General features: G+C 40.9%; 6 protein-coding genes across 24 annotated transcripts; 3 read left to right on the top strand and 3 right to left on the bottom strand.

The window, feature by feature from the left end:
• The first annotated feature begins 10282 nt into the window (after positions 1–10282).
• Positions 10283–11498, top strand: npy2r (neuropeptide Y receptor Y2). Its single transcript, XM_026169336.2, has one exon. It carries the CDS (start codon positions 10301–10303, stop codon positions 11408–11410), a length of 1110 nt encoding a protein of 369 aa, XP_026025121.1. The 5' UTR covers positions 10283–10300; the 3' UTR covers positions 11411–11498.
• A 9167-nt stretch (positions 11499–20665) lies between these two features.
• On the bottom strand, positions 20666–32358 carry LOC113024406 (PDZ and LIM domain protein 3). Its single transcript, XM_026171494.2, has 7 exons — positions 32152–32358; positions 25998–26149; positions 25489–25573; positions 25205–25392; positions 23398–23525; positions 22595–22706; positions 20666–21102 (listed from the first exon to the last, which is right to left on the bottom strand). Exons 1-7 carry the CDS (start codon positions 32242–32244, stop codon positions 20913–20915), a joined length of 948 nt encoding a protein of 315 aa, XP_026027279.1. The 5' UTR covers positions 32245–32358; the 3' UTR covers positions 20666–20912.
• A 4346-nt stretch (positions 32359–36704) lies between these two features.
• sorbs2a (sorbin and SH3 domain containing 2a) lies at positions 36705–87620 on the bottom strand. Of its 17 annotated transcripts, none has more exons than XM_080303048.1 (27): positions 87129–87620; positions 81320–81471; positions 71475–71530; positions 70689–70778; positions 69454–69480; positions 69201–69325; positions 68261–68884; positions 67162–67578; positions 64013–64139; positions 63474–63649; positions 61225–61291; positions 60424–60474; positions 60078–60294; positions 59823–59937; positions 58134–58205; positions 53402–53458; positions 52533–52582; positions 50476–50651; positions 48204–50036; positions 46677–46753; positions 46346–46443; positions 45842–45956; positions 45603–45731; positions 44823–45017; positions 40988–41025; positions 39682–39788; positions 36705–38303 (listed from the first exon to the last, which is right to left on the bottom strand). In XM_080303048.1, the coding sequence occupies exons 3-27, from the start codon at positions 71482–71484 to the stop codon at positions 38242–38244; spliced, it is 5055 nt and encodes a 1684-aa protein (XP_080159174.1). In that variant the 5' UTR covers positions 71485–71530; positions 81320–81471; positions 87129–87620; the 3' UTR covers positions 36705–38241. The 17 variants fall into 17 exon arrangements, with proteins under 17 accessions (XP_080159174.1, XP_080159176.1, XP_080159184.1 ...); XM_080303050.1 differs by having other exon boundaries at positions 46346–46392; XM_080303058.1 differs by lacking the exon at positions 48204–50036.
• Positions 41706–44327, bottom strand: LOC145419382 (uncharacterized). Its single transcript, XM_080303065.1, has 2 exons — positions 43135–44327; positions 41706–42354 (listed from the first exon to the last, which is right to left on the bottom strand). Exons 1-2 carry the CDS (start codon positions 44179–44181, stop codon positions 41851–41853), a joined length of 1551 nt encoding a protein of 516 aa, XP_080159191.1. The 5' UTR covers positions 44182–44327; the 3' UTR covers positions 41706–41850.
• Positions 87621–102665: 15045 nt separating the features above from the next.
• On the top strand, positions 102666–109175 carry tlr3 (toll-like receptor 3). Of its 3 annotated transcripts, none has more exons than XM_026171492.2 (5): positions 102666–103011; positions 103901–104368; positions 105742–105936; positions 106096–107948; positions 108321–109175. In XM_026171492.2, exons 1-5 carry the CDS (start codon positions 102838–102840, stop codon positions 108550–108552), a joined length of 2922 nt encoding a protein of 973 aa, XP_026027277.2. In that variant the 5' UTR covers positions 102666–102837; the 3' UTR covers positions 108553–109175. The 3 variants fall into 3 exon arrangements, with proteins under 3 accessions (XP_026027277.2, XP_026027278.2, XP_080159190.1); XM_026171493.2 differs by having other exon boundaries at positions 102667–102988; XM_080303064.1 differs by lacking the exon at positions 102666–103011 and adding an exon at positions 103096–103222.
• A 3888-nt stretch (positions 109176–113063) lies between these two features.
• cyp4v2a (cytochrome P450, family 4, subfamily V, member 2a) lies at positions 113064–119051 on the top strand. The gene is made up of 11 exons (XM_026171473.2): positions 113064–113328; positions 113431–113543; positions 114130–114215; positions 114398–114588; positions 115129–115198; positions 115281–115407; positions 115510–115683; positions 115886–115988; positions 117325–117459; positions 117646–117825; positions 117928–119051. The coding sequence occupies exons 1-11, from the start codon at positions 113136–113138 to the stop codon at positions 118104–118106; spliced, it is 1551 nt and encodes a 516-aa protein (XP_026027258.1). The 5' UTR covers positions 113064–113135; the 3' UTR covers positions 118107–119051.
• Positions 119052–121896: the final 2845 nt, after the last annotated feature.

Below are 121896 nucleotides of genomic sequence, written 5' to 3'. Positions count from 1 at the left end.
ATAAAAATGTATGTGGGGCATGAAAAAACTGCACAACCACATATAACGTCTTCTGCATAAGTCAAACTAAGTCCAAGATCCAACTCTTGATGTTTCCATCTGGACATCTACAATGTGAACATTTAACGAGTCATTAAATGAGTTTATAGGAGTCATTCTATAGGTGCAAGTGTATGTCTGTCTTTCGTCTGAGTATCAAAGGCAGACCAAGACCAGAGTTAAAGAAGGATAATTGCCTTACCATTACACTTAAGCACTAATCCCGCAGAGAAGCACTACATATTGATTTAAGATAGGTTGATGTAATGGGCTGAACCCCACAGGTTCTAATAAAAGGAGTGCAGGTGCACAGACCCTGCTGAGATGGAAGTGTAACTGGGTTTTGTCGCCTCTAAAATTGACGATTTCCAGGGCTAAGTTGGATTCACTAAGAGAAATCTAATTTTCATTTCTATAATCTCACACGGTGTCAGATGTCTCCCTTATTCAGCTTCTATTAAATACCTCGAGACATATTTCACATGGCAGCTTTAAGAAAAAAAAGGTCTGTGTCTATGAGAAGAAAGTGGGCTAAATCTATTTTAAGAGCCCAAAAGCTAAAGCAGGAGTACACTGTGCGTAAACACTCTTATATTTCATTATAATCATTTTTTAATATTTATAATACACACAAACTGATAATATTTGAATGACTTTTTTACAGTTGAGACATTGAGCTGTAGGTGCCTTGAGCTTTATTATTGCTGTCACCAGTTTTCCCTACCCTAACTGTCAAACGTGGTCCAAACATTAACATTAGTGGCTATAGTTACTCAACTAAATGTCTGGAATTGTCCTTTTAAAATATTTCCAGGGCACTCAAACATTTCCTAGTTCTGTCACAAAATATATTTTGTATTTTTATGTATGCTCTGGACAACTTTTTTCCCATAAAAATCAGAGTCTGCTTCCACTGGAGGTCTCTTCCTGTTAAAGGGGAGTTCATTGCTGCCACTGTGGCTAAATGTTGCTGATTGGGGATTGTTCACATCCGTTATAATACAAAGTGCCACGAGGCAACAGTTGTTGTGAACTGGTGCTATATAAATAAAAATAAAAATAGTGGTAGCTGCCAGTGCCACGCCTCAGCGTCTTAGTGCATGCACACGTGGTATAAATTTTTATCATAGGTGACTTCCATGTTCAGTTATTGCATTCACAAGATATTCAGAAAATGTGACCTTTGACTTCGACCTCGGGATCAAGGTTCACTGATATTTGAATTTGTCCAAGGTTTTCAGTAGATGCACATATGGCATCAATTTCAAAACCCCGCATCACCTCCTTCTCCAGTTATTCATTCACAATCTTGGGTGTCCATGCTGTCCACCTGCCTGCCTGGTGGGGTGATGACAATAACCCATCAGCCTTTTGCAACTGAGGGGTAAAAAGTGAATTTCGCTTTCTTCTTAAGAACATTTTAAATTATGTAAATCAGAAATCTAAAGATATTAAATGCATGGTGGTGCTGTGGTCAGTGCTGTTCCCTCACAGCAAGAAGGTCCTGAGTTTGACTCCAACTTTGTTTCTGTGTGGAGTTTGCATGGGTTCTCTCCAGGTACTCCAGCTTCCTCCAACAGTCCACAGACATGCAGTTAATGATGTGTTAATTGGTGAGTCTAAACTGAGTTGTGAGTGTTGCTGGTTGTCTGTCTCTCTGTGTTAGTCCTGCATCAGACTGGTGACCTGTCCAGGGTGTACCCTGCCTCTCACCTATGATAACTCCAGCAAACCTGATAAGGATAAGCGGAAGAGAAAGGATGAATGGGTGCAATTTTACAAACAGTGTTTATAAATGTATTTAAACTCTATCACAGCGGTCCCCAAACCCCCGGGCCACGGACTGGTCCGTGAGTCATTTGGTACCGGGCCGCGAGAGTGAGACTCGGGTGTGAAATGTATGGTTTTCAGGGTTTTTATCGGTTTTTATCGTTATTTTGTTATCGTTTTTTTCGTTAACTCGGTTTTCCTGGGTCTTTTCACGTGTGTTATGAATAAATCTTATTTTTTTTTCGGTACCGGTACTAGTTTTATTTTGTTGTATTTATCCGCGACACCTTAAAGGCCGGTCCGTGAAAATATTGTCGGGCACAAACCGGTCCGTGGCGCAAAAAAGGTTGGGGACCTCTGCTCTATCAAAATCCTTTTGTAACACCACCAAAGTTTAACGTGGTTCTCTTCAGGACACTGACTGTACCACCAGAACATGATTTGGAAAATAACTAATCTATGAACATAATTTCTGTGACAGAGATTTGTAATTGTGGTATAGGAAGTTACTACTACTTATCAGAGGGTTTATGGTTTGATCCGCAGTTCTTTCAAGCCTCGTGTGTATTATTGTGGTGTGGAATTAGCTTTTGGACGGATAAAAAATGTGTAGGATAAAAGCGCTATACAAATGTGCGTGAAATGGTAAAAGTGGTTTGCGGTGCAAAAGTGCTTCAGGTGTTTGATAAGACTGGAAAAAGGCTTCAAAGGCTTCAAAATACAGTAGCCAATAAAGTGATAAGTGGGGTGAAGATGGCAAGAAATATGCTCTTCTGGAGAGTGGATGTGCACTGAAGGACGGAATTGAACAGCAGTGCATCCTGATGCGCTGATGTGCTTGAAATTACAGTGACGCACATCGTGACTCCACCAGTGTGAGGCTATAAAATATTTGCTGCACAAACTGCTTGAGTGAGTTTACCTAAACTCTCTTTCTTACAGATTTAAACAGACCAAACGCAGCTACTGTAAATGAGCCAAAACTGAAATTTCTGTCTTTGTTTATATAAAAATCTCATCTTTCAAGTGTTTTTCAAAGTTCATTTATACAATATAATAAGCATATTATCAAGGTAAGTTTGCTGTTAGCCAAATTTATATTTTTGGTAATGGTAACTGAATGGTCAGACATGTCATTGGTCAGCTGCAATGCTGATCCTGGATCAACTTTATTATGATGATATAGGAACAACAACATGAGCATGGGGATATCAGTGCGTACTCACATATGCAAATGACGCCCACGTTTACATGCAAATAAAGTCCAAGAACTACTCCGATGTCAAATCTGGAAGCTTTTGTAAGTAAACCAAACTACCCAAACGACTGTATCAGCCTGCAATGATGTGAAAATATATAGTGTCACTGTATACAACACTGTTATTTGCTCTGAACAGCATGTTCCTCAGATCCATTTCATCGCTTTTACTGAGCTTTTTAGCTCATTTTTCTGCATGTTAAACAAGTGTTTTGAACACACTGTCCATAAATGCTATCTTTTGATTGAGTTCTATGAATTTATTATTGTTGGCCACAATATCTTCCTGTTCCTGTTCTCCCTTATTTATTTATTTGTTTATTTTTGTTGCTTGCATATTACAGCTTTATTAGTTACTAGGAGTAAATATGACACAGCAGCAACTGCAGTAATTATGATAAATACTGAGGCAGAAAATTAGTCAACCAGAAGGCAGCGCGGCTATTAGCCCTGGCTGTGTGAGAGCAGTGTGGCAATGCTAATTTTAATTGACTACACTGGAAGCCCTGCATGTGTCTTGCTGTGCACAATGAAAATGTGCAGCAGCCATGAGTGAAGAGACTCATGATCACCTTTTGAGATACAGTGACGTAAACACACCAAGCAAGCTGGCTTTAAGTAAGAACTCAGTTTCATAACAAAAACACTTGCAAACGTTAGTGTAGCATTTTTCATGCCATTCTTCCTGTTTTTGTGTCATCTCTCTTCAAAATAAAGTAAAAATAATATTTAAAGTACAAATAATAATCATGTCAGAGGTTTACATTTCATTTGGACATCCACAAAGAATTGACCATGTGAGACAAAACTGATGTGGATTTGTCTACATGTTTCAGTTTTAACTCCATTAGTACTGACTGAAGGTAACACGTTTAACAGCATACAGCAAAATGTCCCCTGCATAATCACTTTAACTACAAACTGACATCTGGTCTTTGGATCTTAATATGATATCAGGTTCTGCAGCACTGACCAAGCAACGTTTGGTTTATCACTGTCTTTAATCGGTTAACGTCAGCTTCCACTGAAAAAGAGACGTTGCTCTAGCTGTCAGCTTTTACAGTCAGAATTGTGATCTGAATGCACTGTGGTGCTAAACTCAGTTTGCTTTTACAAGAACAGCTACATAGAGTCTCTACAGGCTCCTCTTGTTCATGTGAATCTTTTATCTGTTGATTTATTTATTTCTATTTCTGAGTATTTCAGTTATTACATTATATGTGGTACAGTATGAGCGCCTAGCACTCATAGGAAGCGGGGGCTGGGGAAATATTGGGCAAATATAATAAAAGAATAGAGTACGAATGGAAATGCAGAATGTATCGCCAACTGCTGCTCCTTTAAGAAAAACACAAACATGCAGCACACACAAAAATGAAAAATACACAGATACATAAATCAACAATTTTCTTGTAGCGTTAATGAGTGTGTCAGAGAGAGAGTGTGTTACAATGCCTGTGTCTTTGTCACAAATGTAATTGCTAATTAGGGTGGGAAGCCACAATAATGCCTCCCATGAGCCAGAAGCAGACAGAGATGGAACCAGAGATGGACAACTGCGCTATCTGCAGCCCCCAAGAGTACCTTAGACCTGTGGCCACACATCTCGGTGACAACCGCACACCCATCCCAGCAGGAGAAGGATTGAGGCCTCAGATGGGATGCCCACGACCAAAGGGTGAGAGTCTCAGAGTCAACCCTGCCAGAGGCTGGCCACCCTGGTGCAAGCTGAGAAGAGAAGAGTTGAGGGTCCCAGGCAGCCTAGAACTATCCCGCACCTGCCAGAGCCTGCTGACAAAGAGGAGGTCTAAGCCACGCCCAGCCTCCAAGGGAGCGGGCCAAAGTCCACACCAGAACATCCAGCCATGTACCCCAGAACCAACAAGCAACCTCATCCCAAGGAGGGGCAGAAGGGTCCAGCAGGGCGCAGGACCATGTTCCACAGGGGAAAAGGCATACAGTCCCCTGCATAATCACTTTAAGTACAAACTGACATCTGGTCTTTGGATCTTAATATGGCATCAGGTTCTGCAGCACTGACCACTGTCTTTATTTGGTTAACATTTGGTTTCTTTGCAACAGAGACGTTTCTCTGTGTATTTTATCATATCAAACACTTTGTTGTTCAGAATGATATATGTCGTGTCATCCTCTACAGACACACAGCAAGCAAAATTCTGCAGGTATTTAGGTTTGCTTCAGTTGTTTTTGATGTCTCCAGTGCACAATTCAATGATGTCTATGTAAATGCTGTCATGTTCAATTACCTGCTCGCTGCCAGTTGAGTGCATCAAATAAGTCTAATTTCTAAGATGTGAGCTGAGACAATGAATAACAAAATTGTACTGTAAAAAAAAGAAAAAGGTTATCCATGCACCCATGCATCCATTCTATTAATCGCTTCTCCAAGTCAGGGTCACAGGAGGCTGCAGCCTGTGAGGGTAAGAGGCTAAATAGGATGAATAAAACATGAAATAAGAGGCAAATAAATTCTGATTCATTTACATATTTATCCCTGCACTAGCTATTTAGTGAAACAGATACAATTTAAGAATTGTATAATAGAAAAAAACATTTTATTCTGACATAGAGTACACACACACACACACACACACACACACACACACACACACACACACACACACACACACACACACACATAATCTATGTGGACCTCTTACTAATACAGAAATGTTCTTTTTTTCCTTGACCAGGAGCTGAAGCCTTAAATCACAGTGTGAGGCATCTGCAATGACAAATGAAGAATCATTTCTTGCTACCATATTAAAGAAGATCATTTACACTCTGCTCAGCCTGCTGCAATCTTCCTGAAAGCCTTGCCCAGGTTTCCTGTTTTTCTTTCCTCATTATTTCACCATCTGTGTTGTAGCTCTATGGGCAAGTTTGGTAGGCGTTTGCCAAGGAGACAGTTCTACAGTAACTCAGTTCCTAATGGCCACATGGTGACTTGGTTTATAACAGCGGTAATCAAATGATTGCAATTATAAGCCGCAGGCTTAACAATTTGAAATGGACCTGCTTCACTGAACTAGACCTTAAGCTGGAACCTGCGCTGTTATTCACCAGAATATAAAAAGTGAGGTCTCTAATAATGAGTTTGTGGGGAAAAAAGACGTTTCAGAGGATGCTGATTGATGGCATCAGTGAAAAAAAGCGGCAGAGACTCACGGACGCTCATATAACTGAAACTGATATTGTTTCATGTAACAACGTAATTTAACAATGCAAACATACTAATAAACAATCAAAAAGAAAACAACATCAATTACATACAACTTTAATTACATACACTATACAGTGGCGTGTCTAGAAAATTTTTGTTGGGGGGGCCAGGTAGGGGCACAGATTTGGAGAAGGGTGGCAGATGTAATTGGCAGATAATGTTAAAAACAATTCTACCAACCGTTAACCATAATTCAATAACCCTGTAAACCTAATAACCGAATGCGCTTTTAACTCTTATTAGAATGAGATTTTAACCACTACGGTGCAAAGTTTTTAGATACTGCGTTGATAAAGTACAAGAGATACAATCAGTCAGTGTTTACTCAGCATTCAAGGACAGCAATATTTGCATAGTATTTTTACTGACATGTAGTGCACATATGTTTTGGGCAAAAACATTTTTGAATATTAAAATACGAACATTTTTAACATACAATTGGCACATTAGCCAATGCCAATGCAAAACCAATGCCTGTTAAAAAAAAGAAGATAATCTTCTCACAAACTGGTGTTTGATTTTGAAACAGGAAAAAAGTGGGGAAACAAATGAAAAGACTAACATTTGAATAAAACCTGAAAGCAAGTAAATACTTTCTATGCTGCCTTATGGTAAACTTTGGTAATATTGATGTATAAATAACAGCATTGGCTGATGATGAAATACAGTCAGCTGGCATGGTGACACTGCCAGTATTAACCTGCAGGGCTGGACTGGGACAAAAAATCGGGGATTTTGACTACAGACCGGCCCACCAGGTATTAAAGCCATAAAGACTTTGAATGAAAACAAATGCTGTTGTGACAGTGATGTACACAGTCTTTTTGGTATATGTATGATTTCTATCCATTTTACGTCAGATAAAAACTTTGTTCAGAGATTCAGATAATTATTTAATAAAAGCTAGATATTTGAATTGACAATAAAAAAAGAAAAGTATTTCTTTGTGCCCCCCTCTCCCTGTTAATGCCCTACCCAGCCCCCTGGCAACACTTTCCTAGACCTGCCCCTGCACAGTTACCAGCTGTCAGCTACGTAAAAAAGGATCCTGGTGTTATTTGTCTCTCAGAAACAGTTCATAACTTCCCTTCAACTCATTCCTGTCACCTAAAAGGTAAACCTGTTTCTCCATCACCTGTTCAGCTCTGATGATCCAGTAAGGACGTCTCCTGGTTTCATCTTCATGTTTCCCTCTCACCACATATCCAAACCGACATCATGACCAGCAGCTTTACAGCTGTGGCTCCAGCAAACATCAGCTGATACTAGAAATTAATGTTAAATAAATTCTAACAACAGCTGATCAAGCTTAAACGTGCTGCTGTTGTTTAGCGCGACATCTGCTGGTTTCCTCTTTCTGGCACAAAGTGGGCGATAAACAAACAAGAGAGCCGATCAGCTGATCATTGATCAGTTTCACGATTGAAGTAGCAATAGAAGAGGCAGCTGTAAAGACAGAATAACTCCAGCTGTGTGTCTTTTTTTCATTATAGCTAAAGTTCGGGACAAACTGCGTCTCTTCTCAGCTCAATACGAAACGTGTAATATTTTCTCTGAATGAAGGACCATTCCATTTTTTAAGGAGCTGTTGGCAACTCTACTAACTAACCTTATGAATAAAATAAAGTTCACTATCAGTAACATCATAGCAACCGAACAGCTGTATAGAAACTCGTCATTCTAGCTCAGGCAGTACGAGGTATTGTAACTGACTGTAAAAAGTCAGCTTAACAAAAATAAACTCCACCTAAACTTGGTTTATATCTGACCCAGATAGACTGCAGGTCATAACTTCTTACCTGAAGTTCAGTTCACCTGACACTCGGACCGGCGGCCACCTCGGGTCTCTCCTCCTGCCTCACCTTCCCTCATCCACCTGTTGCCTCTGTGGAAGCTCCGCCATAGCCACCACCAAACAACTGAGTTATTTTTAAACATTGGCCAGCATCTGGCCAATCCACCACCTCTCATTGTTCATGCCGTTACAAAAAAAATAAAAAAATAAGTCATCAGCCCACCATGCAAACGTCCGATGGCTAGTCCAGCTATGTTAACTTGTTAATCTTTCGCAGAAAAAATGTTTTCTGCGGTGCCGTCTTTTGTGCTTGGCTCTCCTACCTTTGCTAACATGATGCTCATAGTGCAGAAGCCGGTGCTCCATTCACTTACCCTCGGATATCTGAGCTTCACTGTGAAACCATAATCGTACATTTGATATTTCATTAAATTTTATTGTTTTAGCTTCGGAGTGGCACCTGGGGTGGCCAGTCTGGTTGGGGGGGGTGGCCTGTGCCCCAGGCCCCCGCTGGACACGCCACTGTTCAGCTCCTAAGTGTCCAGAGATAATTAACGCGTGGGTGGTAAATTTATGTCACATTTGACTCACTGCTTACAAAGTTGAGAAGATGCTAAATATGCTCTAGCTTGTGACTTGATTTTAAGTCACGGTAAATTTTGTTGTTGCAAGTAGCATTTCGAGGACATGTTGGAGTCACGTCCTAGCTGCACCTTGACGCATTTGGAGGAATCTGTTTAGAGTTTTTAATACCATACAATAGTGTTTATGTTCTAGGCGCAGTTATTAAACTGCAAATACTAATTATGAAAAACCCCAAAAGATAAAAGAAAAAGCTGCTACCGGTGCTGCGTAACAGTCTGCGGAGGCACACCCAGACTTCATCAGCGGAGTCCCTGTAATACGCAGATGCTGCAAGCACGTTGTCGCCAAGCTTATTTTTTTTTATTTTCTACATAAAACATTTTTATAATTGACTTTATAGTCTCATCTTCTCACAGTCTTTACACTTTGCTATTGCTCAAATGCTCCATATAAAGCACGCTACGCATCTGCACTTTTAGGTTTTCCTATTGTTGGCGCACATTTATTACATTTTGTACTCTCACAGGATGAAGATCCCCAAAAGACCGCGTTCTCGTTTCTTCTCTGTTACTTAACCCGCCTCGTTTTTCTGTATCGCTCAGTCTCACAGAGCAGTTAATGAACCCTCGACGCCAAACGGACCGCAGTGCGCACTGGCAAACTGTTGCGCGCTTTGCTGCTGCTGCTGTTTCTCAGAATAAGGACACTTTTTCTTCCCCCCCGCTGGTGTTTAAATGGGTTTGCTCATATGGACATGACAGGAACGAGAAGAAAAGCACCAAAACTTTACTAGCGGCACAAACGATGAGCGGAATCTAACAATCTCACTCTGCAGATTGAGGTGAGTGGATCTTGATCAGAGTAGCTGTCTCATTTATACTCAAACTGTCACGTGTTTTTTCTTGATAAATAGCCATCACAAATTGCCACATGACTTAATAACTGTTGCATTTGCAATTTTTTACAAGCCCCCCACAAAAGCGCGGTGCATCCTATAGGGCATGTAAATGTTAATTTAAGATTTTCACAATCCAGCAGCTGAGAAGGGGGTTAGTATTCTCAGCTAGTGACAGATTTGTGTTTGCCGCACTGAAAGATAATTGCGGCACTGCTCGTTACAGTATGTGGCTCTGGTTCCTGCGTTCATTGTATTCCAAGACCTCTTAAAAGGAAATCCACCCCATCAGAAGCGCATTGTGCTCTTGGATAGAAGCCAAGCCTTCGGAGTCAATATCTGCAATCACCCAAAGCAAACCTATGTGCCACCAACAAGTGTTCTGTCAAAACTCCGGTGTAACTGTGAGGTTTTTGGTAACTGGCTGATATTTAACATAAATGGTGGACTTTTCAAAGTTAAACCACATAAAAAAAAAAACTTTCAATGTATGAATTAATTAAAATGAGGGCTGTCCCTCAGTGACTTCTCACGTGTAGATTTGCATTTTACAGAGCTTACTTGTGATTTTGACTAATGCAGACTTAATACTAATACTACTAATAGAGCACGCAATATAAACTACTGGCTAATGGTTAATAGACTATTACATGAGCCACAACTAATGTCCATATCGACTTTTTGTTCCACAGATTTACTCTGGTTCTTTTAGTCATGAACACAGCAGAACAATTAAACATGACTCAAGTAGAAGATTATCAGCTTCAACCTTCTAACTGCTGCTCAACCGCGTACACAGTGTATGGTGAGAACTTTCTCATGGAGGATGACAGCACAAGGCTGGTTGCAGTTCAAGTTATCCTCATCCTTGCTTACAGCACAATCATCCTGTTTGGAGTCACTGGGAACTCCTTAGTGATATATGTCGTCTACAAGTTCAAAAATCTGCGGACCGTGACCAATTTCTTTATCGTAAACTTGGCTGTTGCTGACTTGCTCGTAAACACGCTGTGCTTACCTTCCACCCTTGTCAACACCCTCTATGGCAAATGGATGTTTGGTCAGGTGTTGTGCTTCATGCTACCCTGTGCTCAAGGCATGGCTGTGCACGTGTCCACCATCACTCTGAATATCATTGCTCTAGACCGCCACAGGAACATTGTCTACCACATGGAGACTAAGATGTCCAAAGACATGTGTGCTGTTGTTATCGTCATCACGTGGGCCGTCAGTGCCCTGTTGGCTAGTCCCCTTGCCATTTTCAGGGAGTACGAGATGCTTGATCTGTCGCCGGCCGAGACTCTTCACGTGTGTGCGGAGAAGTGGCCGGGAAGCAGCATGAATGGAGCCATCTACAGTACATCGATGCTTCTGATTCAGTACTGTTTGCCTTTAATAATCAACTCTGTCGCTTACATTCGCATCTGGAATAAACTGAAGAATCACATGGCTCATCGAAACGATCGAAATGACCGTAATCAGCGAAGGAAGAAGACAACCAAGATGCTCCTGACCATGGTGGTGGTCTTTGCCGTCAGCTGGTTGCCTTTCCACGCCTTCCAGTTGGCCGTTGACATCGACAGCAGCGTGCCGTACATGAAGGACTTCAAGCTGCTTTTCACTGTGTTCCATATCATAGCAATGTGCTCAACATTCGTCAACCCCATCCTGTACGGCTGGATGAACAACAACTACAGGATGGCTTTTATGTCTGTGTTTAAGTGTTTCCCGCTTTCCAGCGTGACCGCAAGATGCTCCAAAGCCAGAGAGACACAGAAAGACGAAGATGGAGTTTGTACTGATTGTAAATCAACAAATGTCTAAAGTTGCACAATTTAAGGGAATGGACTGATAATTAGTTGTTCAAATGTGAAGTGTGTATTTTATGTTTATTTTGGGCATTTTGACCACACATAATAATGGATGATTAAAATGACTTTTTAAATGTTTTAAAGGGCTTAAACTTTAAAATAGCTAACTTCTAACATCAAATAGAGCAACAAAGGGGGGCATCATTAACACACCTGTGAAACTGTACTCACGGCTTCGTAACATACATGTATACGTCTTTAATCTTAATCATTTAAAATACGGCGGATCCAATCTGCCATCCGCAATATACTGGTGTTATCTACATTTTTGCAGTCAGAAAAATAACTGACAAATACCCGCTGCAATAATGAACTTCTCAATTTTGATTTCTGTTCAGCAACGCCACCAGTACAGCTCTCTTACAATATCTGCATAACATGAATTGATTTTAAGCTTTTCTGATTTTTTCCTTCAAATTCTTGGTTCGGCTCCCACCCTTAAGTTGCCACAAAATCTTCTCAAACATCAGAATAAGCTTCATCGACACTAGAATGAAACAACAATATATTATTGTGACAAAAAAGCTGAAAAGCAAAAACCTCTCATAATCTCACGTTTTTCTGATTGTTCACCCTAATCATTTATTTTCCTGCTCACGCTGATGCCAGGCTGCACAGACTTTAATGGCGTATTTATCGACACATTTTACTGAAATGTAGCAAAGTCTTGACATGTTTAATTAATTAATTAATTAGCTAATTAGATTATTTTCTCACAATATGAATAAATAATTAAAACAGTAAGCATTTTTATCATAAGCAATTAAAAAAAATTGATGTTTGTAATCATTAATTTATTTTTATTTTACTTTTTTTTTTTTTTGGTCCCTGCCACACTTTTTTAAGGAATTTGTCTTGTTGTGTTAGAAATGCACACACTGATAAGACACAAGACTTGAAGACAAACACCAAACTTCTATGTCAAAATGAAACTTTGCAGTCTAACCTAGCAATTGCTTTTCAAACAATTAAACCTTTAGAGGGGCAATAACTGTATCTGCTGCTCACATTTGTGAACACAGAAACAGAAAAGTTTAACAGCTGTATTGGTTGTTCTTATAGGGTTATATAGAAACTCACTGAAACAAAATAAATATGGAATAATGAAAAAATGTAAGGTAAACAAAAAAAGTACTGTTTGATCCTGTCATTTGTTATGCTCCACACGTCACATCGTCCACATCACGAGCTGTGCCATCCGTGGCTTGGCAACGGGGAAGATATCACCCTGCTCTTCTGTCGAGTGGACTGAAATCACATTGATGTACTTGCATGCCTTTCATTGCTTGAAAAAGAGGACCGGACCAAGGTATGTTCTTGGTTCTGATCTTCTCCCTCCTATTCCCCTTATCTTCCTCTTCCTCCCACCCTCTTTATCTCAAAGTTTGCAGAGTTTTTACAAGGGAGTTGAGCTACTAAGGTTCAGACTGCCTGTTGTATAACTGATTTCAAGCATGTGTGGGTGTTTCCAGGTATGTTTGGCAAAGACTGGAGAGAAGTGTTATCTCAATGATTGCAAGAGATTTCATTCTTCACCAACGTGTTGGAAGAAACACGTGTGGTGTTTAACAAGCAGTGTTCTGCACAACTGCATCAGATTACAAAGTATTAAAGAATATCTGCTCTTGCAGATATTCTTTAATACTCATTTTGTTCCATGAATCTTTGTTCGACAGCAGTCTTTTACACAGGAGCATGTAGAATAAATAAAATAAGAAGAATAAATAGAACCTAGGCTGTACTAAATTGGCTGTTGCTAAGTGTTTGACTTGGATTGGGCAATTAAGAATAAATACTTAATAATAAATAACAGACAAATTATGATATAATTGAAAGAATTGAATATCCAGTGAATTTAATGTTTAAGTTGCCAGTTCAGCTCAGGCTTCCAGGGTTGTAAAGATATAGTTGGAAAAGTTAACGTATCCATGCTTCTGTTTAAGCATTCACTTTCAACATGCAAGAAAGCAGCAAAGCTGTAATGGTTTACAAGGTTAACAAACTGTGGCAAAATGAAAATGTGCTATTATGAGCTCAGTGTTTGCAGTGATGGTTCAAATATACTATCATTATGTTGATCATGTGCTTTCTTGTGCTTCTCATAGCATCAACACGTTTAGAGACGATTCAGCAGAAGAGCCCAGCTGAGACAAGCAAGTGAAACCAAGAACAGGCTTTTTACCCGAATTATCGTATTCCCGTTAAATCCTTGCATCTATTTAATTTTTCCTTAAACTTTTACGTGTGGTTAATGCTAAACTCCTAAACTTTATTTCTGACATAGAGTGGCTCTTTTCTAACTAATCTGCATCGTAAACAACACTTAATCTGACTGGGTTTTAAAGATTTCTTTGATGCTCTTGTTAATGGTCATGATTTGAATGCATGGTTTGAAGTACAGGAGTCGTGAATACGTTGAAATTTTGACTGTGATCATCTGTGGTCACAGTTATAAAACTGTGTACAATGATGACGTTATTGCCTTCCTGTGTGAATTAACCTTCATACACACTTATTTTATTGATAGATAATGAATATGAAATACATTTTAATCTGTGACATGTAAATGTAACAAATTTAAGAAATGGCATGTGAAGTAAATTCCACTAATTATTCTGTTCTTGCTTTAAATTTGAGAATCATTTGATATTCAGTGGTGTCTTAGCTGTAGTTGCAGATGTTTGCATGTTTTTGTTTTTTAATTTAATTCTGAGTTCAACAGGAAAGTAAAATAGTTCCCACCCCTCCCCGAATTGTCTTTGTTTGCAGTGAGCATTGTAATCACCACTATTCACTCTTACACTGATTATCTCGGCACTCAGGTTTTAAAGTGTTCTTCCTGTTGACCGCGTCCTTAGTGATTTACTTTACGTGTACGTGAGGACCCAAGGGACTGGGATATTGGCTGTGGGTCTCCATTTTTAGTAAGCTATTCATGGTGTATTCAGCATTAAATCAATAATTGTTTCTTTGGCTGTTTGGCAGAGCAGGTGCTGCTGTCACAAAGCATCTGTCCAGGATGAGGGTACATACTAATCAAATAAATTGAACAATAGCTTGAAAACAAATTCGATTTTATTATTTTTTGCTGATCGCCATGTCCTTTGGCTTTCATACAAGAAAGCACTTAAGTCATCTGCCATGTCAATCTCACGACTTTCTGTCAACATGTATTAATATTTAATTAATGACATTTTGTTAGATATCGTGAGCATTGATTTTGCCAATTAATTGTATTCCCATTGTGAAATAATTAGATGGTGTGGCAGGATACTAATCAGTTGATTCACATGTAGAGAAGAAAATTTTATTGGTTATTGGTGATTCCCTGGGTTTCTTCAGCCACTTGAGTGGCTTTCTGTTATTATATATACAACACAGTGTAAAAGTCTTGAGTCCTCCCTGATTTCTTCACGTTTTCCCAGGAAAATTTGAAATAAGTGCAGTGATTTACTGAAATGTGCACACATGGAAATACAGCATATAAGGCCAAAACAAGGTTTATAATTTTAATGAGCTTGAAAGTAAATGTTCGGTATGACCACCTTTATTCTTCAAGACAGCCTGGAAGCTTTCTTGTCTTGTTTCTTTAAGTGGTCTTCAGGAATAGTTCTCCAGGCTTCTTAAAGGACATTCAAAGCTCTTCTTTGGATGTTTCTGCCTTTTGTTCTGCTCTCTGTCAAAATGATCCCCCCACACTGCTTGCTGAGTCCGGGCTCTGGTGAAGCCAATCCATGACTCCCCGTGTCCCACAGTGTGTTTCGCTTTTGTTGCATTAGCAGTGTGTTTGGGATAATTGTCATGCGAAAAAATGAAGTCATGCTTTCCAGGTCATACTGCATGGTGAATCAAAATCTGATTTTTTTTTACAAGATGTCCAACACTACTGGCTGAAACACAGCCCCAAACCATGACAGAGCCTCCACCATGTTTTACAAATGGCTGTAGATACTCACTGTTGTACCTTTCTGCTGACCTCCTCCATACATACTGACGACAGATGGAGCTAAAATGTTCAATTTAGATGAATTACTACAAGGCCACTGATTTTCAGTCCAGTTCCTGTGTAATTTGGCACACCTCAGCCGTTTCCCTTCACTTCCTTTCCTGAAGAATTGCTTCTTGATATGAACCCTTCCACTGAAAGCGTTTCTGATGAAGCTTCAGTGAGGAGTAGATGGATCAAAGTTTCAGATGTATCTTTTAGGTCCAGTGTCTGGTCTTTGCTGGATGGTTCCCCCCATTTCTCAAGGACATGACTTTCAGACACTGGTTATCTGCCAAAGATCAGTTTTAAGCTTTCCACTTACTCTTTTGTCTTACACTTGTCCAGTTTCCTCAAAGGACACACTGCACATCATGTTGGGATATGCCAAGGTTTTGGCTAATAGTTCTTTGGGAATCAGTGTGTTGGTACAACATGGTTATTTCATGTCTGTCAAACTGTATTATCTTTGACATTTCTGACGTATTCAACAAAGGAAATGGAAACAAATGTTGTGTTTCTGCAACAGCGTCATAGTAAAACTTAAATCTTGGTTCTCTCTTAAGCTGTCAGTTACTTGTAGAAACAACAATTTTTCATCCTTTGGTCGTTTTTTTATGCTTGAATCATTCGTAGGTCAATGTTAAGTGTTGTAACAAACAACAACATTTATCTGAAAACGATCAGGTACAAGTACTAGACTGAAAATGAGTGGAAAAGCAGTATTTTCTTTCTACTATACGTTAATTGCACAACTGAAATCAATTATATCTGGTTGACTGAAATTTGCATCAGATGGTAAAGTGGTGCAGGTGAAGTCTAAAATGTATGTTAATGTGTTGATCTAAAGTGAAAGTTTGTGTGCAAACCTTTTCCAATAAACTTTTAAGTAATGTGACCAACATCAGATTTATTTTGTATAAGCAAACAACATGTTAGCAGCAGCTACAGAAACAGAAAATGTCCATTCATATATCATATAAAAAGTAGCTCATACCTACCGTGACATCTCCAACTGGTGTGTGAGATACCAAGTCTGGCATTTTGGTCCCTTATTTATTTTATTTTTTAAAAACTTGGTCCTCGGAGTGGATAAAGCTAGGTTTGTTAGCTAGGCGCGTCACTGATTATGTTGTAATAGTAAATGTTATAAAACCTCCCGAGCATTTCCTCGTTGGAATCGCTCAGCTCTAGGTGTCACAGTTTGTTTGTATCCTTAGAAGTTTTTCTTTCCTCAGAGAAAGAGTATAAACCTAAACAGTAAATGGCTTTTGACTGTGATTTTGTCCAGCTTCTGCAAGAGTTTTCTGAATATTCAACGTGCTAGATTTGTAGATTAGTAACGTGTTGTTGATAGCAATTATGTTTTAATTGACTTAACCTCCTGCTCGGGTTAATGTGTGAAACTTCTGGCTAATTTCCAGCACCTGATTAAGATGTAGGTCAAATATACTGACAGGTTAAAAAGCTTAGAAAGTGCTGGAGGGTTTGACTAGCAGCCGTTAATCAAGATGTTTTATGAGTGCAGATTAAAGAAATTAATTTAGGTACAATCTCTTGATTAATAATTCACAATTATCTTAAATGTTAAATTCGGACCTAGAGAAAATTCACCACAATTGCTACTTAGGTAATTAATTTAACCTCAAAACACTTCAAAAACATCATGTAGAATGGTCATAACAGAACAAACAATAATGCTATGGCTCCCCCTGCTGTCTCAACAGGTTCATGTCATATAAACTAAAGTTACTCTCCAATATTTTAAGACAGTTAATCATAGTATTGGTAATATTGAGTATTATTGTTTATTTAACACTGGACTAGATCCAGCACTGCAATAGTTGAGATCATGGAGAATTTCAAGGATTTTATAACACTTAACCACATGCTGTATTTTTATTTTATGACTCCAATTGTGTGCTACCACAGTTTCAATCTGACATCCTGGAAATTAGAATCGGATGTTGACTGAGGATAAAAATAAAGTTATGCGGTTTTGTGCGTCTGCAGTGACAGATTCATCTGCCTGTTTTGCTCTTTTGCAGACTCAGTTGTGTAACTCTCCATTGTTCTTTGAAATGGTGCATAACAAGGTTAGCTACTCATTCACTCAAGAGGAATTGTGCGATATGGTGCACAACAAACAATACAAAGAGGCCAACGAACTAAGGAGTGGCTGTCGTATTGCATATAGGTGATCTCACAGGGTGGTTGCTGCCAGTGTTGATGAGGTTTTCCTCAAAAATTGTAGATTAGAGAGATGAGGCTGCTGTTTTTAATCAAGGCCACACACATTCCCAAAAGAACCACAGTAAGTGAAATCACTTTGATGACTTTACAATCTTCGTGGCTATATACATGGTACATACTACATAGTATTTGGTGATCCACTTGATTTGGTCATCTTGCCTAATTTTAGCTTTGCTTTTACTTCAAAATACATCCTTGACAAACATAAAAATTTGTTAGCTAGTCTAAAAGGGATCTTGAAATTTCTCACATATAGACTGAGCCACTGAATTCCCCTTTTGTGGTAGCATCCGTGCCAATCCACTGCTTTACAAAACACTCCAGACTTAGCATGTGAACTGCTAACAGCTAATGTTGTCAGAATCAGAATCAGAATCAGAATGGGGTTTATTGCCAAATGTTGAGCAGGTTTACAACATTAGGAAATTGCTGCGGTGCTTCAGTGCAAACATGCTGTCATAAATAGCACTTAAATAGACATGGAAAAAAATAAAAGTAGGGATAAGAATTAAAAGTGCTACGTGGAAAGATATGTGCATGAGATATACATGAGATATATACATGAGAATAAGAATTAAGAGTGCTACATTGAAAGATATATACATGAGTGCAGGTGGTGATCAGTGCCAAACATAGAATGATGCAGTGACACAGCGTAGGGTCATGTGTTAGTAGTGGGAACAGTCGTACGTTTATTGTTCATGTGTCCAACAGCAGAGGGGAAGAAACTGTTCTTATGGCGAGAGGTTCTGGTGCGAATGGACCGGAGCCTCCTGCCTGAGGGGAGCAGGTCAAACAGACTGTGACCAGGGTGAGAAGGGTCAGCTGAGATCCGAGCTGCACGCCGCAATGTCCTGGAGGTGTACAGGTCCTGCAAAGATGGGAGTCTGCAGCCAATCACCTTCTCAGCAGAGCGCACAACACGCTGCAGTCTCTGTTTGTCCCTGATAGTGGCTCCAGCGTACCACACGGTGATGGAGGAGGTGAGGATGGACTCGATGATTGCGGTGTAGAACTGCATCATCGTCCGTGTTGGCAGGTTGAATTTCTTCAGCTGCCTCAGGAAGTACATCCTCTGCTGGGCTTTCTTGATGACGGAGGTGATGGTGGGCTCCCACTTCAGGTCCTGGGTGATGGTGGTACCCAGGAAGCGGAATGAGTCCACAGAGGTGATGGGGGTGTCAGTCAGGATGATGGGGGGGAGTGGGGCTGTGTGCTTCCTGAAGTCCACAATAATCTCCACTGTCTTCTGGGCATTCAGCACCAGGTTGTTGTGGCTGCACCAGGACACCAGACGTTCAACCTCCCTCCTGTAGGCAGACTCATCCCCGTCCGAGATGAGTCCAATAACGGTGGTGTCATCTGCAAACTTGATTAGCTTGACAGACTGGTGGGTGGAGGTGCAGCAGTTGGTGTACAGGGAGAAGAGCAGAGGAGAAAGAACACAGCCCTGAGGGGAGCCGGTGCTGATGGTCCGGGAGTCCGAGACATTCTTTCCCAGCCTCACATGCTGCTTCCTGTCCGTCAGGAAGTCAGTGATCCACCGGCAGATGGGATCAGGCACATTCATCTGGGAAAGCTTGTCTCGGAGATGGTCTGGAAGGATGGTGTTGAAGGCAGAGCTGAAGTCCACAAACAGGATCCTGGCGTAGGTTCCTGGGGAGTCCAGATGCTGCAGGATGAAGTGTAGGGCCATGTTGATGGCGTCGTCTACAGACCTGTTGGCTCTGTATGCAAACTGCAGGGGGTCCAGGAGGGGGGCCGTGAGGGTCCTGAGATGGGAGAGAACTAGGCGCTCAAAAGACTTCATGACCACAGATGTCAGAGCCACAGGTCTGTAGTCATTTAGTCCAGTGATCCTAGGTTTCCTGGGGACAGGGATTATGGTGGAGGACTTGAAGCAGGCAGGCACATGACATGCCTGCAGTGAGGAGTTGAAAATGCCAGAAAACACTGGGGCCAGCTCGTTTGCACAGTGTCTGAGGGTGGCAGGAGACACACCGTCTGGACCGGGAGCTTTCCGAGCATTCAGGTTCTTAAACTGCTTCCTCACATCTGCTTCATGAATATGAAGAGTTGTGGTGGGAGGAGGTGGTGTGAAATCCTCTTTTGTGTGGGGTGAGGAGGGGGGTGTTGTAGGTGAACGGTTTGAAGGTGGTGATGGCTCTATGTAGGGGGGAGAGGTGGGGGAATTAGTGTCCAAAGTGTCTCTATTGTTGGGGCCGTTGGAGGTGTGAAGGCTGCCTGATGGCTCGTCAAAACGGCAGTAGAAGTCGTTAAGGGTGTTGGCTAAGAGCAAGTCATCAGTGGAGTGGGGTTTTTTTTTGTCGTGGCTAACAAATGCTTATAGCCATAAAGCTTATAAACGGCCAACATTTAATATCCACCTTTCAAATATGAAGCAGGTGGATATTTCACACCAATGATGGGCATACAACCATGCCAGAGATTTAATGAGTTTGTACATGTTGAATTTTAACAAATACATTCATCGTTTTAATTTGCTAACATCTGTTAGCTTAAACCACAGGTGTCGAACTCCAGGCCTCGAGGGCTGATGTCCTGCAGGTTTTAGATATGTCCTCGATCCAACACAGCTGATTCAAATGGCTAAATTACCTCCTCAACATGTCTTGAAGTTCTCCAGAGGCCTGGTAATGAACTAATCATTTGATTCAGGTGTGCTCACCCAGTGTGACATCTAAAACCTGCAGGACACCGGCCCTCGAGGCCTGGAGTCCGACACCTCTTGCTTAAACTATGCATAAACAGAGCTGGATCTGTTAGAGCAGGGGTGGGGAACTCTAGGCCTCGAGGGCCGGTGTCCTGCAGGTTTTAGATGTCACACTGGGCCAACACACCTGAATCAAATGTTTATTTCATTACCAGGCCTCTGGAGAACTTCAAGACATGTTGAGGACGTAATTTAGCCATGTTGTTGTTGTTATTAAGGCTACACATACAGAGACCTTTAACATTATGAGCAGAGGCCTTTATTGGAAAGACAGATTGTGGTTTCGCTGGACTCTCTAAGCAACCAGGTGTTTACATTATTGCCTAGAAAATACATCATATCAGTAAGAGTGAAGAGTGTATTCTTACTGAAATATTATTACACACAGCACCAAAGTGCAGACGAACACATGAACACATATGTAAGGAATAGAAGGGCTTCCTAGATTTTATGTGTCTGTGCTCATATAAGGGAGGCAGGGTTCTATACAGAGGGAAATGTTGTGACGAGGTCGTGTCCCTCCGCTGGTCTCATTCTGGCACGAGCGTGGATCTCACAGTACAGCTGTCCCTCCACAAAGAAATAGCCCTTCTGTTTCAGGTTGACATCACAGTCAGAGCACACAAAGCAACCAGGGTGACGATATTTGTCCCGAGCTTTCACCACTGTCCCACTGAAGCATCAAAAACAAACTGATGTCAGGAGCACAGAATATACGGCACTTAAAAAGTGGTACAGCTTCACGATAAAGCATAGAACCCAGTTACTGCTGTGCTAACTGTTTATAGGTTAGAAACACTGGTAGATGTACTCTAAACAGGCTCCAAGTGTAAAGACAATAGATGGACACAAACCCAAATAACTGGAACACTTGTTTTCCTGCAGTGCAACCTCAATGCGACTTGTGTTTTTGCAACCAGAAAAGTCGCCCTCTGCTGCCCATCTAAAAACACACAGGTTTAACAGACTTCTCTTTCCCCCAGTCCCAGAAGCTTTTGATAATGTATTGAGTTTCAAAATGTAAGACATTTGTGTTTCTAGCTGACATTCAGTGGCCACTTTATTAGGTACACCTTGCTCGTACAGAATTGGATCCCTTTTTTCCTTCAGAACTGTCTGAATTCTCTTTGGTACAGATTCAACAAGGTTTTGGAAGCATTTCTCAGAGGTTTCGGTCCATCAGACAGGTGCTGCACATCTATATTAGCAATCTCTGATGATGGTGGAGGCCATATGAGTGCAGTGAACTTACTGACACATTCAAGAATTCAGTTTTTGATGGTTTGGCTGTGCGATTTAAATGACACTGAGCCAGTACTGGTGGGCTGAAAGTGTGCCAAGAACACATCCCCCATACCAGGAGCCTGAACTGTTTGTACAAGGAAGGATGGATCCATTAATTGCATGTTTATAACAAATTCTGATCCTGCCATCCAAATGTTGAAGCAGAAATTGAGACTCGGGCCAGGCATCATTTCTCCAATCTCCTGTGGTCCAGTTTTGCTGAGCCCATGTAAACTGCAGCTTTAGTTTCCTGTTCTTAGCTAATAGAAGTGGTACCCGGTGTGGTCCTCTGCTGCTCCAATCCATCTGCTTCAAGGTTCGACGTGTTGCACGGTCACGTATGCTATTCTGCATAACTTGGTTGCACTGAGTTACTGTTGCCTTCGTATTAGCTTAATGCAGTCTGGCCGTTCTTCTCTGACCTTTGACGTCAATGAGGAATTTTCACAGAGAGAACTGCCGCTCGCTCGATATTTTCTCTTTTTTAGACCATTCTCCGTAATCCCTAGAGGTGGTTGTGAGGGGAAAAATCCCAGTATGTCAGCAGTTTCTGAACTACTGAGACCAGCCTGTTTGGCACCAACAACCATGCCTCATTCAGAGTCACTTAACTTTCCTTTCGTCCCCATTCTGATGCTCAGTTTTCACTTCAGCACTGTGTTACTGCCACTCAGTGCATTATTAGGCTGATTCGATTTTTGCATCAACAATGAGGTGAACAGGTGTACCTAATGAGGTAGCAGGTGAGCGCATATAATTTATGCAGTTTCTGCGATCTTCAAACGATGCTAGAGCCTCTGGGTGTACTGCGCTGAACTGTGCTGTTTCTGCATAGATGGTCTTAATGTAAATCGCAGATGAGTCGTTCTATTTTTACTCACACAATCCCATTCCCACACTTGTCACAGACAGGCAGTTTCTGCAGGTTTCCTGTGGGCGTAGTTGGTTTGGTTGTGGGCGCTTTTACTGTCCTGGTCACAATGGGGCGAGTGCCTGATCACATTAGAAAGAAACCACTCAACACAAAAACCCTGCGTGATCATAACACACACATGAAAAGAAAAACCACGAGACGGGGACAAAGCGGCATGAATGATCATTCATTTTGGGTTTCTGTTTTTTGTTTTTCAGCATATTATACGTATTCTGCTAACAAAGGAAACACGTGGAAAAGTGCTTTTGTATTAATAATACTCCAAAAATAAGGAGAATGACACACACTGTGGAGCTTTAATAGGGTGTGATATGAGACATTGTCACAGTATTGCATAAATGATCTACTTACTTTCAGTCCTTTTTGTCCAAGTAAATCACAGTGTAATTTATTGAAAATGTATTAATGCCACAGGTAAGTCATCAACATGTAATTTCAGCTATGACTTTAAGCCAAAGGGTTTTTAGATCAATCCCTGAGCCCTTCTTCCAACCAGGGTTGAAAAAGATATGAAACCTTCAAATTTGTTCTTTATTTTTCTTACAGGGGGAAAGCTGAAAAAAAAAAGGTTTAAAACGGCAACTCTATGTGAAAAAACAGCATCTCGTGAACTGAAAAGTGTTTGATGACAAAACTACTGCCTGTCAGTGTCACTACAACCAGGTGAAGACTGAAAAAGTGGGAAGAATTATGAATGATTTATGAATTGATTTTTTGAGGAAGAGATGCATAATTTAGGAGAGAGCTCACCATCACTGTCAATAAATTCCTGGAGGGCTTTGAAGGAGCCAGACTGCCGAGGCTCCTGGGGATCCTCCTGGTCTTTCTGTAACATCCGGTAAACGTCAGAATCCTCAATGCTGGTTAGAGCTCTGGGACTGAGCAGTGCATCGAGACACACACAGAAAAACCCCATCAAATTCTACTAACTGCAATACAGGAGTTTTCTTATAATTCTGACAAAAAAAAAACAATGAAAGTTTCACCCATCACGCTTTAAAGTTGGTGTCTAGTGTGTGCAACAAATGTGCGTAACCAGGTGACGATCACGCAGCATGATGGGTCAGCCTTACAAGGAGAAAATGGATGCGAGACAAAAATAATCACACGGATTTGATTAACGTACAATTTGAGCTGTAATTTAACCATAATTATGGTTTAATAAACAATGATCCCTTCCAGTGTACTGATAATGTGCTGCAGTGCTCGTCTAAATCAGTGCAGAAGTAATGCATGAGTGAGTGGCTTTGGTCGGATGTGACCTATTCAGAAGTTGTGGTTGAGCCACAAAGAGATTCTTTCCTATATTCCCTAAGACACCGTACATCAAACAAGCTAATGGAATCCATATGACTGCATGGGAAGGCTGAAGGCTAACATGCTGTAGCACATCTGTGTGACTCACTGGACGGGTGATTCTGGAGGTGAGTTATGTAAAACGGGCAAAAACAATTGGTGCAATAGTAGCTCTGTAGGATCTACAGTGGTTATTATTCATTCCTGTTGTTGTATTGCTGGATCCTTATCACTCAAATAAAGAGAGTTGCCATAAGAGAGGCTCCAGAGGAAAGTAATTAGTTAATCAGTTATTTGGTTAAATATTCTTAGGTCAGCTCAGTTATTTTCAACCATAAACACACACACGCACAATCTTAAAAGCTTCCCACATACTTAATAGAAGAGTAAACAGCTATTTGCTGTGTATAATTACAACGATGCAATGATGTCCTTCGCAGAGGAAGAAGGCCTTTGTAAAGTGAGACTAAAAGCCACAAGGCAAAAACTACTCCAGAGAATCAGTATGTGTACTCATTTCATTTAAGCTCATGTAAGAATTTCCACTTATGTTTGCTGTGGCAAAGTAGACACACAGGGCAAGTGACGCAGAACAGCTTTACATTAGTTGGTTAAGTGGAGTATATAATGTGTACAAAAGTATTGTGAAAGTATTGTGCACCTGTTAGGCTTTGGATTCAGGTGCTTTCAACCACAGGTGTATAAAATAAAGCACCAATAAAGAATCAGTTGTACTAAAGAGCTCGCTGAATTCAAGCATAGTAGTGTAATAAGATGCCAGCTATGCACTTGCAACAATTTAGTACATGGAATTTCTTCCAAAATTAAGTGTAAGTGATATCATTGCAAAGTGGGAGCATTTAGTAACCCTAACTGCAAAGTGGCAGACCCCAAAGTTACAGAGCAGGGTTGCCAAGTGCTGAGGTAGTGCATAAAAGTCACCAATGCTCTGCTCACTCAATAGCTGCAGACCTCCAAATCTCCTTGTACATTAACATCAAGCACTGAAACTGTGCGCTGGGAGCTTCATTGCATACGTTTCCTGTTGATGTAATGTGTTGGTGGCACAGTGTGGCATGCTGTCGTGCTAACATTTTTCTGTGTGTGTGAACCATTAGGCTTTACACTTACGCACCTTTATATTTCTAAACATACCAACACAATGACTGATGGAAAAGTATTTCTAAGCAACAGGTTTTTAGCACTTAGTTTGTGTAATGTGGTGCTTTTAGACAAACTAATGATTATTTGCACTGATCACCTCTCAGGCTTGTGCTGGACCAAGCCTCGGATCTGGCCCTCCATAGCATCCTGGATGTTGCCACTGGAGTAGAGGCCTATAGGCGTGTTGTAGGATGTGCTGACTACCTGGCGCTTGTCATCAATGTTCGCTGCTGCCACAAATGGCTGAGCTCTTCTATTGTGAGCTGTGCCAATTGGTTTATATTCCTGGTAGGAGAAGAAGGAAGCAAGGACACTACTGAAGCAGTAACAAGATACAAAGATTTAAGGCATCATAGCTACTAAACATACAGTCTCACAGACCTGCTGCTCTGCTTCCAGGTTTATTTTAAATGGGTGAGCTCTCCCGTCCTCCATGGCACGTGGAGTCCACAGTCTTGATTCGTTTCTGGAATTTAAAGGCAGATCCTGGTCAGAAGTTCACCACGATGAACTGACTGTTAAATGCCTGTTTTTGAAGCTTGTGCGCACATGTGAGCCTAATCCTGGCACATAAAACATCTAAACTGACCTTAGATTTATGTCTTTCCTTAAGTACCACAGGCTACATATTTCTTCCACATTTTTTCCCACAGCTTTTTTTGTAGTAGCAGTGGATATTATTATTAAAATTAAGGGGTCAACACACAAAATAATTGCAGTAACAATCTGTATTACAGAATGTGGATACATTAGTCATGGATTTATACCTTTATAGTAAAGCGAACACCTGTGAAATAGCTAACACCAAAAAATCCAACTTCAAATTTAACTTGAATCAAAAGCTGAATGATCCAAAAAAAGGCTTGTGAGCATGTGTATACTCCCGCAACCTTTCAATGGTGAGACAGAGCTGATGAGTGGATTCCTTTATCTTGTTCTGAGCTTCACAATGCAGCATGTTTGTTGCTGGGACTCCCTCAATAGCCAGGATGACATCACCAGGGCACAGGTTGGCAGCAGATGCCTTACTGCCAGGAGTGATCTGGATGGGAGTCAACAAACAAGGCGAGCATCATAGACAAGTGGATAACAAAAAAAAAGGAAAAACAAATATCCATCCATTCTCTTCAGCTTGTCCTTATCAGGGTCGTGGGGTTGCTGTAGCCTATTCCAGCTGGCATAGGGTGAGAGGCAGGGTACTCCATGGACAGGTCGGCAATTTGCCACAGGGTTCACACAGTGACAGATCACCAATTAACCTAACCCCACTGACTGCATGTCTCTGGACTGTGGCGAGAAGTCAGAGTACACGGAGAGAACCCATTCAGTTCACTGAAGGTTAGCCCAAATCCTCACCCTTCCACCACCGTGCTTGACTGTTGGTACAAAGTGTTTGTGCTGCTATGCTGTGTTTGGTTTTTACTGAAAGTAGCACTTAGCCTTTGTAGAGATAAGAGGCTTTCTCCTAGTAACTCTTCCAAATAAGCCATACAGGACTTTTCTATACGTACTGCCATGAACTTCAATATTTGCTGTCCCAACTAAGGCCTGTAGAGTCTAGGATGTAGTTGTTGGTAATTTTAGTGTTTCTCTGAAGATGCATGGCCCAACCTTGGGGCAAGATTACTCCTGTGAGGATTAGCAGCTGCCTTAAATGTTTTTGACTTGTAAATAACGTTTCCCTGTAGAATGATGGACTTTAGAAATTGCCTTATAACCCTCTCCGGATTGATTGGCACCTGAATGCTCCAGGCAAGCAAACTCCCAAAATTTGCTGATGATCAGTTAATCTGGTGAATTTGATCAGTAGCTCATGGCTGCTACTTATCCTCTTAAGCAATACAGGTGTACTTCACAGACACAGTTCATCTGAGGGTGTATTTATCCAATTGTAAGTCCAGATAAATTTTAAACTGGGTGTGCTTTCATTTTACTGTGGCGGTCAGTAATAATGCAAACAGCTCCATGTAGGACAAAGGATACTTTAACAAGCATATTCTATGGCCTGTTTCAGTTCCTAGACAGTGTTCCCTGGGAACACTGAATGGGGGATCTTTAAGAAACACAACAAGTTTTTCACCAAGCAACTATTTCTGAAAATTATGGGAGTTACACACTTTACTAAGACACACCATTCATTAGCTAATTCCTAATTAGTCTGTCCAACGTCCAACTTTTAATTTCAGCAGCAGCTGTCTTCATTTGCTTTTCGTCCTACGATTTAACTAAATTTTCATATCAGTTTATTCCTCTCAGTTTCAGTGACAAACAAAAACATGCCCTCGACGAATTCAGGGATGTACGGCTGTAGCTGGTGGGGTCATGGGAAAAGTTTGGGACCAGAAGACCAAGTTATGCAGCGGAAAAGGTTGAAGCAGCCTGAATTAGTATCATTATCAATAGAGGGAGTGGAAAATGAGCACGATATTTACGTCTGTATTAAAACTATTTCCTGTTTGTTGTATCATAGTTTGCTAACAATCATAACAAAGTGTTCTTTTCTCAAAAACAGAAAACTTGGCATGTTTGAGCATTTAAATCCAGCTTCAATAGAGTCCAAATGCAGTTCTTTTCAACAACACCTTACACGAACGAGCAAATACATAATATGCTTAAACTTATACATGCTTACACACAAAGACTTGAGTAAAAAAATAAAACAAAACCCCAACATATTCCGGTGATCTCATTTCTACGTTATGGTCAAGATTCTTACATGGATTGAAGCTTTAGCTTTATTAAACAGAAACTCTGCCCTTGACTTGGATTCCCTCTGTACATTGCCTTTATACAGTCCAGTACGTCCAGATGTTGCAGTGCTGTGAAAAGTCTGTTCTCCATCACTGGCACGTCATCTTTTAATACAGTACTCAGGGGCTGGGCCCCTTGTTTCTGTTCCCCTGCTTGGATCAAAGCTTTATAACCTCCCCCCCCCACACACACACACAAATTCAAAACACAATTCAGACCATTGATGAGCTAAATCTATAAATTCAGCAGCTCGTGCACTCTCCACAGTAGCTGCTAACAGAGAGACGTTGCTCTGGTTGGTATGCATGTGTGTAAACTCTCCTGTCATGGAGCCAAAGTAAACACCGAGTGACAGCGTCCAGATGGTAATATGTATTCTGATGGTCAGGAAGTGACTGGAAAAAAGAGCAAGAACTGCCAGAAAGCCACCAGGGTCACAGCTCACCTCTCCCGAGGCAACATCAAACAGTACCCAAAATGTCCACTTGCGCCACACAGGGCCCGACCTGTGCTCAGTCATATTGCATTACTGGACATTGCAGACTGAGCTACACTGAGATGTTACGGTGAAACTTAAATTAGGTCATCTGCCTATAAATAACAGCGGATAAAAGTGGTGAGGGGATGTCTCATGCTTCCAAAAGAGGGAGCGGTAATTTACAGTGGAGCATTTGTTTGAGAGCGCTGTCAGACTTTGTCTCGCTGCTCTCATGTCTGGATTGAGTAGGTACACAGCCATGCTTTTATTTTTTTCTTTAATTACATTCTTTTGCTTCCTCGGAGTTCAGCTGTCATGTCAAACGTTTGTCTTTGTTTAAATTACAACCACCTGCCTGCCTTTTCTTTCTGCTTTTCTCCCGTCCTGCCTCTCTCTTCTCTTTTTACCTCCCTTGCTTGCTCTAAAACTATTTTCTTAAGAGTCCGGGATAAAATAGGGGATGCAAGTAGCAAGACTGGGAATGTGACAGGTTGAAGCTCGTTGTGAAGGAGTACCTCAGCCTTCTTGTCAGCTGCAATCTTCTTTTTTTTTTTTCTGCCTGTTTGGACTGCTGGACTCTGATAAGCATATACAGTTGTAGTCTTAAAAATTAAGCCAAAGTAATGACATCATGGGAGTAGTTCTCTCACAGAGATCCTGCAGAGACACGTAATGCATGTTAGGCAATTGAATCCATGTGCTTTACACCCCTCATGGAGACATCACACAGAGATGCAGATCTTCATGGGTAAATCTAGAGCGGCGCCCACTTTACAGCCCCTGTGTGCTGAAGAAAAAGATGATTATCACTTGTGTTTACTTTCACCAGCTGGGAACACCAACGGCTCATGAAGGGGAGGATGTTCCTAACCAAAAATGGCATTGAACGGAGCGAGTCGAATCACTTGTGCTCTCAAATAAATCTTGTGGGTTCACTGAAGTAGCAGCTTTTTAATCTGCCCTGTAGCCATTTTTTTTAATCATAGTTTGTTTTGGGGTTTGGTTTTTTTAACAGTTGTCTCTGTTACAAATGCATTTGAGGATACAGCTTCTCATATTACTGATCTCATATCGTTTCCGCTTCCCCTCTCTCTTCAATCTCAGCCTTCTTTCATCACTGTGCTCATACAGGCCTCTGAGTGTCCACTAACACAACAGGTGTGAGTTTACTGGAAAGAGCTGGTGGTTTGTGAGCTAAAATTGCTTTTGGTCAGTATTTCCTGAGGTCCCTCTCTAAATATAGATTCACATAACCCCATCATACATAACAGGATTACTGATCTCCATCTCTGGCTGACTCTGGGGATTCAGCCCACAGGCAAGTTGTAACACAGATGGAGAAAGCAGTGCTCATCGTCAAAATCCTAACTTTTGTATTTTGCAGTGATCAAAACAGTTATTTGGAGCAGTAGCCAATATAAATGTCTGTTAACTGTGTGCATCCTTTGAAATTCTTATGTGTTTATTAGGTTTGTGGAGTCTGAATTATTAAAAAGCTAAAAAAAAAAAGTTTTGATTTTGACCAATATGGAACAAAAACGCTAAAACTTCCAACTACAAGGGACGATGTAATCTCATTTAGAAATAATCCTCATCAAAGTAACAGAGACTGGTTTTCTTACTCACAGGCTATGCTCAAAAAATATTGGATCACCTACACGTTACACCCCATGAACGTCTGCAGTTGTGCAGTTCGCAGAGCATCTCCTAAGCACCACGTTCATCCCCGCTCAGCAACTTACGTGGCTGGCATTGCTGTGTTTCCTAAATGCTTCCACTTTGGAATAATGCTTAAAGTTGAAGACTTTAAAGTAGTCACCGTATTATGATCAAATTCATTGAGCTGAGCATGGCTGGACACTTTATTTTATATGCCTGTGAGAATGGAACTGAAAACATCTGAAGTTACACTAAAAGCTGACAGGAAGTCACCATTTTACAGAGACTACAACAAAAATGACAGATTTTTCACCCATAAGGAATAAGTTCACATCCCGTTTAGGACATCTGTTGAGACTTTGCTTTTGACGGTATGATTAGGTTAGATTTTGGCAGCAAAAGTTAGCTAGCTCTAAAAAAACAAAATAGTTAATATAATCCTTTTTAAAATATAAATTACATACTGGAAAGCAATTTCTACAATCTACATCTAATGGCTTCTGTTTTAGATGTTGGAGGGTTTTATTGAAGTTTATTGAACTACTTGGTACTGTTAAAAATTTTGCTAGTGTGTGAAAGAGTGGCAGCGAGGTTTCCTGCCCAAGCATTAGTAAGCTAGGTGCTACACCACTTTTCTGAAGTTGTAGATATGATTCCATAAATGAATGAAAAAACATTTTATGATAGCTTTGACTGGCGCTTCAGAATAACAGTCTAAGTTTGCTGGTGGCAAAAACAAGCTTTTACATTCACACAGATCTTTGCTAAGTGGGATTAGCGTGCTTGACGGTCGTTGGTTTCTTGCTCTATTTTAGAAAGTACAAACATTTTGGTCAAAAATTATTTAGGTCAAAAAACATTTAGGTCCCCCAAATTAGAAGATATAAATAGGTTTGAAAATTACCTGAATTTTCCTTTAAAAATGAGACAATAGGAGCCACTGGTTAGCATAGCCTAGCTTAGCGTTCTGAAGCGAAACAGATAGTTGGACTCTCTAAGTTTACCTGCACTCCCAAAACTTACTTATTAGAATGCTATTTGCACTCTCACACACGCAAACCACAAAAACAATAATATAAAATTTATACAATTAGACTAGAGCCTGGTGACTTAAGGACAGCAACATAAAGAGTCAGTGAGGTTTGAGATATGAAAGACTATCTGTTATCATATTTGTACTAAACTAACAACAACACCCAGTCACTTATCTACAGTATTTATCTTCTTATCCAGCTTTGGCCTACAAAATACATGAACATATTTAACATATTTTCAGAAACAGAGAATGTGAACTGTCCCATTTAATTTGTGCTAAATTTACAACATCATTATTGGTATCTGTGAGGATTCCCTTGTTAGTACTTCGTGTCAACAGGAAATACCTAATTTCTTCCAGGAAATTATCGTTTTCATCACCGATGACCCCATACAGATAAGAGTTTCTCCATTTTCTTATCTTCCAAGTCCACCTACAGTCAGTCATTCACATGTCCAAATGACTTAATCTAGTTGGAATTTTTTTTTTGTATTTGCGAGTTATTTTTGTTTCTTCTCTCATCTTTTATCTCTCTCTGTGCTGTTGAGGATGACGAGCTGCCTGATGCTGTAAGCTGATCCAAAGTTGGTGTACTTTCTTCTCAACAGCTGCACTGTTCTAACAGACATTTCATAATGCTGCGCTCATCACTCCAGCGTCGGCACTGTCTGTTCGTCCTGTAACGTGAGGAGGTTCACACAGGTTTGTCCAAACATTTGTTTAGATCATCGGCTTTAAGTTGGTGATTATTCACACAGGCAGCGGGATTAGAGTATGATTTTGGAAATATTTTCCATGCTTCAAAATTTACTCAATGAGACATCCGTGTTTGTGTGTGTATTCGTGTGCGTGTGTGCACATATGTTGGATAACAATGCAAGCTGCTATTTGTATCTAAGCCTCTTGCATTTACTGCGGCACAGGTGCAAGCTTCATACCACACCAGAATGTTTCTAGAATGAATCGTCTGGAAGCACAATGTTTACCCTCAAGCTATTTGAAAAATGCACTGGGAAAAGAAAAAAATTATTTAAAGAACTACTTAAAAAACTGGCAAACTGATATCACTTTGCTTCTGTTCTTATAATGCAGACATTATGCCACTCACTCACTCACTCACCCTGGAGATGGTCAGGGGCTGGTTGAAGTCCTTTCCTCCTGTCAGACGAAAGCCCCAGGGGGCCGGCCCATCCAGCACCACGTTAAGTGGCATGACCCTTTAAAGTCTCCCTGCTGTTTTGACAGCAGCACAGACAGTAAACTGCACACTGTGGGGATCACAGTTAAAGAGCAGTGGAATATCAAAGTGATGGAGATTTTGAACCAAGTGAGGGGGTCAGGGGGAGGAGGATGGACAGCTCCCGCCCCGTGAGTGAGGTAATTGGTCAGATTTTGGGAACTGACTCTCAAGTCTGTACTAATTCTGTTTGAGCGTGTCTCGTTGCTTCTTTTACAGTACTATTCCTCCTCTCCGAATAGAAGCCAGTGTTTGTCATGATGATGAGGTAAAACCAAAGCATTGCTTGTTTTACTCATAACCACTTCTGGCTCAGTCACTGCTTACCTAAATGAACTCGTGTCCACACACAGACTGAAGATGTAAACCAGCTTCTGTCAGAAGCCAGCCCCCACTAATGCTTCTCATCCCTGGGCAGCTCGAGGTCTGGCTGGCCTCCTCTTGCTCTGGTTGATGGGTCTTGCTGCTCCTGCCCTTATTTGGTCTGAAGGCAAAGCTTCTCTCTGAGGCCTTGGAGGTCTCACAGGCACATTCCAGTCACTATTGATTTGGAAGGGACCCAGGACTCTCACTCCTAGCCGAGCTTGATAACAATCCAGCTCTGACTTGAAGTTTTTTTTATTTTTTATTGTGTTTACAGCAGAAACCGGGCTTTGTCTACTCTATTAAACTGAGACATTTTTCATGTCTTTAAAGACTTCTTCTAGGCCAAAATCTGAATTCGCTCTTTGTGATCTCAGGAATTTATTTTTCAGCCAATACAGAATTTTCTTTGCTCCCCTTTCATATCTGTGTAGTACTATTAATAAGTTAAAATAAAAAATAAATAAAAACATCAAATGGTCCATGCCTGTGAGTAAGGCATACTAATCTGTGTCAACAGTGATAGCCATTTAGCCTGAGCAGGGAGCGGCTTCATCATGTAAATGTGCCATTATGAATCCACACCACAAACTCCGCCTTCGGCCTTGAAAACCCTTTCCCACTTGCAGTATTTCAGCGTGGATCAGATTCATGGTTTGTTTCTGTGGTTGCCATGACATGGAATCACTTGTGTTTCCACATTTCTTTCTCTCTGGACAGAATTAACAGGCCGTAACAGTAAGAGTACAGATCTAGGCATCCATTCTCTGTAACACCAAAACCATATTTAGCACACGTGTAGCGTTCAAGTACATAAGCATATAGGCATTATATGAACTTTATGTTTACCTTGCTTTACCTGAGGAATGGAACAGTTATATATGTCATGCAAGTTTAATGCAACATAGATCAGGACTGCTCTACTGGTTCAATGTGTGATGAAGCTTCAAAATCCACCAATAGCAACACAGTAACTCTGTAACTTCTGTCGGTGCTGTGCTTTTTTGGAAATCGAATTTCCCAGAGGAACCCACCTGAGGGATTAATAAAGTTCTATCTAATCTAATCTAATCTAGCGCTGTTGAACGTGACTGAAACCAGGACTCTGCTTGTTTGCAGACCCACTGAAAGAGCTCTCCTTATTTATCCTTTATTTATTCTTGTTTTCAAGTCTGCCTAGAGGAGCCGTGCATATGGTGGATTGTAGCCAGAGTGTCGTGACAAACTGCAGGGCACACGTTCCCCTCCTGATGGTGAAATTTACATCGCTTGGACTGAAGCGGACCTTCCACTCACAGACACCAACTGCTGTTTCTTTGCTTCTTCGCAAAGAATTTGTGACCTTTTGGAAAAGTTTTGTTTGTAAGAAGAAAGAAATGTCCTTGTAGCTGAGAGCCAAAATACTGAGATGGTTTACTTGAACATGCAGCTGCCTTCTTATTGGCACACGACCGCCTTTTACTGCAGATTGGTTTCCTCTACTGGCTCCAAAAGAGAGTCAATCTCTGTCAACTCCTGTATTAAAAGATTGCCTCTGGGGTTGGGGATTCAGTTCAGTGATTTTACGTCACCTGAAGCAGAGATGGGCAGTAACGCGTTACTGTAATCCGATTACTTTTTTCAAGAAACGAGTAAAGTAAGGGATTACTATTGCAAAAACGGTAATTAGATTACCGTTACTTTCCCGTAGGAACGCTGCGTTACTGCGTTACTAAAACAGTGATTTTTTGCGAGAATGTCTCATGACAGTGACATAAGCGAGTGCGCCTTTAGTGACAACAGCTGTGTGCAGATCAACAATGGATCACATATCGATTGTGGGAGAGAGTATGAGCGTGTAGCGTTTAAAGCGTGGAAGTACTGACCTTACTTTGAGTTTGATTCCATAAAAAGTGACAAAAACATTAGCGTCCATCGTGCGTGGGAAGAAAACTTATTTTTACAGCGAAAAAAACCCCCAAAACTTCCAAGCAAGCACCGAGTAGCTACGACATAATGGGAAACTCACAGAGAAACTCGCGGATTCTTCCACTGACCGCGGCACACCTGCACCAGGGTAAACCTCCGCCTACCGCAGTCCTGCTTTACAGGTGAAAATAGAGCAACAGGACCGCGAGTCTTTGACTTTATTTATTTTCTGCTGTGTTTTACTTGCATCTATTTGAAAGACTGAGTGTAAACACAAAATTTTTTTTATTTTATGTGCTGGAATGTGCAGAAAATAGGTTTAAATATTAAACTAATTTATTCAAGTCAGAGAATGTTGCATATAATTAAATTTTTGCTTGATGCATAAAGTTAAAAGATTAAAACTAATAAAACAAATTTTAAAAAGAGACTTTTCCATTTGATTACATTTTGTATGATGGATTATGTAGAAAAAGTAGAATTGGGCTGAAAGATCTATCGCTTTATCACCTATTCAGGTTGTAAATCGTGTTTTTAAAAAGTAACTAAGTAATTAATTACTTTTGAAAATAAGTAATCAGTAAAGTAACGGGATTACTTTTTTGAGGAAGTAATAAGTAATTAGTTACTGATTACTTTTTTCAAGTAACTTGACCAACACTGACCTGAAGTCAACTGGACTGAAATGGATGTTTGAATTCTTTTTGTGGCACTGACACCACAAACACTTGCCTGGTTGCAGGGAATGGAATTACGTGCCCTGCTTTGAGTTCCAGTCTACAAAATTTGTGTTTTTAGTCAGCTAGCACTAATTAGTAGGTACTCGTGTCCATCTAAATTATATGTCCTACCTTAGCTAGGGCAGGCAACAATAAAATAATTCAAGTCTGAGAGGGAGCGACCCGCCTCCAGCTACTCTAGGCTCTGTTTTCTGGTTTAAAAAACAAAAGAAAAAGCATCCGACACAAGATTTCTCCAACCACAGGGCTTTTCACCGGTTATACATTGGTAGTTTCCAGTAGTCGTGTATACGTTGTAGCAGTTTACTGTCACCAGGGGGCGGTGTCCATGACAATCGGTCTGTTGGTCCTTTAGCTTAGCGTCTACTGAGAATAGGGCTGAAGTAATAATAGACAAAGACCTTCTTAGTAGTGAAGTGAAACCAAGTGTTAAAAACGGTTTAAACGGTTGTTCTCTGCAGGTGCTTCCTTTGCTTTTCGTGCTGCTCTTTTGATGTTTTACGTTTTAATGAAGGGGGAAAAACCCTTCATGCTGAATTCTGACGTTACTCGCTTTCGTATTCCAGCCCACATTTCTATCAATCAGCTTTCAACCTATGCTTAATGTGAGCACCTAAGAACATCTGTGTAGGTTGTATACCCAGAACTTTTCACTCTGTTCAGTCCAATACCGATGCAAACCGCTTTGCAGTTTTTAAATTCTGCTTGACGTCAAAAGTGAACATTAATTCACGCGTGTGTCCTGTGACCTTCTGGTAGGAGAGGATTTATGCCAGGGATTTCTAGATTTCTGCCTATGGCACCTGAGATTTTCATTTCAGGTGGATGACATAATCTTTTTCTGTTGAGCTGAAAGAAAAAAAATTGTTGGAATATTTGATCTACCAGCTGGATTTTATTAGCAATACAGCCCCTTAAAATCATCCAACAAGTCCTACAAGAAATACTCAGGTCCAAGAGTGTGCATTGAGTTCAATAATAACATGAATAACATAAGATTTACACCTTCATACACGTATAAACATATCAGCAATCAAATTCATCTCCTTGCTTCGAATTTGTTCTTACGCTCGTATCAAAGGCAGGCAGAGGGCCTAACGTTTAAACACTGAACACTTTGTATGTTCTCTGCACACTTTCATACACTTTCTAAACTACATATGCATAAATTATTCTTTTTGTTTTTGCATCACAGGTTTACATATACATGGCTATTAAATTAGTGAGCTGGATTTAAGGCAGCGATCACCAACTCTACTCGGTCTACCTACAGTAAATTCACTTTAAATACCCCACCAACGTAAAAACGACGAACTGGAGCAAAGAAAATCCTACGAGCCCGGCTACACGAGACGTTCTCAGAAGAATGCGGGTTAGCACCACTGATGATGCGAAATGGAAAGAAAGAGGAAACCAAACGTGATGGTGGATGAGAAAAAGCCGACTTTATAAAGCAAGTGGATGTTGGCCATTTTACAGCTCACATACAAAAACAAAAAAAGGCTTACAAAAACACGACACGCTCACACTCGCACACAGTGAACTCACGCCGGCTGAAATGGTGAATGACAGAGAGTGACGTGAAGGACAGTGAATGATAAAATATTTTAAGGTGCTTTTACATCGTTTTGTTGTCAGTGTCCATTCTTTGTGAAGAAAACAAAACAGAGATCAGTTACTGAGAACGACACGCTAAGATGGAAATTGCCAATCATTTCACAACAGTACAAACATGAGTAATGACACACTACCCACTCACTCTGACAACAGCTATAAAAGATCCAACAGCAGTTCTGTGATTTCCAAAGGTTTTCAAAATTCCCGTCCTGTATCTGACTTAAATAAATTCATCATAAAACAACAGTAAGTTCTTTTTAGCCCATTAACCATTGTGTTTTTGTTTTTCTGTAATCACTCAGAACCTGGACTTTGAATAATGATGACCATAAAATAACAATCATTCAAATGTAAGTTAGGTACTGTTAAAATATGCTTAAAAAAAATCCCAAAAAAAACAATGTGGTGCTCCGTTCTTTCTAAAAATCATCGTATAACACAGTGAGACCAGCCTTCGTCTTCTAATAAATATAATACCTAAAAAAGGTCAGTAACCTTTCTGCATACACTTTCAACACACTCCTCTCCCCCGAAGCCAGGCGCAGTCAAAATGACCTCTGCTGTGTAAAATCTGAAGTGAGGTTAAAAAAAGAAACCAAAGAGATTGTTTGTGATCAAGTTCAGTAAAAGTGCTTCAATTCTAACGTGAAAATAACTGAACAGCAACAACGTGTTTATAATCTGGAGCTAAGTCTGTGATAGTGTTTTTCTTCACGTCTGCAGTATTTAAACTTATTGTTCATTTTATTAAATAATATCCCCCAAAGTAAAACAAAAAAACATTTGCTGAACCATCCTTTTACCTGGCATGATGATGCAACACGTTGGCTCCTAATTTGCCAAAACACATCTGGCCTCTGACACAATACTGCTTTCCTTTAACACTCTCTGCACTAAATCTTTGTGGAGACATCTGTAAATAAACACTGAAGTTAACTATAAGTGATTTAAATTTTGAGTTACTGGAGAAAAAAAAAGGTATTCTTGGTGATCTTAATGTCCTTAAACAACTGAAAAAGAAAGGAAAGCATCACTGCAGATATACTTCCGTTATTGTCAAAAGTCAAAGGTCACTGGGTGCAGCACAAATCTTCGGTTCTCCATAATAGAAAAATAAGGGTAAAAAGATAAGTTTAAAAAATGCGTTATTACTTTATAGAAGTCTTCCATTAAAGATGGCTAGTTAGAGCTAAGTATTTTGTCTGTGTGAAGCTGACAAGCCACACACATACACGCAAACACAAACGTGTGCTGCAGGTCTTTGTTGATGTCCTGCGGGTGCTGTGCTGAGGAGGGCGATGAACGGGTCATAGAAAGGGGCGGGGTCAGCGGGAGTTTGGAATCATTATAGCTGCTTCACGTAGTTTCCTGGGAAGGTTCCAAACAACTTGCTCCTTCGAGAGGTCCCTTCACAAACACAGAACAATGAAAGGAAACTGTCAGGGCTGAAACACGACTATGGCACAAATGTCAGCTGTAGTCTAGAAATCTGCCAACTGTGGAGATTCAGAACTACACCAACATTTAAGCAAGTTTCATTTTTGAAAAACAAAGAAATGACACTTAATCTGTGCTCAGCTGTGAGGGATATGGTTGTTTTGTCTTCTCCCACAGTCAGTGCTGAAGCCACACTGACATCTAGTGGTGTGTCTAGTTTTTCTACATTTTTATGCTTTAGTTTTCCTCTATTTTTTAGAAGGTTTTAGGTCGTGTTTGTCTTTACACCCTGACTTTAGACATTAAATTAAGGAGGGGGTCCAAAGTTGGTGTTCTCAAATCACATTAATTTCATGGTCCATTCGGTCCATTGTAACTGACTAAACCTTTAACTCATACATTAGTAATGGTTAAAAAGCTAGAAACCAGCACAAACACAACAGGAAAAAATAACAAACAAAAGCACAAAATTCACTGTATAAAGTGTAAAAGTTCCTTGAGGTAAATTCTGTGATTTTTGTGAGTATCTATAAAATTATATCGATTTTTTTGATATATACAGTGGTGGACAGAGTTATCAAATTCCTAATTTAACTGAAAGTAGTTCAGCACTTTATTGGAGTCATTATCAAGTTAAACACTGACTGTATTTATTTTCTGCATTCTTCCTGCTTATTCAGTCAGTGCACTCATTTCTGCTTCATTTATTATGACAATTATCGACGTCTTGCTGGTACTTCCTTAATTCTTTGTGCCACAGATTGAACAAAGTGCTGTGGAAACATTCCTCAGAGATTCCAATCCACATTGGCACAATGACATCAACAACCTGCATGCTGCAGCAGAAATCATTTTTTCAATCTTCTGATGTCCAATTTTTCTGAGCCCATGTAAATGGTAGCATCGGTTTCCTGTTTTTAGTTCACAGGAGTGGGTCCCTGTATGGTCTTCTGCTGCTCTTTGTATTCAGAGATGCTCTTCTGCATAACTTGATTATAATGAGTGGTTATTTTAGTTACTGCTGACCTCCTATTAGTTGGAAACAGTCTGGCCATTTTCTATTTTTCAGGCTGTTCTGCAGAGATGGTTATTTGGGAAAATCCTGTACATTTTCATCAGGTCCTCCTGATCATTACTACATGCCTAAATTCATTGAGATGCTGCCATGTGACTGGATGATTGGATTTTATACATTTATAGAAGAGGCAGGCAAGTGTAACAATATAATTCTACTACTTTATACACTTATATAGTGATAAACTCACTTTTAGTTCATCATGTGTTTGGCTCAATGCATTTTGTATTTCTATCTCTATTACTTTTGTTGGCTGATGCCTGTTCATCTTACCAACAAACCAGCCATCATCGCACTTCTCCATCACATCAACGACGTCTCCCTCCCGCAGCTCCAGCTCATCCTCATTGCGAGGCATGTAGTTGTACAGCGCCTGGTACCTGGGTTGGAAAAGATTTGATTTTTATTCTTTGGCAAGTATTTCTTCACTATTAAGCAGAGATGGGCAGTAACGCGTAATCTGATTACTTTTTCAAGTAACGAGTAAAGTAAGGGATTACTATTGCAAAAACGGTAATTAGATTACAGTTACTTTCCCGTAGGAACGCTGCGTTACTAAAACCGTGATTTTTTGCGAGAATGTCTTACGACAGTGACGTAAGCGAGTGCGCCTTTAGTGACAACAGCTGTGTGCAGATCAACAATGGATCACATATCGATTGTGGGAGAGAGTATGAGCGTGCAGCGTTTAAAGCGTGGAAGTACTGACCTTACTTTGAGTTTGATTCCATAAAAAGTGACAAAAACATTAGCGTCCATCGTGCGTGGGAAGAAAACTTCTTTTTACAGCGAAAAAACCCCCAAAACTTCCAAGCAAGCACCGAGTAGCTACGACGTAATGGAAAATTCACAGAGAAACTCGCGGATTCTTCTACTGACCGCGGCACACCTGCACCAGGGTAAACCTCCGCCTAACCCACTCCTGCTTTACAGGTGAAAATAGAGCAACAGGACCGCTGAGTCTTTGACTTTATTTATTTCCTGCTGTGTTTTACTTGCATCTATTTGAAAGAGTGAGTGAAAACACAAAAAATATTTTATTTTATGTGCTGGAATGTGCAGAAAATAGGTTTAAATGTTAAACTAATTTATTCAAGTCAGAGAATGTTGCATATAATTAAATTTTTGCTTGATGCATAAAGTTAAAAGATTAAAATTAATAAAACAAGTTAAAAAAAAGAGACTTTTCCATTTGATTACATTTTGTATGATGGATTATGCAGAAAAAGTAGAATTGGGCTGAAAGATCTATCGCTTTATCACCTATTCAGGTTGTAAATCGGGTTTTTAAAAAGTAACTAAGTAACTAAGTAATTAATTACTTTTGAAAATAAGTAATCAGTAAAGTAACGGGATTACTTTTTTGTTGAAGTAATCAGTAATTAGTTACTGATTACTTTTTTCAAGTAACTTGACCAACACTGCAGTTAAGTACAGCTAATTTAAACTGGATGGGTGCAGTTGTTTTGATTACAGTTAATGCCACACACACACACACACACACACACACACACATTTTAAAGCACAGAGAAAGATGTTAATAGCAATTCAAAAAAAAAATTAAAATCATACTACTTACGGGTCTCCTCCACCGTGGAGTGCATCTTGTACTGACCGCTGAGTTTTAGAGACAAAGAGAGAAACACAAATGATTAACACAAATTTGTGTTTTGCCATTTGTGGAGCTTTTGTTTAGTGTTTGAGGAGAAAAGATTTTAGCAAGTTTTTTTGCTCTAAGATACTTTTGATTTTTATCTTCTCACAAAGTGAAATTATAAATCATCATATGACAAAAGAACAAAAAGAAATGAACCAAAAAAAGCATACTGTAGCACGTTATCAGTCATGAATGATATGGTTATTCCCAACATCTCCCTCCTGCACAGAGACAGGAGTGCACTATGAGCATGGTTGAATGAAGACATGCCCCCCTACCCTTCGACCTCTAACGGGTGACAGATAGGACCTCCGGGACAAGATGGGGCTACGAGGGGGTTTACCACCAACAATTGGATCCTGCTTAACAGGCAGAAAGACCAGAAGCAACACACCTATAATCTTTAACAGTAACCAACAGCAACCTCGACTCTGAGCTCTGCACACAGACAGAGAGTCTAAAGACATGCTGTAAAACATCATCAACATGCTGATGCCAATAAAAAGCCTCCTAATCACAACACAGTACAGTTACAGCTCACAACTCTATTAACAGTTATTCAAGCATGTATTCTGCTGCCTCTAAAATCATCAGCTGGGTACTTACATGTTAATATAATGAGAATTAGTGCCTGAAACTAACAGTACTGCTTGCATTGCATCTATAAATCTGATTATAAATTGTAATTAATCTTTGATATATATAACCAATCAGTTACTTCTCAATTCAGTTCACGTCTTAGTAGTTAGAGAAATACACTATTATGAGAGTTCTTATCATCCTCATCACCACAAATCAACGGCATACTCGTTACATGCCAGCTTTACCTTCACCTTAGGCGACCTACGTCCTTGATGTGGTACAGTTGGGGCAGTGGGGGGACAGCGCTGAGTGGAGGGTGGAGGGGCAATGTTAGCGGGAGGAAGGGGAAAATTTGGCTCTGAGATGGGACATGTCGTGACCGGACTAGAAAGAAAAGGAGAGCTTGAGGGGTGAGAGACAGACCGCTGAGAGGGATCGTCTGGAGGGAAGTGGAGGGGAGGTGGTGAGACAGATGGAGAAATTGGAGGCAGCAGTGACGTTGTGAGCTGAGGAAGGGACGGAGGACGAGGGGAGGCATGGTCACAGGAAGGGACGATACTACGATTGTGCTGCTGTTGTGTGTGGGAGAAAGAGGATGAAGGGCAAGCAGAGGAAAAAGAAGTGGAAAGCAGGGAGGTCACAGGGGGTGGTGTGGAGGGGGAGGAGGGACCATTGTGGGGAAACTGAGTAGATGGAGACACTTCAGCCTACGGGGTAAAGACACACATGTGAATACTCAAGTGTAATCACGGGATGAGCTGTTCTGTTTGTGATTTACTAAACCCCAGACGGGACATGGAGGAAAGTACAATATTAATATATATATATATTAAAAAAAACAATCTTGTGATAAGTATCCTAATTAACAAAAATATATCCACTAGTTTCCACTGAGTATGAGATGTTTCCAAAAAATCTTGTGATCAGTGTTGAATGGAAATAAGAACACAAGTCTATAATGCGCCCTAGACTAGACTAGATAACAATAATAAAAATAATGTATTATTTTTTAAATCAGATGCCAAAAATAACACAATTTTTAAAAAAACTGGAAAGAGAACTCAAGTGCCTCTTGAACACTAAATACACCCCCCCACCCCAAACAAACAAACAAACAAACAAAAAAAAAAACAACCCTGGGTGTACTGCACCTACAGGAGCTGCTCGGCCATGGAAACCAATGCCAAGAAGCTCCTGGTGAACAGTTTCTATGCTGATGTTAATGCCAGAAGAGGTTTGGAGCTCTGCAGTTAATGAGTCAGCATAGTGCTAGCGACTTATACGCACTATGCGCCTCAGCATTTTGCAGTCGCGCAGCAGGAGATGGGAGAAAACAAAACAAAACATAAAAAAAGGACGATGGGACACACTTGCTAATTTTGGCGGGGAATGACATCATACAGTATATTAACTTAATTCCTCAATGTCCCTTCTAAGGCCCTATAGCATTTCCAAACTCAACAGATGTAGTGCACACCATGCTGTACCTGTGGGCTGTGCATCTGATTTAAAACTCTAACATCCTGCTCTTTCTCACTTCTAGCTTCATCGTCTTCTTCAATGAACAACTCAGTGTATTCCTTTGCTTGTACTGACGGTGGTCTATGTGAGTCAAAACGTTGCCCATTCACATTTTTTGACTGCTCTCCCCACGAAACACATAGGGGCTCCATTGTTACAGGCTTGTGAAGCTGCACTGCTAACTGAAAGCTGCCTGTTGAGTTGCTTGCAGGAGTGACCGCTGGGGGCTTTACGTCCGACTGATGGGATTCTTCCGCTTTTAATGGGAAGAGCCTGCTTTGGGACGTTTTGGTCAGCTTAGCTGCTGAAGAATCTACTGGAGATGATCTCAAAACATCACCATCATCTGTGCTGCTGGAACCATCCAAAAACATGCACAACAGCTCATCATAAGGGTCTTTGACTTGCAGTTTAGTGTCTGGGGTTTCCCTGCTTTTGTTTACTCGTACTGTGGATTTGTGCTCTTGTGCAGGAGGTGTGGCTGATTTTATCGGCTCTGATAAAACCTCAGGCGTAGTAATTCCTAAGTTTGAGTCTTCCTCAGTGATATGCAGTCCTCTGCCACAGTTATATTGAAATGAAGAGTCAGGCAGTGGAGAGGTTAATGAGAAATGGGGGTCTGGAGGAGGAGGAGTAGGGGGGGAGATGGGTGAGACAGCTGTGGTGTGACCTAAACTGAGGTTTGCGTCTTTAAAAGTGGGCGTTCTGGAAAATTCTTTGCAGGCTGTGGTTGCTAGGGATGACAAGGTGAAACTTTTTTGTGGCTGTGCAGATGAGAGTGCTTTGGGCTCTTGAGCCTTTAGGAGAGATGCAAGGTCAGAGGGGAGAGGAGGCGGTGTGGGCGGCAGAGGGGTGTTCGTGAGGGAGCGAGCTTGAGTGGATGCTGACGGCTCCACTGTGAGGGACAGCCACTCGGTGGTGATGGCTTGCAGGTCAAGGCTTCTCAAAGAGGGGTGAGGGGAGGGGGGTTTGTGGGTGGTGGGTGGTGGAGGTGGATGATAGAAAGGCTCCATGAAAATAAAGCAAAAAAAGAAGGAACAGTGGGTGATTTATGAAACTAGAACAGAGACGTGCTGTGTGTTTTTATGTACGTTTTGACTCTTCAAGGTAGAACAGAAGACTTACTATAGTTAAAGTATTCACTAATTACTAGACTACCGTTACACCAGAGGGAAGTTTTGGATCTTTATTTTCTTTTTATTTGGGGTGCAAGTTGATAACCAACAGCTTTTTTTAAGATGAAGAAATACCCCCCAAAATCACATCTTAATGAATTTATGAAGCCCCTGAAAGAGATGCATTATTTACATTATTGCACTGTCGTACAGTCAAGTAAAGTTTATTTATAGAGCGCATTTGAAAATAAACAGTGTCCTCTGTAATAAACTTTGACTATACATACATCCCATACAACTGTGAGGAAAACTGCATAAAACAGGAAATAAAGAGACCATCACACAAACACGTGATTTTAAACAGTAACAATGTAATTTAACAATAATTAGGCTCTGATTACTTATAACTTTGATAAAATAAATAATAAAAGCCAAGTTCAAGTATAACTTAATCAATATCTTCAAGGCACAAATCTGATCTGAAGTTGCTCTATTGTTTTTTGTGGCTTGACGAGTAAGCAGGCTCTAGACTCTCTTACCTTGACGGGTGTGGAGCTTGGTGTCCTGTTGCTGGGGTAACCATGTGGATCTATGTGATGGGCGGAGCTTTTGGATGGAGATCGCTTGACAAGGTCAACGTAGGACACAGGAAAGATCCCCTGTTTGGTTGTGTCTGGGATTTTCCCCTCATACCAATTCTGATCCACCTGCCTTATCACAATCACTCTCTCACCCTGCACACATCAGACACACCAACAACACACAAACAAGGCACTTAGCTGCAAATCAGGAACAGTGGAATGAACAGGACCCCACAGCAGGTCCTCTCACACTTACTTAAACCACAATGTGGCTTTTTTCCCCATGTCATTTTACATCATTTTGTCCCACTCTTCTTAACGGCGTTGCTTCAGTTCTTTGTCATCAATTTATGCGCATATCATTATGCACTTTCTTGCTTTTGACTCAATCATTGTAACACATCGATTCTTTTCTTTTTCAGCCTTTATGTTATAAATTTGCTGCTGTGCTTGAGATCATTGTCCTGTTGCATGGCTCAGTTTTGGCCTAGCTTTAGGCCTCAAATCTGATATGAATAGAGGAATTTATACAATATGTCTGCTTTATCAAACTGCATTTGATTAGAAGTTCCTTCCTATGGAACAGAGAATACCGGGAATTTAGTTCTTCAGAGGACTGCATTTTTTTTTACTACAATTTAGTAACATCTTTACCTTTAGATATAACTGCAAAAGCCAGCACTTCAAATATTTAAATCAATGACAAAAACATTATAAACATGCTTTAAGTTGAAATACCTTTCTCAGTGACAACTCCACGTTAGTATCAGCGTTAAAGTTGTAGCGGGCCACTGCCTCTCCAATCTCTCTGACATGTGCTGGAGGAGGAGGACGGATTGGCTGCTGCTTCTCTGAAGACGGCATCTTCTGTAAATGTGTGAAAAATGGTGTAAACCTGTATGCGTGTCATGTTGGAGGAGATGCATATTCAAATACAACCAAGCCATATTCAGACCAGAAATCAGCAGCCGACTTACCTCTACATATGCTATAGGGAATATTCCCACTCGCCCACGGTGTTCTCCTTCATACCAGTTGTTATCTATCTGCCTGATGATGTTCACTGCATCACCCTTTTTAAATGTCAGCTCCCTGTAACACAGTTTTATGAGTGAAGGGCCTCTGCATGCATCTTTCATCCACTGCATGGACATAACATAGCAGCTGAACAAGACACGGTGACTTCTGCAGCACGAGCATCGGTGACAAAATGTCAGCCAGGAAAGCAAAATAATATAAGTAATAAGAGCAAAATAATAAGAGACAGCAATGCAGAAAGCAGCTTTATTCATGCATACATCTAAAAGAAAAAAAAAACCCCATCAGATTATGGTGGTAAGGTGTTATACTGGTATACATGAAAGCAATATTACAACTACAAAATGTAAATAAAGGACATTGAGTTTGCTGACGTGCAGTTAGATGTCTGCGTTCTTAGACTCGGCTCTCTCACGCGTGCACTCTAAGCTTGTTGTACTCACTTGCTCGTTTGTGCCTTAAAATCATAAATGGCTCTTGCAGGTTGTTTCTGATGGAGGAGAGAGAACAGAATAAGTTGTGTCATCTGTTTATGGGAGACCTAAAAGAGTGGAGTGAGAGAAAGAAAGCCCACAAGCATTACCAGGTATATGAAACACGTATGTAACATAATTATTTTGAATTTTTAAGAATAAATATAAATATCAATGTGCTACAGAACTGGGAAATTAAAGACAAAGACGTTACCCTTTTGAGCACATTGATTACATGTTATTTGAGAGAAATGCACCGTGTATAAATGTGTTAAGTGCACCACCAGTTCCAATGTTGTACCTCTCTGTCAGGAGTGGGTCTTCTGTTCTGGGGTGTGTGGCGTCCATCCAGTGTGGAACTCCTGGAGATGTCCTGGTCTGTGATTAGCAGAGACACATGAAAAGGTTCACAGGAGTTACTAAGCGAACATGCCACATCACCTACAATACAAAGTGTGATCTGGGAAACAGTGATGATGCCACTCAAACAGGTAAATGAGGGAATGGAAGCTTGGGTCATAAACAGGTGTGTTTTATTTGTTTTTCATTGGAGAAAACAAGGTGATTGGACAACAGCACAAATAGACACATGCGATGCTACAAAATACCCGGAAAACAAAATGAAACACGGGGAATACAGAGCAAAAAAATATGGCAAACAACAAAAACGTAGGATCAAAAGGATTACGGGAAAGAAAATGACCTGGTAATAATGCGATAACTATAAATAAATGTTTGAAACAGACAAATGATACAAGAAAAACAAAATGCATTAAAAAAAAAAAAGGAACATTCACAACAATTTACCCCAAACATCAACCTTGTCTCTTAGAAGTTATATTTCTTTACAAATAAACTGAAATAACAAATACGGTTTGAAGGAAACTGTAACCAGATTATTATTTCTTACTCTGAACATGAAAGTAGATTTTTTGAACACATTCACTGACAACACATTTAAAACAAAAGTGTTTGATCAATATCCACCTGAAGTAACTACACATCCTGTTCTGTTTTGTGATTTGAGGTTTAGACACTGCCTAAACCCAACTATAAATTCAAGTCTACACGTAAACTTCGGCTTCTGGTGAGAGAATTCAATTCTTTGTATAGCCAAACTCCAAAATCCAGTTAATGACTCGTTCATTAGGAGCCTAAAAGTAAGGTGTAAAGAAATATTACATCTTTGAGACAGGATTACAGAGCAATATACTGTAAATTCTCAAATATCTGTCTTCCAAAATTGCATAAAACAAAGCCAGCATTTGAAACAATCCCTCTCCTGTTTCAAACCCTTTTCATCAGTGCTAAAACAGACTTATTATACTTGGACCATGTTATTTGTACCCCTCACTGTACTTTTGTACTATTTCACTGTAATAGTTCAGCTTCTCCACTGTTTTCTTCATCTGTTCATTGAGGATCTGCCAATAAAACTCCACATTCTGTGCAGTGTTTCAAATTAAAGCAGAAGCACTGTCCTCTTATTTTACTAAAAAAATAGCAGGAAGCTTCACTCACATTAACTTAACAAAATAAACAAATAGCCAGATTTGTCTCGAGAATTTACAGTAAATGGGTCTTAATCAATGCCATACAATTAAACAGAAAAGCATGGTAATGGAAGTGTCGGCAGATCAATGAGGAGAACTGGGCAACGAGTGCAGACAAAACTGAAAGAGACACTGAGATAAATGTAAGTGGATGTATATGTGCCTTCGTGTATTTATGCTTGTATGCATGCATGTATTTGTTGTGAAACACACTCATGTTAAGTGACTGCTAAGTGTAGTGTGTATCTGAGGTGTTACATGTGTGTTATTTCCACCTGAGTAACAGAGACCATTTCCATTGCCCTGCTCCTCTCCATAATCATTGTTGTTTGAGGTCTCCAACTGTCGTCCATAACAGGCACTGATTGGTGACTGTATCCGTGGTGACTGTAACCGTGGTGTTGAGGGCTCTCCTCTATATGAGGCATACCCAGTGGGGCTACTGTCTGGGTACAACGATGCAGAGGAGTGACCGCCGTGCCAACACCCCCTCCTTCCCCGCAACGAGGAGCTGCGTTCTGGCACATTTGGCAGCAGTTCTGCCAAGATTCTTCTCAGGATGCTATCATCAGGTGCCCGAGGGTTTCTGTGGCCTCTCTCTGCTTGAATGTGCTCATATATGTCTCTCAAAGCTGCATCTAGCGCTTCGTAAATTGCCTGTTTAGACTTGGGTCTGCTACCTCGACCTCCGCCCCCACTGCATCTTCTAGAGGTAGGTGGTGAGCCCTTTTTCCTGCGGAAAGGCACTGGACTGACCAGGAAGGCCAGCTTGGACATCGATTGCTGGGATTGTGAGCTCTGGTTTTGGGAATGGCTGCTGCGGGTCTGCTGTGAAGGTCTCTGGTGCTCCTGTCGCGCGCGTTCCCGCTCATGACGTATCATGGTTGTGAAACGGGTATATGAAGCCGGGCAGCGGCCTTTGCAGGTGCTGATGAGATGGCGGTGTTGGTAGCCTTGGCTCTGACCAAGACTCTGGTGACCAGGATGATGGTGGTGATGGTGGTGGTGGTGACGGAGGTGGTGGTGATGGTGGTGGAGGGTGGAAGAGCCGTATAGGCTCTCAGAGGAGGTTAGTGAGCAATGGTCAAAGTCACTCTCACTGCAAAATGACGAGCCTTCAACCTGAATGAAGTCACTGAGGTCAGAGGCAACAGCGTCTTGTTCACTGTCAGAATAGTCTGGGTTGGCTTGGGGGCCTTGGAGAACAGGAGGAGCGGGGAAGGACCGTCCACGCCCGGGGTCTGGTCCAACACGAGGCTGTCCCTCAGGGGGGCTACGAGGTCGGTGTAAGTGATCCATGGTTTGAGGTACTGTTCCACTGTTTCCATTGTTGTCTTCTTCCAGTAAAGACTCTATTGAAAAACGGCGTTTTGGATAACTGGGTGTGACACCACCACCACTGCTAGCTCGAGATGATGAGCCACCTGGTGTGGTGGTGCCTGAAGGCACCTCGCCATCACCCAAGTTAGGCATGGATTTGGATTTCTGAATAAGACGCTCATATTCAGAAATGCGGTTTGGCACCATATCACGTGGCACTTCCACACCCCAGGAGGGTGTCCAAGGAGAGAGGCGATGCCGAAGCAGATGAGGCTGACGCTCTAGATCCAGGATGCGCGCACGGACCGACCGGATGACTTCAGATGGAATTAGCTGAGCTCTGTCGATCTGGTGCATCTTTCGATAGAGCTGGAGAAAGCCCGGCGAGTCGTGTGCTCGTCGTCGATGGAGACGGGGTAATGAACGAGTAGATGATGATACTGTGGAGAGATTTCCATCGCATACCAGTGACCCAGCACTCTCTGAGCGGGTAGCATTTCGTCCACCCGAGCTAGAACGCCCATCGTTGAGTAGGTCATCACAACTGCGTGACTTTAGCTTGGCAGGAGAAGCTGGCGCTTCCTCTGCACTGCTCCACGTCTCAGCATTCTGGCGTTTTGTCTGCCAGCTGTTCTTACAACAGACAGACTGTTTGGAGGAAGAGCTGCCATCTTGGCTGCCATCCTCATTTGAATTGAGAGGGTCAGATGGGACTGGGGGAACAAAGGGCTGCTGATAAGGACCTGGAGAGGTCAAACTGTTTGAATACATGCTGCATGCGTCCCCACCTTTTAGATGTCCAATAGAGAGCAGCGTGGTGAGAGAGAAGAAGGAGGAAAGCAAGTTAAGAAATAATACCCAGCAAAACAGTAGAAGAGCTGGGGAGAGGGAGAATAAACAGGAGAGAAGAATGGATGGAAAAAACAGATGACTTGATGTTCTTTTTTTTTTTTCCTTCAGACTTCCACCAATCAGTGAACTTTAAGGTTTATACCAGAAAGGCATCATATTGCAAAAAACCCAACAAAATCATATAAGCACAGTTCACATGCATGTGTTGGGAAAAGAAGGGAAAACAAACACAACCTGACCTAGGGTGAGCCTTTGGTGGCTAAACAGTAATGGTAACTTTCTTCTGGATTTGCCAAACAGCAAAATACAAAAAAATATCTCTTTTCATGAAATACCCAGAAGTGAAAGAAGCTGCATCTGTGAAAGCGTGGCTACCTTTGGCTCTGGAGGGTGAGGATGGTGAGGAACGAATGACGGGTTTCTTTAGGCTGCTGCTGGGTCTGTAGGCATCCACTGGTTTAGGGGAAGTTGCAGCTCGGCTCTGAGATGGAGCATTCACTTGGGAGCTTGACGGCTCAGACTTCCTTCTCTTCCTGTAGTCACTGGCAGCACTACAATAAAGAATGGGCCAAACAGTCAGTGAATCCAGTTTGCAGAAGGCGAATACAGACACTATAAATCTCCTGTGGGAGCACTGTTTATTTACCAAAGTCATGAGTAGTTGAATTGACAACAGGCAAAAAATAAATTAATTAAAAGTAACCCAGTAGTTTTAAGAAATAACCTCTTTTGTAAGAAATGATGCTACTGACAAAAGGAGATGTTAAATTTACATAGAATATGTCTGTGAAGGTTCTCAGTCATCCAGGTCATCGTAGTCAAAGGAGCTTGCAAAGAAAAGTGTCTGGACTTCTTTAAGTTGCTTGAAGACGTTTCACCTCTCATCCGAGAAGCTTCTTCAGTTCTAAGGTCAAATGGTGGAGAGTCCCAGATATAAAACTAGTGGGAGTAACCCCCCACAGAGGGACAAAAGGACCCCCTGATGATCCTCTAATCGCCTGAGCCAAGGTGTGAGACTGGGTGTGGGTCCCAATCAGCCAGAGTTTCGGGTGTGTTCATTGTGAAACCTGGCCCCACCTTATCATGCGAATTCCTGAGGTCAGATGGCCCAGGATGTGAGTGGGCGTTAAGGCGTCTGGGAAGGGATCTCAAAACTGGATTATAGATGGCAGACAGTTGGTGTCGTAAACCCCCGCCTCTGTTCAAAGATGGTCGCTCACAGTGGACATAGATGGCTTCTTTCACTCCTCTTTCAAACCATCTGTCCTCTCTGTCCAAAATGTGAACATTGGCATCCTCGAAAGAGTGTCCTTTATCCTTAAGATGCAGATGGACTGCTGAGTCTTGTCCTGTGGAGGTGGCTCTTCTGTGTTGTGCCATGCGCTTGTGAAGTGGCTGTTTGGTCTCTCCAATGTAGAGGTCTGAGCATTCCTCGCTGCACTGTACAGCATACACCACATTGTTAAGTCTGTGTTTTGGCGTTTTGTCTTTCGGGTGAACCAGTTTTTGTCTGAGCGTGTTACTGGGTCTGAAATGCACCGGGGTGTCATGCTTGGAGAAAACTCTCCTGAGTTTTTCTGATACACCGGCTACATAGGGGATGACAATGTTGTTGCGTCTGTCCTTCTTATCCTCCCTCGCTGGTGTCTGGTCTTCTTTTCTGTGCCTCTTTGCTGACTTTAAGAAGAAGAAGGCCCGAAGAAGGCCACTGAAGAAGCTTCTCGGATGAGTAGTGAAACATCTTCAAGCAACTTAAAGAAGTCCAGACGCTTTTCTTTGCAAGCTCCTTTGACTTTACATAGAATACTTTATAGGTTTTATATATTGAGAGAATGTTAAAATCACTATGATCAATATGAAAACCTTGAATACATTTCTAGTATATCTAAGATCATCATACAAAGTACCAGATTATACTTAAATCCAAAAACAAAACAAAGGGAATAAAGTAACTTGAGTTTTAAATGTTAAAAATCCAAGGGGGCTTTCTGTTCAGGACAGTTAAATAAATGACCCGGCCTATTCATCACATCCCCGCTCTGCCCTCTCTCTTCACAGAGTATAATGCATCTGAATAAGCAGGCCATTGATGAAAGGGAGTGGGATGAGGGGAGGAATGGGGGTTGAGGGAAGGACAGGAGGTGAAGAGCAGCATCAATAGGTTTGCTGGGTTCATTTATTCTGGCTCAGCTCATGAAAAAAAAAAAAACGAGGCAAAGCGCCCTACCATCAGTGACAAAAGCAAAATTAAGACTTCACAAGTCATCATTTACTGCACACGCACGAGATGTTTGTGCGAGCGACAATATGAGAAAGACCTTAGTTTTTCTACTGAGCTGAATCACAACACGGACAGCTGCTGGTGAAAGGATGGGGGAGGGGGAAGAGGGGATGAGGGTGATGCAGAGGAAAATAAAAGAAGCAGCAGTTACCTTGCAGGTCTCTCTGGAGCCTTGTCAGCAGGAGTGATGTGGAGGGATGTCTGGAATAGGGCAGACAACAAAAGAGAAAAGTGAGCCCCGCAGGAACAAAGACTTGAGGCAGAGCAGCTTACAATACACAGCCTGCATGCGGTTGTTGCTGTGCCACACTCAAAACACTCCCCCAGCGTAAGGCGCAATGGATGCTGGTTCCACATGGCACACCTGACCAAGAAGAGGCCCTGCTGGTGCACACATACCGAAGACAAATTTCTGGTCTCTGTCGTGCTGCTCTGAAGGATGATGGAAAAGGTGATGCACTGAAGGGTGTTATGGAGGTTCAGCTCAGGGGGGCAAATGTTACCCTGCAAAAACTGGCATGGATCAGCTGGAATGGGTCTTAGTGGTATAGAGTGTTCAACGCTGATGACAAAAGTAGGGAAATCAACAGCATCGATTGCAATCACATTTATACTGGGATAAATGTGTGATTACCCTATGATGACTTGGGTAGGTGCAAGTCCCCAACCCCCATGATCATGAACTAGACTGAATTGGATTGAGAAAAATGATGGGTGGACACTTATGTCTGAAGCATCTATTGGTTTTCTAAAGTTTTGAGCTCATACTGTAATGTTACCAAAGGCTGATAAAAAAGAATGACGTGAACCAGCACTTCAAAGCTTCAAATGTTCAACAGCCTTCACAAAACAACCCACTCAAATTTTAGTAAATGGCTAGCATTTTAATTTAAACTCACAGTACATTCATTTTTAGCAGTCGTATCTTAAATATGTCTTAGCAATCGAGATCCTGATTGCTGTAACGGGTTAGAAATGGTACAATTAACACTACTGGAACACTTGTGAATGTGAGATTACCTCAATGCGCTGGCGAGCGGAGATGTCTGGATTATAATCCAGCCGTTTTTTAGGAGGCTTGAGCCCCAAGCAGCAGCAGTGAGCAGGAAGGGGAGGAGAAGAGGAGGAGGAATAAGAAGGTGAAGATGGAGGAGGTGAAGGAGGAGAAGCGGTGGTGACATCATGGGGGGGAAACAAACAAAAAAAAAAAAACATGTGGAGAGAGCGACACCTGTTAGAGAATCTGAGTAACCACAGACAACCACAGCACATGTGATTTGCTTGTATCAGACACTTGTGCACTTACACCAACACATTGACACACACCTACATATATCTATTCATCACACACGTTCTTTGATATACACTTTCTAATGTATTCTATTTATTAGTTTTTTCCCTTAAACTGCAGATTGTCGAGGCTAAAACAACGCAGGCCTACTACACCAGTCTATAAACCACACCAACACACGCAACTGTGCCTATTTACCACACACACATGCAGAGTGTAAGAACAAGCTGTAAGCAAAAAGCAAAGTGAAGCACAAGCTACGACATTGTGTTTCTTTGAGAGTGCAAGGACTTGCACAATCAAATGCTGTGACTTATCGCCTCAATCGAAAACTGAACACAGTGTGTGGTTCTGACCGTGGCCGTATCAGTCAGATAAAATGTCTACACTCTAAGGGCTTATTGAATGATGTGAAACAGTGAAAACATTGCAGGTAGAAATCTCACAAAACAGCTAAACATGACTGTGAGAAGACAGAAAGTCATGCTAGATCTGAATGTGAAATTTTCACCTGAACATTTCGAATAAGCCCAGCAAGTCAACACCTGATGTCATGCGCTGGCATGGACAGAGGTATGTCCATGTGACACTTTGTAAATCAGACAGGTTGTGGGTAATTTGATCCCACATTTATGACTGGAGGCGATCTCTGTTTCAAGTCACTATGACATTATTACCACTTACATCCATCAGAGGGCACTAAAGCATTTAGCTTCAAAGTATGCAGAGAGTTCCCTCATAGTACTGCAAGGATCAAATGAATAAACAGGGTATGTAAAGGCAGATTGACAAATAAATACTGGCCTACAGTACTACGCAAAAGTCTTGAGCCATTCTTATTCTTTATGTTCTTCACCACAGTCTGAACTCTCTCAGGCAGCTTTCTTGTCATTTCTTTAAGTAGACTTCAGCAATAGTTCTCCAGGCTGCAGCTCTTTTTTCAGTGTTTCTGCCTTTTGTTTTGTTCTCTGTCAAGATGACACCACAAGGCTTCATTAATATTAATGTCCCGGCTCTGGGAAGGCCAATACATAACTGATAGTGTTTTACTTCCTAGGTATGCTTTACAGCATTGGCATTGCTTTTGAGGTCATTATCATGCTGAAAAATTAAGCCACCAGACGCTTTCTCCCAATACCACAGGCTGAAATGCCCCAAACCATGACAGTGCCTCCACTGTGTTTTATAGATGGCTGCAGACACTGTTGTACCTCTCTCTAGACCTCCTCTGTACATACTGATTACAATTTGTGAACAAAAAGTTTCAAATTCAGATACATGATTATAAAGCCTGCTGCCAATCAGCTGAAGGATTAGCTGCATCTCTTAGGTCTTGTCAGGTCTTTACTGATTTTTTCCTACTTCTCGAGGACATGACTTTTAGCTGTAACCATTTTTTTATGCCTTCTTAGGTCATTTCTTATTTTGTCCCCAACTTGTCCAGTTTCCTAGAAATTTTTAAAACTCACACTGCACACCAAGTTTTACAACAATAGTATGTTATGCCTGTCAACTATTTTCATGGATTTAGCTAAAGAAATGGGAACAAATTATGTGTTTTTTGTGACAGGCTGCTAGTAACAAAGTGCCTAAAGGTAATATTTAAAACTGCTTCTTTGCCAAGTTGTCATACAGTGGGGCAAAAAAGTATTTAGTCAGCCACCGATTGTGCAAGTTCCCCCACCTAAAATGATGACAGAGGTCAGTAATTTGCACCAGAGGTACACTTCAACTGTGAGAGACAGAATGTGAAAAAAAAATAATCCATGAATCCACATGGTAGGATTTGTAAAGAATTTATTCGTAAATCAGGGTGGAAAATAAGTATTTGGTCAATAACAAAAATACGACTCAATACTTTGTAACATAACCTTTGTTGGCAATAACAGAGGTCAAACGTTTACTATAGGTCTTTACCAGGTTTGCACACACAGTAGCTGGTATTTTGGCCCATTCCTCCATGCAGATCTTCTCGAGAGCAGTGATGTTTTGGGGCTGTCGCCGAGCAACACGGACTTTCAACTCCCGCCACAGATTTTCTATGGGGTTGAGGTCTGGAGACTGGCTAGGCCACTCCAGGACTTTCAAATGCTTCTTACGGAGCCACTCCTTTGTTGCCCGGGCGGTGTGTTTTGGATCATTGTCATGTTGGAAGACCCAGCCTCGTTTCATCTTCAAAGTTCTCACTGATGGAAGGAGGTTTTGGCTCAAAATCTCACGATACATGGCCCCATTCATTCTGTCCTTAACACGGATCAGTCATCCTGTCCCCTTGGCAGAAAAACAGCCCCGTAGCATGATGTTTCCACCCCCATGCTTCACAGTAGGTATGGTGTTCTTGGGATGCAACTCAGTATTCTTCTTCCTCCAAACACGACGAGTTGAGTTTATACCAAAAAGTTCTACTTTGGTTTCATCTGACCACATGACATTCTCCCAATCCTCTGCTGTATCATCCATGTGCTCTCTGGCAAACTTCAGACGGGCCTGGACATGCACTGGCTTCAGCAGCGGAACACGTCTGGCACTGCGGGATTTGATTCCCTGCCGTTGTAGTGTGTTACTGATGGTGACCTTTGTTACTTTGGTCCCAGCTCTCTGCAGGTCATTCACCAGGTCCCCCCGTGTGGTTCTGGGATCTTTGCTCACCGTTCTCATGATCATTTTGACCCCACGGGATGAGATCTTGCGTGGAGCCCCAGATCGAGGGAGATTATCAGTGGTCTTGTATGTCTTCCATTTTCTGATGATTGCTCCCACAGTTGATTTTTTCACACCAAGCTGCTTGCCTATTGTAGATTCACTCTTCCCAGTCTGGTGCAGGTCTACAATACTTTTCCTGGTGTCCTTCGAAAGCTCTGGCAGGGCGAAGGACACTGTCTCAGCTGAACTATGGACACGCACACACATACATATACTGATACTGATAAGCACTCACTGACGCAACACCCTCCCTACCCCGGCTCCAACGCCACCTCCAACGCTTACCTCCCCCATGATGTGGACATCGGGTCAGCTGGAGGCGCAGTCGAAAGATTGTAGCGGTCCCAGATCAGATGTACACACTGGAACTCTTTCCCATGTTGCTTGTCTGTGTTTATTGTGTTATTGTGAGTTGATACCTGTGCATTCCTGTATTATCCTTTTGTGTTGTACATTTCAATGTTTTTTTTCCTCGCTACCTGGCCTGACCTGTCTCCCCAATGTGATGTTTGTATTGTATGTATGGTCGGCAAGGTCTGTCATCTCGGTTGTGGGCAAAAGACCTGCAACTGACAAATAAAGGCTATCTCATCTCATCTCATCATCTCTTTGGTCTTGGCCATGGCGGAGTTTGGAGTCTGACTGTTTGAGGCTGTGGACAGGTGTCTTTTATACAGATGATGAGTTCAAACAGGTGCCATTCATACAGGTAACGAGTGGGGGACAGAAAAGCTTCTTACAGAAGACGTTACAGGTCTGTGAGAGCCAGAGATTTTCCTTGTTTGAGGTGACCAAATACTTATTTTCCACCCTAATTTACGAATAAATTCTTTACAAATCCTACCATGTGGATTCATGGATTTTTTTTTCACATTCTGTCTCTCACAGTTGAAGTGTACCTCTGGTGCAAATTACTGACCTCTGTCATCATTTTAAGTGGGGGAACTTGCACAATCGGTGGCTGACTAAATACTTTTTTGCCCCACTGTATGTGTAGAGACAACACTGATTCATTCCTTGACTTAGGAGCCTGTTTCATGCTTGAATGATTCATAGGTCAGCGTTGTGAGGCTTAGCTAACAAAAACACATTCTTCTGAAAATGGTGAGGCAGAATGACTGGAATGAAAAAGCAGATTGAAAAAGCAGCCAATGTCCAAAGAAAAACTTCAGAAAGCCCAGAGAACTAAAGAAATTACAAGAAAGTCTGGCTTCTTAGATGCTAAATATGAAGAATTTAGAAGTGGCTAAAGACTTTCGCAAAGAACTGTATGATAGATACTGAACAAAATTACACAAATTATTTAAGAAAGAGTTTAGAGCAAAAAGTAAATATCAGTCGAATCTCTGCTACTGCATCTTTTTTATTAATGTTTTGACTGTTCATGACCTCAAGTTATCTCAAACGTTTGGAGGCCACTGCCTTTAAACCATTTCCTGCTTATTTTTGAACAAGATGCAGAAATGAACCAACTGAAACAAAAGTGTCGAGGTTCACGTGTGAGCATTTTAGTGCCTGCTAGTCAAAGAACCAAAAACCCAGCAGCAGAGAGATAAACCGCAGTTTGTCACAAAGGTGTTTTGGGGGTAAGGAAGGGGGCACCAAACAAGCACCAAACAAGTATCACATGCCCAAACAACTAGCCCCACCCAGTCTAATAGCACAGACATAAAAAAAAAAGTCCCGGGTGGAGTGGAGATAGTGGGTGTATGCCTATGACAGAGTTGTGTTTAAAGGAGTAGCTAGGCCCTGACTTACCGGCCGCCCAAACTCCAGCTCGGAAAAGAACTTATACCAAGGCTCGTTCTCTAAATCTATGTCATCATAGGTCTGGGAAAGCATGACAGTGACAGAGAGAGGAAGTAGAAGAAAGACAGGAGAAAGGAAGTGTGGAAAGAAGTCACACACAAAGAGAGACATGGTCCTCGTGGTTAGGAATGGGCACAGGTGGCAAAGGGAGATGGGCACAGGATGAACCAGGATGAAGGCTTGCCCATGGAAACAAAAGTGTTGCAGCAGAGCCCATTTACAGCTCAAGTTTCACTCCTACAGTACAGTGGTCAGTCAGTCTAGAGCAACAAACTGCCACAATCCAAAAAGGGCTCAGGCTAAACATGTAAATAATAACTGTAACTGACTACGCTTTTGTGCTGCTGTATGCATTTATACAGTCTATAAACATCAAACACAAACAGCACCATGAACCACTCAGAAGTGAATGTTTGTGAATGAAAAAAGACAACATTTAGATGTTTTTCACGTTTTAAAATGATGTCCATATTAATGTTTTAGTTGCCTTAGTTTTCTTGTATGTCTTGATGCCTTTTAAGACACATTTTAATAAAAGGTCAGCTTGTTTGATTTGTTTCCATTTACTGTTACTTGAACTGTAGAGATGGCATTGTGTGTTTTACCACGCTGTCTGCTCTTTCTAACCCCAATCCCACATAAAATTGAGTTTTCATGCCAAATGAAAAACTGCCAGGAGATGTTTTGTAGGTGTTGTAGTGCTACATCTCTGGCTTAAAAGGAAATTCAGCTTTCAGATGGATGAGTCACCCTGGAAAAAAAAACAAAACAGAAGCCTGGAGCAGAGACTGCCAATCACACAAATGCATTAGGGACACTTGCACACACACATCTAAAGAACAAGAGTAACAGAAAAACATTTTTTGCCTCTTAAAGGCCATAATTACCCAAACGAGTGCGTCATCAACATACAGGTTGTTTTAGGGGTGACACTTTTTTACTTTGGTTAATGGAGAAAAAAAATTATACCGAGCAGCACATTAGACAGCGTGGGTCCTTCTACAGCTTTCTCCTTTATTACCTCTGTCTATCAGGAAGTGACTCATGCATTATTGCCCTGGAAGCACTCTCAGCAGTCATCACATAAAACATCTGCGAAACAGCCTTTTTTTTTTGCAAACACAACTCATTTATAACACATTATTCATTATTCCGTCCTAATCTCAAATACTATTTTTTTCAGTCCCGCCTGTCAACACAGTCAGTTTTTGCATTTTTTTCCCTGCTATCTGCTTTGTCCTTCACCCCACACAAACATTAACACTGAGTACTGTCGCTAGCGGATGTAAGCACTGGAAGCTTTTAACGCCCACATTGTCTCTGACAGAAGAAGAGCCATGTGAAAGCCAACAATATAATGACATACTAATGTCTGTCTACCAGACTAGCAAGTTTCAAAAAAAAAAAAAAAAAAAAAAGGCGCTCTTGCTTGTGACTATTTTTTCACTCTAAAAACAGCCTGAGCAGTGACTGAATTATTTAATCTTCTACCAAACGATACCAAGAAACACTGTGAGGAAATCACTTGATGTTCTCACACGATGCCAGGGTGAAGATAAACAGGGAGGCATTTCTCTGCATATTTTAAGAGGGGTGGGAATTTCAGTATTTAAAAAAAAAATAATAATAATTACTCACTGGTCTTTCATGCTCCAAGATAGAGGACTTCCCAGGCTCGTACTCAAAAATACTCTTGGGCTCTGCGCGGTACTTTCGCGTGTCCACTTTTCGGTCTGGAGGACCCCATTCATTGCTGGTGTGAGAGAAACAAACACATGCTTTTTCAGAAAAAAACGCTTGAGATAACTGACATTAAAATAAAGATTATTAAAAATATTACAGCATATCAATATATCATCAATATTAGTTAATATTGAGAAAGTTCGCACTTACGCGTCTGTCAAGTCCCTCTCGCGATCACTGTCTCTCGCCCTCAGTTGGAGAAGGGATGGCATGGGTGGAGGTGGTGGGGGTACAGGGGATGGTGAAAGCTCCCGAGGTCCAAGATGCCCTTCATTGTTATCCGAGGGGCTCTTGGACAGAGGCCTGTACGTATGTGTCCGAGGGGCAGGGTGGGCCATGGTGGTGCTGGATGACAGGCTGTAGTTATCTGGCAAGGACAGGATGGAGGAGAGAGTGGAGGCAGAAGCAATGAGGCCAGTAAGCCAGAAAGGAAGGTTGGGAAGAAGTTATTGATTTTTAGGAAATACAACTTGTGTTAAACAGGAGCAGGTCTCACCATTGTTTACGAGAGCATATGAAGCATTGTATGTGTCGGAATAGTCGTCATCTGTAGAGGAAATGTACAAAACAGTTTATTGGGAACACGTGTAAGCACACTTTGTTGTACACAGGGTACAAGTTTGTCCTCAAAGATAGCACTTTTAACCAGCCTGGAAATGAACAGTTACACAAGTGATTTTCTTTTCAGCTACAAGTATATTAAAAGCACCAAAGCAACATGATCCACTTTCCCAGAACTCTTTCTGAACTTTAAAGATGAAAGATGACTGAAATTCTGACTAAAACGAATCAAGGTTGCAGGATGGGGAAAGCATACTACTGCCTGTGCTTCCAGTAAAATCAAAAAAATAAAATGCATCAAGACCATAATGAGCCTTTGGATGAGTTCTCAGCGCACACACCCGTGAAATAGTCTGTGTATCTGAGAGTGCATGAGTTTTTTGTGTGTGCTCTTGTAGCAGAAGGCTGAGCAGTTTAGAACAAACAAGCCTTGTACTGATTCTGTGATTCTGTCAAGCCCACAAAATTAGAGCAGATTTCCCAGGACGGCTCTGTGTCTATTAGAGGTTTCTCTCCATTCCTCCTCCTCTCCAGGCTGTTGCTCGCAATCTAACGAGCTCTGGCTCTGGGATCATCTGGGTCTTTTGATTTAATGAGAACTGGCATGCAAACACACACACACACACAAAATATGCACACGCATACAAACAGCATGCATACATGACCAATTCTGCATGAAATGTCTAATAATCTAGTCGTTGCACATCATTTCAGCACGCTACAGCAGAGGCCTTACCTGCTTTGTGAACTTTGTGAATCTGTTTGAACATAGTTTTGTACCAGTCTTTGGGCCTATCCACCGTCTGCAGACAAAGAAATAACCAGAGTTATGTGCCGTTAAATGTAACACAAATGTGAAGGCTGAATTTAGAAACTATAAACGGACTCACAACATGTTATTGGACATTCTAGAGCTGAAAAAACACAGTAAGCCTGTTGAAGCATTTATACTTCACACAGGGATAATATAACTAATATAAATAATTTAACTAATATAAACAGACTAATACTAATATAACTATAACTAATATAAAGAATAAAACCAAGACTGCGTCTTATCCGAGAGAAATATTTGTATTTGCCAATAAGGTTATTCTGTCATGGCCACTTGTGTGTTGTCGTTTTCTGTTGATTAAACAAACAAACCCGTTAAATTAAGTAAGCACTAATTATGAAACCCGGGCCAACGTTTAGTTGGTGCATCCCTACATCAAATATCAGGCTAGTGTCTGACCACTGGCTAAAGTTGCTTTATTCACACAACTCCTGCTCTGTATGGCTGCTTTTCACATATAGTGTGTTTGTAACTTGTATAACTGTTTTTCACTTGACATTTGTTAAAAGGTTAAGATAGTCTTTTGTTTAGACAGCTTTTAGACAGAAATTTTGATAATATTCAGTAACCATACAAGTCTCACCAAGAACTTACACTGAATATTCATATGAAAAGAAACACAAGAGCTGTGAAAAAACAGATTTTTAGAATATTTGGCAGTGATAGTGTTTAAATATGTGGATAATATGTGGAACCTCTGTTTGTGTCTGCATATTCCTCAGAGACCTTTAGGACATTTTTTGGTTATATCAACTATTATATTGTCATTTTTGCAAGCAAACAAAATGGCTAAAATTACTAAATTTTAGCATTTTGTGCCTATAACACCTTATAAAATCATCTCATAGGTTTAATTTCATGAGAATAACCTTCAACAGATATACACAAAACTCAAATTATGCATGATACATTATTATTACATGACATCATTACTTAGCAATGGGCTAAAATGATCCGTTATTAGCATATGGCCTGTATTTACCACTCCTTTTTTATGCTTTTCTCAGTGTGATTAAGTGTGAACAGGACAAACGATACTGTAGCATGGGCAACTACTTTTGTAATATTCTAAAATCAGGCACTTGCTGCAGCCCTTAGTAGGGCTGTGGGGTCCTTCTTTCTAACTATGACTTTGAGATCTTAAAGTGAGCAATTAAAAAAACATGATGTTTATGTAAGGTCAGAATATTTAAATGCATAGTTTAAATAGCCACAAATGACACACTATCACTTACCTGAATGACTACTATGTCAGTTTGTTTTGGTATGACTATCAGTGCGTATGTTCGAGTCAAGCTGCCTCAGCAGGTTCAGTTTTGAACCACAAAGGTGTCGAATCCTTGTTGGTACAAAGTGGGGGCTCTGCTTGCTGTGGCTGGAGAATCAAGGAGAGACCCTGGTATGTGTGCCTTTGTGTAAACAGTATAGATCTAACAGACACTTAAAAAAAGACCCATCAAATGGCAGAGAGACTTAATCCTCTCTTTATTCAGTAGCACTAAACAATGTGCCTGGATTCCGGTCAGAGAGGAGGCAGTTTGGCTCCACAGAGAAAGAGCATGTGACTGTGCACGCAGCACTGGCACAGCCAAGAGACGCGCCAATTACCACTTCACTCTCCACGGTTACCAAACAGAGTGGCCACAAAAATGTTTGCCCGCTTAAAACAAGGAGCATCTGTTTTTCTTCTCTCCTGCTTTCGTCTCTTTTCAACTCTTTTCGTTTATTGCTCGTCTCTTATTCTCCCCATTTCTCTTTCTCTCATTTTGTAGCTCAGCGAGCATTCCTTTAAATGCTGCTCTTCAACCAACCAATAACTGAGTGAAGTGTTAATACACGGAAAGCCTTAACAGAGATAACACACAGGGACACGCTCCTTGACAAGTAATCAGCAAGGACCTTGTAGTACCAAAGCAAAGACCTTGTTTGAGCTCATCTTCATGACTAGCACACAGAAGGAAGCGAAACTGAGATAGTGAGAGCGGGAGAGAGTCTTTGAACATGGGGTCAAAAGCTGCTGACAGCTTCAAGTAATTCCTTGCTTAAAAAAACCTGTTCACACAAGGAGGCAGGAGAAAATGGCTTCAAAGAAACTCCTCTGCTTTACTACAGCATCTACGAGAGCAGGTCTACTGTACGAGTTCTCTCACCGTGCGGATGGCGATAGGAATGCCTGACTCATCAACTGGGCCGATGCCTTCGTAGTGGGGGGCTTTAACGACCGACACCTTCTTTTCTTCTTCTGAGAAACGGGCAATGGGCACAGTGCTGCTGATGCTGGTGTGCCCTGACATCACAGACTCTCTGGTGACTGTTTCACTGCCCTCTGGATCCAAGAAGGAAGCAGAGAAAGAGGAGACAGACGTGTTAGTAATACAGGTCCTCCACAAGCTCCAGTTAAATGTTTGTAATGGATAGACTGCTACAGATATAGATTATATATGAATCCTGAGACATAGATACATACACCTTACTTGGCATCTTAACGTTTACAGTTACACTGTAAAGATCCTTTTACATTTACAATGATGTAAGCAATGATGTAACGTTTGTTCCTCTGTGAGAGGTTTCAGTTCAATTATCTGACTGAACGTAGGTTCTATTTTCTGCATGTGCTTGTGTAGTCTTAAGTCTAATGTCTTTCAATCTTTTTAGGCATGTCATATATCACCACAGATCAGTGACTCACCTGAACTCCTGCTCTGTCTCTGAAGTCCCGTGTGGAGTGAGACAGGAGGTGGAGGATATGACGGGGGAGACAGCGGCCTATGTGGATGGCTAGTACTTCCATTCATTGCGTGAGAAAGAACCTGGCCCTAGGAGCGACCCAAAACCCAGAAACAGGGAGTGTAAGAAAATCACCAACAGCAGACAAAACCTACACTACTTACAGTTGTAAAGCTCTATAACATTGGCTTAACATAATATATATATTTTTAAAAAATTGTGGAAACAAAAGGATTAGCCGCCAGATAACACTTCATGATAACCATTGCTAAGGATGGATACTAGTGGACTAAAAATCATAAGAGTTGGGAACCTGGACAGTGACGTCTCTGTCGGTGTGTAGTTTTATTGTCACTTGCTGTTTACATTTGTTGTTTGGTTTGGTGCAGGCCCTCAAAATACTGCATATGTTTATGAAAAGATTGTGTTTTAGGTAAATATTCAAGGAACCAATATAAGACCAAGGCTAAAGGACACCTTGTGCATACATGTGAGACACCTGCACAGTTGAATAAACAGCAGCATTTAATCCCCCGGGAGTGAAAACAGGCAGGTTAATCATTACCGAAATGCTAATGCAGTTTTGCAATAAACACATAACAGAAGTTTATAAAATGTTGCTTGTGTTGGTGACATCATAATGTAACAGCTACTAAATCTAAGTTATAACTTCATTAACACTAAAACAAATCATTGTTTGTTTCTAGTAAATTAACCGCTTAGTAAAGATTAATTAACAATCAATTTGTGGTTTATTAGCAATGGCTATTACAAAGTCTTACCATCCAACATTAGTCATCACATTGTTCCAATCAGAGCGGGTAAAAGAACCAGTTCTGATTAAGAGACGGATGGACATGTGAAGATACAGTGAACGTGATTCACAGTAAGTTGTGAATCTGAAGTGACTAAAACATAAAGACAGTTAGTGGGGGGAAGGGTCACTCACTGAAACACGTCACAGTGTACATAAAATACATGAAAAAAGAAAAAAACAAAAGACTAAAACAGAGACAGTAAGCCCATTCACATTCACACACATCTCATTATTTAGTTAACAAACATCTGACATAAACAAGATAGTGGACATGATATATTTACAATGGGATGCTCTTCCCATTCAATATGTCACAGGAAGAAGTTACATTAACTGAAAAAGAATAAAAAGTCTGTACAGTGCTGTGAAAACCATTTACCCCCTTCCTGATTTCATAGTTTTGTTATTCCCCAAATTTCTCCCTCTTAAATGATTCAGATCATAAAACAAATTTTGACATTAGAAAAAGATAACCCATGTAAAAGCAATGCAGTTTTTAAATGATGATTTAATTTACTAAGAGAAAAAAAAATGGCATCCATGGGAGAGTTCCAACGAGCAAACCACTGCTGACCGAAAAGAACAGAGTGACTGTCTCACATTTACCAGAAAACATCTTGATGATCCCCAAGACTTGGATACAAAAGACAACCAACAAACCAAACCAAACCAAAAGGTAAAGTCTGGACTTTAATCTCATTGAGACTTTCTGGCATGACCTTATACGGGTTGTTCATGCTGGAAACCCCGCAAAGCTGCTAAACTGAAATAATTCTTCAAGATTCCTTCATAGCGATCTGACACAGATCATTGACAGTTATACTTGCTGCTGTGGGTGGCATAGTTATATTTTCTGAAACGTGTGAGAACTAAGCAAAGATCTATGAACTCATGAAGGGCGAATACTTTTTCACAGCACTGCATTTCAGTTTTAAAGTTTGCCTGTTCACACCAAAGATTCATGGTGAAGCAAGAGGGAGGTACTACAGAGCCAGAGCACCATCATCTTCGACTCAGATAACCCAAAGAAAGACTGACTAAAAAATGAATTGCTTTTTTAAGTGTGCTTGGCATATAATGCTATTATGTTGTCATATGAATAGTATAAAATTATGTAAAAAACAAAAACACACACACACACACACACACACACACACAATTATTTTTATACATAGGTTCAAGTGAGATTGCCTGCCTGTAGTACCCTAATCTACTTACACAGAGAATACTAATTAAAGCTACTTATTAGAATATGATTTTTTAATAAACTGAATAAAGAAAGGCCAATATGATATTTTAGTCATAGTGGTCATAAAGCAGAAAGATAAAGTATTATTTATAAAGCGCCAATGTGCCTCAATGTGTTTCATGCTGTAAGGTAGGGACCCTACAATAATAGAGAAAACCCCAATATCAGACAACCCCCCTATGACCAAAAACTTTGTACCGTAACAGTGGGAAGGAAAAACTCCCTTTTAACAGGAAGAAACAACAAAAATGACTAATTAACTTCTCATGGTAACATTGTATATCTCATTGAAAAAAAAGGTTTGAAGAATTCTGTATTTAGAGTACTTTTGCAAACACTTGTTATCCACATAGTGATTAGCAGTGTAGTTACATGCATTTACAAAGCACTGCATGCTCTCCCCAAAGGCAAAAATTAGATTAAAATACTAAGAAACAAGTTTACCAAAATGAAATCTACTGCTTTCAATATCATACTTGCATAACTGCAAACACAGCATACACATGTATGTTCTCCTAGCATAACATAGAGAAACAATAAAGTAGAATATGTCTATTTGCAGTGTAATATAATGAGCTGAATGGTCACATAATTACAGTCCAAACACATGCTGCAGTGCTAAAAAAAAAGAAAGAAGAAAAACAGCAGGAGTTCAGTCTTTTTAGATGCTAATAACCCATAGCTAATGGCTTCCAGCAGAGTACTGCACCTTCACCTTAGAAAAATCACTCCATTGCATCATGAATTTTTGATATGAACTGGCCTTAAGAAACACGATGGCAAAAACAACAAAAGGAGAAATATAGACACGCATAGACATGTTTGAATGAGTACAGACAGTAACATAATAAGGGAACGAAGAGGGCTGGATTTAATTTCAGTATCTGACAGGTAGGGTGTAGATAACAGTTAGTGAAAGTTAAAAATTGGTAGTGATCACACACTTTGTAGAGTTCTGATTCAGCCATCAAAATGAGTGGAGGGAGCGTGGGAACCAACTGTTCTTGGTAATGATGTATGTTATAGATGTGACTTGGATAATTACATTAGTGAAAGTGGCTGCTGCAGCAGTGGAGGCCACAGAGGTTGTTAGCACATCATCACGGCCAGCAGTGGGCGTGTAGGTAGAGACATGGCTCAGAGTGGGCGATGGCGTGGGTGAGGCGACAGGCGAGTCCAGGCTACAGATCTGCAGCTCGTCCAGCAGACCGACCGTGGATGTCGAGTAGTGGCTGAGAGCTGACACGGTAACGGGGGAAGCCGAGGGCGAGGCACAGCTCACACTGCTGACTGCGCCGTGGCTTGGCCCGCTGGCCGCACCAGCTGTGCCACCAGCTGCACTTGGGACATACGGAGTGGGTGATAGTGCCTTGGGCATTAGACCTGACAGGTAGTCAAGTGACTCTGAGCTGTGGTAGCGATAGGGGGAGTGCCGTGCTGTGGGGTCAGGCGAGGGAGGCCCCTGAGGTTGGAATAAAAGGTAATTCATTGGAAAAGGAGGAAAGGAGGAGAGTGCTTAGTGATATAATTTATTAGACATGGCGTCAAAAGGGATGTGTAAAAATAACATGTGACAACAGGTGAATTACTGTTGTGAAACCACACTGTGTCATAAAGCTGCAGCACCCTCTTCTGAACGCATTAATGCTGGAAACTGAAGATGTTTTGTTAATTCACACTTTACAGAAAAAGCACCAGATTACATGGTAATTAACTGTGGTGTACAACATATTATACACTTGGTTAAAATGCAGTACAAGTTCACACAAATGTAGAATCACTGTTTGGTTCAGTGGAAGGTATTATCAAGAACAAGAATGAACTAAAGGGCAACACACACAAGTAGGAGACATGCATTAAAACCCCTACGGTATATCTGCTTTAACAGAATGCCACAGTCAGACTCAACATATAAGAAAAGAAGCTAGTTTAGAATTTGGGCCATCACTGTAATAGTAGCTTGACTACTTCTGTTATTTCTGGGGACCTACTGCAACCAAGTGACATGATGCAGTTGGTGTGTTACCCTTTAATCAGTCTTGATGTCACCAAGACATAAACCCAGTGTCTGGATTAAAGTGACCTTTAAATGAACACAACTGTGTATTTTGCTCTGCTGTACCGGTCTGTAGTCAGTTATGTACCAACAGTTTTGCAGGAGAAGGCCTTGGTGGAATTGCAGGAGGAGGCTTCGTCATCTCCACCTGGGATGGAGCTGGAGCTGCCATTTGATCTGAGACCTCGAGTTCCACTTTGGAGTTTGTCTTAGATGAAGCAGGATTTTTTTTATTCTCTTTGTCCAAGCGGACAGAAATCGAAGCTGTCTGTGTCACGGGTTGAGATAGGATGGGACTTCTTTGTGGAGGTGAGGAAGTGGGTGGAGGGGACCCTGTGGTTTGGGTCTTATGTTGGGGATCAACACAAGAATTGAGGTGTGCAGGAGGGTCAGGGATGGTGACAGGAGTTAGTGTAAGGGAAGACACCTTACGTTCTTTTGTATTAGCATTGCTTGTGTCATTCGAGACAACGGACTCATTCAGCTGCTGGACTGTGTTTGCACTGGTTTCTGAGTATGAGTAGGATGATGTGCTTCTTACAGTGTAGGACTCTTTCAAGACTGCTTGCTCATTTTTAGTGATTGTTAGCATTCCAGGACTCAAATCATTAGCCAGGCCAATAAGGGAACTGTAATTTTGAGGATTAGTGCCTGCAGGCGAGAAGTGAAAACTCTCTTTTCTGGGGGGTGGCAATGGCAATGGACTGATATCCTTGTTAGCCAATTAGAAAGTGGCAACCAATGTAAGTTCAAACAGCAAAAAAGAAAAACAAAACAGAAAAAAAAAATCATCAGCACAAAGCATGAGATCAGAAAGTTTAAAAGACTTGTTTCAGAATACAGCAACAATATATGTATATTATCCAAATTCCTAATGACGTTAAAAATAACTTTTTTCCCCACTCAGACACTCAAAAGCCAACAGAAGCACATCACATCATGAAATTACACTTGTAATTAAATTTTAAATAGCAACAACAGAAATAAATGCGTGAGTGTCTGTCAGTGTACTGTGAATGATGTTTCACCTGTGAGGGGGACTTTTTGTCCTGCAGATTGGGTCTGACGCTGCGAAAGCCTTTGGCAGCAAGCGATGAGCTGCTAGCATCTCCGTTTTTAAGGCCGTCTGTTGCGCTGTGTGACCGCCAAGAATCTGAAGATAAATTTAGTAATTTTACCATTACTAATGTTTTCTGACCAAGTTTGCTGGGATCATGTGGGATGTTTTACAGCAGTGTTAGGATTGTCCACCAGAAATCACCAAAAGCATCAGGCACTTACCCAAGTCCGATGAGTGAGAATCACTCCCTGGGGAAAAAAGGACACAGCAATAATAAGCAACATGGCTGAGTGTTCCTTACATTCATCTCTGCAACAAACTCCAATATACACCTACTGTGCAAACATTTTTAAAAAGCTCTTAAACATCAAGATACAATTCACACCTAATTACCAAGAACTGCTTCTACTGCATTTTTAACAGCTAATGATTTTCCCCCCTGCATGCTACAACGTGTCTGTGGGTTTCCTCTTGAGGTTGCTTTCCCGTCAGCTTAAAGGATAGAGACAGAAAACTCATTCTTGAAGCAATTTTCACGCTTCACGCTGTAACAGGAGCATCATCTAAAGCAAACGTTAAAATCCACTATGAGCCACTTCAAGAAAGGCAAGTTGGAGCTTCAGGAAAATATGTGAGATAACCTAAAAATGTCTTTGAGTGAACTTGAAATTATCTAAAAGGAAATCAAAGAAATCGAGACTCTATAGAGACAGTTATCAAACTGTAATATCAAAATCTATGCCAAAATGATTTTTTTCTGCATTTCAAACTCCTGGCATAAAAAAATATCAGCATTTGCTTCAGTGACTGAACTTGCTTCCTATGACTAAAAATACAATCAAATAACTGTAATCTAATTTAACACTGAACTCACAAACAATAGTACTCTGTGGTGAATCTAGTGTAACAGTAATTTCATTAACGATGCCATTTTCTGTACACAGAGTATCTGAGGATAATTTAGCTTAGGTCAAGGAAACAGTGTAATGCCTAACCAAAAAAAAGAAACATATATTAAAAAAACCCTTTAAAAACATTAAGGTAATATACACATAGACAGGGAGAAGACATTGTGGGATGTGAGAACATAATATCACTTCTACAAAGAAGAAGCAAAAGAATAACAGCACATAGATACAAATATGACGAATGAGTGAAGGAAGCAAAAGAAGGAAATGAACAAAAGGAAATGAAAGAATTACACAATGAACTGATTAGGAAAAAATAGCATCCCACAATCCAAACATTGCTTAAGCATACCGAGGCAGCCACAGCCTATTTCAAAGTATTTCAAATGTGTTCAAGCCATAACAGGATTTTCAACAACAACAAGCCACTTAGATGTACCTCATGTCCTTAACCGATAGTTTGGCTCAGCCAACACTTGCAGCGGCCTTTTATTTGGGTTATTTTGGGAAATAGTTATGTTCATTTGTATGTTTGTGAGTGTTAGTACCTGTGGCTAGATTTGGTGAGCTCTGGACCCTCTTCATGGGAGAGAGCATGAGTGACAAGGCCACACATTTGCGAGCATATCCTCCGCTATCTGAGAAATCACAGCCAGGCAGATGATCATAGAAGCAAAAGCTGAAGCATACATGCACATGCTTGTGCGCATACTGCCATAAACAAATGCATTCAGCCGGAAAGATAATAATTACAGTAACAATATTGCAAACAAAGGCAGATTTGGAGGCAAAGCACATGCATTTCAAGTAGCTGATTTTTACTGGCACTCAATAGAAAATTAGGAAAAAGCTGTGCAAACACGAGAACTGCAAAAGTGAACAAATCAAAGTCAATATGATTTACTGCATTAGCTTCCACTAACCTAAATATTTACAAGAGATAAAGTGAGACATTAGTTGTTTTTAAATCAACGTGATTCTGAACTGGGTTATTACCAAAAAATAAATTTTAAAAAATCCCAAACTAATGATTTTATGATCATGACATGACGACAGGCAGAAATGTAAAACATGCTCTTTCTTGTTATATTTCTCCCATTTTTCTCATAGATGAATACATTTTACACTTATAACCTGAAGTCTTATATAAGACACTGTTTTGTAGTAAAAGTTTCATGTATGCTCATCACCGTCATGGCTGATAAACCCACATGACAAAATTATTTTAACTTTTCCAAACAAAAGCAAGACATGGATCGGACAGGTGGATGGGGGACTTCCCAACGATCCTGTAAACGCTGCACTCTGTACTTGTTTTTGGATATATACTGTACCTGTATTCATATTGAAGAGCACTTCTTACTGATCGGCAGCAGGGGCACACACTTTCCTAAAAAACAAAACAAAATACAAAGTATTTTAGAAAGAGATTTAAACTGTTTGAATAGAGTTTCAAATCCAAGACCTCAAATAGATCTTCTTGAGGGTAAAACCTCAAAAGCAGATTTTGGAGATTCCGGTGTTAAAACACAAAACTGTAGCGAGGTACCTGCTTTACTGCAACCAAGCATATGACTGTGATTAGTTTTTAGTGTGCTCACTAATTTGGCTTTTTTTCCATTCTGAGAAATGATGGCAGGCTGGGTGCATGATAGTATTTTGTAAACATGGAATAGATCATTTTTCACTGAGAAACAGCAATAAATGATTTCTAAAAAACTATATAAACTATATAAACTATTGGATATACGAGTGACAGGAAAAGGACACAAATCAAAGGCAAAGAATCATTACAACTGACAAGCAAACAGCACACCTGTTTTACAAAGAAACAAGACTCACATCGCTAACACTGCCTGATTCTGTTTAACTCTGTTTTTTATCTTTCTATTCTTAGAGCTGAGGAGAGAAATGCACAGATGTTTGGGCTATATGCCCCATAGCTGTATGTTGCCAGTTTGTTAAAAAGGATGAAACAGATTATATTCACCAACAAAACACATGTATCACCAGACATTTGTTTCAACACTGTGACAGCTTAGGGCCTCTTTGCACGCATGTGAGGTCCTGATAATTACAGCTGTCATTTACTGGTGCTTATTTGGGGGACGGTATGCAATTGTATTCTGACATAAATGTGTAAACTGCCTTAGCAGTTGTCCCCAGTAATGAGTGGCACGAGATGGATGACCCAGCATTTTAGTACATACTGTATTAGACCATACTCACAACTCCAGTCTTAACAAGGAGATAAATACAAAACAGTTTTAATGACAGACTAAGTTTGAAGTACCTAAGAAACATTTATTGCTGCTAACTATACAAGTAACTACAGCACCAGCCTCTCAGAACCATTTCATTTACAACTAAGTAGTTTATGTACACATAACAAACAAAAGACAAAAAACATGCAGCTACAACCATTAACTTGTAATACAAAACATAGTGAAACACATCTACCATCACAGGGACTTTATTTTCCTGTCAGCAGATTCTATTTGATTGCTTGTAATGGTTTTAAGAAATGCACAAGGTGTGATGAAACTGTCTTGGGCCCCAGTCACACAGAGCTTAAACTCATTTGGGGCTAAAGACCATCAGGAAACTACCCGCCATGAGGGAAAAATCTATAATCCCTGATCGGTTAGCAGACAGTTGCTAGCATCTGCTGTGAAATCAATTGACGCAGGCGTAGAGACTGGAGACCCCTGGTAACCACTAGTCACTAGGGAAAAGTGTGTCGTGGGAGCCTGTTGACAGTCGATTTGGTTGCAGGGGTATACAGTGCTGCACGACAAACCTTCTTGTGATTGCTTTGGTTCCCAATTGAAGACACAGAATCTTCTACAAATAGTAACAAACTACTTGCTAAGCAATAGTAAAACTAAGAAGTGTGATGCAAACGGGGGATGGAGACTACTTTCCTTCATAGTAAATGTTTTGAAACGTGTTGGTTGCAGCAGTTATGAACAACTTTTACTATGAAGGCAAACATTCTTTGTTTCCAGATTGTGTTGGACTTTGAAAAGTTTCTCAGCTTGGAGAGTAGACGGCGAGTGTTTGTAGATGAGGGGCATCTGTGCAACAACCTCTTTTCAACTGATTTTTATCAGGCATCAGCCAGATGCCTCCAGCCAACACTGGGGGAATAGACTACAGCAACCAGAGGTTGCCAGGGGGTTGCCAAATGGCCCAAGCCAGTGTGACTGAGGCCTTACCTGATTTGGCCAGTCACCCAATAAGGTTGTCCTTTTAGATCACCCTTTTGGCCTGATAATGCTCCTCACTTGACTGTAAGGAGCATCATCATTGATGAGAACAGCGATGCAGAAGCAGTTTTCAGCTGCATCATATCCTCGACCCCAAGGCTGAGACCGTCAGCTGTACTATAACTGTGTTTTCTAGCCACACAAACACAACCTTCACTCACCACCTGGACTAGGTGCCAATCTTTGCTGCCTGCAACTTCAACCACTTTCCAAAATTCAAAATCAAGCTGAAGGGTAGTCACTTTGACAATGGGGGAGATTCAGCATGCACTGCAGAGGCACAAGTGCAAAAGGATAAAATGTAGCAGGTACACAGTGAGCTCAAAATGCTCGAGAGGTGTGTAACAAGTTGAGGTGGGCCAAATATAAATCAGGTAAGGGTTTTTATTTTGGCCATAGATCTTTATCATCATAACTTATAGATATTTTGCCCTGGCTTTGAGATTTTGAGTGCTGAATCTTTTATCACTTACAGTTACACAATATTATTTTTACTACACTTTCCTCTGCTCAGCCCTGTGTCCATCTGCTTCAGAGCAGGGTAGACCCACAGTAAAGCAGTTATATAAGCAAACTCACCCTGAGATGGAACGAAACAAGAGTACATTAAATAGATAAATTAAATTACAAGAGGTATCCTGCTTATCACCCAATAAGAGATGGGATCAGCATGTTTTTATCATGAAGTAACGTTTACTGACAAATTCTTTTTTAATCTGTATTCTTCTTGACATAACCTTCAAGCACCATGTCTTTGATTAGTTTATCCATATTCACTGCTTCATTCTTCCAAACACAGCTAATTTTGGTTGGCAAATAAAATCCTAATATTTGTGGGAGTGCATGAAGACAACATGGGATACTTTCTGTCCCTCAAGACCTAATCCTCACCCTCATACCCTGTGTCCTCATAAATCTTGCTCTCAGAAACAAACACGCACACATACACACACACACACGCACACGCGCGCAGGCACCCAGGGGTAAATCATGGGTCTGGCGTCGCAGGCTGTCGGCGTCCAAATGATGGTCAGATTATAAACAGCATCATGTTTCTTGGGGACAGATCAGCGGCGACACAGCAGCTGTGGCCGTGGTGTAATATTAAGGCTACACACTGGAAGTAAAACGCTCCGGGCTCAACACCTCAGTTCAACTCTGCCTGCTTGTCAATATAGAGCTTTTTAAAGCTTTTAAATACAATCTAGCAACCCCGTCTAAAGCCTGGGATAGACCATTAGTAGCTCTTTAGCATGTGCCTCACTCTATTTGAAAGAAAGTTTCCAAAATAATCCTGCAAATACTCCCCTAAAATGCTTACTGTGTTGCTTGAAAAGGAAGCCTGGAAATAAATGCAGACAGACCAAACATCTGATACTCTGTCAGCTCTCAAAACCTTAAATAAATACTCAATAATAAAGAAGAGGACTTTGTTTTCCAGCAAGATGCTTTGGATTCTTGTACTACTTTTTAAAGTTGGTATGTCAAGTTTCTTTCGAGACATTTTTTGTTTTTTTTTTACTTTGCTGTGGTTTTTCCACCGACTGTAATTTAGACATCGGTTGGCCACTCTGGAGACCAGTGTGTATATAATTACTGAGTGTAATAGCTGTGGGACAGCAAATATACAACTCAGAGCTAGAAGCTGCAGAAAGCTGTGATGTCCAGTATCGGGGCCATCAAGTCTCGTTAGTCTGCCATGTGGCCCTCTGAGACCTACCTGGTTTACATTATTGGACTAATAGGGCTTAAACTTTATAAACTTTATTTATAGACAAGAGACTGTTACTGTAAGAGGAAGTTTGTGTTGTTTTGTGTCAGTACTAGAAAAACATTTTTGCTAATCTGAGTTTCTCACCATGAGCCGTTTTCTTAATTTTCCTTCCCTTCATCACATGGTAAGCTTAAACAGGAAGACTTTTAATATTGTTGACTTAATCAATCACGTGTTGACACAAATGTCCTTCTGAAAACAACTGATAAGTTTGAGTACATGTATGGGAAATTCCATGTGTAATCTGAGCGCTGTTTTAATTATCTCATAAAATCCGAGCGGAGACAGCACAACAAAGCTGGACCACCAAAGACCGGAAGGAACAAGTGTCTTTGCCAGTATTAACAAAAACAAAACAACAACAGTCACTTAGCTAGGATGCTGTGAAAAATAAAGATATGCCCTCAAAAAGTGTTCGACAGGATACCATTAGTCACTGACTGCTTTGACATAAACAAAACAAGAGTCTTAAGAATAAACATGCCACCATCTTTTAGGGGGAGTACTTAAAGAGCTGAGAGAAGCACTTTTCAATATCATGTGCCTGCTAAACGGACCTTATACAACTGATGGTGTTTTCTTATAAGCTATAACTGCATTGAAAAAAAATAATTATAAAAACAATACTTTGCTGTTCAAGATTATGCAGAAGAGTGTGTATGGGGGAAAATCACCAGGTGAGAGTGAATGGTCATTAGTGATGAGGGGACATCAGCCTCAAAGGTTCTGGTACTGAAGTGGTCACTCACTAAGATGCACTCACAGATTAAAATTTGTAGCAAATCTGTTAAAAGTGTTGCATATGACCCTGAATGTCCCACTGGAGGAACATCTGAGACCAAAACAAACAGTTGCACTGACCACACCTTTGTGTTTCATATACAACCAGAAACTCTGTGTGCACACAGTCCTGCAAAACACGAAGCCAGCCTGCTTCAATGGCAGCTTTAATTACATTTACATCAACATAAAGGCCAAAGTTAAACCAATGTAAACTCTGGCTGACTGAAACTGTACCTACTCTTTAAATGATCAATTGGTCTTGAGGAAAGAAAATATGTAAATCAATGCAATAAGACCACTGTATATGATAGCTTTATTGGACTATGAGTAATCAATACATTTAATAGGTAGCATTTGCAGTATATTAAATCTCTGTATTTTACACAGAACTGAGAACAACAGACTCAGAGCTGCCCGGATTCATCATCCGTATGATGTCAGAAAAACAGAACAGCTATATATCAACTTTATGTCCAGCTTGGTTTGGCTGTTGCTGCTTACTTGAAGGTGAGGCTGGGCATGCCTCTCCATATAAAGTGACTTTGATATTTTGGGCCTCTGTTTTGACAAACTATAACCACAGCAATGTCTTCTTTGACTTCTTGTCTGTTTACAGTTGAGATTTGTGCACATAAGTTGCGTAAATCAAACAAACCAATTTTATTGTTACTCTTTATTTTCTGGGGAGACCAGCTGATGTGCCCGACTGCACTCTAAGGGTGGGGAAAATGTTTGATACAACAGAGCATTGAAATATTTTGCATGGCAATATTGTATCAATACAGGGGCACCAAATATCAAAAACTATAAATGATAACTCATCCCAAGATGAGCAAACTTATATTAAATCAGTTCACCTGAAAAAAACAAAACAAAACAAAAACAAACACTGGACACACTTAGCTTGACAAAGTTGCCCTTTTAATTTAGAACAAGTTAACGGCGCAGTCACACAAGTAAAATATGACAGCGGCCTCCGTACGTCACCAAAAGTCAGAGGCAGCCTGGTGATTGTATTGAATTTTCCCCACGTTCTGCCACATAACCCGTGGTGACTACCCAGAACTTGAGGGCGTTGTACACTCACAACCACTCTGATCTGATTTTAATGCAAAAAAATAATAGATGTGAGACAAGTTTGTCAATATCTTTCTTATCCAATAAGATACTGACAAAGTATAACTTTCTGAACATACTTCGCAGTTGAAAAAAGGTGATGAATCACAGTTTATGTTATTGCAATACTCAGCATTTTGCAAAATGTTAAAACAGCTTTATCAATGTTCAAAATGCTTGTTACAAGCTTTAGTGAGAAAAAGAAGAAGCAAAATACAAAAAATACTGCAGCAGAAATATTAATGGACACGAGTTGGAATGTGTGCTCTGCGTATTACCTGTAGGGATGCTACACAGTAACAGCCAGGCCAGTGCATTTTACGCAGATACAACAACAGCAAACAGAGAAATCTGGAAAACCTATCTAGGAGGAATCAGAGAAAACAAACTCCTTTTTTAAACAGGGAAACACAAGGTCCCGGGAGATTCAACATAAATCTCAGTCAAGACATGACCAGACTGAAACCAAACCGACGGGGACAACAACCCCTCCAAAAAAGGCAGGATTTAGCATTGCTTCATTCCTTAATTACTGAAACTGAGCCAAATTTTTTGCTTTTTTTTCTTCAGTGTTGCATTTTTGTGGTAAAAATGTGGGGAGTGTGGGATTGTGGTAAAAGAAACGAAAGAATCAAAACAGTAAAAAGAATTGCCCACTGTGCTTTAAATGGACACTGTAGCCACGTTAGCCCAACAAATGTTAATAAAAGTAAACATTGAAATAGTTTATAAGCCTTTTAATAAAGCTGCAGAGGAAGCGTTAAGAGCTTGTAACCTTTTCCTTTTTCAAATAATGAAGAACATAAAAAAACAAAACAAGTTTTTGTCTATGCTTAATTTAAAACTCCAAGTATCTTGGCATCATTTAGCCACACAAATGTCCTAACAAAGTAATGAAAAATATAACCTCCCATAATGGTGGCAACAAAGTCAGATTTAAATATTACATTCAGAAAGCGATGAGTAATCCATGTCACGGTGATTTTAAGCACTTTAACACAGAGGCATGTGTCAAAATCTCTGCTGAGCAGCGGTGTTAAAAATCCTTTAATGGCCACATCACAATGATTCCTGGTAATATGCCGGTCATTTCCCATTCATATGATTGAGGTGCTATTGTTTCAGCATGCTGCCTTTCCTACATACCTTAAGAAACTTCTGACCTGCAATTCACTTTAGAAAAGCGGATTACTCGAACCATGAAACAGTTTAGGCCCCGCACTCCAGCCTGTTAGAAGTATGTTAAATACCCGTCCATACCACTAAATCTGAATAAATGGTCTTTAATGATTCCTTTAAAAAAACGAAACCTTTCTAAAGTACAAAACGAACAGCTTCAATCCTCAAGCAGAACACAGTTTAAGCCTCTCACAAAAGCTCTAAAGTATTTGTTGTTAGATGCAGGAATGTTTTGTCGGTGCCATGTTACTGTTCTACCAGCACATTACTGCCAGTAGTTGAACAACAACCACTTGCAACAAAGTCTCTGTTATCAGCCTTGTTTGCTCAACCTTGCCACTCATTAGCGGACCCCCCTCCCCTCTGGCTGTAAGAATGGACAGGGGAGGTCAACACACTGACCCTGCGTGCCCACTCACTGCCCATACGGCAAACAACAGAGAGTGTGTTCTCCAGATTGCATCACAACGACGCTAACGAGCACAGCCATTGGCCCGAGAGCACTAATGCAATTATGTAACACAATCCCTGGTACTTTGAGTCGGGGATATGGGAGAAAAAGAATGAATTGGATGTGACACTTGGTGGGTTTGTTATCTCAGTCTTCCTATACAGAATTTATGATGTGCTCTGTGTGTAAGGAGAGAGCAATTTAAAAATAAAAAATAAAAAAGTGCATAGAAATCTAATAAAATCAAGAGATGAAGAGAAAACCTTCCTATTGTGTTGTGTTTAGTGAAGGAAGTGCAAAATAACTGGCATCCTACTGAAAATGGAAAATTATATTAGTTGCATTATGTAAGCTCTGTGCCAAAAGCTGCCCGAGGAAACATCTGAGCAGCCCCGCTCAACAATACATTTAGGGCTGCCACAGTTTCATGCCGGCTCCTTAAGAATAAGCACAACACACACAAAGATATCTAACAAAAGCTTGAAAACTATTATTCAGACTGCAGCCCACACAACAAGCTAATATAGGCAGAGCTACGAGAAGATAATAGAGTGAGCAAATGAGAGGACAGTGTGACATTAGGCTAAATGTCAAAGCAATTTCAAAGATGAAGCTTGAGCGTTTCCTGACTTGTCATTTTGACGTAATGTAATAGTCAAGCTCCAGCTTTCTGAGTGAAGGAAGAACAACTGTTGTTCAGCTTGGAATCTGAAACATTTTGAGTTTAAAATATGATGTTTGAACTACAAATACCATCAGCCGATGAAAACTATTCATTACAACTTGGTGTGGACTTCATAAAAGCAATATTTTCCTTTGTGCTTGCAGAGGATGCAGAAGTTAGTTTTTCCACATGCTACGAGTAAACACGCCCATCTCGAGGGCGACAAAGTGTGACGAGGTAAAGAAATGTATCCTGAAAATATGCAAACACGTCAGAGAGATGACAACAAAAAGAAATTCCAAATTACAATATGTAAAACAAAGTGTTTACGTCTAAGACTTTGTTAAGACAAACAGTTCAAAAATATATTTTTTGATTTGAGACAGGAGGTACGCTGAAGCGGCAGGGCTATCTGTTGTGCCCAAGATTAAATTCCCCATGCATAGTCTGGATTCCCCAGGTACCAGTGTTAAGTGTCGAGCATGAAGACAAGAGGAACTTGATTAGAGGAGGCGCTATATTTAATGCCATTAGCCGTGACCTTTTAACCTCGAAGCTGGTCAAGAACATTAGAAAAAACTTTTTCCTATTTCCAGGATTCTAGATATTTGCATGAGAGCCTCAAATAAGAGCCTTGCATTCGCTTTGATTCAGTAAAATAAAAAAAATTTTCAGCTTTAGAACAAACAACCAGTAATCAGGAATGCGGAAAAGAAGGGCTGAAACAACAGCCCGGGTAAGCTCATAATCATAACTACCACAAAATATTCTATCCTTAATTTTAAACACAGACACTGCAGAAAAAAAAATCCCTGATTTCATGCCAGATTCATTTAATTTTTCTAATAACACCAGCTTCATAGAACTGCCACTCCACATGACACACATCTAACCAAGCAAATGCCATCAGCTGAAGAAGAAAACTATTCATTACAATGAAGCGTGGACTTTATAAAAGCAACAAAAAGATTTATCTAAACAAAAAACCTTTACAAAAGTATTGCTGACCTCTGCAATCAGTTTTAATGAGGCTGGAATGACGCATATGAATGAAGAAAAAAAAAAAAAAAAAAAGAAGAGGTTGCCCTGTGACGTTTGCAGGGAACGCACAAAGTGACTGTGTATGTGAGATCCGGAAGAAAACAAATCCAGCCGCCCGTGATACAAACCGAGGCTGGGAACCACCCCTTACTGTGTACCCAAGGGGTCAAGGTGACATTCCACAACACCTCTGAGATTGGCCTAATGGAGGAATTGGTGCATGGCTTTTGTTGAATAGGAAATAAGAAACCATGAAAAAAGGCTGTAACAAGAGACTGAAGTATGTAAAAGGGCCCGAAGAGGGAAAGGATTCTGGGGCAAAAGTTAAGAGGTTACGGAGTTCTTATAAATATATTTACAAACAAACAAATACACAAAAATCTGATAAAGTCATGCTCAGGAAGTTAACGCTCACAACTGTAATCTAAGCTTTTTTTGTGATCCTATTTCTTAGGTGACCGCGGTCAAAACCGCTGTTTTTATTTGACACCATTTCCTCTGTCCACTGTCACAAAAGACAAAAATTCTACTCTTGGGCTATAATTTTTGGTTTTGGCAGCACAGATAAATACTATTCCCTTTGGGTGTTTGGGCTGTAAAAGCTATTCGGATCTCTTTTAATTTAAATCTTTTTAAAGCATCTGTGTTCATAACAAGTAAATATAGACACATGACAACCGAGTAGACAGCGCTGCAATATCTGCGTGCCTTGAAGAGGGTCTTTGAAGAAAGCAATATAAGATATTAGGACAGGTTAAATCCAAAATATCCACACTCGGATTTAAATTTGTTTTAATAAAAATGGTTTTCCTGTGAACGCCAACGAAATGCAATCCTGCCCCACTGCAGACAACAGAGTGCAGGTGCAATGGTCCATCAAGTAAAGTAAATGTAACTCTTACCGTCATAAACCCAAAAGACTGGAGAAGTGCTAAGAAGAGTCACGTATGGCGTTGTGACTTAAAGTCCCCCTGTGCCTTCCACTTTCTCTCCTCTGCTCAGGACAAGTATCTCCTCCCGCTCAAGCTTTAGTCCCAAGATCCCCGTTCAATGCCTGGGAAGCACAGAGACAACAGACCGAGGAGAAAGTTAAGAGACGGAGTCGAAGAGTGGGAGTGACAGGGAAAGAGAGTTGCCTGTTTGGGTGAAGCAGTGATCAGATACGGTTATTTTCAGACTCTGGCATGCTTGTCTTTGAGACTGGAAAGTAACCCCCCGGTGTGGATGGGTGGGGGATAAGTGACAGGCCTGAGTATCTCTATTTTGCCACACACATGTTTGCATGCATGCCACGCAGTATAAGCGCACGCATGCCCATGAAGACAAACTACTTCTAAGCACACGTTCACACAATTCATACATTCCAAAGGAGTCGCAGAGTGATTCTACTGTATGCTACATCGGGTAGATACACCTTTCAGATGTTAGGCTCGCCTGAGGTGTGAGAAGGGTGTAAGAGAACCTCAATGTACTCATCTCCTCCTAACAGGTTTTATGTCACAGTGGCCAGAGTTGTCAGTTTGTGGCTATGTAAAGTGGCAGCATCCACACAGAAACTGACAGGAGTCTTAAATCCTTCTCACATGAGATTTTCTTTCTTTCCTTTTTTGTTGTGGTCAGCTTGACTTTGTGTCAAGAATGCTCCCTCGGAGATGTGAATATCCAGCCACATAGACATGACATGCAATTGCACTTTTTCTTTTCCCTTTTTAAATCCATGTAAATACATCTTGTACTGTCAACGTCATACCAGGCTCTAAATATACAAATTATATGACCACTCACCTGTACCATTAATAATCTTTCCCGCGCTGTAATCCATATGGGACTGTATATTTGGAAAATGACCACACACATGCACACAGACGCCGAATATACACAGGAGAGAGGTCAGCCAGAAGCACCTCTAGACCCCAGACTCCCTGCTATTCCTAGAATGATGATGTAACTACTGCTATTAGCATGTCATATTTAGAGCCTGGATACCTAAAACCAGCCAGGCAGCTACTGTGTAACATGCTATTTGGACAACATCCAACGCATCCACTTAAAACAAGTTTTTAACAATAAACAGAAGAGGCGCAAGAATCCGCAACTTACAAATTAAAGTGCGGTAAAGGCTCGGGCAGAGCCGAGGTGCCACTACAAAAGAAATTAATTAGCTTCCATAAACCAAATCCTGAGATATGACAAAAACAGATGAGATTCATACTACAAACCTTCCACCAAACAGTGGGCGGATCTCTTTAGTTTGCTGTCATTTTAAATGTATTTATCTTACTCTACAGTAGCTGACCAGCAACTATTTTAGTATAAGGCCATAAATTAGAAAAAAAAAAAAAGCTTCATAGGCTCTGCCAAACCTGTTGCCAACTTTTAAATCAAACATGGACACAGCTAAGTCTTGATCAACACTCTCTGTGCCTGCTGTCATCATGCAGATGATGAAGTGGTAATGTAAAAATCCTGTCTACATGGGCACGAATGGATCCAGTGACGAGTAGCGCTCCTCCAACTATGTCTCCCAAACACCTAGGCTTCAGACTTTAGGGTTCCTGAAAGCCCCACAGCAGCGATCAGTGTGTCAACAAACATAATCAAACAGCAGTTGCCCCCCCAGAAACATCTCATCATGTGGGAAGGATCACTGAGGTATGGTGAAAAGCTGACAACTGACAGGTGCTAATGATGCAACCTTGAGGCCAAAATCAGGGCAGTACCAGGGGACCAATAAAGTTCTATCATAAGTGCTATCAACTATAGACTTAATCTTGTAACCTGGCATGACAAACACAAGCAGCAGGATCTGCATCACACATCAAAGCAAACAGATTTTTGACCACATTCCTTACTTGAGATCATATTTTGGCTCTTCTAGGTGTGTCCTACTTAGTGCTGCATGTGGAAGAATGATTTATAAGACAATTTAAAGTAAACGGACAGAGCAGCAGCTTAGTAATGATCTTATTAAAGTACCAAAGCAAACTATTTTTATAGTGACTGACACAAACTCACACTCAAACGCACCGACACTTTGACCTATGAGCCACTCTGGACTACAGTAGCCGTGTCGACATGCTCTCACCCGTACAGTTTCAACACCTAATTCATTATCAGCTTCTCCAAGGCCCTGCCATTCCCAGTTAAGTAAGTGGTAGGATATAAAAAGCAGAAGAGCTGCGCATGTAGTAAGTGTCACTTACTGGAAAACACTTAAATCTGAAGATCAAAAAAGGAAAAGCATATTCACAAAGCAGCGTGCTCTTTAATAGAGATATAATAGTTTAATAATATTTGTTTTTCTACAAACTTTTTTTAACATGTATTACATAACTGGTGTTGTGAACTCCTTCAGTATAACTCATACATTCAGATCTGGCCATTTTTGAGTGGCCAAGTACTGTACTGGTTGGCCCTCTCAAAGACGATTCTAGATTTGAACCAGCTGGTCTGATGGGGGCATTTGCGTGATGAGTTTGCACATCCTCCCTGTCCCCATTTGGGGTTTTGTTCAGGTTGCTCCAGCTTCCTCTCACAATTCAAAGACACAAATACTAGGTTGGTAGATAATTCTAAAATTGTCATATGTATGAGCGTGCATGTTTGCCTCATGTGGTAGCCCTGTCTATGACGGTATAGTGACTTGCTGAGGGTGTGCCCTGCATTTTGCCCTTTGTCAGTGGGGTTAGGCCTCAGCCCCTAATGATATAGGGATACACGGGGCTTAATCTGATGTATGACAAGCTGGATGTGACCACAGCAAGTAACTGTGGTGTTGCACGGGCTTTTGGTCCACTTTTCTAGATTTACCATAATTTGAAAGCACCTGGCAGGACTTGAATAACATGAAGTGTAACAGAGGTATAGCAGGCCCACTCAGTGTACTCAGAGGCTTAGTGTTTCTGCTGTTTAACAAAGCTGGCTGTGTATTACTTTCTGTGTTTAGCCTTTATATTTAGAAACCTGTGGTTGTTCTTACAACCACTGAAATAGATTAAAAGGCCTCATGACTGAAATAGGATTGACGTGCAAGGATTAAATTAGGGAAAGATCTTGGCTGGAAATACAGGTGAAGATATACTTGTCAACTTGCAGTGTAAGTTTTTAGACTTTTAATTTTCCAGATACAGTATAATTTGAACATCCCTAGCGGTGTATAGATGCAGAGGTTTTTCACAAAGCCAGAAAAATGTGTTCAAGTCCATTTTATAAGATCAGATAATGCCATTTTTACACATTTGATTATTACACATCACATACATATGCACAAGTTTGCCACTAAGCAAACCATATTGGGTGGGATTAAGGTCCCTGTATGGTCATCCGCAGGTGCAACAGAGGCTGGCTGACCTGCGTCTGTGTGCTGTCGCTGTGTACTGTCTCCAGGGGGCAGTGTAAAAAATATGTGGAACAACCGGTAATGTGGGCTCTTGTTTGCACTCATGTTAGTCATTTTGGTTTGGCCACTGTCAAGTCATGATCTACTAGAACGTCTCTACAATGGAGTAGGACTAATAAAGAATCAGAACTGTCCATCACAGCCATTGTTTGTGTTTCCTATCCATGCTTCTTTCATCTCTGTTGTTTTTTGCTTTTCTTTGTCTTTGTGGTAACTCAACTACATTGCACACCACAATCAGCATTTGGCCTCGACAGCAGCTTTTTGGGGCCGTCTCTGTTGCACAGCCAGATAACTAAGCAAAAATGATTCCAATGCAGGACCGTATCAAGTCTTTTTTTGTGCTACAATGTGTTGCTTATTTGTCAGAATAAAGTATCTCTGGTTCAGTAACAAAGAATTACTGATTACTGTGCAAAAAAGAGGATTTCTTTAGATAAAAGTGGCTCAGCAGATGAGATTTTAAAAGAAAAAGGCATCAGCATGACACTTTATGATGCATGCTACAGGACATTGTTAATGGGCTCTGGGAGCAGGCACACACCACTTCTCAAACACTACTTGAGCCATGACATCAGACTCTGGAGAAGGGCACAGTGAGGGGGAGATAAAGGAGGAAGCAGAGCAGAGGATACAATGAGAAAAGAGAGGGCACCAAAACAAAGAATAGACATGGGAAAATTAAAAATGAGTGTGAGAGAATGATAGAGTGAAATAAAGGCCACTGTGATAGTAACCCCCTCTGCTACATTCTGTACTTTCAGAAGAAAATGTATCACATTCGCCCATTCCCTGACGACCTGCCTTGATCCTCTTTCTTTCTCTCTCCCTCTCGGACACACATGCACCACACAGCTTCTCTCCCAGTAACTCTAAACTAGCAGGTGCAACTGAGTTAGCAACAGAGACACTTAGTTTTGGGCTCTCTGGCCATTAATCAAATCAAAAATGCTATGATTGCTCATTATGAGTGTATATTTAAGTCCCTGTTATTGGTCCTCTGCGAAACAGTCAGTAGCCAACTGTTGCTCGTCACACTGCATCCTGCCCGCTGCTTCCTCATCAGAGACAGAAGTGTGTAGTCACAGAAATACAAGAAAGACAACATCAGAAACACCGGCCAGTATGGCCTAAGGCACACACACACACACACACACACACACACACACACACACACACACACACAGCAAAAGACACTCACAAGGCAGGTAGAAAGGTAGGCCTCACTGGGAGTGGTATGTGGTTCCCGGAGTGATAGTGTTACAGTCTGTGCATCCTGGACACATCCCCATTTTCCCTGCTCATCCAGCATTCATATGCATCTTACGGATACTATCCGTTGCCCCTCATTACATCATCCGTTTAACCAAGTTAGAAGACTGGACAGAAAAAGCTGTGTTATCCGTTTTATTTTTGTTTGCTTGTTTTGAACTGGGACAGCAATGGCTTTGAGGAAGTCAGACAGCAAGGCAGCAGATGAGTTTTCCTATCTGCATAGAGACTGACTGATAAAGCTTTAATGGCAGATGAATGTGAACTCAGGAAGCAGGAATAAGGAAAAACTGCAACTCAGTGATGACTGTAGGGTGGCCCTGCGCAGAAGCATTGCTCTACATATTACACACAAGATGAAATGAAAGAATTGCAGGGTAACAGTGTTACTATTATCATCATAAAACCAAACTCAATAAGTTATATGTTCTTCGTCCAGTTAGAAAATAAATATCTGCTATACGCTTATATCCTTTTTTCTTACACATACGGGAAACTGTATTGACCAATGCACAAGTGCAAGCTAACAATAGAGATTATCCTAAGCGTTTAAGATCTAGGTTAAACGTGGATATTTCAGTTCATGTTTACAACTATCAGGAGGCTGCATGTTCTTCCCACACTGCTCTCATAATGTCGGTCCTTACGGTTTTAGAAATATTCTTTGTAAAGCTTAAAAGCTTGTGGTTTCGTCATTTATCATCCTCCCAGTCCCAACCGCATCTTCCTCTAATGCACTGGAGACACCAGTCCACCGGAATGCACTTTAAATGGAAACCGAGTCGACCCGACCGCATCCCGGATAAGCTAATTCATTTTCTCGAGTTTCGTCAATTACAACTGCAGGGTCATAACTGCTTGTAAGGCAGTTAAAACAACCCAAATAGCCTTGTTTACCAGCTCTAACACCACGAAATTAAGCCGAGGGTCAGATCTAGTGCTGCTGCTGCTGGTGCAGCTGCTAAAAGCGACGCGGAGGGAGAGATAAATATATAGCCCCCCTGTGTTTTTTAAACAACAAACTGGTAGTGTGTACTTACCTTAACACAGCTGCCACCTCACCGGACAAATTCCCGAAACATGTCTAATAACATGTCTTTTCCATATAAAACGAGTGAAGTCCTCGGACAGGCGCAGAAGTGACACACACCGTGAAGCTACGGCGGCTTCGGGAGCTACTGTGTGATGAAACCGTACACCTGTTTTCAACGCGCATGGATGTTGTGCCAACCTTGACTGAAGGCTACTCCCTCTCTCCCGGGGGGTCACTGGGCCTCGGACAGCAATGCGGTGAAAATAACCTGTCCCCTCTCCTTAAGACACTCCAAGGAGAAGGCGGCACAATTAAGTTACCGCCTGCCTTTCTTTCTCGACTACATGCGCGAGCCGCGCCGCAGTCCCGACTCTAGCGACTCTGGAGAAGAGAAGCGGCGTCAGTCCAGAAATGGACCGGCTCTGCCTCCGTTTCCGTTTTTCGTTATTAGTGAATGATGTCTTGGCTTCGTTCGCAAAATGGCCTCTGTTATTTTCATTCAGCAACAGTCTACCGCGAGCTTCTCATTGGGTCTGCGTGTAGCCATGGCAACGCCCGCGGTTCAATCAGTGTTTGCAGAGGACACACACAGCACACGGGAGGCCTGTGTACGGCTCACCAACAGGAAAGTGTCACTTTGCCTTCTATCTGCAGCAGAAACACACAATAGACTGACCTCAGATATGAGGCGGGGTGCTGACGGTTTGTTTTAATGGTTAGACCATGACACAGGCTAAGGCTCGAAGCCTAAATAAGAAATGATTCATAGATGTTTGCTAGGAATAACTTTGAAGCTGTGTTAAGATTTATATCTATGCTGTCCTGGTAGCATTTTGTCCATCACCATGCTTGTAGGTTTAAATGAGTTCTTTTAGCTACCATGTCCCTACCGTGAGCTGTAGGTATTTGCTTCTAGATACATTTGTTTCTACTTTTTATTATTATTATTTGGCAGCGAAATCTTTTAATTATCAGGAAATACTCTGCTGTGATAGTGTGGGTTTATTTGAGTGCTGACCATAAACTGTATATAAAAGATGCACATGTCCACTATGACATCACCTGGTCATAAGTTTGACATTTTGCCATGCACCATCTAGGTTTTTTGATGATCATATTTGGATATTAGTTTTGAGCTCTGTGTCATCAGCTAATGCTAGCTACCTGTTTTGCGGTTTGGAAAAGGCCTTGGAGGGGACTGGCGTCGGCTCTTGGGATGGGCAGATACACATGCACTTGTGAGAAGTGAATAAATTGAAAAAGAGAGGGAGGGTGAGGAACAAAAATGAGAACAAACTCGTAGCTTGTAGTGCAGGGGCGTCATATATAGATATATAGACAGAGAAGCAGAAGGGGAGTGTACGAGGTGTGGTCCTGCATTTGAAATTTAGATAAATTATCTAAGGTGAGATCTAGCAGAAAGCCAGCAGCTACAGATGCTCAAAGTGGCTACACTCTTCATGCATGACTTTAGGCCATAAAACAATTAAAACAGGTCAGTTTTAATTGTTTTATACGCTCACTGGCTAATGACTTGTCAGTCACATAATATAATCCTCCTCTCTGACACCAGACTTTACAAAACGGACTTAAGGTTTTTTTCATTATGCCCCAAAACATGCAACACAAGTCAGTTTTTACAGAGGTAAAGGGAGAGTGCTGTTATCTCATAGATTTCTGTAGGATCTGAAGCCTTTTATGCAACTACAGGTGTCACCCCCTGGTGGCTGTTAGAAAAGAATGCCTATTTAGGGCACTGCTGCATTGGCTTCACTTTGGAAGCTAAGTGCATTTCCCCCAGCCCCATCCGAACACACCCAGCTATTAAATAATATATAAACTTGATCTACTATAGGCCTTTATAGCCAACAGAAGATATTCTTTATGCACATTTAATAATTTGTCTTTAATGTGTCCAATAATATCTATCTATCTATCTATCTATCTATCTATCTATCTATCTATCTATCTATCTATCTATCTATCTATCTATCTATCTATCTATCTAATTTAATACCTCTTTGTTGTGGCTGGTCTATTTATCTATTTAGGTCTCAGTGTAACAGAGACATAGACTGCAGATGTGTTGTAACTCTAAAGTGAAAGTAAGCAGCTTTTGCTCATAAATTCTTAAAAACCTTTTGAGGGCCATTAGACATGGTCTAGCGAGTTGATACAGAATCACACACAAAGCCAAAAATTTGAGTTGTTCTAATTTTCTAGTAATATGGAAATTATTGAAAACATTATATGCAGGGTTTTCATCTTTAGATGCCAAATTTATGTTTAAACTATGTCTGAATTTGATTTTCAAGTGAGTTTCTTTACTATACTGCACATTTCTGATACATTTTCACTGTTTAATGCTTCAGTAAGAGTGATTATTATTTGTGTCATCTTATAACTTCAATCACATTAACAGCATTTCATCAGCAGCGTTAAAGCTGAGGTGTTATGTTTCCGTTAGCACATCCATAAAGAGCCCTTTCTTCTGTCAGCTTGAAAGCTGTACGAATTTAGAGCATTATTGATGGCTGACCTTTGTGAGGTGTCAGCAAGACCACATCTGTTAGTGTGTATGTGTGCATATGTGTTTCTGTGAGCGCGCGTGTATGCAGGCATCTGCTCGGTCTTTTATCACCAGCACTCATGTGCTGTAAAAGCAGCCCTTACTGTCTGTTACTGTGGTCAAGAGGGTTCCTTTTTATAGGTGATATGTTATCCGCTGGCATACTATCAGGCATGCATTCTTACAGGGCCAGGGAAGACGATGATGATACATTGTGTCTGGTATGCAGAGATCCACAGGAGGTACAGGTATAGACATACCGAGGGAAGAGGCTATGGACTTTAAAGATTCAAGTAATAGAAATGAAATAACTAGGCTAGAATGCCCACCTGGTGGTAGGTTTCAGCGAGTTTCAGCGAGTCTGTGTAAATTGTAGCCTCAGTTTCCTGTTCTTAGCTGACATGTGTTGGTGCTTTTAGGTTCAATGGGCTGTGTGCCCTGAGATGCTGTTCTGCATACCTTGGCAGTAACAAGTTGTTATTTTGACACAGTGTAGCCATTCTCATCTGAACCTCTGGGATCAACAAAAGCATTTTTTTTCCAGCTCGGTGGATTTCTTTTTGCTCTTTCTCAGACCACTATCTATAAACCATAGAGATGGTTGTGTGAGAAAATCCCAGCAGATCAGCAGTTTCCGACGTAAGCCAGTAGCTTAACCAACCTCACCACATTTAAAGTCACTTAAATCACCTTTCTTTAAAGCTTTGAGCTTCAACAGAACATGTTGACATGCTTAAATGGACTGAATTACTGCAATATGATTGGCTTTTTTGATATTTGGAGATGAACAGATGTACTCAAACAAAGTGGTCAATGAATATAATTGCAAGAATCCTTACCAGTCTCCACTGACGTTCAAGAATCATCCTCAGTGCGGGTGGCTCTCATAGTGCATCGTTCATTTAGTAAAGTCTTAAATGCATTCCAAATACTGACATTAAATACAAGACACACTGAAGCTGGCCACAGCCAGGAGACAACACGCTGCACGTCACACAGAGTATCCCTGTACCTAACCTTTAAACAACTGCAACTGTTTCATTTTCTCATGATTACAGCTACATCATACTGTAGAACTCATTCTAAATAAAATACATAAAAGTTCCCACAAGACACCCTCATAATCTACTGATGTTTTTATATAAATAAATGTATATAAATAAATATATAGCCCTAACATACAGTGTATACTAAAAGCACCCTCGCAGTCTCTCTCAGAATAGCCCACGGGACAAAGGACAGCAGGGTGGCACACTGATCTTGTGAGAAAATGACTCTTTTATCTGAACAGTGGCACTCTGTCACATCTTTCAGTCATTGCTATCCAAAGAGATCCACATTTGGAACAGCTGATACTGAGGTCCACTCATCTGGCCAGTGTTAAAGAAGTGGTACAGAATGAGTGCATGGCGTATGAGTACAGGAGGACATTGTCTGGGAATGACATCATGCTACTTTCACTTCTATTCCTGACTTACTTTGATGTCTAAGAGCTGAGCAGGTGAAATGCCAAAGCAGATCTGTAAGAGGGCGATGATGTTGAAGTCTACGTCCTCTCTCTGTTTAGCAGAGTCATTAGAGACAGCTCAAGTATTAAAGTAAATCTTTGACCCCCTAACTTCCATTTGCTCTTATTTATTTTACCCAGCGTGACTGCAGTTAGTCAGATAACTATCTTAATCAAGCTAGCTGTGTTTTAGCTGTGTTTTACTTGGTCAAGAGTCAGTTTCCACCTTACACAGATAGAATAAAAAGGGGAAAAAAAATCTTTCCGCCTCCCATCAATCATCCAGTGGATGGTATAATTTACCGTGAACCCAGCACTTTGGCTTCTGCCCTGCTCCTGTGCTGTAATCAGTCAGAAAGAGTGAGCATTGCCCAGTGTGAAAGCCAGTGTCACTCATGACTCTTCAGTTTGAATAAAGTATTGCTCTTCCAGTGCTTTGACAGATGTTAAGGAAACGCTGATGCAGCAGAAAAAAAATGGTGCATGAGAGAAGTTCAGGAATACCAGAGAATTGAAATATAATAGCAATATAAAGGACTGTGAAGAGCTCAGAGGACGAGAGGGGAACCAGAGGTTGATGCCATAATAACAAAATTATACTTGATAGCATGTTGCTGCATGCAGAAATGTAATTGAATTAAATTATTTTGCAGACATGTGAAATGTTGAGCATAACCAACGCACACTATCATGTTTATTATATTTTGAATTAATTAAACAGATTACGCATTTCAGCCTTTTTCCTCGGCCATAAATTCTCACCTAGGCTCACTCGGAGGCAGATTCTCAGACTCTTATTGCCATTTGGATGATAAAATCAATCATGGCTCACTTTTTGTAGCATACTGCTACAAAACCGCTGCCGACTCGGTTTTTGATATTTTGCAATTACCAGTAATCCAATAGTGCTGAAGATGTTTGACACAGTCAGACTGGAGGCAGAGGGAAAAGAGGCAGGACTAAATTAATTTTCTGCAAGATTTCCCATGCACGTGTTTTCAGTATTGTAATAGATCTCCCAAATGAATTTGCTGACTCAGTGGCTTTAATAATCTATCTGTAGCTGTTTGGAAATGCTCCCGGCAGTGTCTTTGGTCTGCTTGCGGTGCTTGTGAAGTCTTCAAAAAGTCCACTAATCAATATGTCCTATAACAACAACGGATAAAATGACTATGTGTATTGTGTAAATTGCCAAAGCTACAGATTGTTAGACCTGACTCTGCAGTACTATTGAGCTTTTTAGGCTAATTTCACTAATTGTTTTGATGGTACTGTCCCCAGGTTCCACTCTCATAAACTCATCTTACAGGGAACTGTTTTCATTCAAATAAATGAATAGAATAAAACAATACTGGACTTAACTTAAAACACAGAAGCCAAAGCAATCTCTATTTCTGAAGAAGCTGAGGTCTTTTAATATTTGTTGGATGATGCTCAGCATGCTTTGAGTCTGTGGTGTCCACGGGCAGCAGACTGAGGGTAGGGGGCATCAACAAACTGCTGCTGGCCCAGTAGGATCGTGGCTGTCGAGCTTGACTCTCTGATGTCAGTGTCAGAAAGGAGGATGCTGTCCAAGTTAAGCACAGTTTTGGATGCTTTACACCCTTTCCGTGGCATGTTGAACAGTCACAGCAGCATTTGCAGGAAAAGACTCCTTCCACCACAATGCAAAACAGAATGCCACAGGAAGTCGTTCATTATGGCCATCAAACTCTACAACACCTGACATCCTGGACTATTTTTTCGCTTGCCATTTTTTGGATACGCTACCTTCCCGGCACTACAATTCACAGAGACAAAGTTAGGCACTAGCTGTGTTTCCTTAAACTATGATTTAGCAGCTATTGAGCAATCAGAGGCCAACAGAGGGTGTAGCTATATAATTAACACTGTAATTACCGCAGCAGGGCACAAGGATGCGTTTAAGATAACTACTAACTTCTGTCTATATCATTCCCTCTTCTAATTTGTGTGATGCTACATAGGGGGATCAAACTTACAGCTGACATACAGAGATAACCTTTTAAAATGAGGAATAGCATGCTTTCTAGAAGGAAATAGCCAAATATTGGACATGTTAGGCAATGTCATCAAGATATTAAAGATCTTATGTCTCTTTCACTCTGAATGCTGGTAAGTTTCTCATATTGTAATAAACGTTTAAGGCAGATTAAAGTTCAGCTTTCACCCAATTTGAATAACCAAATTATCCTCACCCTTTAACCCATCATTATGGAAATCATTAAGTCCTAATAGGCCTATCTCTTTTTTTAGCCATGATAATACATGAATAGGCTCTTTAGCACAGTTCTATTGAGTGAATCAGTGTTAGTCTGTTATTTAGCAGGTCTGCTGTGGTCCAGACTGAAATATCTGACTAAATATTGAACAGATGAGCCATTAGGTTTGGAAGACCTTTCCATGGTGTCCAGAGGATGAACTGAAATGACACTGGTGACACTCCTGAAAGGGTAGCAATAAAGTGAATCATTATGTGTGTTTTGTTCAGTGCCTTCATTTATGATAGGCCTGCAAAAATGAATGGCATTCCATCAGTGTCAGATTAATACACACACTTAATACTTAGTAATCACATGCATGTGTGATTGTTGTCTTGTCAGTGTTATGAAGACTGCAACACCATTAAATCTGATCTAACCCTGATACTGAAACACACAATCTTACATTTGAAACCTTTGGAACCGCATCCACCTCTCTCCTTTTCCTTATCAGGGCATGAAAGGACGGCAGACTATCTTGTGCTCCTTACGCAACATAGCTACCTCTTCATGTTTCCCACGTGCGTCTTCTAAGCGTAATTGCTGACAGACTCTCTGGAACACATTTCTAATACACCTCTCTACTCTTCACTGTGGGTAAGCCAGGCCTCTCCTGTGTGACTGCTGAGTGGATTGATAAGTGGTGCTGCGAAATGTGGCCGGTTGCTGATGCAAGCTTTGTGTATATGCCAGTTGGCAGAGCCGATGCAGAAATGAGAACCAACAAATACAAAAGCAAACTTGATAGATGTGCAGCTGGGTGGGGGACCCTGACAAAAAAGAAGATAATGGACTATTAGCAAGTGCACTGAGAGAGTATGGAGAAGTAGAAAGTATGAAAAGTGACTGATAGTTAGAGGTGCTTGGCAAGTGGGGATGCCAGCTGGCTCATAGTTAGCCATTCCTCGCACATCTAAGTGTTTAGTGAGGATAGACACCCCTTCTCAGCTCAGAGCCTGAGTGTTTGGAGAGTCTTTGGTTGATTTTGTAAATGATTAGCTTACATTGTAATCAAAAGGCCAAGGATGGGGTCTTATTACAGTTCAATTTAAGAAATATTCAATATTCAATATTTGATAAGTTAACACAACATCTCTACTACTAACTACTGACGGCATAAACATTTCAAGTGTTTGCAAACTCTTTTAGCAACCTCTTTTATTTTACCATGTAAAATAGCAGAGTTTGGTCCATATTGACACGATAGCATCACGCTGTCGCTGCACATTTGTCTGCCGCACATCCACAATTGTACTGAGATCTGGTGACTTGCATGATCAACAAACCAGTTTGAGATGATATGACAGTGACATGACGATGCAGCCAGCAGGGAATGGGTGCATTGTGGTCACAAAAAGCGATAGACATGGTCAGCAACAATACTTAAGTAGGCTGCGGGATTTAAACAACTCGCATTTATTATGCTTGTGATTATTTGGCCCCCGCCCCTCTGCTTCCTTTAAGGTGTGTTCATGAACAAGTTGGAGCCCAAAGTGTGCCAAGAAGATATCTCCTACGTCATTACACTACAATTAGTTGCCTGAATTGTTGATACAAGGCAGGATTGATCCGTGTCTTTATGTTGTGTATGCAGAAATTGATCATCATCAGCCCAGGCACCATTTTTCCCATATTCTATTTTTCAATTTTCATGAACCTGTGTAAATTATGACCTCGATTTCCTGTGTGGTCTTCTGCTGCTGTAGATGCTCTTCTGCATACCTTGTTTGTAACTTGTGTTTATTTAAGCTACTGTTGCCTTCATTAGCTTGAAAAACTCAAGCCACTCTCCTCTGACCTCTGAGGAGCTTGCTAACTGGATCATTTATCTTTAAAATGCGTTGTATAATATTCTGTAGAAGTATAATCTCAAAACATCAACTGTTGATCATGCAAGTGAGCTCGCTGTACTCAAATGTACAGTCACCAGATCTCAGTACAATCGTGGATGTGTGGCAGACAAATGTGCGGCAATAGCATGATGCTATTGGGCCAACATGGACCAAACTCTCTGCTATTCTACATGGTAAAATAAAAGAGGTTGCTAACAGAGTATAGAAATACTTAGACATGATCTCAACTCTAAAGCAGTGTTTACACCATCAATAGTCAGTAGTAGAGATGTTGTGTTAACTTAGCAAATACTGAATATTTCTTTTCAAAACTTTTTTGCATTTGTAATGAGACCCCATCCTTGGTCTCTGAGTTCAATGTAAGGTAATTATTTACAAATTCAGCAAGCAATGAGAGTGTAGCAGTGAACCATTATGCCAAAAGTCTACAGTCTAAGCCTACAGTATGATGGAACAATTGCACTGCTTTTTTTTTTTGCAATTTAGAGCTACTAATCCTGATTGAACATTTTAATCATAAATTTATTAAACCATTTTCACATTCTAACAGTGAGTAATTACTGTAATGCTCCTGACCAGCATTGGAAATGCTACCTGGATAGCAGAATCAGCAGCAACACCAGCTCTTTCCTTCATTTCCTTGCTAATGATCCTGTTAGTGGAAAGCAGTTATGAAAAAAATCTGTCCTTGATTTATGGGAAGAGCTGTAAATCCTCCTCATAGATTTTCAGCTTCTTCTCAAGCCTGTAATTAAGTAATGGCTCGATTAATCCTATCAAACCGGGGGGGGGGGAAGCAGGGATATTTATTAGAAGCCAACAGGAGGAGACTAATACAGGTCAAACACATGATGGTGCTGGTAGACAAGTGTGCAGTCGCAATCACGACAACGCACAGTTTGCAGTGGGATTTGAAAACTAGGCGACCAAACAAAATGTCTAAGTTCATTCAGAGACCAACAAGGGGATGCAAACAGTAGCAAAAGGGCAAAGTGTTTTGTGTATAAAAAAACAGTGCTTACTTTTAGTTTGCCTAAAAAGGGAGAACTGCAGACAGAATTGTCAGCAAATATTGACTATCTCGTTCATCAAAATACTTTTGCTCTCAATTTTCAGTGTCCTTCGTTCTGGTTCTGTTGCATTAGGAGTAAAGCAGTCTGTCCATTTTTTTTTCCGGTGTGAGGAATGTGACCCCTGAAACTCCCTCTTCCTTCTTTGGTAACATTGCTGCTCTGCTACATCAAAAGAGACCTAAATCGCTAAATCAGTTTTGACCACATGACCCAGAAAAAATATTTGTGTGTTTAGCCCAAAGGGGATGAACTTCACACAGCAGTGAATGAAAGTATTTTATTTAATTTATCAGCTGAAAATAAGACATGTAGTAATTACTGCGTTGAGCCTAAATTGTTTTTTCCCGTTGTTTTTCTGTTTTAGGACAATCTTCCCTGTTGGACATTAGTTATATTGTAATTACACATTAATTACATGAAAAATACTAAAGGAGGATCTGCAGGTGGCTGGACTTTACTGTGCTCTTACATTAGAATTAACAAGACTGAAAAAAAATGTATTCTAAATATAATGCCCTATTTTTAACATAAAAGCAAACCACTGACTCTCAGCACTCACTCAGTCTGCTTGGCTCTTTAAATCAAGGCATTTAGTGCAATCTGCTAAACATAACAGGCAGGCTGGGTTGTTAAGACTGCCAAAGCTTAAGGTGTTGGAACAAAGCTGTGGCTGCCTCCTTTACTTTAAGGCTGGCGCTAGAAATGTGTAATCTCTCTTTGAAAAGGCCACATGTCCGACAGCATTTATCACACAGAGAAAGCTCAGGTCTCAGCTCTTCACAGAAAGGCTCGCAACCTTGGAAAACTTGGGTCGTGGGTCAGCTCGGGCACTGTTTGTGCTGTAGGCAAAAATAAAAATGTTTGCTGTAGATCGCGTCACATGCTTTCTCAGATCAGCCTGAAAAAGCTGCACACTATCAGTAAGTCTGCTTAAAAGGAAAGCCACAGCCAATTTTTAATTCCTTAAAGCTGCTCTAATTTTTTATTTTATTGTAACACAGAGTGATAGAGATGTGAAATTATCACATGACTGCCAGTTTACCTTCTCAACTACAGCCCTAAGACAAGTTCTTCAAAATATGTTTAACTACTGTTTCGACCTACAGGTGTTCAGTACGTGGACAAACAAACCTCTGATGCTGACTCACTGCCCAGACAGCAGTAACTGCTGTTTGGTCTAAATGTGGCCCACATCTGCAGTTTTCTATGGGCCACTGAGAGAGATGACTCACTTTGACTCAGACAGAAGTTCCACCTTAAACGAGCCAGATGGAAGGTGTATTGCAAATTTTAGGCCACGCATAAAATAACAGAACATTTTCTAACACTGTAACTGAGGATAAGAACAAAAATCAATAGAGATTAATTCAAATGTGAAAGAAAGAAAATTAGAAAAAGGAAAAGATTTCTAAAAACAAGAAGCTGATTTCAGGTCCTTCAAACCATACATGCATATGTCTGGCATTTTATTCAAACTGTGCCTCTTACACACTGAATATCACTGAGCTGCACTGCACACTGCAAAGAGTTAAGAGTATGGTAGTAGATCCATGCTGCTGATTCCAATTCAGTATTGATGTCCTGTCACCCCCAGGGACTACTTCTAGTGAGAACAGACCCGAGTAAGCACTTAGTGAGCACTAGCCACTGATGAGAAACACTCACATGCAGTAATTATTTTGTTTATTCCTCAACAGCACTCTTTTTAGTCAAAATAAGGACAAAACTGTTAAAAATCTGAGTTTCCAAGTGCGTGCAAAAATTATCTGGCCACATCTCTGTCGTCTGACATCGGCTGCTCGTTTTCCTGCACTGAAGACAAAACAGCCGTTTCTGTGCGGGGTGACACATCATGCAGTCATCCGTGCTGAGCAGCTTTATTTTTTGGGTAACAGTATGCTGAATGCATATATTTGCACATTTTTGCTCACTAGCTTCTCAGCAGATGGCATAAATATGTGCATATATTTTGCTTGTGATTATTTGCCCCCCCTCCCCCGCGCTTCCTTTAAGGTGTGTTCCTGAACAAGCTGTATGTCATGGGGCTGACAGCAGAGCTGGGAGTCTGACCTCCAAACATCATTGGTCAGCAAATTGGGGAGGGGGAGATATGCTGCAGTGTCTTTTTTTTTCTGCAGAGGGAACATGCTACAACATTGCTTCTACCGCCTGCACATCTCCTTGTATGTGCATTAGCCGTTCCCTTCTTCCCCATTCCTCTCTGCAAAAAATCTCTTCATTCCAGTTTTCCACTTCACCTATTGTGAGAATTTATCCCATCGCTGCTAAAAATGTCAGGCTAACAAAGACTTAAAGTAACACTGCTTGTCTTTTTTAAGTCCACACATGTCCACCAAACAATGGCAGTATGCTGCTATAAGACTGCAACTCCCTATAACTACGCACACAATCATATTCTGGGAGTAAATAAATGGATGTCCAAAGCACAGGTGTCACTCAGTCAGTGTGTAGTGAGGGTTTGGACACGCTGATGATGAAGATTTATTTGTGAGTTAAAGCTGTTGACATAATTACATAGCACAGGTTAACAACCGCTACAGCGAAGAGCCAAGAGGGCAAACTCACCTTTTGTGTTAGGGCATTCCAACACTCCGGAGACTCAATCTATAAATGAGGGAGAGGAGATTAACCCAAGCCGCACACATACTCCCACTGATGGAGCTGTTGCCTCCCACCAATTATCCCTTTTGCATGAGTGCATTCAATCACACGCGTACGCACAACACGCACCGGCCACAATCTGGCAACAGTAAGTGAAATAAGTACAGTAACGCCTGTCACTGTCCACAGGTAAGTAGGGGTGCTTCTCCTTATTCTTAATCCCTTATTCCAGCGCCAAGTTGTTCCTCTTGGTCAGAATCAGATGGTTACCTGATGGTTACTTTTCTTCTCTTCGCGAGCTGATCAAGGTGCATCTCATGAGTTAGTTGGTGTTATGGCAGAGGCTCCTGTTCTCATCACAGCCCTTTCCACTCCATGCGCCTTTGATCTCACTTCATTTGATTGCCCCTATTCCTGCCCCCCCCCCTGCTGAATCCTTTCAATCTATTCTTCCTGCTTTTATTTATTGCATTACTAGCTTGACCTCCACCAGCACCACCACAGTGCTGACCATGCCAGCTGTCTTCAGTTTTTACAGGTCTTCAGCAATCCAGGAGTTGGCACAACGCCCTGTAAGCTGCCTCAGCTTAAGTGGTGGGGTAAACCAATCAGTGGCCTCAGGTCTGTTCCAGGAAGTACCTGCTCTGCAGCCCAATAATCTGAGGGGGGGATGAAGGAGAAAAGGGAGGTGAGAGAATGGTGTGTTTACATATCTTCGGGTCTGACTACAGAGAGAAGAAGGCTTTTCTTTTTCCAAACTGAAGCAATGTAATGTTTCCTCCTTTTCATGCAACACAGCTGTCCTCATCCATAGCACTAATCCAGTTAATAGACAGAGTAAACATGCTGTGTTAAAATGTTGCTGCAGGGTCAGTGACCTTCCTTCATCCATCTCTGCATAATTAATCGATTAGCAGTGTGCAGGAGAGATGGAAAATGAAAAAGACAGGAAAAACGCTGACACGGTCTGTGGAGTTTAAGAGATTTAAGATGTTAATCGCACGTTGCTATCTCCACATTTAAAAGATAGTACTTATGTATGCAGTTCTATGATACTATAAATCCAGAAAGTGCACAGCTGCAGCTCTCTGAGGCTAAATGTTAACACGCTCACAGTGAAAATTCTTAAGATTGGTCCATTTTTTTCCTCTTTTTTTCAGACCACAGTTAAAAAACTAAATGATGGCTGAAAATACAGGAAAAAATATTTTTAAAGTTCAGTGAAAACGATTTCAGTAGCACTTCATTGCAGGTTTGAACTACGGCAGTGTTGTATGGCAAAAGATGGGACATGCAACCCCCGCAGTATGATAATTGATGTTAAGATAATGAAAATGCTTTGGCTCAACTGGCACTTGTATCTTTATGCTTCCATAAAAAAAATAAAGGTTTTTATCTCAAGTGAAATTCAGTTTAAAGAATAATTGTCAGTCTAACATTATTGCTTTTAATTTTTTTTATGTAACTTACACCAGCTGTAAGTAATTTCTGATTTTCTATCACTGCTGACCTTTTAAAGGCCTGCCATGGTGATTACCTTCAGATTTATAGGTATTTGGACTGCCTATGTAATGCACTTAGCTGCAGCCTACAGCTGCAATCATAGTAACTTATACTTTAAAATGAAATTACCTGCACTGTACATCTCTGGTGGAAGTCATACATCTTTGACTCCCTGCATTAAATAATTAATTTGAACTAAAATAAATATAATCAGTGCCATCGGTTGCAAGAGTCAGGAGTGAAATAACATTGATGTTTCATTTATGTCCATAGTGTAGATATGATTGCGTTCTGAACTGTGTTGTTCTGGGTCCCTACCAAAAGGACTTCTTATTATTCTATTTTCTAATAGAATAATAAGAAGAAAAGTTATGTGGGGTCAGATAATATATTCAATTAAAGCACCCTGCAAAACAGAAACAAATCCATAGATTTTAGCACATTATCCAGTATGTGTAATGCAATCTCCAACACAAAGATGCATACAAACTGTATAATACGGGCTCATTGACATTTGTTGTGTCATTCTGTTGAAAGACCTGTCACTATAAATATGTGCTGTACCCTGAAAGAGGACTCATAGCGCCCACCAACAAACAGCACAGCATTACTTAAGCTCATGGTTTAATAGCAGCGTTTTACTGCCCTCCAGTGGTTACTAACACCAAGTTCAGATTTACAACAACAAGATTTCACTTCTCTGTCGTTCTGAATAAGGACATATCAGGTCATGTAATGAGATGTCAGTTTGTACGCTGCAGTGTTCCTGCAGGTCTCGGAACAATCAGGGAGAACTTGATACTCTGTGAATAAATGTAATAAAATTAAAGCAGAGAGAGAGAAACTGTAAAGTGTGCTTTCTGTACATTTGTTTAGGGTGTACTCTTAAATATAACTTAACAAAAACACAGTCTTAAATGACTGTGTTTATGCCTCTAAATAACAAAGGTTGACCAAAGTGCTGTACATAGTAAAAAAGTAAAAAGCAGAACAAACACACACAAAGAATCACACAAAAGCCCAGTCACAATTAAGTGATGATGGGTTTTTAAAAATGTCAAGTGTTGGAGAGATCCTAATATGAAGAGGCAGACTGTTCCAAAGTTTGGGCACAGCAATCGCAAAGGCCCTAGCTTGTTTCTAGGGACAACTACAAGCAACTTATTAGCTGACCTGAGAGTAGGTCTGAGAGGTTTGACGGAGCTAACCCGTCACAGCTAATTTAGAGACTTAAAAACAAGAAAGAAAATCTTAAAATCGATTCTACAACGTACTGGAAGCCAGTATAAACGAGCCAAGACTGGACAGATATATTCATGTTTACGAGTGCCTGTCAAGGGTCGGGCAGCTGCATTCTGAACTAGCTGAAGATGAGAGAGCAGAGCCTGGCTGATACCAAAATAAAGAATATTACATGTATGAATGACCATGAGGGGAAAGCCATGTAGGAAAAGCTTTAAAACACAGTTGAAAGTTCAAAATTAAGTTTTTCCAAAGTTATGCAGTGGGTTGGATTGGACTCTTAGCAGAGCTTATTCTGGCACCCAGGCCTTGTGTTTGTGACCCCAAATCGAAACCTCATCAGGGTAAGGGAAACCATATCCCACAGGTGTGTGGTTCACTTGCTATAACAAGTACTTAGCTATAAGATGCTACTCCTCTTAAAAGAGAAGCAGCAGTTTTTTTTTTTTTGGATAGTGAAAACCTCGTATTTATTCTGGTCCTGTCACTATAATAAGTGTGCGTTTTAGAGTACCACATATAAACTTTGAGCTACCTAAATGACATCTGACTAGTTTCATATCCTAAAAAAACGAACTAACTAAATAAATATAAAGTAACAATTTTTTTGTTTTAATAACTTATAACATAATAAATATAATTAACTATTAATTTAAAGGATGCCTAAAAGAAAAAGAGAAATAACTACAGCTGTCTGTTGTTACCTGCACATATTTACGACACTTTTCCTACACAGCAGTGTATTTGCTCAGGCGCATCTCAGTCGCTGTTTAACTCACCGCGGATGTTAAACATGTTTAAAGAAACGGTTCCCGGTTTAATATATGAAACCACCGACAAATGTTTCAGAAGGCACGAACATAATAGACGACCGGCTGACTCAACCTGTTCAACCTGTTTACACCACGCCTTCCTGAATCCTGTCTACGGTCTACACGCAAGTCCAAAAAGTTTGTTCGGAAACTAGACGTCAAATCACCCGACGTGTCTCTGGAGTGTAGGATATGATGCATATAAATTTTATGCAAACTTAATATCTCAATATCTGTGGCTATCCGCCTGCGTGAAATGGTTAGCTCTCCAGTGGATACCCACCACCGAAGAAGAAACGAAACCACAGTTTCATTTCCTCATAAGCGCCGCTGTGGCTGTGTACGTTCAGCGATAGAAGCCGTGCAGCTGCAGGGGGAATCTTCTGTCTGGACTCTGACTGTCGAAGGTATTGTGCAATGTTCACATCTGGTAAGAAATCTGTATGGACTGCATTCAAAATATTAGTGCGCTTGTAAGGTCAGCGTGGGAGCGCTGTAGTCACCCTGTAATTACGAGGGCGGATATTTTTGAAAGCTTTCAAAGTTACAGAACTGCGCAAAGGGCTGGATCCACCGCTCATCTCTTTATATTTTGATAGGAAATACGAAAAGGTTGCCGCGACTTATTGAAACATGAAAAGGTAAAAACAACGAGCTCGACAGTGAATATTTGGTATGATCATCGTTGCTTTAAACATAGCCCGAGCTCTCTTAGGCAGCTTTCTTCTAATATCTTTAGGTAGTCTTCAGGAAAAGTTCTCCAGGCTTCTTGGAGGACATTCAGAGCTCTTCTTTGAATGTTGGCTGCCTTTTGTTCTGTTCTCTGTCGAGATGATCCCACCCTGTTTCAGTAATATTGAGGTCTGGGCTCAGTGGAGGTCAATCCATGACTCGTGATCTTTTATTGTTTATTTTTCCATTCAGGTTTATCCAGCCTGTACTGCAGGCAAAGTCTAGTAAACTACTGCCCAAGAATGTTTGGCTCCTTGGAAGTAAACTACTTGTATAAAGAAGTGAGGGATGGTCCAAGACTTTTGCACAACAGTGTTTACTAGTTCTACAGTGTAGTGTCACAATTGAAATCGTTGGTACATTGTTTTTGTAATTTTCCCAGTATACCAAATATTATATTTTTATATAAACAAATTGTGTAGAGTTATAATTGTTATTAATATAGAGGAAAGTAAAAAAAAAAAAAAAGTAAGAAAAACATGTCTCAGTTCCACCCAGCTCCACAGAGGGCTTCTCAGCCTTTTCTTTAGTCTTACCATCCCAGCAACAAATTTGAATGCAAATCCACCCTTCTCTCTTCTTTAAAGGTCTTTGAAATGATGTGCGCCCATTGTTCCCGTCTCCTGTCATGGATCCTCGTCACGTGTTGTGTTTTGACGGGACCGTACCGTTGCGATGCCTCTGAGAAGAAGACCTCCTGCTATGTGGAAGACGGCCGAGCTGACTGCAGTCGCCTCCGCCTCAGTGCGATCCCTTCAGACCTTCCCAGGAACATCACCAGCCTGGATGTGTCCCACAACATACTGAGAGGGATTACCCCGCTGTCACTAAGCCTGTACCCGGGCCTCCTGCACCTCGACGCCGGTTACAACAGCATCACCAAGGTGGACGCGGGTTTGTGCCAAACACTGCCTCTGCTGCAGATGTTGAACCTGGAACACAATCAGGTGCATTTGCTGAAGACTGGAGATATGAGCCACTGCACCCGACTGACATCGTTGAACTTGGCTAGTAATAGACTAAAGCTGCAGGGAGAACCCTTCTCGTCACTGCAGGTACTGATGTGTCGGATCACTTAGATGACTAATTATTGCTTGACTCAATTATATTTCAAGGCCAAAAACTGTACGTTTGCTCCTCATTATTAATATGACAGCTCTGTTTCAGTTAGTTTTCTTTTTATCATACAAATCATCAGTGATCAGTGTTTTGGGGATTTAGGTTAGGTTAGGTCATGGATTTAGGTTATACAGCCTGCTGCCCAAAGCTTGCTGCCATTTGTTTGATATCTACAGATGTGTTGGTATCCAAACAAATTAAATTTGGGGTAAAGAGTATGTGTGTGTGTGAGGAAATGTGGAGCTTCCTACTTCCTCTGAGAGAGATATTGAAATTTTGCCACATATAGCTTCAAAAATCAAGTCCCACAAATGTAAACGGAAGAGGTTTGTGTATTAATTTCAGTTCGATTTTCCGAACTTCCTATGATTAGCAGGAAGTGAAAGTTACTGCGTTTTTTTTTCCAGTCTTATTAAATACACATATCAACTTTTTCTAAACTAACTGTTACAGCAGTTGTTAGCTGTTGTTTCATCACGGATTCTGCCTTCCAATCATCTTTTCAGCTGGGATGCATCTGTTGCTCAGCGCATTTCTTCCAAGCCACATATTTCATATGCGTGACTCACCCCACCCCAACAAAGTCTGACAGTCTTTTTCCGCTTGCTTCAGCCAGTCTTCATTGTAGCCGTATTTCCTTTTTTTAATGGTTGTTTCCATTAAATTACAAAATCTGCACCACTTATATCTTTGTGGTGACGTGTAGTTCTCTCAGTTTTGCATGCATCTGCAACAAAAGACACGGACATTGTAACCTGCACTTGATGTTTCCTGGTTTCTTCACAGCCACTAGATAAAAAAGCCAGACATTTTGACCAAAAAAGCATCCGCCCTGCAGTGTTAACTTTGGAAAACTAGAGCCAGTGAAAAATGTGGGACGCTTTCTTTATGATTGGAACGATGGTGGTGTTGGGGGGGGGACCCTTTGGAGTTCCTCTGCCATTCTTTAATTTGTACTTAATGGAAATAAAGGCAAGTAAGAACAGTTAAAACCTAATAACTATGGACTGTCCTGCAAAAGTAATACACATGAGTAACGTAAATTCCACCTACCACCAAAAATAAAATAAAATAAAATAAAACAATAATAAAAAAAAAAACAAAGAGCCGAGGAATTTTAATATGAAATGGATGGATGGTGCATATGTGAGCTGTCTTTGTAGAGAGATGGAGCAAACTATCCTGTGACCTGAGAGAAGTGCTGCTTATGAAATTTTGTCTGACATATGCTGTGGATCAATTGTTTGCCTCTTGTGCACAGCATTAAATAACCCTTCTTCTTGTCTCCCTCTTCTTTAATAATCCACAGAACCTAACCTTTCTAGATGTTTCTAAAAACAAACTGCAGTCACCCAAGCTCGGCTCCCAGCCTCAGCTGCCCAGCCTGGTGAACTTCAGCCTGGCATTCAATGACTTCACCACTCTGAAGAAAGATGACTTTTCATTTCTTGACCATTCATCCTCTCTGCAAGTCCTCAACCTGTCATCTGTGCTTTTAAAAACAGTAAGAAACTTGTTTAATCCAGAAATGGGAAATGAAATTCCATCAAAATCGGAACTGGCAGTAGAAAGTAGAGTTACTGTAGCACATTCCTTTCGGTTGTCTGTTTTGTTTCCTTTTTCCGTCTCACTAAAAAAAATCTCTGTGATTGTTTGTTTGCAGTTGGAGCCCGGCTGCTTTCAGCACATTTCAGGCCTGCGCACTTTAATCATGGATGGGGGCAACTTGGGAACTCTGATGGTTTCCAAACTGTGCTCAGAGTTGTCTGGGACAGCCATCGATGCTCTCTCTCTTCGGAAAATGAGTCTAGTCATGGTCACAAACAAAGTCTTTACAGGACTGCAGAAGACAAATCTAACCTTCTTGGATCTGTCCAGTAATGGCATGGGTAAAATTGAAGACGGCTCATTTCAGTGGCTATCTAAACTTCAAACTCTAAATTTGTCGCACAATAACATTAAGCACCTAACCAATGGGACATTTCAGGGGCTCAATAGATTGAAAAAACTGGCACTTACAGAAGCACTGGTGAAAGGTCGTACCGCTGCCCCAGTTATTGATGATTTTGCTTTCCAGCCATTAGGCATGCTAGAGAGTTTGATGTTACAGAGGACTGCAATCCGGGAAATCGGAGAGCACACCTTTGCAGGCTTAAAAAGTCTTAAAAAACTTGACATAAGCTGGATTAGCTGTCCGTCACTCCGAAACATCACCAACAAGACCTTAGCATCTCTTGCAGATTCACCAGTCAGATGGCTAAATCTTATAAATACAAATATAGCGCAGATCAATCCCGGAAGCTTCTCTGTTTTGCGAAACCTCACTGTTCTTCTTCTAGATTACAACCATATCAAGCAAACTTTGACAGGCAGAGAATTCGAAGGCCTAGATCAGGTTCAGGAAATTCACATGAGCAATAACTTCCAGTCAATTGACCTAAGCTCCAGTTCCTTTATTAATGTGCCCAACCTTAGAGTCCTGACTTTGGGGAGAAGTCTTAAAGCTTTAGCCCTAAACCTAGATCACTCTCCATTCAAACCCCTGACCAACCTCTCTGTCTTGGATCTCAGCAACAACAATGTTGCTAACATCAAAGACAATCTGCTAGAGGGGCTTGTAAACCTAAAGGTGTTGAAACTCCAGCACAACAACTTGGCCCGACTGTGGAAGAGTGCCAACCTTGGTGGGCCGGTGTTGTTTCTCAAAGATGCGCAGAGGTTGGAATCCTTACAGATGGATTATAATGGACTGGATGAGATCCCACTGAAGGCTTTGAAAGGTTTGACTCACCTCAAGGAGCTAAGCCTTAGCAACAATCTCATAAATAATCTCAAGGACTCTGTTTTCGATGACCTGAAGTCGCTGCAGGTATTACGTTTTGAGAAGAACTTGATCACAAGCGTGAGACCTGAAGTGTTTCGTACTCCCATGAGCAACCTCACCCAGCTTATCATGGGCAGAAATCCATTCGACTGCACATGCGAGAGCATCCTGTGGTTCGTGACGTGGTTGAATACCACAAATACGACGAGTGTGCCAAATGTCAGGGACGAGTATGTGTGCAACACTCCACGAGCTTACTTTAACCACTCCATCATGGATTTCGACCCCCTTTCTTGCAAAGACATGACCCCATTTCAGACTCTTTACATAGTGAGCAGCACAGCCGTCATCTTGCTAATTGTAACCGCACTCACGGTGCGGTTTCATGACTGGAGGATCCACTTTTACTGGAACATAATGATCAATCGCACATTAGGATTCAGTGATGCCAAAGTTGACGAAGGCAGAGAATATGAGTACGACGCTTATGTCATACGTACGGAGGAAGACTCCAGTTGGGTGGAGAGGAGGTTGGTCCCTTTAGAGAATGAAAAGTGCCAGTTTTGTTTAGAGGATCGAGATTCAGTCGCTGGCATGTCACAGGTGGAATCCATTGTGACAAATATGAAAAAGTCCAGAAAAATCATGTTTGTCGTCACCGAAAGTCTCCTCAAAGATCCCTGGTGTAGACGGTAAATAAAACATACACTAGATTATGCTTTATTGTGACTTTATGTATCAGGTGAAAGCTAAGTACAAGAAAAAAAATGGTGATGTGCAAGGCAGTTTTATCAAATTCTCCTTCCTTTGATTAAAAATCAGTACACTTACACCTTTCATATAGTGTTTTTAAAGCAATAGTAGTTCATTTCAAGCAATATGTAGAACTTGTCCCTATTCACCTGTAGATTTAAGCGCTCCGAATTGCTTGTTTTTTACATGTTCACACACTAACTCTATAATTTTGAGATCAAACAGTCATTTATTTATTGCAAAAGTTGCAAAATTATCTTAGTCGGATAATATTGTTTAATAGCACAATGTCTTCTCTTTCTTGTCACCAGATTTAAAGTCTATCATGCACTTCAACAAGTCATCGAAGAAAGCAGGGACTCAGTCATCCTGGTCTTTCTTCAGGATGTGCACGATCACAAGTTGTTTCACTCACTCTTCCTCCGCAGAGGAATGTTACGTTCACGTTGCATTCTGGACTGGCCTGTCCATAAGGAAAGGATACCAGCATTTCACCAGAAGCTTCTCATTGCACTCGGCTTGACTAATCGGCTGAAGGACTGACTTGTTTATCCTTGATAATCATGACAGATTGCATTCTTGATTCTTTCCACAATAAAGACAGGATTTGAAGACCTCAAGTCTATTCTTAATGATGAGTTTCACAACTCAGTGTATATCAGTAATGATGTATACAGCGAGAGACCGCATTCACTTAATTTTAATGTACACTCAGTGATTTTATTCTACAAGTAGCTTAAAATATGACAGAAATCATTCCGTTTGGAAAAGAGCCTCAGGGGTTAATGGGTAAAAGAATTAACATAAACTAGTGTTTGTATGTTACTTCCAATTTCTGATTGTGTTGCCTTTTGTATAAACATTGCACTCAGTGGCGGTCCTAGCCTGTTTGGCACCCGGGCGAACACTCCCTCTGCCCCACACACATATGAAGAGAGAGGAAGTATGCATTGTATGCAAACGGCTACCAAACAGCCATCATAATTCGTCATACAATGAGAACAGGACAAATCAACAATTGACAATGACTAATTAATATTAAAATCTGTAACATAATGTATTGTTTGGAGTTTAGTCTGTTACTGTTGCTATTTTTACCATTTCTTTTTGGAGCAACTGTAATCCACATTATTTCCTTAGGGATTAATAAAGTATTCTGATTCTGATTCTGATTGTTTCAGGATGACCTGCCAATGACACATCTGCTTACCTGTATCTTTTGCTCGTTTCTCCTCCTCTTCTTTTCCATTTTTTCTAAACTGAGCACCTGATGGCTTTGAACTTTTCTTGTCCATCTTACATTGTTTTTTTTTTTCTTTTTCATTTTTTCTTTTATTAGTTATTTTTATTCTAAGTTATTGTAATCAGGCCAGACTGGACAAGAAGAAAAGTTCAGAAGAAAGTTAATGGAAGGAGAGGGAAAGAAAAGGGAGAAAAGAGAGAGAGAAAAGACAATGAAAATTTGCTTCATCACCTTTTTTTCCCTCTCTTTTCCTGGATCACCTGTTGAGAAAAAAAGCAAACAAGCAGAAGAAGACTAGAGCAATAGAATAAACAACATCATGATGATCTATGGGAATATAACAGTAAATACTAAATATTAAACATTATTGTGCAGCAAGTAAGATCGACAGCGCACAGTGTGCTTTAAGGTAAAAAGGGTGTAGTTTGTGTGTGTGAGCACCCGTGTGTACACCTGTGAGCATGAACACACTTGTTTTTAAAAGGTTCCTTCATGTAATGATCTGCTAGAGGGTGTGGGGGAGGCCACAGCCCCGTCCTCCAGGGCATGAAGCAGGTATGGAGGAGATCAAAACTCCAGACATCCAGAGGCCCCCAGAACACAAGAGACCAAGGAAGACCAACAGAGGGGCAGCTGTGCCACTGTCCCAGAAAGAGCTGAGGAGAGTCCCAGATGGGGGGGGGGGTCACTCAGCAGCCGCGGAGCAGAAGCCAGGGGGGTTGCAGTGACATGCCCGGGAGCTCCACCGGCAGCCAGCTGCGCCAGAGTGACCGAGCCCCAGGCCGAGGGCACCCCACCCCCGAAGTGGCCCGAGCGAGCCCCAGGCTCCAGGCCCCGATAAGCAGCCACCAAGGAGTGAGCCGGTGTGTACCTGGACACTCATCCAAGACCCACCAACGCACCGGTGTCTGAGGGCGTCTGTCACTGGCAGGGGAAGTTGTGGGGGGAGATAGGCCTCCAGACCTTGGAGGGCCTGAGATGTCCCCAGAGAGGTGGCGTCTGATACCCAACCTGACATATGAACACAGACAAACAGGCACACACAGATACAAACATCCATTCCCACCCTCATGCTCTCATATGCACTTACTCAACACTCACCCAACGTGGAGACAGACATAAAGAGACACTGTACACACAATCACACTCCCCAAGCGTACTCTAAGCCCCGGGGTCTAGGTATCCTTGCCCCATCTTACATTGGTTTTGATTTTGCACTCCAGTATGAACACAAATCCCCCAACTCCAGGATCGCCACAACATAACCTAATAGACCTACACCTTAGTTCACAGATTCACTTTGTCTAAGGTTTATTTCTGGGATTTCACACAACCCAGGATTCAAATCATGAATACATAATGGGCTTGGATTTACATCATTATGAATGAAATGTGCTCTATCTGGAAGCAGCCGGCCCCCCTCCCCCTTTGAAGGGTTGTGTGTACTTTAAATCATCAAACTGTAAATTATAAATTTTAAATTGTTATTGATCCCTTTACCCCTTGTCCTAAAGTGTATATTCATTTTCTTACTCTTCTTATATTTATTGTTTGTTTACTTGCACTGCTGTAACAGGAGCCTCGTCGTCTCGTCTCTCTGTATACTGGACTGTATGTAGCGGAGATGACAATAAAGTTTACTTTGACTTCAGCAGCAAGCAGGCGCACTGAGGGCTCTCGCGCTCACTTTTCACGTATAGAATTTCGAAAAAACATCGGCGCAAATTATAACTCTGTATCATGATGTCTGGTGTTTTCGTGTTTGTTGGTTTGTTTTTATTTTGCGAGTTGGTTATTAGATGCCGCTCCAGCCACCAGTGAATCCGTCGCCGCCCCGCCCTCTCCTCCCTGTGCCGCAAGCAGCAGGCGCACCTGGCAAACGGAGGGCGTCCTTACTCCCAGCAAATGGGCCATAGAAAACCGATCGGTGCCTATGCCATTCCCAATGTGCGCTGGCTGATGTCGGGGCAGCATGAGTACGAGCAATTTTTTATTTTTATTTTTTTTGCCGATGCCCGTGATGCCGCCCCGGGCAACCGCCCATGTCGACCGTATCAAAAACCGCTACTGATTGCACGAGACTGACTGCAAGAGTTGTATTTTTGCATAATAAATGCAATAAAACCGCATAAATATTTTAAATAAAAATATTAAACGTTTTATTAATAATATAAAAATCGTGGAATTCACAGATTTATTGCTTGCTCATTCGTAACATCCTCCTTTATTGTTGTTTCCAGTCTAGTCCTATTTTATATTGTATGCCAATGCAGAGGGTAATATGGAAAAAACAAACAAAAAAGAAGAAGTTGACATCGAACATCTAGTGGCTAAAGCTCAGTATTACATTTTGTACTAAGGAGTCAAAAGCAAGCTACGAAGTTGTTCTAATTTGCAGTATATTTCCAGCCACTCAGGCAATGTTTTTAAGGTGCACTGTCTTTACCTAGGTTTTTGTTTTTTTTACCAGCGGAAATGTTTTACCGTAAAAACTACCAAAATTATTTTTTACCTTATTATCAGTCAATATTTAAATGGCATGCTTATTTTCCAACAAATACTTTTTCAAAACATTCTTAAGGCTGAACAAATTGTCTTAAGGATGTTCGTTTCTAAAAGTGACATTTTTACAGTCTTTGTAGACTACAATGTCTGGAAATTACTGAAAACAAATCACATTCCCACAATGGTTCAGGCTTTCTTGGGAGGGTTTATCTAAGAATTCATAGACACATGATATTATTAAAAGATTCAGAGAATTCTCTGCACGAGTCAAAGCCACTACTAGCAAAATCTCCAGTTTTAATCGACTGAGGAAAAGTTAAAAACTCTCCTGTCGTAAAATCTGTGATTTTCAAATCCTTTTTGGAAACCTCGGGCACCACCTTGTCAAAACAGAGACCTTCCTTCCTTGTTATCCTTTCTAGTGCAATAATCCTTTCTGTCATCGTTGTATTTTTACTCAGTTGTATATAGCATTTGTATTTGTATTCTATTTTTATCTTATTGTATATTTATTTTATTTTATTCTACTGTATATAGTATTTTATTCTATTCTGTACAGTTGTGTACTGTATTTATTCTTATTGTATCCTAATTTTTGCCTCATAACTTTTGCACTGTCCACTTCCTGCTGTGACAAAACAAATTTCCCACGTGTGGGACTAATAAAGGTTATCTTATCTTATCTTATCAGCTCACAGTTCAAAAGCCAGCATCAGGGAAGATATCAATGCTTATTAATGTGGATGCATTAACATTAAGGAGACTGGCAGACCACATATTTTAAAGCAGGGCTCTCTAGTAAAGGAGTGTAAGTCCTTTCAGTAGCTGTGGGGCCTGGGCAGCAGAAATCCTGGCTCAAACAGGAATGAGATATTACAGGCTCACTCCTTCCATTGCTAAAGGTAATTAGCGTGCAAAGCTGAAGAGCTATGATGACATAAAAAGAAAAAAAAAACACAAGGCAATCACAGATAAGACTGTCACTTATTAACCAGGCAGGTAGGACACGAACTGTTAATGTGGATAAATACACGGAGATAATAAATCGGACAAAGTTCTTGATCACGTAGTAAATAATTAACACGGGTTATTCGTGCCAGCAGAGAGCACGTTTTTCATATTTGAAAATGTACATTTACCTGTTATCTCATGCTATAAATGTCAATTTAATAAACTTTCTATGAAGTCCCTCACACATCCTCCTCTCCTCCTGGGCAATAGATGGCAATGTAAGACCAGGGGTCCCCTTTACCCACTACAGGACAGTAGAGGAGAGGAGGAGTAAAAGGCAGGGCAAAAACATGTCACAGAGCTTTTAAGGACAGCCTGGCACCGACATTTCAGCACACACAGGCTGAGCACACACACGGCATGAAAAATGGCAGTTTTAATTGGCAGTTACAGCACAACTTTACTCGGAGTTAGCATCTTTGTTGCTTTTCTGACCTACTTAACCTACAAGCTGCTGAGCGATTACCTGCACAAATGGTTTGAGATGAAGCCGATCCCTGAGCTGGGAACCACTTACCCCTTCATTGGGAATGCTCTGCAGTTCAAAAACAATGCGGGCGGTAAGCAAGCAAGCAACGTGTTCATTTAAAGTACTCAAAGTGATGAAGCACATTGAGTTTCTCGTGATTTTTGTACCCAACATCTTTATTTTTCTCTTTAAGACTTCTTTCGTCAAATTCAGGATTTTACCTGGGAGTTCCGAGATAAGCCGCTGTTTAAACTCTGGGTCGGGCCGGTCCCCTTTGTGGTTCTGTATCACGCTGAGACAGTTGAGGTAAGCGGACTGACACCTATCCAAAATACAGAGTGGATGCAGCACGTCTTATACTGTAAATATGCCTGTGATGAGTAAGCCTATGGACAATTTCCATCCCCGTTCAGCGAAGCAGGTAAACAAACCACACATGTCACTGAAGTGGAAGCTGCACTGTCGTTACAGATGGATTGGATGAGATCCCGTTGAAGTCTTTGAGATCAGCTAAGCAGTCTGTGATGACATCTTAGGATGTCTTTGCACTTTTATACAGTGCAGGATACAGAATTCCTGCCACCCACCACTCAAACATTAAGCTGAAGCCAGTTACTCCTCTTAGCACAAATTCCTCATGTTCCTTAAAGAAGTTACAATATGTCCCACCTAAACTGTATGTGTAACTTGTTTTCATCATACATCTAGATAAGATAATGGACTAAGGTGGATGCTTGCAGGGTCAGTCTGAGTGAATCATTTCTTTCCCCCTGTGACGACAGGGACTGTTGGAACATAGCATGCTCGATTGTGCACTGAAGATTTCTTTAAGTAAACAACTTTTTGCCTCAAATATTACTCATGACATGTTTCTGTCTACTTTTTCTTTAAGCCGGTTCTGGCTAACAGCATTCACATGGAGAAAGCTTTTGCATACAAGTTTCTGCATCCTTGGCTGGGAACTGGTCTGCTTACTAGGTATAACTGTGGCATAGCAAACATCCCATCTGTCCATCAGGAAAGATCAAAAGATTTAGATCGTTCATATATCAAAACTTGAGCTAAGACTATGCACAAAACAAAAAGAAGCTCCTATCTACAGCATTATTATTGCAAATGAAATAATATAAAGTGCATAACGCCTTCTTATCTTTGATCAGCACTGGGACCAAGTGGCGTCAGCGGAGGAAGATGCTGACGCCCACCTTTCACTTCTCCATCCTGGAGGACTTCTTGGAAGTGATGAACGAGCAGGCTGAGATTCTGGTGGAGAAGTTGGAAAACCACGCAGGGAAGGGTCCATTCAACTGCTTCAGTCTCATCACCCTCTGTGCTCTCGACATTATCTGCGGTAAGCAGAATGTGCAAATCTGGGACAACTTAAAGGAAAACCCTGCGTTAAGGTGATACGCATCCAGAACAGAGCAGATTCAGCATGGCATGGTTTCTCCTTCCAAAACATATTCTCTCATTAGAATTGGTAATGGTAGGGATTAGCAGTGAGACCATTCATCCACTCATGCAGTCTAATTGGGTTGAAATGATGAGTGGGTCTCGGTCGCATTTTTTGAGCCCTCATGCATTATGTCATTCTGGAAGAGACGAGTCCAGTCGTCAAATGATGACGGTGATCTCCCAGAACAACTCTAGATTCATTTTTCTCTATAAGGTGGAAGGCGAATCCAATCCAGTGAAATATCTGCAACGACATAACGGAGACACCAGATCCCTTTACTGTAGGGGTTGAACTGTAAAGGTTTTTCCTTTAAGTTGTCAACCCTTTGAGTTGGATAAACCTTTGACCCTTTTTGTGCTTAACAAATGCAGGTATACAAAATAAATAATTAGAAAAAGGGTGTTTTATATTTATATACCCTTAATTTCTTGACAGAAACTGCAATGGGAAAGAAAATTTATGCACAGAGTAACTCTGATTCGGAGTATGTTAGGAGCGTGTACAGGTGAGTTACTGCTTTTATCATTCTAATGCAAATTATAGTAGAAGAAAAAGATCTAATCTGCTGTCTTTCTCTTTATTCTCAGAATGAGCGACATTGTCAGTCGCAGACAGCGGTCACCTTGGTTATGGCCTGACTTCATTTACACTTACTTTAGTGAAGGCCGCGACCACGACAAAACACTCAAGGTCCTCCACTCCTTTACCTACAAAGTGAGTAACGGAGCGGGTCGCTTTTCCACGTTGCGCGATCATGCAGAAATCATGAAATTGTTCAGAAGAAGCATCTCTTCTTCTCTTCCCATTTATTTTCAGGTGATCCATGAAAGAGCTGAGAACATGTCCTGCAACGAGTCAGACAGCGAAAACGACCAAGGCAAGAGGAAACGACGGGCATTTCTGGACATGCTCCTGAGCACCACCTATGAAGACGGCAGCAAGATGAGCCATGAGGACATCCAGGAGGAAGTGGACACCTTTATGTTTCGGGTTGGTGGTTAAGCAATGAAAAGGAATACTTAAGGCTGCTCTTATTAATACATTTATATTACCCAAAAAACTGCACTTTGTGCCAATAAAGGATTTACTTTCTGAGATAATGATGTGAGCCTCTTCTGGGAGAATAATCCACATATCCTGTTTCAATAAAGGGTCTTTAAAAAAGTCTCTAATTAACTCTCTTTATTTGCAGGGCCATGATACTACAGCCGCCGCTATGAATTGGGCTCTCCACCTGCTGGGCTCGCACCCTGAGGTGCACAAGAAAGTTCAACAAGAGCTACAGGAGGTGTTCGGTAATAATAACAGGCTCTACCACTTTAATGGTGTTGTTTTGTTCCTGCCTGAGGGCTTTTTGACTCATCTTTGTTCAAACTCATTTGTTCTTTGTAAGGCACGGGGAGCTTTTTCAGGGATAAGAGCTGTGAACATACCCGCCAGAATACACAGACAAAAAGTGCAGCATAATAACTTTCTTTACCGATGGCCTTGTAACCATAGGCAACCAGGCTAATTTGTCCACAAGTAGAGAAGGATAATTTTGCCATATGGTCATCACTTATATTTCCAATGTAAACCCTATGCTACAGCCACACCTGGGGAAGCAGTGATTGGAGACCGTGGCATGACTTTTGTAGCCATGTGCAGTGAACTTATAACCTTTTTGTCTTTGAAATGGTTGCTTTGAAGACGGGGACCAGGGTCAGTTGCTGTCTTCAGGTTGACTGTGGTGCATTAAGATGGTGATAAAACAGCAATAACATGGAGTCAGTCTGCTATCACTGTGATTGTGATTGAATGGGGGCAAGTTAGCGATAACTTTCAATGTGTTTATGATAGTACAGCAATTTACTGCAGTGAATCACCCAAATGTACATACACAGAAATTAATATTAAACAGAAACTGACATCAACCACTTATATTCAGATTACAGAAAGAACTGCATAGATCTAAAAAAGAATTTAAAAATTCCGATTTAACTACCGACATAGATGCAGCTTTTTATATAGGACTATAACAAGAACGCAAACAACTGGTATCCAGTTGAGTGAAATCACCGATTGCAAAGAGTTGCACCGCAGATGAGTTGCACTGACTGATCCAGATTGATTGCAATGTCCTCGTGATCTGTCTGCATTTATAAATTTGGCCACAAATGTCTGCAAACCTTCACCAGCCCATATGGGCTGATTCGGATCACAGTTATTTGGAGACAGGTCGACTCCCACCATGTGACCTGTGCAATGACTTGGAATCAAAAGTGGTTGTTCTGAGATAGCTGGCCACTGCAAGTACGTGCAATTGGTTGTTAAAAGTGCAAAAAGTTACCAAAATCCTTGTAACCTCACCATATTTGCAAAGAGGTTACTATCCTATTTTTATCCTGTTGTGTCTGAGCTATTAGATTACCTTACCACACCTGGTTATATAATTAATTTGTTATGTTAATGATTGTTGATTTACAGTCACAAGGTTGATAACAATTATTGCTCTATAGAGAGTTACAGATCTTGAGTGCTGTCCTATTTACAGGTGAATTTTAGGATGTACTGTTGCACTTTTACCTACTGAGGCAGGTTAAGTATCACTGTATGTCTAATCTGTGCTGTGGTGCTGTTTAATGTTCAAAGGTACATCTTCCCGGCCCACCAGCACTGAGGACCTGAAGAAGCTCAAGTACCTGGAGTGTGTGATCAAGGAGGCTCTGAGGCTGTTTCCCTCTGTGCCTTTCTTTGCTCGTAGCCTCGGTGAAGACTGCTATATCAGTGAGTTAAAGATTAGATCGTTGGCACCTGAAACAAATGGCTCATTGACCCCAAACACAAGACGGTGCTGATACCTCTTCACAAAAAGGGAAGCCAGTCTTCCTCTGTTGTCGTGGCCACGTAACAGATGCATCTGAGTAATCGGTTTTGCCTGTTTTTGGTGTCATACTTTCTTCGTACTTTTAGACGGTTTCAAGGTTCCTAAAGGCGCAAACGCGATCATAATCACCTACTCTCTTCACCGTGATCCACGGTACTTCCCCGAGCCCGAAGAGTTCAGGCCTGAGCGTTTTCTGCCGGAGAATTCGGTGGGAAGGCCTGCCTATGCATACGTCCCCTTCTCAGCTGGACTCCGCAACTGTATAGGTAAGGACTTTTAAATTTATAGTCTCCATACGCGCTTCGCTGTGTGAGGATTTCCAAATAGGTGCGTCACGTCTTCGTTTGTTTTACTGTCATTTTCTTTAGGCCAGCGTTTCGCACTCATGGAAGAAAAGGTGGTGCTGGCGGCTATTTTGCGGAACTTCACAGTCGAAGCCTGTCAGAAACGCGAAGACCTCCGCCCGGTTGGAGAGCTCATCCTACGACCAGAGAAGGGCATCGTGATCAAATTAGAAAAGAAGACGCCTCAAACGTCATCAAACTAACACCTGATGCAGCATCCTGGGGAATTTTCTCTGCATGGTTTTTATCTAATGACACATAACAATGTGACATTTTTAAAAAATATTTTAGTAATTTTAGGAAATTCCTATTTTCATAATGATAAATATTCATAAATACAGATGACAAAGGAATCCTGAAATGCTGTTTGCTGTGTTGTGTGTAGACACAGCACTGGTCCATCTTTGAGCTGAATGATTCACAGGTCAGTGTGAAGAGGCTTAAAAAATCCTCGAAAGCAAAATATAAAAAAGAGTTTTCCAAACTATAAGATTTACAGTATAGATTTACACCATATTGTGAGTTACATTAATAAAAATGAACCGACGATTTCAAAACACGCGACTGATTAATTGTGGAAAATGAGATAAACAGCTACTTAACTGGAGTCAGTCACAGATAATTATTTTCTAGGTTACACCCATTTTACGAAAAAATGAAAGCATTCATCTTGATTCCCAGCTGGGATAGGCTCCAGCCGCCCTGCACCCTGAGTTGGATAAGTGTACGAGAATGGACGGATGGATGATTCACATCCACTATGCACTCTGCACGAGTTTATACCCATGTATGACACATTTCTGTTATTTTGTATGTGGCTGTGTAACGTAGATAAACAGTATGGAGGATTAAAAACGGAACTTATGTACATGCACACACATATATGTATATATATTTTGTGGTATCAGCTTGTAATGAAGTCCTGAATCACACTTTAAGATATTAATTACACTTACAGTACAAACAAGATCTGTCTTTTGACTGTGCAGTGTTTCAAGTGCTATAGTAATTTTTAACCTTTAGCCATTGTGTTTTCTGTGGATTGACCCCCCTTTAAAAAAAATAGTTGCTGTCTTTATGTGTAGCTTTCATTTTCTTTACTTACCAAAAACCTACTATTCTTTCTCCAATAAAAAGTGTTGCTTAAACTGTGTTTTTCTGGGATCATTTCAAAGATTTGGACATATGAGAGATGCACATATGAAACGGTCAATTTCCACATCATCCATCAGCTCACAAGCCACATTCGTGCAGCCAAGTCTGTAGCCTCGAGTCAAGCTGAGGCTGTAGACTTCATGGAAACGGCCGACACAGCCACCGTCATGGAAGCGTGGACTGTGGAACTGAGATATTCTGTTTGATCATAGTTCTGCTCGATCACAAGGCTGGCCTGCTCCAAAGTATACCTTTATGTATTGTTCTTGTGGACACTGATGTGACCATAAATGTACAAAATGAAGATCATAGTGAATTCATAACGAGTCCGTAAACCTAATCAGGAAAGTGTTTGCTGTGGTCAAAGAGAAAGTTAGCCTTGGGTCATTTTCTTATAGACTGCTATAAAACTAGGCGATTCCCCCCCCTCCTGTTGGTTACTGGTCAGGTTTAAGGTACTTCTGGGCTAAATCCATCTTTTGTTTAGCGTTGTTGGTTCTGTCATTCCAGCTCTGAGCACACGTCTAAAAACTTGTCCTTAAAACTTTTTCCTAAAACTTCTAAAACTCTCCTCGGTGTACTTTCAGGCTCTCGAGTATCAAGACCAAAACTCACTAAATCAGAATTGAGGTCAAAAAGGCTCCTTTGTAAGAATAGGTAATCACAGCATGATACAGTTACAAATGACCCCATTCATTATGTCATCGAATGATTTAGCAGGTGCGCCTGCAAGGGTCATTGCCTAACACCCAAATGACTTGACTGATGATGAATAGCATCTTCTTTCCCAATGCTATTTTTTGAATTATTGAGCACATCTCTAATCAATGAGCAGAGCTGAGGTGCCCGAGCTCTAAATGAAGCAGGAAGAGTTCATTTATCTGAGGATCTCTAATAAATGGCTGAGATAGAGGAGCTTTATGTGGGGCTCGAGTATAGATGGATTATAAGAGATGACTTTTCAGGACACCTTTATAACAATAACACATACATTTACTCAAACTGAGCTCATAATATGCAATAAATTAAAGTATCAAAACACTGTAATAAAACTATAAGTAGAAAAGTATGTGATACATCATCATACAGTGTGATGTTGTTGAAGTTTGAAACCACATTGGCTGTAAAGACTGTCAAAATCAATTTAATCTTACAGTAGCCTCGAGCAACTGTTCACTTTATTGGGCATTTCTGTATAAAACAAAGTAAGTTTGGTATGATAGAAGACCTGGAAAGAAGACTGACCCCATTAATCTGCTGAAGTAACCTCATCATGTACACCCTGGCTGCTTTTATTTTACAGCACACTGCAGTTACGTAATAATTTCAACAATATTTTAGATTCTCGCTGTAAAATCTTTGTGGTTTTTTCTCTGTGAACAACTTTTTTTCCCCCTGCTCTGCAGACGTAATACTAACTCTGAGTTCGCCAAAGTTCAAATGTTTCTAAAGTGCAAAGGCAGGTTTGCTGAAGAGGGACAACAGACAGTTCAAAGTACATGTGCAGTTGCCAAAATAGCACAGGTTCATAACTGGGCCGTGCATGGGGTTGCAAGATGAATTTGAATGGTTGTGAGATGATTCGCAAGACATAAAGAAACAAAATATGGCTAATTTGTAGGGTTTTTTCTGAGTTTTTGTCAGTCTTTTAAATATTGTTTCAGTTTAAATTGCTGGTTAAACTGCAGTTACTTTGAATACTTTACAGGCAGAAAGTGAAACAATCCATCAGACCTGTTAAACTGTGGACCCCAGAGTCTGAGAGCATCCTGCAGGACTGCTTTGCCCAAACAGACTGGGGTGTGTTTCAAACTGCAGCCACTATGAAGAACTGCTATGTGACTGGGTACATCAGCACCTGTGTTGAAAATATTGTGCCCACCACACAAGTCAGAATGTTCCCCAACCAGAAGCCCTGGATCAACAGTCAGGTACGACACATGCTGCGTACTCAGTCGCTCGCATTTAGATCAGGCACTGAGATGGAGTACAAAGCTGCGAAGTATGGATTGAGGAGCAATGCAAAACTCTGTGAACTAACAATAAAAACAACATAAAAGACTCCTATCACATTTCAATGTCAGCAAGCTTTATCCGAGATGTGCGTGCGCCTCATGGGGCTCTCTGACGAAATGAAATGAAACCAGAGGAGAAATGTGAAGACAGATTTTTTTCCTCCCCTTTTCCTTCAAAATTCAGGTTTTGCTGAACGTGTTATGAAATCCTGCTACTTGACAGAGAAACACATCTGTACTGTATACTCCGAGATCAGAGAGACCACACTGCTCACGAATACAGTGCAGTTCAAACTAACGCCCAGGGAGTGGCAGTAGTGTATGGTTTTTCTAGAGTGCAAAACAAAGACAAGGAGGACTTGGTTCTGTGTGTGTGTGTGTGTGTGTGTGTGTGTGTGTGTGTGTGTGTGTGTGTGTGTGTGTGTGTGTGTGTGTGTATGTGTGTGTGTGTGTGTCAGACAGAGGGAGAGAGAGACCAACACACACAGCAGACTGTATCTACATGTTTTTCTGTATCACTGCCCAGCAGCTTCATGTCGATGTGACTGACAGCTGTCTTCAGCACGTGTGCAGCCTGTGAGTTTCAGATTCTCTGCATCTTTATATTTGAATGACACGTTATAAATGTATGCAATGTTCCTTTAACAATCCTTAATTAGCACCATGTGTCCAATCTTAGCAACAGCCAACAGTGAAAGCCAGATGCAGAAAGACAATGAAGGAAAAAAAATCTAAATTCCGAAACATATTTAAATTAAAAACTCAAATGACATTGATTTACATATGACAAGATCAATCTGAGTGTGAGACGAGCAGCGTTCCC

Source organism: Astatotilapia calliptera, chromosome 6 (assembly GCF_964374335.1).
Source record: "Astatotilapia calliptera chromosome 6, fAstCal68.1, whole genome shotgun sequence".
Classification (NCBI taxonomy): domain Eukaryota; kingdom Metazoa; phylum Chordata; class Actinopteri; order Cichliformes; family Cichlidae; genus Astatotilapia; species Astatotilapia calliptera.
The sequence above is the reverse complement of the archived record's forward strand: the minus strand, read 5'-3'. Positions and strand labels throughout refer to the sequence as shown.

Coding starts and splice junctions, on each gene's coding strand:
- npy2r (XM_026169336.2), top strand. CDS start 10,301: ATGAACACAGCAGAACAATTAAACATGACTCAAGTAGAAGATTATCAG.
- LOC113024406 (XM_026171494.2), bottom strand. CDS start 32,244: ATGCCACTTAACGTGGTGCTGGATGGGCCGGCCCCCTGGGGCTTTCGT. Junction 25,574..25,997: donor CTCTGTCTCACCATTGAAAG/GTTGCGGGAGTA, acceptor TTTAAATTCCAG/AAACGAATCAAGACTGTGGA. Junction 25,393..25,488: donor ACCTGGAAGCAGAGCAGCAG/GTCTGTGAGACT, acceptor TTCTCCTACCAG/GAATATAAACCAATTGGCAC.
- LOC145419382 (XM_080303065.1), bottom strand. CDS start 44,181: ATGGAGCCTTTCTATCATCCACCTCCACCACCCACCACCCACAAACCC. Junction 42,355..43,134: donor ATCAGATGCACAGCCCACAG/GTACAGCATGGT, acceptor TTTACCCCGTAG/GCTGAAGTGTCTCCATCTAC.
- sorbs2a (XM_080303048.1), bottom strand. Junction 67,579..68,260: donor CTTCTCCTGCAAAACTGTTG/GTACATAACTGA, acceptor TTCCAACCTCAG/GGGCCTCCCTCGCCTGACCC. Junction 41,026..44,822: donor CAAGCTCCACACCCGTCAAG/GTAAGAGAGTCT, acceptor TCTAAAACTCAG/CGGTCAGTACAAGATGCACT.
- tlr3 (XM_026171492.2), top strand. CDS start 102,838: ATGGTTAGCTCTCCAGTGGATACCCACCACCGAAGAAGAAACGAAACC. Junction 105,937..106,095: donor CATCTGTGCTTTTAAAAACA/GTAAGAAACTTG, acceptor GTTTGTTTGCAG/TTGGAGCCCGGCTGCTTTCA. Junction 107,949..108,320: donor AAAGATCCCTGGTGTAGACG/GTAAATAAAACA, acceptor TCTTGTCACCAG/ATTTAAAGTCTATCATGCAC.
- cyp4v2a (XM_026171473.2), top strand. CDS start 113,136: ATGGCAGTTTTAATTGGCAGTTACAGCACAACTTTACTCGGAGTTAGC. Junction 115,989..117,324: donor AGAGCTACAGGAGGTGTTCG/GTAATAATAACA, acceptor TAATGTTCAAAG/GTACATCTTCCCGGCCCACC. Junction 117,460..117,645: donor CGGTGAAGACTGCTATATCA/GTGAGTTAAAGA, acceptor TCGTACTTTTAG/ACGGTTTCAAGGTTCCTAAA.